At 45.5% G+C, this 144,179-nt stretch overlaps 1 protein-coding gene across 1 annotated transcript; it reads left to right on the top strand.

The window, feature by feature from the left end:
- Window positions 1–28,021: 28,021 nt before the first annotated feature.
- LOC138644788 (caspase-8-like) lies at window positions 28,022–143,947 on the top strand. Its single transcript, XM_069733598.1, has 11 exons — window positions 28,022–28,219; window positions 71,633–71,967; window positions 78,457–78,553; window positions 83,876–84,011; window positions 103,437–103,507; window positions 111,635–111,656; window positions 116,078–116,140; window positions 120,255–120,319; window positions 124,687–124,786; window positions 135,043–135,529; window positions 142,855–143,947. Exons 2-11 carry the CDS (start codon window positions 71,672–71,674, stop codon window positions 143,033–143,035), a joined length of 1,518 nt encoding a protein of 505 aa, XP_069589699.1. The 5' UTR covers window positions 28,022–28,219; window positions 71,633–71,671; the 3' UTR covers window positions 143,036–143,947.
- Window positions 143,948–144,179: the final 232 nt, after the last annotated feature.

Raw genomic sequence — 144,179 nt, 5'->3', positions numbered from 1 at the left:
ATTTATCCCCTTAATTTACTAGCTAGAACGGCCAAATTTTGCATAGACACACTACTAACATTAGTAGTGTGGAATATGCAAAAAAAATGGTGATATGAGATGGTTTACTGTATGTAAACCAGGTCACATATCATGTCGGGTTTAGGAAGGAGATAGCAAAAGCCGGTAATTGAATTACCGGCTTTCTGCTATATCGCGCTGGATGAAGTAATAATATATATACATATATGTGTCTCACTGACATATATATATATATATATATATATACCTATTCTATGTGTACACATTTATTCTACCTATTCTAATGTCAGCTGTCAGTGTGATTTTACTGTACACCGCACTGAATTGCCGGCTTTTCTCTCTAACAGCGCTGCGTATTTCTCGCAAGTCACACTGCTGGTCCGTGTGTAATCCATATTTTTTGGGCTTCCATAGACTTTCATTGACGTTTTATTTGCGCAATACGGTGACAAACGCAGCATGCTGCGATTTTCTACGGACGTAGAAAGTCGTATAATACTGATCAGTAAAATACGGCAGATAGGAGCAGGGGCATAGAGAATAATTGTGCCGTATTTTTTGCGAGTTTTACGGATGTAGTTTCTGCGCTCTTACGTCCATAAAACTCGCAAGTGTGACGCCGGCCGAAGTGTTCCAGAGTTATAACCTCATAAAGGGACAGTGGTCAGAATTGTAAAAATTGGCCCGGTCATTAATGTGCAAACCATCCTTGGGGCTTAAGGGGTTAAGTATGTTATGTGACATAGCTCTGTGATTAAAGGGCATGAAAATTCAAAGCTGGAAGATTGCAAAATTTTTACCAAATTTCCGTTATTTTCACAAATAAACGCAAGTCATATCATAGCAATTTTACAAATATCATGAAGTACAATATGTCATGAGAAAAAAAATGTCAGAATCACCAGGATCCATGAAAGTGTTCCAGAGTTATTATTCCACTAGATGGTGGCCCGATTCTAACGTATCGGGTATTCTAGAATATGTAGGTAGTATATAGCACAGGCTACGTACTATATTGCAGTGACGCCGTTTATAACACAACCGACTTAGTATAGAACATAGCTATGTAGTATATAACAGAGCTACGTAGTATATAACACAGCCACGTAGTATATAACATAGCCACGTAGTGTATTGCACAGGTATGTAGTATATTGGTCAGCCACGTTATAGCAGAGCCACGTAGTATATAACATAGCCACGTAGTATATTGTAGAGCCACGTATATTGCACAGGCATGTAGTATATTGCACATCCACGTAGTATATAACACAGTCACGTAGTGTATTGCTCAGCTACGTAGTGTATTGCACAGCTATGTAGTACAGTGGGGAAAAAAAGTATTTAGTCAGTCAGCAATAGTGCAAGTTCCACCACTTAAAAAGATGAGAGGCGTCTGTAATTTACATCATAGGGTAGACCTCAACTATAGGAGACAAACTGAGAAAAAAAAAATCCAGAAAATCACATTGTCTGTTTTTTTAACAATTTATTTGCATATTATGGTGGAAAATAAGTATTTGGTCAGAAACAAAATTTCATCTCAATACTTTGTAATATATCCTTTGTTGGCAATGACAGAGGTCAAACGTTTTCTGTAAGTCTTCACAAGGTTGCCACACACTGTTGTTGGTATGTTGGCCCATTCCTCCATGCAGATCTCCTCTAGAGCAGTGATGTTTTTGGCTTTTCGCTTGGCAACATGGACTTTCAACTTCCTCCAAAGGTTTTCTATGGGGTTGAGATCTGGAGACTGGCTAGGCCACTCCAGGACCTTGAAATGCTTCTTACGAAGCCACTTCTTCGTTGCCCTGGCAGTGTGCTTTGGATCATTGTCATGTTGAAAGACCCAGCCACGTTTCATCTTCAATGCCCTTGCTAATGGAAGGAGGTTTGCACTCAAAATCTCACAATACATGGCCCCATTCAATCTTTCATGTACCCGGATCAGTCGTCCTGGCCCCTTTGCAGAGAAACAGCCCCAAAGCATGATGTTTCCACCACCATGCTTTACAGTAGGTATGGTGTTTGATGGATGCAACTCAGTATTCTTTTTCCTCCAAACACGACAAGTTGTGTTTCTACCAAACAGTTCCAGTTTGGTTTCATCAGACCATAGGACATTCTCCCAAAACTCCTCTGGATCATCCAAATGCTCTCTAGCAAACTTCAGACGGGCCCGGACATGTACTGGCTTAAGCAGTGGGACACATCTGGCACTGCAGGATCTGAGTCCATGGTGGCGTAGTGTGTTACTTATGGTAGGCCTTGTTACATTGGTCCCAGCTCTCTGCAGTTCATTCACTAGGTCCCCCCGCGTGGTTCTGGGATTTTTGCTCACCGTTCTTGTGATCATTCTGACCCCACGGGGTGGGATTTTGCGTGGAGTCCCAGATCGAGGGAGATTATCAGTGGTCTTGTATGTCTTCCATTTTCTAATTATTGCTCCCACTGTTGATTTCTTCACTCCAAGCTGGTTGGCTATTGCAGATTCAGTCTTCCCAGCCTGGTGCAGGGCTACAATTTTGTTTCTGGTGTCCTTTGACAGCTCTTTGGTCTTCACCATAGTGGAGTTTGGAGTCAGACTGTTTGAGGGTGTGCACAGGTGTCTTTTTATACTGATAACAAGTTTAAACAGGTGCCATTACTACAGGTAATGAGTGGAGGAAAGAGGAGACTCTTAAAGAAGAAGTTACAGGTCTGTGAGAGCCAGAAATCTTGATTGTTTGTTTCTGACCAAATACTTATTTTCCACCATAATATGCAAATAAATTGTTAAAAAAAACAGACAATGTGATTTTCTGGATTTTTTTTCTCAGTTTGTCTCCCATAGTTGAGGTCTACCTATGATGTAAATTACAGACGCCTCTCATCTTTTTAAGTGGTGGAACTTGCACTATTGCTGACTGACTAAATACTTTTTTGCCCCACTGTATATTGGTCAGCGACGTAGTATATAGCAGAGCCACGTAGTATATTGTAGAGGCACGTAGTATATTGCATAGCTATGTAGTATGTAACAGAGCCACGTAGTATATAACAGAACCGACACAGCCACATAGTATATTGCACAGCTACGTAGTATATAACACAGAGCACGTAGTATATTGCATAGCCACGTAGCATATTGGACAGTCACGTAGTATATTGCACTGCTACGTAGTATATTGTACAGTCACGTTTTATATTGCACAGTCACGTTGTATATTGCCCAGCTACATAGTATATAGCAGAGATGTAGTATATAACAGAGCCCACGCAGTATGTAACACAGCCCACGTAGTATATAGCAATGTGGGCACTATATGCGTGGTTAAAAAAGACTTAAAATAAAAAATAAACATATACTCACCTTCCGAAGGCCCCTTGAAGTCCTGGTGCCTATGTGCGTTGCACGCGGCAGCTTCCGGTCCCAGGGTTGGTATGAGCGCAGGACCTGTGATGACGTCGCGGTCACATGACCGTGACGTCATGGCAGGTCCTTCTCGCATAGCATCCTTGGCACCGGAGCCTGCTGCTTGCACTGCCGAGGGACAGGGCGCGACGTCGGAAGGTGAGAATAACCTTTTTTTTATTATTATTATTTGTAACACTAGATCTTTTTACTATTGATGCTGGATACGCAGCATCAATAGTAAAAAGTTGGTCACACAGGGTTAATAGTTGTGTTAACGGAGTGCGTTACACCGCAGTCCTTTATCGCTGGCATTAACCCTGTGTGAGCGCTCAGCGCTGACTGCAGGGCAGTAAAGCAGCGGCCATTTCGCTGCCAGACTATGGCCGTCGCTGATTGGTCGTTGCAATGGTCGTGGGCGTTTTGCCACGACCAATCAGCAATTTGGAATTCCATGACAGACAGAGGCTGAGACCAATGAATATCCGTGACAGACAGACAGAAAGACGGAAGTGACCCTTAGACAATTATATAGTAGATATGGGGACAGTGGTCAGAATTGTAAAAATTGGCCCGGTCATTAACATGCAAACCACCCTTGGGGGTAAAGGGGTTAATATGATATGGTGCATTGTATCAAGAACCCACCCTTGACCAAACTCCTGCAGTGTTTGTCGTTCTCGGTACGGTCTGTTTTCACATTTCTGTTTTTACAAGTTGTTTTTATGGTTTATCTGTCAATAAAAATTAAATATTTTGATCATTATTATTGGTGTTGGAGGATCTTGTTCTCTATATAGATTCTCTCCTATACGTACTGACTGATAAAATAAATAAAAGCTACTTACTTAGCCCCATTCCGCCAATGCACTGCTCTGTTCTATGCAGTGTATGGACTGAGGCTCCCTGCAGCAGACACAATCTAGGGATGTCATTGCACCTACAGAAATGAGACTAAGGTGCACAGGCATGCTGGAGCAAGGAGCCGCTATGTTCCACCATAATATTCAATGGTATCTGCATTTTGAAGGTGCAGATACTGTTGAAATTGTGGCACCAGGCCCGAGTAGGGAGTGGGTGGTGGTGTCATAGTTGCCCACCATTAGTGCTAAACCATTGGCTGAAGAGAAAAAAATGGATCGACCATACCCAGCTTCAGTTCTCTCCCTCTTGGTAAGTTCAAAACTTGGGTATAATGCTTTAAAAAAAGTTATTTATTGTTCTGATATGTTAAATTATATTCAATCATTAAAATATCAAGTAATCAATGATTTTTGTTTACATTTTTGTCAGTTGTAAAATTCGGCTTTTCTGTTTCCAGATGTAGCAGGAACTAATGTGTTTGCAACTAGATTTTATTTTCATTTACAATTAAGTGGTTGCTATTATCATTACACTAAGGTTATTGTGCCATCTATAGGCCGTACACTACACTGCAAGTATAACATTTGTAAGGCTGTGTGCACACGTTGCAGATTTTACGCATTTTTTCGCTATAAAAAAGCGAAAAAAACCAATTATGCATCCCATCATTTAGAATACATTCCGCAATTTCTGTGCACATGATGCGTTTTTTCCGCGAAAAAAAGCATCGCGGTAAAAAACGCAGCATGTTCATTAACTTTGCGAATTTTTTTGCAGATTTCCCTTTATATTATTGCATTGGGAACCTCCGGAAAAATCCGCAAAAAAAAAAAAAAACGCACCAAAAACGCGGTAAAAAACGCATGCGGATTTCTTGCAGAAAATGTCCAGATTTGCTCAGGAAATTTCTGAACATGTGCACATAGCCTAAGAGTTTAGATTGGAGGAATGATCACATTGTGTAAATAAGGCATGGTTATGATCATTTCTGTAAAAGAAGTGTATACAGTATTGAAAATAAGGATGAGTACAGTTGTTGTGGGCATTAAAATGTTTTACAAAACAAATTTTAATGCAGTTTTTTAGGGTTAAAAAGTACCTGTTAGCAGGATTGTGCACAGTAACCTAGACAGTGCCAGGTCGGGCCATTATACTGATTACAATGATACCTTGGTTCATGAAATCAGTCTTGTGGTTGTTAATTTTTATTTTCAGTTAATGATCTGTTTGAGCCTATCATTTTAATCAGAATAATGGCACCGACCTGACACTGTGTGTAGGCTACTCAGCACAATCCTGCTGACAGCTTCCCTTTAAACTTTTTTTCCTATATCATCCATGCTTTCTGTAATTTACTTACATGTTTACTTACAGTCCCGATTTGGGGGAGCTGTCCGTGAACCAGTCCCAATACTTTCTTGTAGCTGGTTTATGTTTCTTCAGACGTTTCTTCTGCCTTTGCCTGCCTTCTAAAGCTAAGTTCGCATATCCAGTATCAACTTTTTGGGTATGTGCACACATAACCTGGGTCCACAGCAGATTTTTCTGCAGCGGATTTCAGCAGATTTGATAAATCCGCAGTGGAAAACCGCTGCGGATTTACCGCGTTTTTTCTGCGGTTTTCACTGCGGTTTTACAACTGCGGTTTTGCATAGGGGCAGTTGTAAAACCACTGCGGAATCCGCAGAAAGAAGTGACATGCTGCGAAATGTAAACCGCTGCGATTCTGCGTGTTTTTTTCCGCAGCATGTGCACAGCGTTTTTGGTTTCCTATAGGTTTACATTTAACTGTAAACGAATGGGAAACTGCTGCGGATCCGCAGCAAAATCCGCATCGTGTGCACATACCCACAGCGTTTTTTGAGGTGCAGAAACGCTGCAGATCCGCAATTGATTTACAGTACAATGTAAATCAATGAGAAAAAAAAATGCTGTGCACACTTTGCGGAAAATCCGCTGCGGAAACGCTGCGGTTTCAAAGAAGTAGCATGTCACTACTCTTTTGTGAGTCTGCAGAGTTTTTGTGCCCATTCCATTATAGAAAACCGCAGGGGTAAAAAAGGCAGCAAATCCACAAGAAAACCGCAGCAAAAAACGCTGCGGAACTGCACAAAAAACGCGACAAATCTGCAGGTGCGTTTTCTGCCAGGAGAGGCAGAATCCGCGCCAGAAATTACTAAGGCTAATCCGCAACGTGTGCACATAGCCTTAGAACAGATTCAGCAGCAATTCATTGACAACAGAGTTTTGCAGACAAAAAAAACCTGATTTCAACTGATCTGTGTTTTATTTTAAACTGATCCAGTAAGCAAAAAAAGGGATCCTTTTCAATTTGGAGAAAATGGATTGCTATTGAATTCTTTCTCCTTGTTTGACAAATCTGTTAGTTTGACCGATTTATTCTGTATGGTAGTCTTTTCTTTCTCATCATCCTCGTGTCATTTCTTGTCTTCCTCTTCAGAAAGCTGAGACTGAGACATATCTTCCAAGATGTGGGTTTATATACTGTACACTGACTGTGCCTGCTTGCATGAGAGATGTACGGGTAGTAAGGTCCCAATTTGCCGCTGTGCACCTGAGGTCTGGAGCCGAAGGCAGCAGTTTTTTTTGTCGGGGAGGGACAGAAACTGAGGGAGGCAAAAAGTACCGTATATACTCAAGTATAAGCCGAGATTTTCAGCACATTTTTTTAGGCTAAACGTTCCCCTCTCGGCTTATACTCGAGTCATTGTCCCAGGGGGTCGGTGGAGGAAGGGGAGCGGCAGGAGTGGCGGCTGTCACATCATACTCACCTGTTCCTGTGTTCAGTGGTCATGTGGTACCGCTCAAGCAATGAATATGGACGCGACTCCACTCCCATAGGCGGAGCGCATATTCATTACTTTAATTAGCGGTACACCATGACCACTGAACACAGGAACAAGCTGCCGCCGCGCGCCGGAGACCATCGGAGAAGCAGGGACATACAGAGAGACCGCGCCAGGAGGGGGTGAGTATGACGGGGGAGGGTGAGCCATAGGATATTCACCTGTGCCCATTCCACAGCCACGCTGTGTCTTCTGCGTCGTCTGGCTGTGACGTTCAGGTCAGAGGTCACGATGACGTGATTAGGGCGCGCCCTCTGCCTTAGGCTGCCGTCACACTAACAGTATTTGGTCAGTATTTTACATCAGTATTTGTAAGCCAAAACCAGGAGTGGAACAATTGGAGGAAAAGTATAATAGAAACATATCACCACTTCTGCATTTATCACCCACTCCTGGTTTTGGCTACAAATACTCATGTAAAATACTGACCAAATACTGCTAGTGTGACGGCAGCCTTAACAGTCACTGCAGAGACCCGAAAGACACAGCGGCGCCCAGCAGTGGAACGAGGACAGGTGAATATCGCAAATGCCGGTGTTCTGAGCCAGCGGCGACTCCGGTACCTGACCCCCATAGCACGCCAGTGTCCCCGCCTGCTCTGGCACTCGGTGCCCAGCGATGAGAGGTGAGCATGTCATTTTTTAATTTTTTTTTTATCTCAGCAGCAGCAGCATACGGGGCATATTATTCTATGGAGCATCTTACGGGGCCATCAACCTTTGTGCAGCATTTATATGGGGCAAAATAATCTATGGAGCATCTTATGGGGCCATCAACCTTTGTGGTGAACATGAATTCCATTTAAAATAAATTTTATTTGCAAATGTCTAAAAAACACCTTCCCAGGGGTTTTAGGCAAAAAAGATAGCCAAAAAATGTTTTGACCAAGGTCTAGCACATACCCTATGATAGGCCTTATCTGTCTCCTACCTTACTGTGGAGATTGGCACCCTAGATGTATGATTTTGGCGCCCCCACTCAACATAGGCTATCCCTCACTGCCCTATCTCACACTATATTCAAAGGTGAGAAAACAATAATTTAAGAACAGAGATGAAAAAAGCAAAAAAAGGTCAAAAAAATAAAAAAAAACAAGTATAAGTAAACAATCAAAATATTAGGCATACAGGTAGGAATAGTTTAACATTTCTATCACCTGTATGCCCATATTAATAGATCATATACATCCCGGGGAGTGACAGATTCCCTTTAATATCAGGCACACGTGAACGACCAGCAGCTGCAGGAGACACCATGCAGGGCGATTAGCATTTGCCAGAGAATACCACATTGGCAGATTCGACATTGGCACCATGCTCTTCATGGATGAGAGCAGGTTCACACTGAGCACATGTGACAGATGTAACAGAGTCTGGAGACTCCATGGAGAACGTTCTACTGCCTGCAACATCCTCCAGCATGACTAGTTTGGCAGTGGGTCAGTAATGGTGTGGGGTGGCATTTCTTTGGAGGGCCGCAGAGCCCTCCATGTGCTTGCCAGTGGTAGCCTGACTGCCATTAGGTACTGAGATGAGATCCTCAGACCCTTTGTGAGACCATACGCTGGGGCGGTTGGCCCTGAGTTCCTTCTGATGCATAACAATGCTAGACCTCATGTGGCTGGAGTGTGTCAGCAGTTCCTGCATGATGAAGGCATTGAAGCTATGGACTGGCCCGCCCGTTCTCCAGAACGGAATCCAATCAAGCACATCTGGGACATCATATGATAATGTGTGCAACCTGTAAAGCGCTGCGGAATATGTTAGCGCTATATAAAAATAAAGATTATTATTATTATATCTCATTCCATCCACCAACGCCACGTTACACCACAGACTGTCCAGGACTTGACTGATGCTTTAACCGAGGTCTGGGATGAGATCCTTCAGGAGAACATCAGCCACTTCATCAGGAGCATGCCCAGGCATTGTAGGAAGGTCATACAGGCACGGGGAGGCCACACACACTGCTGGGCATCATTTTCTTGTCTTCAGACAATTCCACTGAAGTTGGACCAGCCTGTAATTTGATTTTCCACTTTGATTTTGAGTATCATTCCAAATCCAGACCTCCATGGGATATTCATTTTAATTTACATTAATCATTTTTATGTTTTATTGTTCTCAACACATTCCACTATCTAATGAATAAAAATTTGCAACTGGAATATTTCATTCAGTGATATCTAGCATGTGGTATTTTATTGTTCCCTTTATTTTTTAAAGCAGGGTATATACCACATTGGGCACACACTGCAGCTGTATATATTGCACATAGGTCAGACACTGGTGCTCTATATAAAGCACACAATGCGGCTGTATATATTGCACATAAGAGCACACACTGGCTGTATATTGGGCACACTGTGGCTGCATGTAGGGCACATAAGGCACACATTGAGGCTATATATCTTGCATATAGGGCAGACACTGCGGCTGTATATATTGCACATAGGGCACACAATTCCTATATATAGGTCAGACACTGCGGCTGCTTATAGGGCACACACTGGCTGTATATAGGGCAGACACTGTGGCTGTATATAGGGCACATACTGCGGCGGCTGTACAGTATATATTGCACATAGGGCAGACATTGAAGCTTTATATAGGGCACATATGACGGCTGTATATATTGCACATAAAGCAGACACTGCGACTGTATATAGGACAAATAAAGCACACACTGCGGCTGTATATAGGGCACACACTGCGGCTGCATATAAGGCACACATTGCGGCTCTATATCTTGCATATAGGGCAGACACTGCGCTTTATATAGGGCACACACTACGGCTGAATATATTGCACATAAAGCAGACACTGCGGCTGTATATACCGTACACACTGCTGCTGTATATAGGGCACATACTGCGGCTGTATATATTGCACATAGGGCACACAATTCCTGTATATAGGACAGACACTGCGGCTGTTTATAGGGCACACTATGTAAGCATAAAAGATGTGGCACTCACCCCAAGATTGCTGAAAAACAATGTCCTTTAATTCACTTTATGCGACATTAGACATCTGTGGAGAGGCGGCAGGTAAAAGTGAGGGGTGCGGGGACAGGAGAACGGACGACGGCCATTTGGACGATGGCCATTTTGCACAAATGTGCTTCCACGGGTCCCAAAAAAATGTTGTTTGAATGCAGATTGCACATTTTCTGTTAGTACAATAAACCTCATTTCAAGGCAGAAACATTACTGTGTCCAACAGTTATTGGATATATGAAACTGAAATAGCTGTTGCAAAAAAACAATTTTTATAAAACATTAAGCTTAAGATTAATAGGGGTGCCCAAACTTTTTCATATAACTGTATATATGGCACATAAAGCAGACACAGCGGCTGTATATAGGGCACACAATTCCTGTATATAGGTCAGACACTGTGGCTGTATATATTGCACATAGGGAAGACAATGCCTGTATACAAGTCAGACACTACGGCTGTTTATAGGGCACACAGTGCAACTGTATATAGGGTACACACTGGCTGTATATAGTGCAGACATTGCGGCTATATATAGGGCACATACTGTGGCTGTATATATTGCACATAAAACAGACATTGCGGCTGTATCTAGGGCACACACTGCGGCTGTATCTAGGGCACGCACTGCGGCTGTATATATTGCACATAGGGCACACAATGTCTGTATATAAGTCAAAGGGGTAACGTTTCTCCTTATGGAGAGTGACATACCAGCTGGCTTGTCAAGGTAAGGAGGCTTATTCGCCGTGCAATGCACCTCTGGGAAATTAAATATGCAAATTGCCTCTTCTGAGAAAAAAAGGACTTAAACTCTATAGTGCCACCTGCTGGAAGTAATGATCCTACAAGTCACAATCAACCCTTTAACGAGTCGTGCAATATGACTTAGGATTAAAGCCAAATCAGTATCTCAATCCTAAGGCTAGGGTCACATTGCGTTAGTGCAATCCGTTTAGCGCTAACAGATTGCGCTAACGCAATGTTTTTACCGGGGCCGCGTTCTGGGGTCGCGGTAACGTCCCCGCTCTCGCAGATCCCCGATCTGCGAGAGCGGGGAACGGACCGCGGCCGCGCCTCGGACGCTGCAAGCAGCGTCCGTGGTGCGCCACAAAACACCGGCGCGTCGCTAGCGCATGCCGAACATGGCACGCGCTAGTGCTGCGCGCGTTCCCATTGCCGTGAATGGGCGCGCTAACGGACGCGTTGCACGGCGTTAATTTCGCCGTGCAACGCTGTCCGTTAGCGCGTTCCCATTAACGCAATGGGAACCAAGCCTTAGTCATATTGCACAACTCGTTAAAGGGTTGATTGTGACTTGTACGATCGCTACTTCCAACAGGTGGCGCTATAGAGATTAAGTTCTCTTTTTCGCAGAAGAGGCAATTTGCATGTATATAAGTCAGACACTGCAGCTGTTTATAGGGCACACAGTGCAGCTGTATATAGGGCACACACTGTGGCTGTACATAGGGCACACATTGTGGCTGTATATAGGGCACATACTGTGGCTGTATATATTGCACATAAAGCAGACACTGCGGCTGTATATATTGCACATAGGGCACAGAATGCCTATATATAGGTCAGACACTGTGGTTGCATATAGGGCACACACTGGCTGTATATAGCACAAACACTGCGGCTATATAAAGAGTACATACTGTGGCTGTATGTAGGACACACACTGCATCTGTATATATTGCACATAGTATCAAATGTCTCTTACTTGGAAACAGCTATAATTGAAAGCTTCATATGGGCTTAGGGACACTGCGAGATATGGCACGGCATTAGGCCGGTTTCACACGTCAGTGGCTCCAGTACGTGAGGTGACAGTTTCCTCACGTACCGGAGCCACTGACACACGTAGACACTTTAAAATCAATGCATCTGTGCAGATGTCATTGATTTTTTGCGGACCGTATCTCCGTGTGCCAAACACAGAGACATGTCAGTGTTCGTGGGAGCGCACGGATTACACAGACCCATTAAAGTCAATGGGTCAGTGTAAAACACGTACCGCACACGGATGTTGTCTGTGTGCAGTCCGTGTGCCGTGCAGGAGACAGCGCTCCAGTAAGCGCTGTCCCCCCCACTGGTGCTGAAGCCCCATTCATATCTTCCCTGCAGCAACGTTTGCTGTAGAGAAGATATGAATAATCATGTTTAAAATAAATCTCCATGTCCCCACCGCCCTCCCACCCCCTGTGCGCCCCCCCGCTGTTCTTAAAATACTCACCCGGATCCCTCGCTGGCTGGCGCTGCTTCCTGTCCTGGCCGCATCTTCTACTGTATGAGCGGTCACGTGTGGCCGCCGATTACAGTCATGAAAATGCGGCTCCACCTCTCATAGGGGTGGAGCCGCATATTCATTACTGTAAATGAGCGGCCCCACGTGACCGCTCATACAGTAGAAGATGCGGCCAGGACAGGAAGCAGCGCCAGCCAGCGATGGAGCGAGCCGGGTGAGTATTTTAAGAACAGCGGGGGGAGGGGGGGCCACAAGTTTTGGGGACATGGAGCTTTATTTTAAACATGATTATTTATATTTTCTCTACAGCAAACGCTGCTGCAGGGAAGATATGAATGGGGCTTCAGCACCAGATGCTGGTGCGTGTGGTACCCAGCACGGTGCATGTGGTACCCAGTGGGCACACGGGCGGCCACAGAAACGCACCGGCACACGGATAATTCCGGTACCGATTTTTCCAGTACTGGAATTATCTGGACGTGTGAGACTGGACTTAGAGGATTTTGGGCTATGGGTGAATATCCAGCAATTTATAGGAATGTCTTTACATACTGTTTCACAGCAGGACATGCTGATACTTATCAGTTTGTTGTTCCAGTCCTCCTTTAGTACCTCACTGTGAGGGTCAGGGATACAATGGCCATCAGCACAGTCCAATGGGGCAGGTTGATCTTTGCTGCTGCCCACGTTGTGCTAAAAAAACTCCAACGTCTGTCGGTACGTCGCGCCGACGCTTAGCGACGGCTGCGTACCGACGGAAGTCTGAAAGAAGCCTTATGCATTTGGGGTCTGGGATGGAGGAAGGAACATGACTATGAGGAACAGATGATTGTGCAACTTCAAGATATATTCAATGATGAAACTGTAGGAGACCTGCAGCTGCTGTGAGAAATACAAACCTGTATTAGGGTATGTGCACACGTAGAATGGTCCACTGTCGGATTTTTCGGCAGCGGATTTGATAAATCCGCAGGGCAAAAACACTGCGTTTTTCCTGCGGATTTAATTACCACGTTTTTTGTGCGGATTCTACTGCGGTTTTACACCTGCGGTTTTCTATTATGGAGCAGGTGTAAAACCGCTGCGGATTCCGCACAAAGAACTAACATGCTGCGGAATGTAAACCGCTGCATTTCAGCGCGTTTTTTTCCGCAGCATGGGCAGAGCGTTTTCGGTTTCCCATAAGTTTACATTGTACTGTAAACTCATGGGAAACTGCTGCGGACCCGCAGCAAAATCCGCATCCTGTGTACCAGGGCCGTATTTAGAGTTTCTGCTGCCCTAGGCACTTTTAGTGCTGCCTCCCCCTTTGGTGAGTATGACACTATCGGCAGTGACTTTGGCAAGAATCGCTGATGTGAAAGTCGCCTTTTGCAGCAGATCGGGCAGTTTTTCTGCATCTGCCGCGTAACAGATCACTTACAGCAAAACTGCGTTCGGCCTCATTCATTACCTATGGGATACCATACCTCCCAACTTATGAAGAAGGGAAAGAGGCATAAAGCTTGCGGCGTGCATAGTGTGCCGCGGCAAATTTTAGGCCACGCCTCTGACCACACCCATTTCACAACTAGTCACACCCATATCCACGTCCCAACCACACCCATTTAGCACTGCTGATCACACTGTTTCATATACAATAATTATAAACAAAAAAAATATGTATAATGTATAATGGTCACACATGATGCTCAATACTGTATAATGGCCACACATGATGCTCAATACTGTATAATGGCCACACATGATGCTCTATACTGTATAATGGCTACGCAGTGCTCCACATACTGTATAATGGTCACACTTGATGCTCAATACTGTATAATGGCCACACATGATGCTCAATACTATATAATGGCCACACATGATGCTCCATACTGTATAATGGCCGCACACAGTTCACCATACTGTATAATGGCCACACATGATGCTCAATACTGTATAATGACCCCACATTATGCTCAATACTGTATAATGGCCACACATGATGCTTCATACTGTATAATGGCTCTACATGATGCTCCATACTGTATAATGACCACACATGATGCTCAATACTGTATAATAGCCACACATGATGCTCAATCTACTATATAATTGTCTAAGGGTCACTTCCGTCTTTCTGTCTGTCCTTCTGTCTGTCCTTTCTGTCACGGATATTCATTGGCCGCGGCCCCTGTCTGTCATGCTATCCAAGTCGCTGATTGGTCTCGCCCGCTGCCTGTCATGGCTGCCACGACCAATCAGCAATGGCCACAGTCCGATTAGTCCCTCCCTACTCCCCTGCAGTCAGTGCCCGGCGCCCACTCCATACTCCCCGCAGTCACTGCTCACACAGGGTTAATGCCAGCGGTAACGGACCGCGTTATGCCGTGGGTAACTCACTCCGTTACTGCCGCTATTAACCCTGTGTGACCAAGTTTTTACTCTTGATGCTGCCTATGCAGCGTCAATAGTAAAAGGATCTAATGTTAAAAATAATAAAAAAAATAAAAAATCATTATATACTCACCTTCCGCCGCCTTTACCGTTCTTCGCGACGCTCCGGTAACCGCTCCATGCAAGCGGCAGGTTCTGGTGGCAAGGATGGTATGCGACCTCATCACAGGTCTTGCGCGCCTGCGCGAGAAGGACCTGCCATGATGTCACGGTCATGTGACCACGACGTCATCACGGGTCCTGCGCTACCAACCCTGGGACCGGAAGCTGCCGAGTGCACCGCACACAGGCGACATGACTACAAGGGCTCCCTCGGAAGGTGAGTATATGTTTATTTTTTAACCTGTGACATACGTGGCTGGGCAACATACTACGTGACTGGCCAATATACTACGTGGCTCTGTGCTGTATACTACGTCGCTGTGCAATATACTATGTGGCTCTGTGCTGTATACTACGTAACTGGGAAATATACTACGTGGCTGGGCAATATACTACGTGGCTGGGCAATATACTAAGTGGCTGGGCAATATACTACGTGACTGGGCAATATACTACGTGGCTGGGCAATATACTACGTGGCTGGGCAATATACTACGTGGGCTGTGCAATATACTACGTGGACATGCATATTCTAGAATACCCGATGCGTAAATAATGGCTCTACATGATGCTCCATACTATATAATGGCCACACATGATGCTCAATACTATATAATGGCCACACATGATGCTCCATACTGTATAATGGCCGCACACAGTTCACCATACTGTATAATGGCCACACATGATGCTCAATACTGTATAATGACCCCACATTATGCTCAATACTGTATAATGGCCACACATGATGCTTCATACTGTATAATGGCTCTACATGATGCTCCATACTGTATAATGACCACACATGATGCTCAATACTGTATATTAGCCACACATGATGCTCAATCTACTATATAATTGTCTAAGGGTCACTTCCGTCTTTCTGTCTGTCCTTCTGTCTGTCCTTTCTGTCACGGATATTCATTGGCCGCGGCCCCTGTCTGTCATGCTATCCAAGTCGCTGATTGGTCTCGCCTGCTGCCTGTCATGGCTGCCACGACCAATCAGCAATGGCCACAGTCCGATTAGTCCCTCCCTACTCCCCTGCAGTCAGTGCCCGGCGCCCACTCCATACTCCCCGCAGTCACTGCTCACACAGGGTTAATGCCAGCGGTAACGGACCGCGTTATGCCGTGGGTAACTCACTCCGTTACTGCCGCTATTAACCCTGTGTGACCAAGTTTTTACTCTTGATGCTGCCTATGCAGCGTCAATAATAAAAGGATCTAATGTTAAAAATAATAAAAAAAATAAAAAATCATTATATACTCACCTTCCGCCGCCTTTACCGCTCTTCGCGACGCTCCGGTAACCGCTCCATGCAAGCGGCAGGTTCTGGTGGCAAGGATGGTATGCGACCTCATCACAGGTCTTGCGCGCCTGCGCGAGAAGGACCTGCCATGATGTCACGGTCATGTGACCGCGACGTCATCACGGGTCCTGCGCTACCAACCCTGGGACCGGAAGCTGCCGAGTGCACCGCACACAGGCGACATGACTACAAGGGCTCCCTCGGAAGGTGAGTATATGTTTATTTTTTAACCTGTGACATACGTGGCTGGGCAACATACTACGTGACTGGCCAATATACTACGTGGCTCTGTGCTGTATACTACGTCGCTGTGCAATATACTATGTGGCTCTGTGCTGTATACTACGTAACTGGGAAATATACTACGTGGCTGGGCAATATACTACGTGGCTGGGCAATATACTAAGTGGCTGGGCAATATACTACGTGACTGGGCAATATACTACGTGGCTGGGCAATATACTACGTGGCTGGGCAATATACTACGTGGGCTGTGCAATATACTACGTGGACATGCATATTCTAGAATACCCGATGCGTAAATAATGGCTCTACATGATGCTCCATACTATATAATGGCCACACATGATGCTCAATACTGTATAATAGCCTCACATGATGCTCAATACTGTATAATAGCCACACATGATGCTCCATACTGTATAATGGCCGCACATGATGCTCAATACTGTATAATAGCCTCACATGATGCTCAATACTTTATACTAGCCCCACATGATGCTCCATACTGTATAATGGCTCTACATGATGCTCCATACTGTATAATGGCCACACATCATGCTCAATACTGTATAATAGCCACACATGATGCTCAATACTGTATAATAGCCACACATGATGCTCCATACTGTATAATGGCTCTACATGATGCTCCATACTGTATAATGGCCACACATGATGCTCAATACTGTATAATAGCCTCACATGATGCTCCATACTGTATAATGGCTCTACATGATGCTCCATACTGTATAATGGCCACACATGATGCTCATTACTGTATAATGGCCACATATGATGCTCCATTCTGTATAATGGCTCTACATGATGCTCCATACTGTATAATGGCCACACATGATGCTCATTACTGTATAATGGCCACATATGATGCTCCATGCATACTGTATAATGGCTCATCCCTCCCCATATGCATGGCTCATCTCTCCCCCTCCCTGTATGCATGGCTCATCTCCCCCCCTCCCATCCTGTATGCATGGCTCATCTCCCCCTCCTCCCTGTATGCTTGGCTCCCATCATGCATGGCTCATCTCTCCCGACTCCCCCTTCCTGTATGCATGGCTCATCTCCCCCCTCCCGTATGCATGGGTGGCTCATCTCCCCCCTCCCTGTATGCATGGCTCATCTCCCCCTCCCTGTATGCATGGGTGGCTCAGTCATCTCCCCCCTCCCTGTATGCATGGGTGGCTCATCTCCCCCTCCCTGTATGCATGGGTGGCTCATCTTCCCCCCCTGTATGCGTGGGTGGCTCATCTCCCCCCCCCCTCCCTGTATGTGTGGCTCATCTCCCCCTTCCTGTATGCATGGGTGGCTCTGGCTCATCTCCCATCCCCCCCCTGTATGCATGGCTCATCGGCTCCCATCTTGCATGGCTCATCTCTCCCCCCCCGGCCCCCTCCATGCATGGCTCATTGGCTCCCCGCCGCTCCCATCTTGTATGGCTCGGCTCCCCGTCCTCCCTGGCTGTCATCATACTCACCTTTTCCACACCGCGCAGAACTGAATCCTCCACCTCTGTCCCGCGAAGCACCTTCGTCCTGTGTGAGCGTCACGTGGTACCGCTCATTAAGGTCATGAATATGCGTCCATATTCATCACCCTAATGAGCGGTACCACGTGACCGCTCACACAGGACGAGCTGCCATCGCTGAGACCAGACCAGGCATTGCTGGAGTAGGTGAGTATGAATCATACTGTATGATGTGACATGTCTTCAAGAAAGCAAGGGGGCGGGGTTTAAGGTGACCTCGGCCCGGACTTTATAAAAAAAACTGCTCAGGTGCCGCCCCCCGCATCGCCCCACCCTAGGCACGTGCCCTCAAGTGCCTAGTGGTAACTACAGCCCTGGTGTGCACAAAGCTTTACAGGGACAGCTTCTCTATACCCCTCGGGGCAGTCCTCACTAAATGCAATTGAAAGCAATCTTAGCCACCTGGTCAGCAAAGGCAATCCGTACTGCAAGGAGAGTTTTTTCCCATGTGTGCCGACAGCTGAACTTCAGGGAAGGGTTAGTGCTGTGAGTAGCTGCTCTACTGCCTCATAGTTTTGACAGCAGAGTCCAGAAAATTACGGCTCCGCCAAAAGGCACCAAAGTCATGTGCGGCCCTTTAACCCCTTAATGACCGACGATACGCCTTTTAACGGCAGCAGTTAAGGGTACTTATTTCTCAGCGCCGCTTTTTAACAGCACTGAGAAATAAGGTTATAGCACCCCCCAGCTTCGGAAAATCTCCTGGGTCTAGGCTACCAGAGACCCCCGAGAACATGATTCGGGTTTGTTTTTACCGTCCCCAGTGTTGCAATCGCCGTTATTTACCGAATAATGATGAACACAAAAAAAAGTATGATTTCACATTTATTTATCTCTCCTCTGATATGATCTAGCACATCAAAAGAGAGAGAAATGGGGTCCCCCGAACCCCTCTGGTACCTTCTGCATTACCCGGTCCTGTCCCCCGGCGTCTTCTTCCGGGAAGAAAATGGCGGGCACATGTGCAGTGCGCCTGCCGAGATCTGCTGGCCGGCACTTGGCAACAATAGGAGATTTTTCCTATTGGTTCATTTTGATCAGTGATTGATCCTATCACAGAGATAAAAAAAAAAAAAAAAAAAGTAAATTAAACTCCTCTTTATCACCCTGTTAGTTAGGTAACAATAATAAAACAAAAAAAAAATGTATTTTTCCATTTTATGCAGTTAGGGTTGGGACTAGGGTTGGAGTTAGAGCTAGGGTTAGAGTTAGGGCTAGGGTTAGGTTGGGGTTATGGTTGTGGTGTTGGGGTTAGGGTGGTGTTGAGGATACGGGTGTGTTGGGGTTAGGGCTGTTAAGGTTGGAGTTAGAATTGGGGGTTTCCACGCTTTAGGTACATCAGGGGTCTCCAAATGCGACATGGCGCCTCCATTGATTCTAGACAATTTTGAGTTCAAAAAGTCACATGGCGCTCCGTCCCTTCTGAGCTCTGCCATGTGCCCAAACAGTGGCTTTCCCCCACATACGGGTATCAGAGTACTCAGGAGAAATTGCACAACAAATGTTGTGGTCCATTAATACTCTGGCCTCAAAGTGAACCTGTCGGCAGGATTGTGCTCAGTAAACTACAGTGTCAGGTCGGCACCGTTATACTGATTACAATGATACCTTGATTTATTATATCAGTCTTGTGGTTGTTGTTTAATCTGTATTTGCAGTTTTCAGTTAATGTTATTCTTGTGCTGTTGGGCGACCTGTGGGGGTCTGCATGTGGTGCTCTGGTTAGGTATTCATACTGATGGCCTATGACTGATCCCTCACTGACCTGCCCCCTATTTTACATACTGTATTACTTGTTGTTTCATCATGCAGGCGGTGGCACCTGAGCTGTAGCCTGAGTAGATCTATACTATTCATATATTAATATTATTTAGTGATATACATTTCTTGACAAACTTCCTCAAAATGGAGCGGGGCGCGCCTGCACAGAAGTGTAATTCGGAACACGATAGATGGTACTGCGCAGGCTCCACTGCCATTTTGCTAGCGGAAAAAAAATTTGTCTCCACCAAGATGGCGCCGGCTGAGATCCAAATTATTGGGGGGCATTAAAAAAATGACGTGGGGTCCCCCCATTTTTGATAACCAGCAAAGGCAACACAGACAGCTGTGGGCTGATATCAATAGGCTGGGAAGGTCCATGTTTATATTTCCCTTCCCAGCCTAGGAAAAAACAGCCAACTGCCACCCCAGAGGCCGGCTTCACACTTGCGAGTTTTACGGACGTAAGAGCGCAGAAACTACGTCCGTAAAACTCGCAAAACATACGGCACAATTATTCTCTATGCCCCTGCTCCTATCTGCCGTATTAAACTGATCAGTATTATACGGCTTTCTACGGCCGTAGAAAATCGCAGCATGCTGTGTTTGTCACTGTATTGCGCAAATAAAACGTCAATGAAAGTCTATGGAAGCCCCAAAAATACGGATTACACACGGACCAGCAGTGTGACTTGCGAGAAATACGCAGCGGTGTTAGCGAGAAAAGCCGGTAATTCATTGCGGTGTACAGTAAAATCACACTGACAGCTTACAGTAGAATAGGTAGAATAAATGTGTACACATATATATATATATATATATATATACCTATTCTGTCAGTGAGACACATATATATACAGTGGGGCAAAAAAGTATTTAGTCAGTCAGCAATAGTGCTAGTTCCACCACTTAAAAAGATGAGAGGCGTCTGTAATTTACATCATAGGTAGACCTCAACTATGGGAGACAAACTGAGAAAAAAAAATCCAGAAAATCACATTGTCTGTTTTTTTATCATTTTTTTTGCATATTATGGTGGAAAATAAGTATTTGGTCAGAAACAAACAATCCAGATTTCTGGCTCTCACAGACCTGTAACTTCTTCTTTAAGAGTCTCCTCTTTCCTCCACTCATTACCTGTAGTAATGGCACCTGTTTAAACTTGTTATCAGTATAAAAAGACACCTGTGCACACCCTCAAACAGTCTGACTCCAAACTCCACTATGGTGAAGACCAAAGAGCTGTCAAAGGACACCAGAAACAAAATTGTAGCCCTGCACCAGGCTGGGAAGACTGAATCTGCAATAGCCAACCAGCTTGGAGTGAAGAAATCAACAGTGGGAGCAATAATTAGAAAATGGAAGACATACAAGACCACTGATAATCTCCCTCGATCTGGGGCTCCACGCAAAATCCCACCCCGTGGGGTCAGAATGATCACAAGAACGGTGAGCAAAAATCGCAGAACCACGCGGGGGGACCTAGTGAATGAACTGCAGAGAGCTGGGACCAATCTAACAAGGCCTACCATAAGTAACACACTACGCCACCATGGACTCAGATCCTGCAGTGCCAGACGTGTCCCACTGCTTAAGCCAGTACATGTCCGGGCCCGTCTGAAGTTTGCTAGAGAGCATTTGGATGATCCAGAGGAGTTTTGGGAGAATGTCCTATGGTCTGATGAAACCAAACTGGAACTGTTTGGTAGAAACACAACTTATCGCGTTTGGAGGAAAAAGAATACTGAGTTGCATCCATCAAACACCATACCTACTGTAAAGCATGGTGGTGGAAACATCATGCTTTGGGGCTGTTTCTCTGCAAAGGGGCCAGGATGACTGATCCGGGTACATGAAAGAATGAATGGGGCCATGTATCGTGAGATTTTGAGTGCAAACCTCCTTCCATCAGCAAGGGCATTGAAGATGAAACGTGGCTGGGTCTTTCAACATGACAATGATCCAAAGCACACCGCCAGGGCAACGAAGGAGTGGCGTTGTAAGAAGCATTTCAAGGTCCTGGAGTGGCCTAGCCAGTCTCCAGATCTCAACCCTATAGAAAACCTTTGGAGGGAGTTGAAAGTCCGTGTTGCCAAGCGAAAAGCCAAAAACATCACTGCTCTAGAGGAGATCTGCATGGAGGAATGGGCCAACATACCAACAACAGTGTGTGGCAACCTTGTGAAGACTTACAGAAAACGTTTGACCTCTGTCATTGCCAACAAAGGATATATTACAAAGTATTGAGATGAAATTTTGTTTCTGACCAAATACTTATTTTCCACCATAATATGCAAATAAAATGTTAAAAAAACAGACAATGTGATTTTCTGGATTTTTTTTTCTCAGTTTGTCTCCCATAGTTGAGGTCTACCTATGATGTAAATTACAGACGCCTCTCATCTTTTTAAGTGGTGGAACTTGCACTATTGCTGACTGACTAAATACTTTTTTGCCCCACTGTATATATATATATTATTGGGAAGACACTGGCGCTCACCCTGAAACACGACCTCCTCAGCTGCTGGATTTCAACCAGGGTAGTGCCAACCCCTGTACACAAAATCAAAATATAGGAAAAATATAGAAACCGCGCTAGAGGACAGGCAGAGAAATGGTACACGATAAATACACCAAAATGCAGTACAGGACCTCCAAAAAGATAAATGTCCCGCAGGACAACAAAGTCACTTAATCCGATGAACTAATAGATGCCAAAATCGAAGAACCAGGCTACAGTTACCCCCCGCACAGAGATATGTACAGCTGCCGGCTTACCTATACCGGATGCAAAATATGGCATGCGATGTGCTGCTGGATCGTGGTGCACAGAATGCTGGTGTCGGCTGCGTGCAGAGGGTATAGTACTGTCCGTGCCCGGTGGCGAGGTGCAAAGTGGTGGCCAGGCGCGCTCCGGCCGGTAGCGCGTCCCGGGAACCACGAGGAATCGAAGGGAAAAGTAGCTCCTCCTACTAGTGACGTCACTCAGTATGGAGCGCTCAACAAAGCCAGGGGGAAGGAAGCAGGAATCAACCAACGCGTTTCAAAGCGACTGCGCGCTTCTTCGTCAGGGTTACCACTGCTCTCGCTCCCCGGCCATATAAACCCTTCCATCCTGATTATGCACCTCCCACATTATTAACCCCGGACATTCCAATAGGTGCTCATCATAGAGGGGCGAGCACCTATTGGAATGTCCGGGGTTAATAATGTGGGAGGTGCATAATCAGGATGGAAGGGTTTATATGGCCGGGGAGCGAGAGCAGTGGTAACCCTGACGAAGAAGCGCGCAGTCGCTTTGAAACGCGTTGGTTGATTCCTGCTTCCTTCCCCTTGGCTTTGTTGAGCGCTTGAGCGCTCCATACTGAGTGACGTCACTAGTAGGAGGAGCTACTTTTCCCTTCGAGTCCTCGTGGTTCCCGGGACGCGCTACCGGCCGGAGCGCGTCTGGCCACCACTTTGCACCTCGCCACCGGGCACGGACAGTACTATACCCTCTGCACGCAGCCGACACCAGCATTCTGTGCACCACGATCCAGCAGCACATCGCATGCCATATTTTGCATCCGGTATAGGTAAGCCGGCAGCTGTACATATCTCTGTGCGGGGGGTAACTGTAGCCTGGTTCTTCGATTTTGGCATCTATTAGTTCATCGGGTTAAGTGACTTTGTTGTCCTGCGGGACATTTATCTTTTTGGAGGTCCTGTACTGCATTTTGGTGTATTTATCGTGTACCATTTCTCTGCCTGTCCTCTAGCGCGGTTTCTATATTTTTCCTATATATATATATATATATATATATATTAATATTTCTTCCAGCGCTAGACAGCTTTAAAGCCGTTAATTCAATTACCGGCTTTTGCTTTCTCCTTCCTAAACCCGACATGAGACCTGGTTTACATACAGTAAACCATCTCATATCCCCATTTTTTTTGCATATTCCACACTACTGTTAGTAGTATGTCTATGCAAAATTTGGCCGTTCTAGCTAGTAAATTAAGGGGTTAAATGGCGGAAATAATTGGCATGGGCTCCCGCACAATTTTCTCCGCCAGAGTGGTAAAGCCAGTGACTGAGGGCAGATATTAATAGCCTGGAGAGGGTCCATGGTTATTGGCCCCCCCTTTGGCTAAAAACATCTGCCCCCAGCCACCCCAGAAAAGGCACATCTGGAAGATGCGCCTATTCTGGCACTTGGCCACTCTCTTCCCATTCCCGTGTAGCGGTGGGATATGGGGTAATGAAGGGTTAATGTCACCTTGCTATTGTAAGGTGACATTAAGCCAAATTAATAATGGAGAGGCGTCAATTATGACACCTATCCATTATTAATCCAATACTAGTAAAGGGTTAAAAAAACACACAAACATTATTAAAAATTATTTTAATGAAATAAAAACAAAGGTTGTTGTATTATTTTATTTAACGCCCAATCCAATCACTGAAGACCCTCGTTCTGTAACAAAAAAACATAATAAACCAACAATATCCTTACCTTCCGCAGATCTGTAAAGTCCAACGATGTAAATCCATCTGAAGGGGTTAAAATATTTTGCAGACACGAGCTTTGCTAATGCAAAGTTGCTCATGTCTGCAAAACCCCGGGGAATGTAGGTAAAGTAGGTCATTGACCTATATTTACCTGCATTTGCGGTGAGGCGCCCTCTGCTGGCTGTTCCTAGATCGTGGGAACGTTCCTAGAAAGCTCCCTGGCTCGAGTTCATAAGAGGGCGCCCTCTGCTGGTTGTCCTCATTATTAATTTGGCTTAATTTCACCTTACAATAGCAAGGTGGCATTAACCCTTCATTACCCCATATCCCACCGCTACACGGGAATGGGAAGAGAGTGGCCAAGTGCCAGAATAGGTGCATCTTCCAGATGTGCCTTTTCTGGGGTGGCTTGGGGCAGGTGTTTGTAGCCAGGGGGGGGGGGCAATAACCATGGACCCCCTCCAGGCTATTAATATCTGGCCTCAGTCACTGGCTTTACTACTCTGGCGGAGAAAATTGTGCGGGAGCCCACACCAATTTTTTCCGCCATTTAACCCCTTAATTTACTAGCTAGAACGGCCAAATTTTGCATAGACACACTACTAACATTAGTAGTGAGGAATATGCAAAAAAATGGTGATATGAGATGGTTTACTGTATGTAAACCAGGTCTCATATCATGTCGGGTTTTAGGAAGGAGAAAGCAAAAGCTGGTAATTGAATTACCGGCTTTCTGCTATATCGCGCTGGATGAAATATTAATATATATACATATATGTGTCTACTGACATATATATATATATATATATATATATATCTCTATAGAAAAAATTGGAACAGCATCCAGAGAATACCTTCGGTCACGGTGCAAAGCTCTCCCAGCTTTTTTCTTATATATATATATATATATATATATATATACAGTATATATATTTTTTTTTTTACACATGGATCCCTTGTATAGCCGTATGTCGGTTTTGCAAGCCTGCGATAAAAACACGCAGTACGGATGACATACGGATTACATATGGAGGATGCCATGCGCAAAAAACGCTGAAACACCCTGCCTTCGGAGGAGCTACGGACCACTATTTTCGGGACTTTTCAGCGTATTACGGCCGTAATATACGGACCGTATTTTCATACGCTGAGTGTGAAGCGGCCAGACCCACCAATTTTGGCACTTTGCCTTGGCTCTTGCCGACTGCCCTGGTGTATTGGGTAATAGGTTTGTGGGGTTGATGTCAGCAGCTGGCACTGACATCAAGCCCTGGGGTTAGTAATGGAGAGGAGTTTGTCAGACCCCCCCCCCCCCATTACTAACCCTGTAGACAAAAGAAATCAACACACACAGAGTAAGTCCTTTATTTGTAAAAATCACTCCTCGACAATTTCACTCTTTTTCCGATTTATTTAAAAAAATAATCCACACCAGTCTGCCGTAATCCAAAAAATAATGGAGGTCCCACGACGAACCCAGTTGTTTTCATCCAGCGTATGGACCCCCGTTCAGAGAACAAGGCTCCATAGACTTTAGTAGCAGCCAATATGGTTCTCGTGCTCTGCTCCGTGAGAACCCGGCTGCTTTGATGATTGGTGACGTCAGTAAGGTTAGTGCAATTCACAGCTGCTGAGTCTCACTGCGCACCTCGAGAGCCGGAATGATCGATGGTAACATTACTGCTCATCATTCTGGCTCTCACACTGCCCTCTGTGACCCACGATAACCTTACTGACGTCACCGCTCATCACAGCAGCCGGGTTCTTGCAGAATTAGCACTGGCTGCTGCTCCAGTCTATGGAGCTTCATTCTCTGAATGTGGCTCCATACCCTATCAGAGTCTGATCACATTGTGAACCGATTCTTTCAAATGAGGAGAAAATGGAAAAACAATTCTCTATCTTCTCCATTCTGTCATTGCGCAGAAATCAGACTGCACTCAGATATCATCTGAGTGCAGTCCAATTTTCCCAACTGACTCATTGACTTGCATGGATGGCCCGAGTGCGATCCGCTAATCGGATGCTACCCATGCATAATGCGTTTGTTTTTTTTCCTGACAGATGCTGAGAAAAAGAATTGGCCATGTGCAAAACCTCATAGAATAATACTGGTCCAACTGCGCTGCTACGTTTTATTGGATCGCATTTGGACTTAAAATATGGCATCTGCATGAGCCTTAACGGGTAGGGCCATCTGAGAAAAATTGGTCTGACTATGCTAATCATAATTAGGCCGGCGTCACACTAGCGAGTTTTACGGACGTAAGAGCGCATAAAATGCGTCCGTAAAACACGCCTAACAAACGTCCCAATTATTCTCTATGCCCCTGCTCCTATTTGCCGTATTTTACTGATCAGTATTATACGGCTTTCTATGGCCGTAGAAAATCGCAGCATGCTGCGTTTGTCACCGTATTGCGCAAAAAAAAAATCGCCAATGAAAGTCTATGGAAGCCAGAAAAATACGGATTACACACGGACCAGCAGTGTGACTTGCGAGAAATACGCAGCGGTGTTAAGAGAGAAAAGCCGGCAATTCAGTGCGGTGTACAGTAAAATCAGACTGACAGCTTACAGTAGAATAGGTAGAATAAATGTGTACACATAGGATATATATATATATATATATATATATATATATATATATATATATATATATATATATATATATATATATAGGTAAAAAAGGGAACAGCACAGCTTTAAACTTATCTGCGGGTGCAAAGCCTTAAGGGAGCCCGTCCACCGGCTATCCTCAGTCCATAGATTCAAACAGAAAATAGGCAGCGCTATCTCGCGCTGTATGAAATATTAATATATATACATATATGTGTCTACTGACCCTGCGCTTAGTAACCCAATATTTACCCTGGTTACCAGTGAAGACATCGCTGGATCGGTGTCACACACGCCGATTCAGCGATGTCCACAAGAGATCCAGCGACGAAATAAAGTCCTGAACTTTCCCCAGCGACCAACGATCTCCCAGCAGGGGCCTGATCGTTGGTCGCTGTCACACATAACTATTTCGTTAACGATTTCGTTGCTACGTCACAAAAAGCAACGATATTGTTATGTGTGACGGTACCTTTATGTGTAACCCGCTGCATCCAGATGTTACAGCTTAGTGGATGGGATTTCAAGAAACCTCATGCCCATTATGTGTCTGGAGACGCCTGTGGATCACCTGAGGAGACAGACATGTGGCGCGTCTCTCCAGACCGCAGCAGGTCTATTTATCTTGCGAAGGCGCTAGAGAAATGTCACCGTACAATGTATTGGAAGCTGGGATTCCACGAGGTTCAGTGATCACATGCAGATTCACCTGTGTTCAGAAGCCGGCAGCGCTTTTGGGTGCAGCGGACATGCGCAGCGAGCGGGCACTCCATAGCGCTGCCACTTTGGGATCGTGTGCCCCGCTGTCAGACTGACTTGGTCTGTGGAAATAAGATCGGACATGTGCACTGCCCCATAGACTATCATGGGGACGAGGGCTGCACAGCCGTCTGCACCAGCTCTTACATAACCTGCAAAATTCAGACTTTCACTGTCACAAGAAAACACACAGACACCCGTTTTATCGTGCTGCCGCCTCCGTTTTGCAGGTCACCCTGGCATACTTATGGGCACAGTGTCATAGCCCGCACATTCCCTGGCGAGGTGCACCCGGCCGCCTCACTCACGTCACCCCGGGCAATGAGGCTCCGTGCTCTTCCCGCCTCTCAGGATGAACCTTCTGCTTTCGGTTTGGCCAACCTAGGAAGTGAGGCGGCGGCGGCGGCGGTGCAGCGCGCACACAGGACGGCTCCGCTCCTCTCCGGGCTCTCCGTACTTTACCGTGAGGAGGCGGCAATGGTCGGCGGACGGTTGTAGGCGGTGTCGGGGCTTCTGCAGTCGGGTTGTCCGCAGTTTTCTGACTCTGGTGAGTGAGTGGCAGTGGTGTATGAGGAAGTGCGGCGGGGCCGTGGGACATGTCCGGACGGCACTGCGCCCGCACCGGGGAGGCGCGCCTCCATATCCGCCGGGGTCGGGTGGTCTCACACTGGAGGTCTGGTGTAGAAGTAGGCGATTCTGGCGGCCTGTGTGTGACTCCATGCCCAACTTTCCGGACTAGCGCTGCCCCAATAAGGCCGCGTTCAGACCTTAGGTTCTCATATTACGTTTTTCTTGTTTTTATCAAGGAACGTAAATCGTGTTCAAAGTATATCCATTCCACAACTACTGCAAGCAGAAGCCGGGGTTGAGCCTCGACTGTATGGGCTCCTTCCAGGTCCTGACTGCAGCCCATACACTCTAGCCGGCTCACTGGTGAAGAAGCTGGACTGTATGGGCTCCTGCCAGGTCCTGACTGCAGCCCATACACTCTAGCCGGCTCACTGGTGAAGATGCTGGACTGTATGGGCTCCTTCCAGGTCCTGACTGCAGCCCATACACTCTAGCCGGCTCACTGGTGAAGAAGCTGGACTGTATGGGCTCCTTCCAGGTCCTGACTGCAGCCCATACACTCTAGCCGGCTCACTGGTGAAGAAGCTGGACTGTATGGGCTCCTTCCAGGTCCTGACTGCAGCCCATACACTCTAGCCGGCTTACTGGTGAAGAAGCTGGACTGTATGGGCTCCTTCCAGGTCCTGACTGCAGCCCATACACTCTAGCCGGCTCACTGGTGAAGAAGCTGGACTGTATGGGCTCCTTCCAGGTCCTGACTGCAGCCCATACACTCTAGCCGGCTCACTGGTGAAGATGCTGGACTGTATGGGCTCCTTCCAGGTCCTGACTGCAGCCCATACACTCTAGCCGGCTCACTGGTGAAGAAGCTGGACTGTATGGGCTCCTTCCAGGTCCTGACTGCAGCCCATACACTCTAGCCGGCTCACTGGTGAAGAAGCTGGACTGTATGGGCTCCTTCCAGGTCCTGACTGCAGCCCATACACTCTAGCCGGCTTACTGGTGAAGAAGCTGGACTGTATGGGCTCCTTCCAGGTCCTGACTGCAGCCCATACACTCTAGCCGGCTCACTGGTGAAGAAGCTGGACTGTATGGGCTCCTTCCAGGTCCTGACTGCAGCCCATACACTCTAGCCGGCTCACTGGTGAAGATGCTGGACTGTATGGGCTCCTTCCAGGTCCTGACTGCAGCCCATACACTCTAGCCGGCTTACTGGTGAAGAAGCTGGACTGTATGGGCTCCTTCCAGGTCCTGACTGCAGCCCATACACTCTAGCCGGCTCACTGGTGAAGAAGCTGGACTGTATGGGCTCCTTCCAGGTCCTGACTGCAGCCCATACACTCTAGCCGGCTCACTGGTGAAGATGCTGGACTGTATGGGCTCCTTCCAGGTCCTGACTGCAGCCCATACACTCTAGCCGGCTCACTGGTGAAGAAGCTGGACTGTATGGGCTCCTTCCAGGTCCTGACTGCAGCCCATACACTCTAGCCGGCTCACTGGTGAAGAAGCTGGACTGTATGGGCTCCTTCCAGGTCCTGACTGCAGCCCATACACTCTAGCCGGCTCACTGGTGAAGATGCTGGACTGTATGGGCTCCTTCCAGGTCCTGACTGCAGCCCATACACTCTAGCCGGCTCACTGGTGAAGAAGCTGGACTGTATGGGCTCCTTCCAGGTCCTGACTGCAGCCCATACACTCTAGCCGGCTCACTGGTGAAGAAGCTGGACTGTATGGGCTCCTTCCAGGTCCTGACTGCAGCCCATACACTCTAGCCGGCTCACTGGTGAAGAAGCTGGACTGTATGGGCTCCTTCCAGGTCCTGACTGCAGCCCATACACTCTAGCCGGCTCACTGGTGAAGAAGCTGGACTGTATGGGCTCCTTCCAGGTCCTGACTGCAGCCCATACACTCTAGCCGGCTCACTGGTGAAGAAGCTGGACTGTATGGGCTCCTTCCAGGTCCTGACTGCAGCCCATACACTCTAGCCGGCTCACTGGTGAAGATGCTGGACTGTATGGGCTCCTTCCAGGTCCTGACTGCAGCCCATACACTCTAGCCGGCTCACTGGTGAAGATGCTGGACTGTATGGGCTCCTTCCAGGTCCTGACTGCAGCCCATACACTCTAGCCGGCTCACTGGTGAAGAAGCTGGACTGTATGGGCTCCTTCCAGGTCCTGACTGCAGCCCATACACTCTAGCCGGCTCACTGGTGAAGATGCTGGACTGTATGGGCTCCTTCCAGGTCCTGACTGCAGCCCATACACTCTAGCCGGCTCACTGGTGAAGAAGCTGGACTGTATGGGCTCCTTCCAGGTCCTGACTGCAGCCCATACACTCTAGCCGGCTCACTGGTGAAGATGCTGGACTGTATGGGCTCCTTCCAGGTCCTGACTGCAGCCCATACACTCTAGCCGGCTCACTGGTGAAGATGCTGGACTGTATGGGCTCCTTCCAGGTCCTGACTGCAGCCCATACACTCTAGCCGGCTCACTGGTGAAGATGCTGGACTGTATGGGCTCCTTCCAGGTCCTGACTGCAGCCCATACACTCTAGCCGGCTCACTGGTGAAGAAGCTGGACTGTATGGGCTCCTTCCAGGTCCTGACTGCAGCCCATACACTCTAGCCGGCTCACTGGTGAAGATGCTGGACTGTATGGGCTCCTTCCAGGTCCTGACTGCAGCCCATACACTCTAGCCGGCTCACTGGTGAAGATGCTGGACTGTATGGGCTCCTTCCAGGTATATATTCCTGAAGATGGCAGACTTTATGGGCTGCTGCCTGGCCTGGCGGCAGCCCATACATGACACTAGAATGTATGTGCTCCTTCAAGGTATAAATTATTAAAGGGAACCTGTCGCCCCAAAAATCGCGGGTGAGGTAAGCCCACCGGCATCAGGGGCTTATCTACAGCATTCTGTAATGCTGTAGATAAGCCCCCGATGTTACCTGAAAGAGGAGAAAAAGACGTTATATTATACTCACCCAGGGGCGGTCCCGCTGCTGGTCAGGTCGGATGGGCGTCTCAGGTCCGCTCCGGCGCCTCCCATCTTCATTACAAGACGTCCTCTTCTGATCTTCAGCCACGGCTTCGGCGCAGGCGTACTTTGCTCTGCCCTGTTGAGGGCAGACAAAGTACTGCAGTGTGCAGGCGCCGGGCCTCTGACCTTTCCGGCGCCTGCGCACTGCAGTACTTTGTCTGCCCTCAACAGGTTCCTCTCCAGGCTATATCAGTCCTCAGTCACTGGCTTTCCCTCTGTGGCACAGAAAATTGTGCGAGAGCCCACGGCAGTTTTTTCAGTGAAAACATTTTTATTAAATACATACAGGTTCCAAATTTTACACAAACACAAACTACTACTACTAACCGTATTAGTCACTGACCTATATAAATCTAACCGTTCTACAATGGTTTACTGTATGTAAACCATGTCTCCTATCCTGTCAGCTTCTGCAATGATTTGACAGAAGCTGACAAATTAACTATCGGCTATTCTGCTGTCCGTGGGTAATTATATAATCTCTTCAGATTTTATATACATCTATACTGTGTGTATATATTTATTTTATTGTAACCTGTCAGTGTGATTTTACTGTACACTGCACCTGAATTGCCGGCCTTTCAAAGGACACCATTGCGTATTTCTCGCAAGTCACACTGATGGCGGCCCGGGTGGTGTGAGTTTTTCTTGCACAAAGACTTTCATTGGTGAGTCTCGGCTGATATACGATGCAAATTGCAGCATACTGCAATTTCACTAGCACATATAATACGGCCGTGAAAAAAAAAATGATGGGAGCTGCCCAATAGATTAACCCCTTTCTGACATCGGACGTACTATCCCGTTGAGGTGGGGTGGGCCCCTATGACCACCGACGGGATAGTACGTCCAGCGCGATCGGCGGCGCTCACGGGGGGAGCGCGGCCGATCGCGGCCGGGTGTCAGCTGCCTATCGCAGCTGACATCCGGCACTATGTGTCAGGAGCGGTCACGGACCGCCCCCGGCACATTAACCCCCGGCACACAGCGATCAAACATGATCGCGATGTGCCGGCGGTGCAGGGACGCATCGCGCAGGGAGGGGGCTCCCTGCGGGCTTCCCTGAGCCCCCCGCAGCAACGCGATGTGATCGCGTTGCTGCGAGGGTCTGCGAGGTGGCTTCACAGAGCCTGCTCAGAGCAGGCACTGTGAAGCCTGCAGCGCTCTCAGGCAGATCGGTGATCTGACAGAGTGCTGTGCAAACTGGCAGATCACCGATCTGTATTGTCCCCTCCTGGGACAAAGTAAAAAAGTTTAAAAAAAATTTCCAAATGTGTAAAAAAAATAAAAAAAAAAATATTCCTAAATAATGGAAAAAAAAAATATTCCCATAAATACATTTCTTTATCTAAATAAAAAAAAAAACAGTAAAAGTACATATATTTAGTATCGCCGCGTCCGTAACGGCCCGACCTATAAAACTGGCCCACTAGTTAACCCCTTCAGTAAACACCGTAAGAAAAAAAAAACGAGGCAAAAAACAACGCTTTATTATCATACCGCCGAACAAAAAGTGGAATAACACGCGATCAAAAAGACAGATATAAATAACCATGGTACCGCTGAAAACGTCATCTTGTCCCGCAAAAAACGAGCCGCCATACAGCATCATCAGCGAAAAAATAAAAAAGTTATAGTCCTGAGAATAAAGCGATGCAAAAATAATTATTTTTTCTATAAAATAGTTTTTATCGTATAAAAGCGCCAAAACATAAAAAAATGATATAAATGAGGTGTCGCTGTAATCGTACTGACCCGAAGAATAAAACTGCTTTCTCAATTTTACCAAACGCGGAACGGTCTAAACGCCTCCCCCAAAAGAAATTCATGAATAGCTGGTTTTTGGTGATTCTGCCTCACAAAAATCGGAATAAAAAGCGATCAAAAAATGTCACGTGCCCGAAAATGTTACCATTAAAAACGTCAACTCGTCCCGCAAAAAACAAGACCTCACATGACTCTGTGGACCAAAATATGGAAAAATTATAGCTCTCAAAATGTGGTAACGCAAAAAATAATTTTTTGCTATAAAAAGCTTCTTTCAGTGTGTGACGGCTGCCAATCATAAAAATCCGCTAAAAAACCCACTATAGAAGTAAAACAAACCCCCCTTCATCACCCCCTTAGTTAGGGAAAAATTAAAAAAAATGTATTTATTTCCATTTTCCCATTAGGATTAGGGCTAGGGTTAGGGTTAGGGCTAGGGTTAGGGCTACAGTTTGGGTTGGGGCTAAAGTTAGGGTTAGGGTTGGGGCTAAAGTTACAGTTAGGGTTAAGATTACATTTACAGTTGGGAATAGGGTTGGAATTAGGATTAGGGGTGTGTCAGGGTTAGAGGTGTGGTTAGGGTTACTGTTGGGATTAGGGTTTCAGTTATAATTGGGGGGTTTCCACTGTTTAGGCACATCAGGGGCTCTCCAAACGCGACATGGTGTCCGATCTCAATTCCAGCCAATTCTGCGTTGAAAAAGTAAAACAGTGCTCCTTCCCATCCGAGCTCTCCCGTGTGCCCAAACAGGGGTTTACCCCAACATATGGGGTATCAGCGTACTCAGGACAAATAGGACAACAACTTTTGGGGTCCAATTTCTCCTGTTACCCTTGGGAAAATACAAAACTGGGGGCTAAAAAATTATTTTTGTGGGGAAAAAAAAAGATTTTTTATTTTCACGGCTCTGCGTTATAAACTGTAGTGAAACACTTGGGGGTTCAAAGCTCTCACAACACATCTAGATGAGTTCCTTAGGGGGTCTAGTTTCCAAAATGGTGTCACTTGTGGGGGGTTTCAATGTTTAGGCACATAAGTGGCTCTCCAAACGCAACATGGCGTCCCATCTCAATTCCTGTCAATTTTGCATTGAAAAGTCAAACGGCGCTCCTTCCCTTCCGAGCTCTCCCATCCGCCCAAACAGTGGTTTACCCCCACTTATGGGGTATCAGCGTACTCAGGACAAATTGTACAACAACTTTTGGAGTCCAATTTCCTCTCTTACCCTTGGGAAAATAAAAAATTGGGGGCGAAAAGATAATTTTTGTGAAAAAATATGATTTTTTATTTTTAAGGTTCTACATTATAAACTTCTGTGAAGCTCTTGGTGGGTCAAAGTGCTCACCACACCTCTAGATAAGTTCCTTAGGGGGTCTACTTTCCAAAATGGTGTCACTTGTGGGGGGTTTCAATGTTTAGGCACATCAGGGGCTTTCCAAACGAAACATGGCGTCCCATCTCAATTCCAATTCCAGTCAATTTTGCATTGAAAAGTCAAATGGCGCTCCTTCGCTTCCGAGCTCTGCCATGCGCCCAAACAGTGGTTTACCCCCACATGTGGGGTATCGGCGTACTCGGGACAAATTGTACAACAATGTTTGGGGTCCATTTTCTCCTGTTACCCTTGGTAAAATAAAACAAATTGGAGCTGAATTAAATTTTTTGTGAAAAAAAGTTAAATGTTCATTTTTATTTAAACATTCAAAAAATTCCTGTGAAGCACCAGAAGGGTTAATAAACTTCTTGAATATGGTTTTGAGCACCTTGAGGGGTGTAGTTTTTAGAATGGTGTCACACTTGGGTATTTTCTATCATATAGACCCCTCAAAATGACTTCAAATGAGATGTGGTCCCTAAAAAAAAAATGGTGTTGTAGAAATGAGAAATTACTGGTCAACTTTTAACCCTTAAGGGTATGTTCACACGTTCCTGATTTCCATCCTTTTTTTTTTCAGGACTGTTTTTTAAAAAACTGCAGCTCTTGGCAGAAAACGCAGGTCCTTTTTTTTTGGTCCTTTTTTTGTCCTTTTTTTATGCGTTTTTTGATCCTTTTTTTTTTTATGCAGTTTTCTATGCAGAGTCTGTGTGTTTTCTAGGAAGTTTTTTAGGGTTAAAATGGCTGAAAATACCCTACCCCTAACCCTAACCCTACCCCTAACCTTACCCCTATTCTAACCTTAGTGGAAAAAAAAATTCTTAATTTTTTTATTGTCCCTACCTATGGGGGTGACAAGGGGGGGGGGGGGTGTCATTTACTATTTTTTTATTTTGATCACAGAGATAGGTTATATCTCAGTGATCAAAATGCACTTTGGAACGAATCTGCCGGCCGGCAGATTCGGCGGGCGCACTGCGCATGCGCCCGCCATTTTGCAAGATGGCGGCGCCCAGGGAGAAGACGGCCGGACGGACACCGGGACGCCGGGTAAGTATAAGGGGGGGAGATTAGGGCACGGGGGGGGGCATCGGAGCACGGGGCGGTGGGATTGGAGCACGGGGGGGCGGGATCGGAGCACGGGGGGGCAGCCACACTTCGCCCACGCACTTCCGCCCGCTTCCCCGCACTTCCTGCTGCAGCGGTTCTGCACCACAAACCGCAGTAAAACCCGCAGATATTTTTTTCATCTGCGGGTTTTACTGCGGGTTTGACCTCACAATGGAGGTCAATGGGTGCAGAACCGCTGCGGCTCCGAAAAAAGAAGTGACATGGTACTTCTTTTTTCCCGCAGCTATTCAGCGCGGCTTTTTTTTTTATTTTCCGCATTGTGGGCACAGCAGTTCCTGTTTTCCATAGGGTACAATGTAATGTACCCTGCATGGAAAACAGCTGCGGACCCGCAGCGGGAAAATCGCGGCAATTCCGCATGAAAAAAAAGGATCGTGTGAACATGGCCTAACTCCCTAACAAAAAAAAAAATTTTGGTTCCAAAATTGTGCTGATGTAAAGTAGACATGTGGGAAATGTTACTTATTAAGTATTTTGTGTGACATATCTCTGTGATTTTATTGCATAAAAATTCAAAGTTGGAAAATTGCGAAATTTTCATAATTTTCGCCAAATTTCCGTTTTTTTCACAAATAAACGCAGGTACTATCAAAGAATTTTTACCATTGTCATGAAGTACAATATGTCACGAGAAAACAATGTCAGAATCACCGGGATCCGTTGAAGCATTCCAGAGTTATAACCTCATAAAGGGACAGTGGTCAGAATTGTAAAAATTGGCCCGGTCATTAACGTGCAAACCACCCTTGGGGGTAAAGGGGTTAACATTGGTCCGAGTGCTATTCGACTTTTTTTTCTCGCATAGCACTCGTCTGTATTCCTCTCTAATGTGACTCCGGCCAAGGGGAAATCATTCAAAATTTCTATTTTTTTAAATTTGTAAAATTTCTGATATTTTTACAAAATAATGCAAAACCCAACCCAAGTTTACCATTATCAGAAAGTCTAATATGTCACAAATTAAAAACAATCTAAAAATCAATGGGATGTTGAAGCATTCCAGAGTTATTACTATATAAAGTGACATTGGTCAGATTTTAAAAAATTGGCCCCGCCACAAAGGGGCTAAGAGCTTGTACAAGTGAACATTGTTTCAAACGTGGTTTACCTGTCTAAGGCTGGTTTCACACCAGCGTTCGGCAGCCTTCTTCCTCCGTTAAGCCCCGCCCACTGCTGCACCTCTTCCTTCAGCTCCGCCTACGTCTGCATGCGTCCCCTATCTTTAACATTGGGTATGCAGGCATGCGTCGTTTTGACGATGTGCTGAACTGCGTCGAACGCAACATGTTGCATTTTGTTGCGGTCGGCGCAGCGTTAAAACAACACATGCGGAGGCATCCGCTTGGCCTGCGTACCCAATGTTAAAGATAGGGTATGCAGGACGCATGCAGACGTAGGTGAAACTGAAGGAAGAGGTGCGGCAGTGGGCGGGGCTTAATGGAGGAAGAAGGCTGCCATCCGCAGCCCTGGCGAATGCTGGTGTGAAACCAGACTACGGCTGTTATTATAGCATCTTACATGTGTTACACAGATACATCATGGGCTTGTCCTGCCCTACGCATGAAATTAAAGGCTAAAATACAATGTGGAGACTTAATCAGAGCAATGTTTTATTTACATTCAGAACTGGTTGAAGAGGAACAAATTACCATTTCCCACAGAAATCTCAGACTTTTACTTATAGAAATACTGGATAAATATCATTTTAACATTAGATATAGAAACATTTCTAATTTTATAAAACTGCATTTTTTTGCATTGAATAACTTTATGCCTTTGCTTGTTTCATTTTATGCATTTCTAAAGTATTGTAAAACTGTAATATGCTTTTGGTGCATGCGGGCAGGACTGTCGGTAGGGTCTGTGGCTCTGCCCCCCCCCCCCCCCAGGCCTGCCTCCGATGTCTGAGGTTTCGGTGTCCCGGACCAGAGATCGTAATACCGGTCTTGAATAGTGAAGGACACGGCAGCCGACCCTGAGAAACATCCAAGGTGGGAACGCCCCATCATGTCAAAGAGAATCTGCTAGATCCAGGCCTAGCAGACCAGTGCTGGTGGGTTCATGGATGCCAGGAGGGGGCTGGCCTAAAGGAAGGTCTCGTCTTTCCCATTTCCAAAATAACCAAAACTCTGTTGCAGAAGCAAAGTACTCTTAAACTGATAGGCGCAGAGTAGGACGCACTAGAAAGTTGGCGTGCATGATTGTTCAGGGCGCTGGCGGTGTGGACCGGCCATCAGAGAAGGCTTAGACCGAAGCCTGGATATTTTAAAAGCAGGGTCACAGGAGCCTCTGGAAAACATGGAGGCTGCATGAATAGGAAGGTTTCCCCAGGAGGTGTCCATATTGCTCAGGGGAAAGCTAGGACATATTTGTCCTGTCTTTTTTTTTTTTTTAAACCCCTTTACCCCCAAGGGTGGTTTGCACGTTAATGACCGAGCCAATTTTTACAATTCTGACCACTGTCCCTTTATGAGGTTATAACTCTGGAACGCTTCAACGGATCCCAGTGAATCTGACATTGTTTTCTCGTGACATATTGTACTTCATGACAATGGTAAAAATTCTTCGATAGTACCTGCGTTTATTTGTGAAAAAAACGGAAATTTGGCAAAAATTATGAAAATTTCGCAATTTTCCAACTTTGAATTTTTATGCAATTAAATCACAGAGATATGTCACATAAAATACTTAATAAGTAACATTTCCCACATGTCTACTTTACATCAGCACAATTTTGGAACCAACATTTTTTTTTGTTAGGGAGTTATAAGGGTGAAAAGTTGACCAGCAATTTCTCATTTCTACAACACCATTTTTTTTTTTAGGGACCACATCTCATTTGAAGTCATTTTGAGGGGTCTATATGATAGAAAATACCCAAGTGTGACACCATTCTAAAAACTACACCCCTCAAGGTGCTCAAAACCACATTCAAGAAGTTTATTAACCCTTCTGGTGCTTCACAGGAATTTTTTGAATGTTTAAATAAAAATGAAGATTTAACTTTTTTTCACAAAAAATTTAATTCAGCTCCAATTTGTTTTATTTTACCAAGGGTAACAGGAGAAAATGGACCCCAAACATTGTTGTACAATTTGTCCGGAGTATGCCAATACCCCACATGTGGGGGTAAACCACTGTTTGGGCGCATGGCAGAGCTCGGAAGCGAAGGAGCGCCATTTGACTTTTCAATGCAAAATTGACTGGAATTGAGATGGGACGCCATGTTTCGTTTGGAGAGCCCCTGATGTGCCTAAACATTGAAACCCCCCACAAGTGACACCATTTTGGAAAGTAGACCCCCTAAGGAACTTATCTAGAGGTGTGGTGAGCACTTTGACCCACCCAGTGCTTCACAGAAGTTTATAATGCAGAACCGTAAAAATAAAACATATTTTTTCACAAAAATTATCTTTAAGAGAAGAAATTGGACCCCAAAAGTTGTTGTACAATTTGTCCTGAGTACGCTGATACCCCATATGTGGGGGTAAACCACTGTTTGGGCGGATGGGAGAGCTTGGAAAGGAAGGAGCGCCGTTTGACTTTTCAATGCAAAATTGACAGGAATTGAGATGAGACGCCATGTTGCGTTTGCAGAGCCCCTAATGTACCTAAACAGTAGAAACCCCCCACAAGTGACACCATTTTGGAAAGTAGACCCCCTAAGGAACTCATCTAGATGTGTGGTGAGCGCTTTGACCCACCAAGGGCTTCACAGAAGTTTATAATGGAGAGCCGTAAAAATAAAACAAAAATTATTTCCCACAAAAATTATTTTTTAGCCCCCAGTTTTGTATTTTCCCGAGGGTAACAGGAGAAATTGGACCCCAAAATTTGTTGTCCAATTTGTCCTGAGTGCGCTGATACCCCATATGTGGGGGGGAACCACTGTTTGGGCGCATGGGAGGGCTCGGAAGGGAAGGAGCTCCATTTGGAATGCAGACTTAGATGGAATGGTCTGCAGGTGTCACATTGCATTTGCAGAGCCCCTAATGTACCTAAACAGCAGAAACCCCAAACAAGTGACACAATTTTGGAAACTAGACCCCCTAAGGAACTCATCTAGATGTGTTGTGAGAGCTTTGAACCCCCAAGTGTTTCACTACAGTTTGTAACGCAGAGCCGTGAAAATTAAAAAAAAAAAAAAATCTTTCCCCCCAAAATTATTTTTTAGCCCCCAGTTTTGTATTTTCCCGAGGGTAAGAGGAGAAATTTGACCCCAAAAGTTGTTGTCCAATTTGTCCTGAGTACGCTGATACCCCATATGTTGGGGGGAACCACCGTTTGGGCGCATGGGAGGGCTCGGAAGGGAAGGAGTGCCATTTGGAATGCAGACTTAGATGGAATGGTCTGTTGGCGTCACATTGCGTTTGCAGAACCCCTAATGTACCTAAACAGTAGAAACCCCCCACAAGTGACCCCATATTGGAAACTAGACCCCCCAGGGAACTTATCTAGATGTATTGTGAGAACTTTGAACCCCCAAGTGTTTCACTACAGTTTATAACGCAGAGCCGTAAAAATAAAAAAACTTTTTTCCCACAAAAATTATTTTTTAGCCCCCAGTTTTGTATTTTCCCAAGGGTAACAGGAGAAATTGGACCCCAACAGTTGTTGTCCTGTTTGTCCTGAGTACGCTGATACCCCATATGTTGGGGTAAACCCCTGTTTGGGCACACGGGCGAGCTCGGAAGGGAAGAAGCACTGTTTTACTTTTTCAACGCAGAATTGGCTGGAATTGAGATCGGACGCCATGTCGCTTTTGGAGAGCCCCTGATGTGCCTAAACAGTGGAAACCCCCCAATTGTAACTGAAACCCTAATCCAAACACTCCCCTAACCCTAATTCCAACGGTAACCCTAACCACACCTCTAACCCTGACACACCCCTAACCCTAATCCCAACCCTATTCCCAACTGTAAATGTAATCTAAACCCTAACTGTAACTTTAGCCCCAACCCAAACTGTAGCCCTAGCCCTAACCCTAGCCCTAACCCTAGTCCTAGCCCTAACCCAAGCCCTAACCCTGGCCCTAACCCTAACCCTAATGGGAAAATGGAAATAAATACATTTTTTTTATTTTTTCCCTAACTAAGGGGGTGATGAAGGGGGGTTTGATTTACTTTTATAGTGGGTTTTTTAGCGGATTTTTATGATTGGCAGCCGTCACACACTGAAATTCGCTTTTTATTGCAAAAAATATTTTTTGCGTTACCACATTTTGAGAGCTATAATTTTTACATATTTTGGTCCACAGAGTCATGTGAGGTCTTGTTTTTTGCGGGACGAGTTGACGTTTTTATTGGTAACATTTTCGGGCACGTGACATTTTTTTGATCGCTTTTTATTCCGATTTTTGTGAGACAGAATGACCAAAAACCAGATATTCATGAATTTCTTTTGGGGGAGGCGTTTATACCGTTCCGCGTTTGGTAAAATTGATAAAGCAGTTTTATTCTTCGGGTCAGTACGATTACAGCGACACCTCATTTATATCATTTTTTTATGTTTTGGCGCTTTTATACGATAAAAACTACCGGTATTTTATAGAAAAAATAATTATTTTGGCATCGCTTTATTCTCAGGACTATAACTTTTTTATTTTTTTGCTGATGACACTGTATGGCGGCTCGTTTTTTGCGGGAGAAGATGACGCTTTCAGCAGTACCATGGTTATTGTTCGGCGGTATGATAATAAAGCGTTGTTTTTTGCCTCATTTTTTTTTTTCTTTTCTTACGGTGTTTACTGAAGGGGTTAACTAGTGGGCCAGTTTTATAGGTCGGGCCATTACGGAAGCGGCGATACTAAATATGTGTACTTTTATTGTTTTTTTTTTTTATTTATTTAGATAAAGAAATGTATTTATGGGAATAATATATTTTTTTTTTTTTCATTATTTAGGAATATTTTTTTTTATTTTTTATTTTTACACATTTGGAAAATTTTTTTTTAACTTTTTTACTTTGCCCCAGGAGGGGACAATACAGATCGGTGATCTGCCAGTTTGCACAGCACTCTGACAGATCACCGATCTGAGAGAAGTGCAGGCTGCTTCACAGTGCCTGCTCTGAGCAGGCTCTGTGAAGCCACCTCCCTCCCTGCCGGACCCGGATCCGCGGCCATCTTGGATCCGGGGCTGCAGCAAGCAGGGAGGGAGGTAAGACCCTCGCAGCAACGCGATCACATCGCGTTGCTGCGGGGGGCTCAGGGAAGCCCGCAGGGAGCCCCCTCCCTGCGGGAAGCTTCCCTATACCGCCGGCACATCGCGATCATGTTTGACCGTTGACCGTGACCGCTCCTGGCACATAGTGCCGGATGTCAGCTGCGATAGGCAGTTGACTCCCGGCCGCGATCGGCCACGCTCCCCCCCGTGAGCGCCGCCGATCGCGCTGGACGTACTATCCCGTCCGTGGTCCTGGGGGCCCACCCCACCTCGACGGGATAGTACGTCCGATGTCAGAAATGGGTTAAAGTAGCCCCATCATTGCCTGGTAGGATATACCTGTCCTTAAGATCACAAATCCTTCTTCGCAGACTGATGATGAAGATGGGCATGGAATAACCCGGACGCAGACTTTTCGGCAGCTGGCACATAATGGATTCGTCTTCTCTCCCTACTCTCTCTGGCTCTGGGGGGGGGGGGGGGTATGAGAGGGTAGGGGGATTCGTGGCATGGACCGTCCTCCGGGTTACCCCACTCTTGATGTGTTAGGGCCTTGCCTCGTAGACCACAGATGATACGGTAGCGACAATTCTAGGTGGGAGATTAGAGTGACAATTCCACCGTCGCCCTCAAAAGCCGTCTCTGAAAAAAAAAATTAAAAAGAAAAATCGTTAATAAAAAAAAAAAACCTAAACCTAAGGCAGAAACTGGGCTGGGCGGTCCAGACCCATGTCTGCCTCCTACTGACATTAAGCTAAAACGGATTAGCTTAGTGTCAGTTGGTGGTGTACCCCAATGAAGCATTAGCCCCCCCACATCAACCAGAGGGCCACACAGCAAAGCCCACCAGACATTCCCTCCCCCCATCCGACGTCCAACCCCCCCATCCGACGTCCAACCCCCCATCCGACGTCCAACCCCCCCATCAGACGTCCAACCCCCCATCAGACGTCCAACCCCCCCGCACCCAGCACAAACCCCCATCGGAAGCAGACCCCCCCCGCACCCAGCACAAACCCCCATCGGAAGCGGACCCCCCGCACCCAGCACAAACCCCCATCGGAAGCGGACCCCCCCCGCACCCAGCACAAACCCCCTTCGGAAGCGGACCCCCGCACAAACCCCCATCGGACGTCCAACCCCCACAAACTCCCATCGGATGTCCAACCCCCACAAACCCCCATCAGACGTCCAACCCCCACAAACCAACAAGCACACACCCCCATCAAACGCCGACCCCCCCCCCCCACCCAGCACACACCTCCTTCGGACGTCCACCCCCCACCCAGCCTAAACCCTCATCAGCCCCCCCAAACCCAACCCATAGGCAGGTCGTCCCCCAGTAAAAGGGATCCCCCAGTAAGCAGCAGCTCACTCCCCAATAAAAGGGATCCATCCGTAAGCAGGTTGACCCCAAATCCCACCACAGGGTCCCCCCCCCAATAGCCAGCAGCAGGTCGCTCCCCCACATCCCACGACAAGCAGGTCGCCACCCCCCACATACCACGACAAGCAGGTCGCCCCCCCACATCCCACGACAACCAGGTCGCCCCGCCACATCCCACGACAAGCAGGTCGCCCCGCCACATCCCACGACAAGCAGGTCGCCCCCCCACATCCCACGACAAGCAGGTCGCCCCCCCACATCCCACGACAAGCAGGTCGCCCCCCCCACATCCCACGACAAGCAGGTCGCCCCCCACAAGCAGGGCACCCTCAAATCTCACCACAGGGGTCCCCCCAATAGCGTGCAGCAGGTCACCCCCCACATGCAGGTCGCCTCCCCACATCCCACCACAAGCAGGTCACCGCCACATCCCACCACAGGGGTCCCCCAATAGCCCGCAGCAGATCTCCCCCCCCGACAAGCAGGTCGCCCCCCACATCCCACAAGCAGTTCTCCCTCAAATTCCACCACAAGCAGGTCGCCTTTAAATCCCACCACAAGGGTCCCCCCAATAGACAGGAGGTCACGCCCCCCCAAAACCCAACCACAAGCATGTCGCCCTCAAACCTCACCACAGGGGTCCCCCAATAGCCAGCAGGTCGCCCCCACTAAAAGGGGTCCACCCCGTAAGCAGCACGTCACCTCCAAACCCCACCACAGGGGTCCCCCCCAATAGCCAGCAGGTCACCCCCAAACCCCACCACAGGGGCCCATCAATGGCCATCAGCAGGTCGCCCCCACTAAAAGAAGTCCCGCCAAAAGCAGGTCACCTCCCCAAACCCAACCATAAGCAGGTCACCCCCACTAAAACGGGTCCCCCGCAAGCAGGTCGCCCCCAAATCACACCACAGGGGTCTCACCATAGGAATCACCCCAATAGCCATCAGCAGGTCTCCCACCCCAAACAGGTCACCCCATAAGCAGCAGGTCACCCCCAAATCCCACCACAGGAGTCCCCCCAATAGCCAGCAGCTGGTCACCCCCCCACAAGCAGGTTGCCCCCCCACTAAAATGGGTCACCCCCAATAGCATGCAGCAGGTCAACCCCCACAAGCAGGTCAGGGGTCCCCCAATAGCCTGCAGCAGGTCGCCCTCCCACAAGCAGGTCAGGGGTCCCCCAATAGTCTGCAGCAGGTCACCCCCCACACACAAGCAGGTTAGGGATCCCCGAATAGTCTGCAGCAGGTCACCCCCCACACACAAGCAGGTCGCCTATCACAGGGGTCCACCACAACAGCCAGCAGCAGTCCCCCCCCCCCCCAAATCCCACAATAGCCAGCAGCAGCAGGTCCCCAAAATCCCACCACAGGGGTCCCCCACAAAAGCCAGCAGCAGGCCCCCGAAATCCCACCACAGAGGTTCCCCACAAAAGCCAGCAGGCCCCCCAAAATCCCACCATAGTGGTCACCCACAAAAGCCAGCATCAGGTGCCCCCTCCCTGCGGGAAGCTTCCCTATACCGCCGGCACATCGCGATCATGTTTGACCGTTGACCGTGACCGCTCCTGGCACATAGTGCCGGATGTCAGCTGCGATAGGCAGTTGACTCCCGGCCGCGATCGGCCACGCTCCCCCCGTGAGCGCCGCCGATCGCGCTGGACGTACTATCCCGTCCGTGGTCCTGGGGGCCCACCCCACCTCCACGGGATAGTACGTCCGATGTCAGAAATGGGTTAAAGTAGCCCCATCATTGCCTGGTAGGATATACCTGTCCTTAAGATCACAAATCCTTCTTCGCAGACTGATGATGAAGATGGGCATGGAATAACCCGGACGCAGACTTTTCGGCAGCTGGCACATAATGGATTCGTCTTCTCTCCCTACTCTATCTGGCTCTGGGGGGGGGGGGGGGGGTATGAGAGGGTAGGGGGATTCGTGGCATGGACCGTCCTCCGGGTTACCCCACTCTTGATGTGTTAGGGCCTTGCCTCGTAGACCACAGATGATACGGTAGCGACAATTCTAGGTGGGAGATTAGAGTGACAATTCCACCGTCGCCCTCAAAAGCCGTCTCTGAAAAAAAAAATTAAAAAGAAAAATCGTTAATAAAAAAAAAAAAACCTAAACCTAAGGCAGAAACTGGGCTGGGCGGTCCAGACCCATGTCTGCCTCCTACTGACATTAAGCTAAAACGGATTAGCTTAGTGTCAGTTGGTGGTGTACCCCAATGAAGCATTAGCCCCCCCATATCAACCAGAGGGCCACACAGCAAAGCCCACCAGACATTCCCTCCCCCCATCCGACGTCCAACCCCCCCATCCGACGTCCAACCCCCCATCCGATCCGACGTCCAACCCCCCATCAGACGTCCAACCCCCCCGCACCCAGCACAAACCCCCATCGGAAGCAGACCCCCCCCGCACCCAGCACAAACCCCCATCGGAAGCGGACCCCCCGCACCCAGCACAAACCCCCATCGGAAGCGGACCCCCCCGCACCCAGCACAAACCCCCTTCGGAAGCGGACCCCCGCACAAACCCCCATCGGACGTCCAACCCCCACAAACTCCCATCGGATGTCCAACCCCCACAAACCCCCATCAGACGTCCAACCCCCACAAACCAACAAGCACACACCCCCATCAAACGCCGACCCCCCCCCCACCCAGCACACACCTCCTTCGGACGTCCACCCCCCACCCAGCCTAAACCCTCATCAGCCCCCCCAAACCCAACCCATAGGCAGGTCGTCCCCCAGTAAAAGGGATCCCCCAGTAAGCAGCAGCTCACTCCCCAATAAAAGGGATCCATCCGTAAGCAGGTTGACCCCAAATCCCACCACAGGGTCCCCCCCCCAATAGCCAGCAGCAGGTCGCTCCCCCACATCCCACGACAAGCAGGTCGCCACCCCCCACATACCACGACAAGCAGGTCGCCCCCCCACATCCCACGACAACCAGGTCGCCCCGCCACATCCCACGACAAGCAGGTCGCCCCGCCACATCCCACGACAAGCAGGTCGCCCCCCCACATCCCACGACAAGCAGGTCGCCCCCCCACATCCCACGACAAGCAGGTCGCCCCCCCCACATCCCACGACAAGCAGGTCGCCCCCCACAAGCAGGGCACCCTCAAATCTCACCACAGGGGTCCCCCCAATAGCGTGCAGCAGGTCACCCCCCACATGCAGGTCGCCTCCCCACATCCCACCACAAGCAGGTCACCGCCACATCCCACCACAGGGGTCCCCCAATAGCCCGCAGCAGATCTCCCCCCCCGACAAGCAGGTCGCCCCCCACATCCCACAAGCAGTTCTCCCTCAAATTCCACCACAAGCAGGTCGCCCTTAAATCCCACCACAAGGGTCCCCCCAATAGACAGGAGGTCACGCCCCCCCAAAACCCAACCACAAGCATGTCGCCCTCAAACCTCACCACAGGGGTCCCCCAATAGCCAGCAGGTCGCCCCCACTAAAAGGGGTCCACCCCGTAAGCAGCACGTCACCTCCAAACCCCACCACAGGGGTCCCCCCCAATAGCCAGCAGGTCACCCCCAAACCCCACCACAGGGGCCCATCAATGGCCATCAGCAGGTCGCCCCCACTAAAAGAAGTCCCGCCAAAAGCAGGTCACCTCCCCAAACCCAACCATAAGCAGGTCACCCCCACTAAAACGGGTCCCCCGCAAGCAGGTCGCCCCCAAATCACACCACAGGGGTCCCACCATAGGAATCACCCCAATAGCCATCAGCAGGTCTCCCACCCCAAACAGGTCACCCCATAAGCAGCAGGTCACCCCCAAATCCCACCACAGGAGTCCCCCCAATAGCCAGCAGCTGGTCACCCCCCCACAAGCAGGTTGCCCCCCCACTAAAATGGGTCACCCCCAATAGCATGCAGCAGGTCAACCCCCACAAGCAGGTCAGGGGTCCCCCAATAGCCTGCAGCAGGTCGCCCTCCCACAAGCAGGTCAGGGGTCCCCCAATAGTCTGCAGCAGGTCACCCCCCACACACAAGCAGGTCGCCTATCACAGGGGTCCACCACAACAGCCAGCAGCAGTCCCCCCCCCCCCCAAATCCCACAATAGCCAGCAGCAGCAGGTCCCCAAAATCCCACCACAGGGGTCCCCCACAAAAGCAAGCAGCAGGCCCCCGAAATCCCACCACAGAGGTTCCCCACAAAAGCCAGCAGGCCCCCCAAAATCCCACCATAGTGGTCACCCACAAAAGCCAGCATCAGGTGCCCCCCAAATCCCACTAAAGGGGTCCCCCACAACAGTCAGTAGCAGCCCCCCCAAATCCCACCACAGGGGTCCCCCACAACAGCCAGCTGCAGCAGTCCCCCCCACAATCCCACCACAAGGCTCCCCCACAACATCCCAGACAATAGCCAGCAGCAGGTGCCCTCCAAAAACCCACCACAGGGGTCCCCCACAATAGCCAGTAGCAGCCCCCCCAAATCCCACCACAGGGGTTCCCTCAAAATCCCACCACAGGGGATCCCCTCCCAATAGCCAGCAGCAGGTGCCCCCCAAAATACCACCAGTGGTCCCACACAACAGCCAGTAGCAGCCCCCCCAAATCCCACCACAGGGGTTCCCTCAAAATCCCACCACAGGGGATCCCCTCCCAATAGCCAGCAGCAGGTGCCCCCCAAAATCCCACCAGTGGTCCCTCACAACAGCCAGCAGCAGGTCCCCCCAAATCCCACCAGAATGGTCCCCAACAGCCAGCAGCAGGTGCCCCCCAAAATCCCACCACAGGGGTCCCCCACAACATCCCAGACAATAGCCAGCAGCAGGTGCCCCCAAAAAACCCACCACAGGGATCCCTCACAATAGCCAGCATCAGGTGCCCCCCAAATACCACAGGGGTCCCCCACAATAGCCAGAAGCAACAGGTCCCCCTCAAATCCCACCACAGGGGTTCCCCCAAAATAGCCAGCAGCAGGTGCCCCCCCAAAATCACACCAAAGAGGTCCCACACAACAGCCAGCAGCACCCCCCACCCAAATCCCACAGGGGTCCCCCACAGCAGCAAGCTCCCTCCAAATCCCAGAAAATAGCCAGCAGCAGGTGCCCCCAAAAACCCACCACAGGGGTCCCCCACAATAGCCAAAAGCAGTCGCCCCCCCCAAAAAAAAAAAATCCCACCACAATAGCCAGCAGCAACCCTCCCCAAAATCCCACCACACGGTTCTCCTCCCAATAGCCAGCAGCAGCAGGTGGCCCCCAAAATCCCACCACGGGTCCCCCACAATAACCTGCAGCAGGTCGCCCCCCACACAGACAAGCAGGTCGACCACCACAGGGCCTCCCCCCAATAGCGATCAGCAAGTAGCATTTTTTCACCCTGAAACCACTAACCTCCATGTGCCATGGCGTCCACAAGCCATCATGCTGCTTTAGTTTGCCGCCATGGTAAATAGAGAATACGCCCATTAAGTGAACTCAGAACACGCCCCCCCCGGAAGGACACGCCCCAGGAAATGACGTCACACCAGGAACGAGCCCATACAGTCTAGCATTTACCCAGAAGCCGGCAGCCCACTTAGGCTACTTTCACACTTCCGTCGTTTGGGCTACGTTGCAATGCATCATTTTGGAAAAAAAACGTGTCCTGCAAAGTTGCCCGCAGGATGCATTTTTTTCTCCATAGACTTGCATTAGCGACGCATTGCGACACGTCGCATCCGTCATGCGATGGATCCGTCGTGTTTTGGCAGACCGTCGGCACAGAAAAAGTTAAATGTAACGTTGTCTTGTGCAATGTGTCCGCCATTTTCGACCACGCATGCACGGCTGGAACTCCGCCCCCTCCTCCCCGCTCATCAGAATGGGCAGCGGATGCGTTGTAAAATTGCATCCGCTGCCCACGTTGTGCTAAATTTAGCACAAGGTCCATCAGGCCGACGGTTTGCGATGGCCCCATACTTACGGAAGTGTGAAAGTAGCCTTAGGCTACTTTCACACTAGCGTTGGTACGGGCCCATCGCAGTGCGTGAGGCCGACGTACCGACGCATGCTGTGAAGTAAAAGCACAACGGGGGCAGCGGATGCAGTTTTACAACGTATCCGCTGCCCCATTGTAAGGACCGGGGAGGAGGGGGCGGAGTTCCGGCCGCATATGCGCGGTCGGAAATGGCGGACACGACGCACAAAAAAAGTAACATGTAGCGTTTTTTTTGCTGACGGTCTGCCAAAACACAACGCATCCGTCGCACGACGGATGCGACGTGTGGCAATCTGTCGTAATGCGTCGCTAATGAAAGTCTATGGAGAAAAAACGCATCCTGCGGGCAACTTTGCAGGATGCATTTTTTCTCCAAAACGACGCATTGCGATGGAGGCCAAACGACGCTAGTGTGAAAGTAGCCTTAGGCTTTCACACTTCCGTCTTTTCAGATCCGTCACAATCCGTTGATTTTTGAGAATGCAGGATCCTGTATTTTCCCATAGACTTGTATTAGCGAAGGATTGTGACAGATGGCCATCGTTTCATCCGTCGTGCACTGGATCTGTCGTAAAATAGCGGTCCGTCGTGCAGAGAAAATGTTCTTTGTAATGTTTTTTGTGCACGTCAGAAAATCGGTCAGCGACATATCTTGCGCTTCCCGTCATCTGCTCCAATGGATGCCTATGAGCGCAGGATCCGTCGCTGACCGTCACATGCAGGAATCCAGCGACGGATCCAGTTTTTCCCTTCTGAGCATGCCCGGAAGGATTTTCAAGTCCGGGAAAACTTTCTTTCTTTCTTTCTTTCTTTCTTTCTTTCTTTCTTTCTTTCTTTCTTTCTTTCTTTCTTTCTTTCTTTCTTTCTTTCTTTCTTTCTTTCTTTCTTTCTTTCTTTCTTTCTTTCTTTCTTTCTTTCTTTCTTTCTTTCTTTCTTTCTTTCTTTCTTTCTTTCTTTCTTTCTTTCTTTCTTTCTTTCTTTCTTTCTTTCTTTCTTTCTTTCTTTCTTTCTTTCTTTCTTTCTTTCTTTCTTTCTCATTACACTGGATCTGTCACACACGTTTTTCCCTGTTTTCATTTTGCTGCACCACGATGGACCCCAGAAAACGGAAGTGTGAAAATAGCCTTATATGGGGTCACGTGTGGTTTTTGCTTCATGTCAGTTTTTAGAACAAGAAAAATGTCATCATATAAACTTCATATCTTCTAAAATCTGCAGAATTCCGAAAGCCAGCCAGACCCCATAATAACCAATGGGGCCCGCAGGTTGAACGCTGCCTGAGGCCTCTTACAGAAGTCAGTGTCTCCTGGACATGTGGTGACCTATTCACATGTACTGGGGACACACACATAGACTCGGGAATGGGTCTGTGCACGTCAGTGTGCATGACCGGTTTTTCACACTGCATGGGCTGCAAAAAGTCCCACACGTGGATAATGGTGGTAGTGGTCCCCAGCTTCAGGTGCTGAAGACGGCTCTCATCATTCTGCCTGCGATCCGCGCAAGCAGGGGAGAATGTGGAGAGTTATATTCAACTGATAACGGCAAGAGCAGACATCGGCTGATGGCACTACTACTCCCATCAGCCAACACCTGCTGCCGCTAATAGCATATAAGGTGCCGGCTGATGGGAGTATTCCTCATCCGCTGCCTGCACTATAAATAAATAAATAAATGAGAAAAAAAATGACGTGGAGTCTTCATCATTTTGACAACCAGCCTTGCTAAAGCTCACAGCTGGGGGGCTGGTAAGGGGCCATGGATATTGACCCCCCCAGTCTTAAAATAGCAGCTTGCATCCATTAGTTGCGCCAATTCTTGCGCTTTGCCCGGCTCTTCCACTTGCCCTGTTGCGGTGGCAAGTGAGGTTCATATTTGTGGAGTTGATGTCACCTTTGTATTGTTTGGTGACATCAAGCCCACGGTTTAGTAATGGAGAGGCGTCTATAAGACACCTATCCATTACTAATCCTATAGTTGTATTGTAAATAACACAGCAAGAATAAAGTCTATTTGAAATAAAAACAAAACAATTTAACATTTTTATTTAAAAATAACAAACACAGTTATACTCACCTAATGCCCATTCCATTGAATCCCTTGTCTCCTGTAATAAAACAAAACTAAAAATCAACCATATCTCTCACCTGTCCAACGTCCTGTCCCACATCGTAATCCATGTCTGGAGATAAATAGTTTTCAATCTGGACAGTGCCAAGATGTGGTCGTCCAGGCTGAGAACCACTGGGGATTGAGCTGCTGTGAGCGCAGCATCAGTGACTAGCGGTGACGTCATTGAGGTTACCAAGGGTCATTGAGGCTGCGTACCCAGCATTGTGATAAAAAGTCACTGAATTCACCTCAGTTCAGCTCCGTGAGTTTGCCGTAGATCACATGAGAATGTGAGAATGGTGATCTGTGGTGAACTAACTGAGCTGAAATTGTGGCGAAAAAAACCCCAAACGAAACATGAGGCAAAAACTATGCTAGATCATCATACGGCCAAGCAAAAAGTTGAGTATAACGCAATCAAAAAGACAAATGTAAATAAAAATGGTACCGCTGAAAACGTCATCTTGTCTGTAAAAAAAAAAAAAAAAAGCCACCACACAGCTCCATCCAACTTAGGTAGGTACACTTCAACTTAGCCAGGATCTAAAAGTAAAAACAAAAAAAATCCCCAGAAAATCACATTGTATGATTTTTAAATCACTAAATTGCATTTTATTGCATGAAAGAAATATTTGATCACCTACAAACCAGCAAGAATTCTAGCTCTCAGAAACCTGTTAGTTTTTCCTTAAAGGGAACCTGTCATCAGTTTTGGCCAATATAAGACACGGCCATCACCTTTCAGGGCTCATATACTGCATTCTGGTCTGGCGCCTCCCATCTTCTTGCGATGCTGCCCTCTTGCTTGCTTCATGTGGATGACACGTCCCTGCGACATCCACACAGGCTCCCCGGCATCGCACTCCTGCACAGGCATACTTATCTTCCCTGTCGAGGGCAGAGCAAAGTCCTGCACTGTGCAGGAAAGGTCAGAGAGGCCCAGCACGATGCCGGGGAGCCTGTGAAGCAAGTAGGAGGGCCGCATTGCAAGATGGGAGGCGCCGGACCTGGACCTGCGACACACATCGGACCAGACCGCACTCAGGTGAGTATAATAAAAGTTTATTTTTCTTCTCTTGCAGATCGGATTGGAGGCTTATCTACAGCATTATAGAATGCTGTAGATAAGACCTGAAAGGCAGTGGCCGTAACTCGTATTGGCCAAACCTGGTGACAAGTTCCCCTTAAGAAGCCCTCCTACTCTGCACTTATTAACTGTATTGCACCTGTTTGAACTTGTTACCTTTTATAAAAGACACCTGTCCACAATCAATCAACTCCAACCTCTCCGCCATGGGCAAGACCAAAAAGCTGTCTAAGGACACCAGGGACAAAATTCTTGACCTGAACAAGGCTGAGATGGGCTACATGTCAATAGGCAAGCAGCTTGGTGAGATGGCAACAACTGTTTGAGCAATTATTAGAAAATGGAAGAAACACAAGATGACTGACAATCTTCCTTGTTCTGGGGCTCCATGCAAGATCTCGCCTCGGGTAGGGATGATTTAGAGAGAGGTCAAGAATCAGCCCAGAACTACACGGGAGGACCTGGAGAGTGACCTGAAAAGAGCTGGGACCAGTCTCAAACATTACCATTAGTAACACACTACGCCATCATGGATTAAAATCCTGTACGTCACGCAAGGCCCCCCTACTCACGCTAGCACATGTCCAGGCCCATTTGAAGTTCTGAAGCATGAGAGAAGGTCGTGTGATTAGATGGGACCAAAATAGAATTTTTTTGGTATCATCTCCACTTGCCGTGTTTGGATGAAGAAGGATGAGTGCAACCCCAAGACCACCATCCCAACCGTGAAGCATGGTGAGGGAAGCATCTTACTTTGGGGTGCTTTTCTGCAATGGGCACAGGATGACTGTACTTTATTGAAGAGATTATGATTGGGGTCAGGTATTGCAATATTTTGGCCAACAACCTCTTTACCTAAGTAAGAGCATTGAAGATGGTCATAGCTGGGTCTCCCACCATAACAATGACCAGAAACACACAGCCGGGTCAACTAACGAGTGGCTCTGTAAGAAGCATTTTAAGGTCCTGGAGTGGCCTAGTCAGTCTCCAAACCTGAACCCAATACAAAATCTTTAGAGGAACCTAAAACTCAGTGTTTCCCAGCAACAGCCCTGAAACCTAAAATATCTAGAGAAGATCTGTATGGAGGAGTGGGCCAAAATCCCTGCTGCGGTGTGTGCAAACTTGGTCAAGAACTACAGGAAATGTCTGACCCTTTGTAATTACTAACAAAGGTGTCTGTACCAAATATTAAGTTCTGATTTTCTATTGTATCAAATACTTATTTCATGCAATAAAATGCTAATTAATTATAGTGGAGCAAAGAAACAGATGACTAGGTTATGAGATGCTTCCACTCAGATGCATCAGTTACACTTGATGGAGACTAGACAGCCGAAACACGATGTGGTTATAGTTTCTAAAGTTTAAAAAAATTGTGTCATAAGTTATATAGCAACCCTTTGCTAGGTTTTTAAAATGAAGTTTCCATCCTTCCATACCTCTGGATCCTCAATGCATCTGCGTAGAAGCGTCATATAGCCTGGTCTTCTGTTTCTTTGCTGTATCCTCACGTTGGAACCATTCCCAGGACTCGTCCATAGCAATCACTCTGGCAGCCAACCACCATCAGGAATCCAAACTGGAGACACGTTCCTTACAGAGTCGTGCCTGCTTGCACAACTCCATTAGGGGAGTTTAATTGCTCACAACCCACTTTGATGTTACACTTTTAATATTACTCTTAGATAGCGATCCAGTTTTTCCCCCTCTTTCTTCCCAAGACTTTTTATTATATATTAATTATGTAAAAATCATACAATGTCATGTTCTAGAATTTTTCTTTTAGATTCTATTTCTCACAGTTGAAGTACACCTACGCTAAAAATTACAGACCTCTCCATTCTTTGTAGGTGGGAAAACTTGCAAAATCGTCAATATATCAAATATTTATTTTCCCCACTATGTAAGATTCTCAGCACAGGAACATTTTATTTAAACACATATAATTGTAGAACTTATTATTATTCAAAGATCTTTTATTTAAAATGAACTTTGTTTTTGGCAAAAATCCTTTACGGATATAAAGGACATTCAGCTCAAGACGGAGTAAAAAATTTCCAGACTTTACTGAGGCGAGCTAAAATAGTGATATCAGATATATATGCAAGAACCACCATAGGTGCATTTTTTTCTGATGTTAGACCTAATTTAAATGCACTTCAGTAAAGTTTGGAACTTTTAACTGTGTCTGGAACTGAATTTTCTCTATAATTATTGAATCAATATCTCCATCTTGTGTAACACTTAGTGTATAGACTCTCTACAGCTATTTATGTAAAATTAAAGCCTGCTTGCCATTCAGTTTCTTGTGGAGCAGGGGAGGGCAATTAATTTTGCCATGGGGCCGCATGAGAAATTGGAATGGTTTTAGAGGGCCGGACTAATATAATTAACCCCTTCCCGACCCATGACGCCACGTAGGCGTCATGAAAGTCGGTGCCAATCCGACCCATGACGCCTATGTGGCGTCATGGAAAGATCGCGTCCCTGCAGATCGGGTGAAAGGGTTAACTCCCATTTCACCCGATCTGCAGGGACAGGGGGAGTCGTAGTTTAGCCCAGGGGGGGTGGCTTCACCCCCTCGTGGCTACGATCGCTCTGATTGGCTGTTGAAAGTGAAACTGCCAATCAGAGCGATTTGTAATATTTCACCTATTATAACGGGTGAAATATTACAATCCAGCCATGGCCGATGCTGAAATATCATCGGCCATGGCTGGAAATACTAATGTGCCCCCACCCCACCGATCGCCCCCCCAGCCCCCCGATCTGGCCGGTACACTGCTCCGGCTCCCCTCCGTCCAGTGCTCCGCTCCCCCCCGTGCTCTTGTCCGCTCCCCCCGTGCTCTTGTCCGCTCCCCCCGTGCTCTTGTCCGCTCCCCCCGTGCTCCAATCACCCCCCCCCGTGCTCCAATCACCCCCCCGTGCTCCGTTCCAGCCCCCCGTGCTCCGTTCCAGCCCCCCGTGCTCCGTTCCAGCCCCCCGTGCCCCGTTACAGCCCCCCGTGCTCCGTTACACGCCCCCCGTGCTCCGTTCCACCCCTCCCGCGCTCCGATTTCCCCCCCCCCGTGCTCCGATCCCCCCCCCCGTGGTCCCCCGCCCACCCTATCATACTTACCGATCCTGCCGGGGTCCCGTCCGTCTTCTCCCTGGGCGCCGCCATCTTCCAAAATGGCGGGCGCATGCACAGTGCGCCCGCCGAATCTGCCGGCCGGCAGATTCGTTCCAAAGTGCATTTTGATCACTGAGATAGATTATATCTCTGTGATCAAAATAAAAAAAATAATAAATGACCCCCCCCCTTTGTCACCCCCATAGGTAGGGACAATAAAAAAATAAAGAAATTTTTTTTTTTCCACTAATGTTAGAATAGGGTTAGGGGTAGGGTTAGGGCTAGGGTTAGGGGTAGGGTTAGGGCTAGGGTTAGGGTTTCGGTATGTGCACACGTATTCTGGTCCTCTGCGGATTTTTCAGCTGCGGATTTGATAAATCCGCAGTGCTAAACCGCTGCGGATTTATGGCGGATTTACCGCGTTTTTTTCTGCGCATTTCACTGCGGTTTTACAATTGCGATTTTCTATTGGAGCAGTTGTAAAACCGCTGCGGAATCCGCAGAAAGAAGTGACATGCTGCGCAATGTAAACCGCTGCGTTTCCGTGCAGTTTTTCCGCAGCATGTGTACAGCGATTTTTGTTTCCCGTAGGTTTACATTGAACTGTAAACTCATGGGAAACTGCTGCGGATCCGCAGCGTGTGCACATACCTTTAGAATTAGGCTATGTGCACACGGTGCGGATTTGGCTGCGGATTGGCCGCTGCGGATTCGCAGCAGTGTTCCATCAGGTTTACAGTACCATGTAAACATATGAAAAACCAAATCCGCTGTGCCCATGGTGCGGAAAATACCGCGCGGAAACGCTGCGTTGTATTTTCCGCAGCATGTCAATTCTTTGTGCGGATTCCGCAGTGTTTTACACCTGTTCCTCAATAGGAATCCGCAGGTGAAATCCGCACAAAAAACGCTGGAAATCCGCGGAAAATCCGCAGGTAAAACACAGTGCCTTTTACCCGCGGATTTTTCAAAAATGGTGCGGAAATATCTCACACGAATCCGCAACGTGGGCACATAGCCTTAGGGCTAGGGTTGGAATTAGGGTTGTGGTTAGGGTTGTGATTAGGGCTAGGGTTGTGTTGTGATTAGGGTTATGGCTACAGTTGGGATTAGGGTTAGGGGTGTGGGGGGGTTAGTGTTGGAGGTAGAATTGAGGGGTTACCACTGTTTAGGCACATCAGGGGTCTCCAAACGCAACATGGCACCACCATTGATTCCAGCCAATCTCGTATTCAAAAAGTCAAATGGTGCTCCCTCACTTCCGAGCCCCGACGTGTGCCCAAACAGTGGTTTACCCCCACATATGGGGTATCAGCATACTCAGGACAAACTGCGCAACAATTTCTGGGGTCCAATTTCTCCTGTTACCCTTGTGAATCTAAAAAAATACTTGCTAAAACATCATTTTTTAGGAAAGAAAAATGATTTTTTATTTTCACGGCTCTGCGTTGTAAACGTCTGTGAAGCACTTGGGGGTTCAAAGTGCTCACCACATATCTAGATAAGTTCCTTGTGGGGTCTAGTTTCTAAAATGGGGTTACTTGTGGGGGGTTTCTACTGTTTAGGCACACCAGGGGCTCTGCAAACGCAATGTGACGCCCGCAGACCATTCCATCAAAGTCTGCATTTCAAAAGTCACTACTTCCCTTCTGAGCCCCGACGTGTGCCCAAACAGTAGTTTACCCCCACACATGGGGTATCAGCGTACTCAGGAGAAACTGGACAACAAATATTGGGGTCAAATTTCTCCTGTTACCCTTGGGAAAATTAAAAAATTCTGGGCTAAATAATTATTTTTGAGGAAAGAAAACGTATTTATTATTTTCACGGCTCTGCATTATAAACTTCTGTGAAGCACTTGGGGGTTCAAAGTGTTCACCACACATCTAGATAAGTTCCTTTTGGGGTCTAGTTTCCAAAATGGTGTCACTTGTGGGGGGTTTCTACTGTTTAGGCACATCAGGGGCTCTGCAAACGCAACGTGACGCCCGCAGAGCATTCCATCAAAGTCTGCATTTCAAAACGTCACTACTTCAATTCCGAGCCCCGGCATGTGCCCAAACAGTAGTTTACCCCCACATATGGGGTATCACCGTACTCAGGAGAAACTGGACAACAAATATTGGGGTCAAATTTCTCCTGTTACCCTTGGGAAAATTAAAAAATTCTGGGCTAAATAATTATTTTTGAGGAAAGAAAACGTATTTATTATTTTCACGGCTCTGTTTATAAAAACTTCTGTGAAGCACTTGGGGGTTCAAAGTCCTCACCACACATCTAGATTAGTTCCTTTGGGGGTCTAGTTTCCAAAATGGGGTCATTTCTGGGGGATCTCCAATGTTTAGGCACACAGGGGCTCTCCAAACGTGACATGGTGTCCGCTAATGATTGGAGCTAATTTTCCATTTAAAAAGCCAAATGGCGTGCCATCCCTTCCGAGCCCTGCCGTGCGCCCAAACAGTGGTTTACCCCCACATATGGGGTATCAGCGTACTCAGGACAAACTGGACAACAATATTTGGGGTCCAATTTCTCCTATTATCCTTGGCAAAATAGGAAATTCCAGGCTAAAAAATCATTTTTGAGGAAAGAAAAATTATTTTTTATTTTCATGGCTCTGCGTTATAAACTTCTGTGAAGCACCTGGGGGTTTAAAGTGCTCAATATGCATCTAGATAAGTTCCTTGGGGGGTCTAGTTTCCAAAATGGGGTCACTTGTGGGGGAGCTCCAATGTTTAGGCACACAGGGGCTCTCCAAACGCGACATGGTGTCCGCTAACAATTGGAGCTAATTTTCCATTCAAAAAGTCAAATGGCGCGCCTTCCCTTCCGAGCCCTGCCGAGTGCCCAAACAGTGGTTTACCCCCACATGTGAGGTATCGGTGTACTCAGGAGAAATTGCCCAACAAATTTTAGGATCCATTTTATCCTGTTGCCCATGTGAAAATGAAAAAATTGAGGCTAAAAGAATTTTTTTGTGAAAAAAAAGTACTTTTTCATTTTTACGGATCAATTTGTGGAGCACCTGGGGGTTCAAAGTGCTCACTATGCATCTAGATAAGTTCCTTGGGGCGTCTAGTTTCCAAAATGGGGTCACTTGTGGGGGAGCTCCAATTTTTAGGCACACGGGGGCTCTCTAAACGTGACATGGTGTCCGCTAAAGAGTGGAGCCAATTTTTTATTCAAAAAGTCAAATGGCGCTCCTTCTCTTCCAAGCCCTGCCGTGCGCCCAAACAGTGGTTTAACCCCACATATGAGGTATCAGCGTACTCCGGACAAATTGGACAACAACTTTCGTGGTTCAGTTTCTCCTTTTACCATTGGGAAAATAAAAAAATTGTTGCTAAAAGATAATTTTTGTGACTGAAAAGTTAAATGTTCATTTTTTCCTTCCATGTTGCTTCTGCTGCTGTGAAGCACCTGAAGGGTTAATAAACTTCTTGAATGTGGTTTTGAGTACCTTGAGGGGTGCAGTTTTTAGAATGGTGTCACTTTTGGGTATTTTCAGCCATATAGACCCCTCAAACTGACTTCAAATGTGAGGTGGTCCCTAAAAAAAATGGTTTTGTAAATTTCGTTGTAAAATGACAAATCGCTGGTCAAATTTTAACCCTTATAACTTCCTAACAAAAAAAAAATTTGTTTCCAAAATTGTGCTGATGTAAAGTAAACATGTGGGAAATGTTATTTATTAACTATTTTGTGTCACATATCTCTCTGGTTTAACAGAATAAAAATTCAAAATGTGAAAATTGCGAAATTTTCAAAATTTTCGCCAAATTTCCGTTTTTATCACAAATAAACGCAGAATTTATTGACCTAAATTTACCACTAACATGAAGCCCAATATGTCACGAAAAAACAATCTCAGAACCGCTAGGATCCGTTGAAGCGTTCCTGAGTTATTACCTCATAAAGGGACACTGGTCAGAATTGCAAAAAACGGCAAGGTCTTTAAGGTCAAAATAGGCTGGGTCATGAAGGGGTTAACTCTGCTGTACAGGCATCGGCAGGGTTAGTTGCAGTTTCTAGTGTTTTACCTATTTACCCCTGTGAGTTGTTACACAATCAGAATACCGGTGTGACGGAGACACTGAAGACATGGGGCCAATACAGACCTGGTCCTGGCAGCAGAGTGAGACCTGAAGGGCCACACTGAGGCCATGTCATAAAGAGGAAGGAACAGGAGACTGGAGGGGCCGCACTGAGGCCATGTCATACAAAACAAATCATCTGCACTAATAGGAGAAGACAACATGTGCAGAGTCTGTCTGTTCTCCCCGTGTTTCCTCCCGCATTCCAGAGACTGATAGGGAATTAGATTGTGATAATGTCTGTACAGCGCTGAGGACTATGGCGCCATATAAGAGAGTGACAGAAAAACACACACATACCTCCTCCTGCAGAGCGGCCCTGCCGTGTGTGGACAGGACCTGTGTGACGTCACAGTCATGTGATCTGTCACATGGGGAGGGGTCACATGATCAGGGGCGGAGCTCCAGATTTCCAGGACTCTGATATGCTAGAATCCGGTCACAAGAATGATTCACACAGCCGGGAGCCAATGGCTCCTGATGCTGTGTCAATCACATCCTGACCCTGGAACTGTATCCGACAGTGTGTGGATGAGCTTGGGGCCTTCACTCCAGCTGCCAGCGGTCCTCCTCAGAAGCGTCTGGCGGCTGGCCGAGCGGTGCCGGGGGCGGATGTCAGATGTGACAGCTAGCTGGCGGGCCGTTTAAAATCATCAGGCGGCCCGCATCGCCCGCGGGCCGCATCTTGACCAGGTCTGTTGTAGAGCATATAAAAATGTGTTTGTGTCCTTTTTTAAATAGGAAGATGCGTCTCAGCAAAGGTGCGAGTAGCCAGTCTAAATATGGGGACAGAGGCTCAGTGATTGAACCTGTGACCAACATTATAGGCCGACCAGGTGGTGCTGTAGTTGACTTACCGTACAGACCAAAAGTTTGGACACACCTTCTCATTTAAAATTTTTCAGTGTTTTCATTACTATGAAAATTGTACATTCACACTGAAGTCATCAAAACTATGAATTAACACATGTGGAATTATATACTTAACAAAAAAGTGTGAAACAACTGAAATTATGTCTTATATTCTAGGTTCTTCAAAGTAGCCACCTTTTGCTTTGATGACTGCTTTGCACACTCTTGGCGTTATCTTGATGAGCTTCTATAGGTAGTCACCGGTAATGGTCTTCCAACAATCTTAAAGGAGTTCCCAGAGATGCTTAGCACTTGTTGGCCCTTTTGCCTTCACTCTGCGGTCCAGCTCACCCCAAACCATCTCGATTGGGTACAGGTCTGGTGTCAGTGGAGGCCAGGTCATCTGGCGTAGCACCCCATCAATCTCCTTGGTCAAATAGCTCTTACACAGCCTGGAGGTGTGTTTGGGGTCATTGTCCTGTTGAAAAATAAATGATGGTCCAACTAAACGCAAACCGGATAGAATAGCATGCAGCTGCAAGATGCTGTGGTAGCCATGCTGGTTTAGTATGCCTTCAATTTAGAATAAATCCCCAACAGTGTCACCAGCAAAGCACCCTCACACCATCACACCTCCTCCTCCATGCTTTACGGTGGGAACCAGGCATGTAGAGTCCATCCGTTCACCTTTTCTGCGTCGCACAAAGACACGGTGGTTGGAACCAAAGATCTCAAATTTGGACTCATCAGACCAAGGCACAGATTTCTACTGGTCTAATGTCCATTCCTTGTGTTCTTTAGCCCAAACAAGTCTCTTCTGCTTGTTGTCTGTCCTTAGCAGTGGTTTCCTAGTAGCTATTTTACCATGAAGGCCTTCTGTACAGAGTCTCATCTTAACAGTTGTTGTAGAGATGTGTCTGCTGCTAGAACTCTGTGTGGCATTGACCTGGTCTCTAATCTGAGCTGCTGTTAACCTGCGATTTTTGAGGCTGGTGACTCGGATAAACTTATCCTCAGAAGCAGAGGTGACTCTTGGCCTTCCTTTCCTGGGGCGGTCCTCATGTGAGCCAGTTTCTTTGTAGCGCTTGGTGGTTTTTGCCACTGCACTTGGGGACACTTTCAAAGTTTTCCCCAATTTTTTGGACTGACTGACCTTCATTTCTTAAAGTAATGATGGCCACTTGTTTTTCTTTACTTAGCTGCTTTTTTCTTGCCATAATACAAATTCTAATAGTCTATTCAGTAGGACTATCAGCTGTGTATCCACCAGACTTCTGCACAACACAACTGATGGTCCCAACCCCATTTATAAGGCAAGAAATCACACTTATTAAACCTGACAGGGCACACCTGTGAAGTGAAAACCATTCCCGGTGACCTCCTTTTGAAGCTCATCAAGAGAATGCCAAGAGTGTGCAAAGCAGTCATCAAAGCAAAAGGTGGGTACTTTGAAGAACCTAGAATATAAGACATAATTTCAGTTGTTTCACACTTTTTTGTTAAAGGGAACCTGTCACCACTTTTTTGCTCAGCTAAAAATATCATTGAATTGATTGTCAGGTATACATTCCACATCTACATTTGAAACCCCCCGACACCCCATGGATCACTCATAAAAACCTTTTTAATTTGTCCCGCGCTGTATGTTTATCTGTTCAGTCCGGTCCGATGGGCGTTGCCTCTGTTCCCTCACTCTACCCCTCCTCGGCTTGCTGTACGCATTCTTCGCCGTGAATCTCGCAGAGCGCGTACAGACTTTGCGCGTGCGCATTGCAATGTGACCTCGCACAGTATGCTTTTCCCAATTGCGGGCAAAGCCGAAAAGCAGTATGGCGCATGCGCCAGTACTGTGCCATACTGCTTTTCCCGCCAGCAAGCATACCATGCAAAACGTGAATATTTCAGTGTTATTAGGGATCTAAAACATAAGAGCCACCTTCACAGAATGCAGCCTTAGTGCTGCAGAAGGTGGCTCTTTTACCTTAATAGGCCCTGGGGGGGGTGACAGGTTCCCTTTAAATGTTTCGAATCACCAAACAAATTTAAGTATTAGACAAAGATAGCACAAGTAAACACAAAATGCAGTTTTTGAATGAAGGTCTTAAAGGAAAAATCCAAACCTACATCGCACTGTGTGAAAAAGTGATTGATGTTCTCAATCAAGAAATCACATAAATGACTCCTACCTGACATAGTAAAGAAGACCAACAGATCCTCAAAAGCTAGACATCATGCCGAGATCCAAAGAAATTCTGAAACAAATGAGAAACAAAGTACCGTATATACTCGAGTATAAGCCGACCCGAGTATAAGCCGACCCCCCCTAATTTTGCCACAAAAAACTGGGAAAACTTATTGACTCGAGTATAAGCCTAGGGTGGAAATGCAGCATTTACCGGTGAATTTAAAAAATAAAAATAGATCATTATTTCCCCATAGCTGTGCCATATAGTGCTCTGCACCGTTCATATTTCCCCATAGCTGTGCCCCATATACAGTGCTCTGCACCGTTCATTGTGCCCCATAGCTGTGCCCCATATACAGTGCTCTGCACCGTTCATTGTGCCCCATAGCTGTGCCCCATATACAGTGCTCTGCACCGTTCATTGTGCCCCATAGCTGTGCCCCATATACAGTGCTCTGCACCGTTCATTGTGCCCCATAGCTGTGCCCCATATACAGTGCTCTGCACCGTTCATTGTGCCCCATAGCTGTGCCCCATATACAGTGCTCTGCACCGTTCATTGTGCCCCATAGCTGTGCCCCATATACAGTGCTCTGCACCGTTCATTGTGCCCCATAGATGCTCCACATAAATCTGTGCCGCTGCTGCTGCAATAAAAAAAAAAAAACACATACTCACCTCTCTTGCTTGCAGCTCCCAGCGTCCGGTCCTGGCGCCTCCATCTTCCCGGCGTCTCTGCTCTGACTGATCAGGCAGAGGGCGCCGCGCACACTATATGCGTCATCACGCCCTCTGACCTGAACAGTCAGAGCGCAGACGCCGGGAAGATGGAGGCGCCGGGAAGATGGAGCGACACCCGGCGGCTGGAACGCGGACAGGTGAATATGACATACTTACCTAGTCCCAGCGATCCTCTCCCTCTGCCTGTCACAGCTGGTCTTCGGTGCCGCAGCCTCTTTCTCTATCAGCGGCACCGCTGATTAGAGAAATGAATACGCGGCTCCACCCCTATGGGAGGTGGAGCCGCCTATTCATTTTTCTAATGAGCGGTCCCACGTGACCGCTGAAGAGGGGAAGACGCTGCAGCACAGAAGACCAGCTGTGACAGGCAGAGGGAGAGGATCGCTGGGACTAGGTAAGTATACCTCAGCGCCCTCACCCGCCGACCCTGCCACCCACCTTGACTCGAGTATAAGCCGAGAGGGGCACTTTCAGCCCAAAAATTTGGGCTGAAAATCTTGGCTTATACTCGAGTATATACGGTAATTGAGATTTGTCAGGAAAAGGTTATAAATAGTGATGAGCGAGTGTAATCGTTGTTCGGGTTTTCCCGAGCACTCTCGGGTGATCTCCGAGTATTTGTTAGTGTTCGGAGATTAAGTTTTCATCGCCGCAGTAGAATGATTTACAGCTACTAGACAGCTTGATTTTACATGTGAGGATTACCTAGCAACCAGGCAACCCCCACATGTACTCAGGCTGGGTACTGGCTGTAAATCATTCAGCTGAGGCGATGAAAACTTAATCTCCGAACGCTAACAAATACTCGGAGATCACCCGAGCGTGCTGGGGAAAACCCGAGCAACGAGTACACTCGCTCATCACTAGTTATAAAGCCATTTCTAAACATTTGGGACTCCAGCGAACCACAGTGAGAGCCATTTTCCGCAAATGGTGAAAACATGTAACAGTAGTGAACCTTCCCATGAGTGGCCAGCCGACCAAAATTACCCCAAGAGCGCAGCGACGACTCATCCAAGAGGTCAGATAAGACCCTACAACAACATCCAAAGAATTACAGGCCTCACTTTCCTCAGTTAACGTCAGTGTTCATGACTCCATCATAAGAAAGAGACTGGGCAAAAATGGCCGGCATGGCAGAATTCCAAGACTAAAACCACTGCTGAGCAATAGGAATGTAAAGTCTAGTCTTTGTTTTGTCAGAAAACATCATGCTCCCCATGAATTTTCAGAGAATACTCTGTGGACTGACAAGACAAAAGTTGAACATTTTGGAAGGTGTATGTCCCATTACATCTGACGTAGAATTAACACCGCATTTCAGAAAAGGAACATCATACCAACAGTAAAATGTGGTGGTAGTGTGATGGTCTGGAGCTGTTCGGCTGCTTCAGGATCTGGATGATTTGCTGTGATACATAAAACCATGAATTCTGCTGTCTACCAAAAAATCCTGAAGAAGAATGTCCAGCAATCTATTTGTGACCTGAAGCTGAAGTGCATATAGATTATACAGCAGGACAAAACACACCAGTAAGTACACCTCTGAATTGCTTAAAAGCAAAATTAAGACTTTAGAGTGGCTAGTCAAAGTTCTGACTTTATTCCAATTAAGATACTTTGGCATGACCTAAAAAAGGCTTTTCATGCTTGTACAAATGTGGTTGAATCACAACAATTCTGCAAAGGTAAGTGGGCTAAAATTCCTCCAGAGCGTTGTAAAAGACGCATTGCCAGTTATTGCAAACACTTGATTGCAGCTGTTGCTGCTAATGATGGCCCCTTCCAGGATTTGTTTTTCCCTTAATTTAAAAACTGCATTTTGTGTTGACTTGTGTTATCTTTGTCTAATATTTTTAAATTTGTTTGGTGATATGAAACATTTTAAGCGTGACAAACATACAACAGAATAGGAAATCAGGAAACGGGCAAACACTTTTATAATACATTTGTATCTATAGATATGTCTTTCTCTATATCTATCTGAATAGATAAAGGAATGGGTACAGCAGTACTCATTATAAATGAAGTCAGTGACGTAAGTGACACATTTCTGGAATTAGGGTCTCTGTCGGTACATAATTCTGCTCTGTTTAAAGGGAACCTGTCACCCCAAAAATGGTATATGAGCTAAGGCCACCAGCATCAGGGGCTTATCTACAGCATTTTGTAATGCTGTAGATAAGCCCCCGATATATCCTGAAAGGTAAGAAAAACCGGTTATATTATACTCACCCAGGGGCGGTCTGGGTCCAATGGGCGTTGTGGTCCGGGTCCGGTGCCTCCTATCTTCATACGATGACGTCCTCTTCTTGTCTTCTCGCTACGGCTCCGGCGCAGGCGTACTTTGTCTGCCCTGTTGAGGGCAGAGCAAAGTTGTCATGTCGGACGCTGTTCACACTAGGGCGTCCGACAGACAGCGGTAATTCCACATTTGTTCACTATACGCTCAGTGGCGCCGGCTAGATTTTATCCAGGTTATCCAGGGTTAATCTGGCTGGTAATCTGGTTGGATGCTGGGTCACGCCCGTGGCCTTTAAATAGTCATTCTGGACTTTGGGCGTCGCCGATTATAGCTTGTCTTGTGCCTGGTGATCTCGGTCTGGAGTGGTGGTCTAGGAGTTGAAGTATCGTATCTGGTGGTGTATTATCCTTTGTCATATTTCTCCTTCCTATATTTGTGTTTATTTTTGCCCTGTGCACATAATAGTGTTTTCCTGTGTGTCTGCGGCGAGGTGCGTTTTTAGTTTTCCCTGTCTGTACTTTCTGTGTAGGTTGGTGTGTGGTCTTAGCACTGGGTGGCGGGTGGAGGTTTCAGCATAGGGCTGAAACAGGAGTCAGGGTCAGGCCTGGCGGCCCAGACAAGCGCACCATCCGTGTAAATTCTGGGAGAGGGACAGACAGAGGTTTCACTAGTGTGAGGGATATCGCACGGGCCTCGGTAATCAGCCTTAGTCTACCCAATACTCCTGTGACATTATAATCGGCCTAAATAAATTTTGGATGCCATGGATCCCATGAGTTCCATAACCCGCCAGTTGGAGGCGCTGTCCTTACAGGTCACTGAGTTGAAGGGGGCAGTTCAGCAACAAGGTCTGGTAGTATCTAATGTGCAAGCAGAAACTGCAGGTAGAGTCGCAGAGCCAAAGATCCCTTTACCTGAGAGGTTTGCTGGGGAACGCAGTAAATTTGTTGTTTTTCGTGAAGCTTGCAAATTATATTTTCGTATGCGCCCGGTTTCCTCAGGTTATGAGGCTCAGCGTGTGGGCCTGGTATTGTCATTACTGAACGGAGACCCCCAAGCATGGCCGTTTTCATTACCATCTGATTCAGCTGCATTTAACTCAGTGGATATTTTTTTTCCTGCTCTTGGACTCATATATGATGATCCTGACAGACTGGCTCTAGCAGAGTCTAAAATACGCGCTATTACTGTTCTGAATTTCGCCGCTGGGCAGTGGACACGCAATGGAATGACCCTGCGCTGCGGAGTCAATTTGTACATGGGGTTTCGAGAAGGGTTAAACAAGCCCTCATTATGTATGAGACTCCTTCTCTAGAGTCTGCCATGAGTCTTGTTGTCCGCATTGATCGCCGTTTGCATCAGGGGGCGCAAGAGACGCCTCCTATGGGGGTGAGCGTAGGTGCACGTGTGGTTGCTGCAGGTGAGCCCACGGAGCCTATGCAAATCGCAGGGGTGTCACATCATCTTGCCTCCTCACTCAGGAAGCAGGGAGCCTGTTTTTGCTGTGGTAAAAAAGGGCATTATGTAAATGCTTGTCCTCTGTTTTCTAAGAAAAGCACAACGGCGGAAAACTTCTAAGCTCAGAGGGTGTGGAGGAGGCCAATCTGAGCTTATGCATATCCTCCATGGGGGTCTCTCAATGTATGCTTCCTGCCAGAGTTACGGTCGCTGACAGAGAGCTGCCAATCACCGTTTTTGTGGTTAGTGGGTCGGCCACTAATCTCATTGATGCGGAGTTTGCGCGCACGGCCTGGTTCACGGTCGATAAACTGCCTCATCCTATCCGGGTGGTCACCATCAATGCTACTCCACTCCCACAGGGGGAGATTACGGACTTTGTGGCTGAGGTTAAACTCCACATTGGGGTCCTACATTCTGAGCAAGTTACATGTAGGGTGCTCAGTAATCTTCCTGCACAAATGGTTCTGGATTTTCCATGGTTGTCTATGCACAACCCGGTGATTGACTGGAAAACTCAGGATATAATTCAGTGGAGCGGATTTTGCCAGGAGAATTGCCTGGCCACATGTGTGCCTGCTGTGACTTCCAGCATTCCTGAGTCACTGCTGGATTTCGCAGATGTGTTTTCTGAGAAGGGTTGCTCTGAATTGCCACCACATCGACCCTATGACTGTACTATTAGGTTTAAACCAGGGGCCAAGTTGCCGAAAGCTAGGATGTTTAACATCTCTGGTCCTGAGGGGCAAGCCCTAAAGTACTACATTGCTGAGAGTCTGAGCAAAGGGCACATCAGGCCTTCGTCCTCGCCGGTGGCAGCGGGGTTCTTCTTCGTTAAGAAGAAAGATGGCGGACTAAGCCCGTGTCTGGATTTTAGGGAGTTAAACCAGATTACGGTTCGTGATCCACACCCTATGCCACTGATACCTGATTTGTTCAACCAGGTGGCTGGTGCTAAGTGGTTTTCCAAGCTTGACCTCAGGGGGGCGTACAACCTCATAAGAGTCCGTCAAGGTGATGAGTGGAAGATGGCTTTTAATACCCCTGAGGGTCATTTAGAAAATTTGGTGATGCCATTTGGGTTGACAAACGCGCCTGCTGTATTCCAACATTTCATAAATGATGTGTTCTCGCATGTACTGAGGAAATTCGTTATTGTGTACCTAGATGACATTCTCATTTATTCATGCGACCGTGATACTCATTTAGAGCATGTGAGGCAGGTGTTACAGCTACTCAGAGAAAATAAGCTCTATGCAAAACTTGAGAAATGTGTTTTTTCGGTTCAGGAGTTGCCTTTCTTGAGTTATATTGTGTCTGCTTCAGGGTTTAAAATGGACGCCGCTAAGGTGCAAGCGGTGCTGCATTGAGAATGGCCTGATAACCTAAAAGCACTCCAACGGTTCCTTGGATTTTCTAATTATTATAGAAAATTTATCAAAGATTTTTCTACCATTGCTAAACCGCTTACTGACATGACGAAAAAGGGTACCAATTTCTCCGCCTGGCCGGAGGCTGCTGTGCGCGCATTCGAATTTCTGAAGAACAGTTTTGCTTTGGCCCCCATTCTGGTGCAACTGGACGTATCAAAACCATTTACCGTGGAGGTCGATGCGTCTGAGGTTGGAGTGGGGGCGGTGCTGTCACAAGGCTCATCCTTGGGCGAGTTGCGTCCATGCGCCTACTTTTCCAAGAAGCTGTCGTCCGCCGACCGTAACTACGATATCGGCAACTGGGAGTTGTTGGCTTTTGAGGAGTGGCGACACTTCTTCGAGGGGGCGATCCACCAGGTTACAGATATCACCGACCATAAAAATCTGCTTTATTTAGAGTCAGCCAAGCGTCTGTTCCCCAGGCAGGCTCGCTGGGCATTGTTCTTTTTAACGCGTTTCAACTTTTTTGTCACGTACCGTCCGGGGTCTAAGAACACTAAGGCAGATGCTGTATCCAGGTGTTTTCCGGGGGGAGAACCTCGGGAAGATCCGGTACCCATCCTTCAAAAGGGTGTAGTGGTCTCGGCTCTCACGACAGAGGTTGAGGCGGAGATTGCCGAGGCTCAGGAGGAAGTACCACCAGAGCTTCCCGTTAACAAATCATTTTTACCGCTTCATCTTCGCCTAAAGGTGTTGGGTGAGCATCATGATGCGGTTCTGGCTGGCCATCCAGGGGTTAGGGGTACCTTGGAGTTGGTGTTGCGTCGGTTTTGGTGGCCCCAAATCCGTCAGGACGTGGTCTCGTACGTATCAGCATGTACCACATGTGCTAGGGCTAAGATGCCTCGCTCCCGTCCTGCTGGCTCATTACATCCTCTAGGGGTACCCAGTAGGCCATGGATGGAGATCTCCATGGATTTTATTGCAGACCTACCTTCCTCTGCTGGGAACACGGTCATCTTGGTGGTTGTTGATCGGTTCTCAAAGATGTTGCACTTTGTGTCCTTGCCTTCATTGCCTAACGCAAAGACTCTGGCTCAGGTTTTTGTGCAGGAGGTGGTCAGACTTCACCGGGTCCCGTCTGACAGTGTCTGATAGGGGTACTCAGTTTGTGGCGAAGTTTTGGAAAGCTTTTTGCTCATGACTGGGGATCAAGTTGTCGCATTCTTCGGCGTTTCATCCTTAGTCAAATGGTCAGACCGAGCGTATAAACCAGAATTTGGAGCAGTACTTACGCTGCTTTGTTTCTGACAACCAGGAGGAATGGTCAACGTTCCTTCCTTCGGCTGAGTTTGCCATTAACAATCACCGCCAGGAATCGTCTGGTGAGTCCCCATTCTTTTGTGTTTACGGGTACCATCCTCAATTTTGTACTCTGTGTCAGGGTGGCTCTGCTGGCGTTCCTGAGGAGGACCAGCTAGGAGCACAACTGTCATCTGTTTGGAGGAGAGTGAAACAGCGCTTGCTGAGCGTGGGTGCTAGGTACAAACGAGTGGCTGACAGTAGACGTGTGCCAGGTCCGGACCTGAGTGTGGGTGAATTGGGTCCAAGGTTTATCGGTCCTTTTAGGGTCACCGCCATCAATAACCCGGTAGCCTACCGATTGGAACTTCCTACGGTATATAAAATGCACAACGTGTTTCACAGATCTCTGTTAAAGAAGGTGGTGGGTTCCGTGGACGCGGCGCCGATGCCACCTCCAGTCTTGGTGGATGGCAATTTGGAGTTTGAAGTCTCCAAGGTGGTTGACTCTCGTATAGTGCGCCGCACATTACAGTACCTGGTACATTGGCGTGGTTATGGGCCAGAGGAGAGGTCTTGGGTACCAGCTTCGGACATACATACGGACCGGCTGGTCAGTATGTTTCACCGCCGCCATCCGGACAAGCCGGGTCCTATAAGTCGTGAGGGCCCTGGGGTCCCTCGTAGAAGGCAGGGTACTGTCATGTCGGACGCTGTTCACACTAGGGCGTCCGACAGACAGCTGTAATTCCACATTTGTCCACTATACGCTCAGTGGTGCCGGCTAGATTTTATCCAGGTTATCCAGGGTTAATCTGGCTGGTAATCTGGTTGGAGGCTGGGTCACGCCCGTGGCCTTTAAATAGTCATTCTGGACTTTGGGCGTCGCCGATTATAGCTTGTGTCTTGTGCCTGGTGATCTCGGTCTGGAGTGGTGGTCTAGGAGTTGAAGTATCGTATCTGGTGGTGTATTATAATTTGTCACAATTCTCCTTCCTATATTTGTGTTTATTTTTGCCCTGTGCACATTATAGTGTTTTCCTTTGTGTCTGCGGCGAGGTGCGTTTTTAGTTTTCCCTGTCTGTACTTTCTGTGTAGGTTGGTGTGTGGTCTTATCACTGGGTGGCGGGTGGAGGTTTCAGCATAGGGCTGAAACAGGAGTCAGGGTCAGGCCTGGCGGCCCAGACAAGCACACCATCAGTGTATATTCTGGGAGAGGGACAGTCAGGGTTTTCCCTAGTCTGAGGGATATCGCAGGGGCCCGGGTAATCAGCTTTAGTCTACCCAATACCCCCGTGACAAAAGTACTGCAGTGCGCAGGTGCCCGGAAAGGTCAGAGAGGCCCGGTGACTGCACACTGCAGTACTTTGCTCTGCCCCCAGCAGGTCAGACAAAGTACGCCTGCGCTGGAGCCGCGGCAGGAAGACAAGAAAGGAGGCGCCGGACCGCGACGCCCATCAGACCCGAATCGAACTGGTACCACCCCTGGGTAAGTAAAATATAACTTGTTTTTCTTACCTTTCACATTACATTGGGGGCTTATCTACAGCATTATGGAATGCTGTAGATAAGCCCCTGATGCTGGTGGGCTTAGCTCATATACGATTTTTGGGGTGACAGGTTCCCTTTAGACAGCAAAAGCCTGGTGACAGATTCACTTTAAGTGTCTATTGATTCCTCACAGTCAAAGATAAGTAAATTTAGGGAAATTTATTTTGCCAATGATTCAGAAGCCAAGTCTCCTACATACTAATTCTTATTCCTATTTTAGCCTTTGTGTTACATGGGGGGAACTACAACTCAGAATTAGGATATGCCAGGAAAGTGAATTTTCATAGTTTTTTATATATGTTTACATGTTGTGCATTGCATGCAGATTCTGGCCTGGAATTCACACCAAACGCTAAATGACTCGCCCATGGATATTAACTTTTTGGCGGTCTATGGATGCCAAATAGAGCAGATTGTTATTTATAGTTTACCAGTTTCTGTTCTTTTTTTTATCCCATTTTAGGAAGGGAAGGCACATTCGGTGCCCAATGCGCTCTGACCAATGGATTTTCACAGCACGCTTGTTTCGATTGATAATGAACTCAGCCAAGAGGATTTGGAATCTTTGAAATTCCTTTGTTCGGATGTGCTTCCAAACAAGAAACTGTTAACCATAAAGTCAAGTCTAGAACTATTTACTGAGCTCCAAAAGAAAGGTCTATTTGAAGATGACCGATATGACTTTCTGGCTGAACTACTTTATATCATAGGTCAGCACAGTTTGTTAAAAGTGCTGGAAACCAGCAAGTGGCATGTCCAAGAAGCCTTAAAAGAAAAGAGTACTGTGTCTTTGTATAGGTAAGTTCTTAATGTTTTCATTTAATTGTCTATTGTCACCCACAATACTCATCTTAAATGAGTACATCCCTTTTGAAAATTAAGATTTTAAAGGGGTTGTTCAGTCTTAAACTACAGGACTGTTTGGCCATGTTCACACTTTGCGGTTTTTACCGCGGCGATTTTGCAGCTGCGGGTCCGCTGCAGTTTCCATTGCGTTTACAGTAACCTGTAAACCCTATGGAAACCGCAAACCGCTGTGCACATGCTGCGGGAAAAAACGTGCGGGAACGCAGCGGTTTACAACCCGCAGCATGTCACTTCTTTGTGCAGAATCGCGACGGTTCTGCACCCGTAGGAATGCATTGATCCGCTTACTTCCCGCATGGGGCTGTGCCCACCATGCGGGAAGTAAGCGGATAATGTGCGGGTGGAACCCAGGGTGGAGGAGAGGAGACTCTCCTCCAGGCCCCGGGAACCATATTTGTGTAAAAAAAAAAAAAAAAAAAAAGAATTAAAATAAAAAATGATATACTCACCCTCTGAAGTCTCAGCGTTGTATGCGGCCGTCCGGTCTCAGGTTTGCTATGCGACCAGGACCTGCGGTGACGTCGCGGTCACATGACCGTGACGTCACGAAGGTCCTTCTCGCACAGCATCTTTGGAACCGGACCGCCGCCTGCAGCGCCGAGGAGATCGGGACGTCAGAGGGTGAGTATATCATTATTTTTATTATTTTTAACATTACTATTGATGCTGCATATTGCTGCATATGCAGCATCAATAGTAGGAGTAAATCCCACAGCGGAAACCGCAGGACAAAACGTGATAAATCTGCAGGGATAACCGCAGTGGGTTTGCCCTGCAGATTTATCAAATCCGCTGCGGGAGAACCCGCAGGGACCGGACGCTACGTGTAAACATAGCCTTTACCGGCAGCCGCTAAAAAAAAAAAAAAAAAAAAAAGCGATCTGTCATTCTCTGTTCTCTGATGTGATTGCACATCAGGGGACAGAGAAATAGGGGGATTCGGGGACCCGGCTATACTTACCGGTGTCCCTGGGTCCGCCTGCGTCCCCTCCTGCCCGCCGGCTTCTTCATCCGGTAAGAAAATGGCGGGCGCCTGCGCAGTGCACCCGCCATGATCTGCCGGCAGGCAGCTGGAGGAGTTGGTTCTAAATTTAGGGTTAGGGTTGGGGCTAAATTTAGGGTTGGGGCTAAATTTAGGGTTAGGGTTGGGGCTAAATTTATGGTTAGGGCTAGGGTTAGGCTTCTTTCACACTTGCGTCAGTACGGGGCCGTCGCAATACGTCGGCCCATTGTACCGACGCACGTTGTGAAAATTGTGCACAACGTGGGCAGCGGATGCTGTTTTTCAACGCATCCGCTGCCCAGTCTATGTCCTGGGGAGGAGGGGGGCGGAGTTACGGCCACGCATGCGCGGTCAGAAATGGCGGACGCGACGTACAAAAAAAGTTACATTGAACGTTTTTTGTGACGACGGTCCGCCAAAACACAACAGATCCAGTGCACGACGGACGCGACGTGTCGCCATCCGTCGCCATCCGTCAGCAATACAAGTCTATGGGCAAAAAACGCATCCTGCGGGCACATTTGCAGGATCCATTTTTTGTCCAAAATGACGGATTGCGACAGATGCCACATGACGCAAGTGTGAATGTTGCCTTAGGGTTAGGGTTGGGGCTAAATTTAGGGTTAGGGTTGGGGCTAAAGTTAGGGTTAGAGTTGGGATTAGGGTTAGGGTTTGGATTAGGGTTGGCATTAGGGTTACGCTTGGGATTAGGGTTAAGGTTAGGGTTGGGATTAGGGTTAGGGGTTTATTGGGATTAGGGTTAGGTTTGAGGTTAAGGTTGAGATTAGGATTAGGGGTGTGTTGGATTTAGGGTTTTGATTAGAGTTATGGTTAGGGTTGAGATTAGGGTTGTTTTGGGGTTAGGGTTGTGATTATCGTTAGGGTTGTGATTAGGATTATGGATTGGGTTGGGATTAGGGTTAGGGGTGTGTTGGGGTTAGGGTTGGAGTTAGAATTGGGGGGTTTCCACTGTTTAGGTTCATCAGGGGGTCTCCAAACACGACAGTCAATTTTGCGCTCAAAAAGTCAAATGGTGCTCCCTCCTGAGCTCTGCCGTGCGCCCAAACAGTGGTTTACCCCCACATATGGGGCATCAGCGTACTCTGGATAAATTGGACAACAACTTTTGGGGTCCAATTTCTCCTGCTACCCTTGTGAAAATAAAAACTTGGGGGCTACAAAATCTTTATTGTGGAAAAAAATATATTTTTTATTTTCACAACTCTGCATTATACACTTCTGTGAAGCACTTGAGCATTCAAAGTTCTCACCATACATCTAGATAAGTTCCTTGGGGGGTCTAGTTTCCAAAATGGGGTCACTTGTGACGGGTTTCTACTGTTTAGGTACATCATGTGCTCTGCAAACGCAACATAACGCCCACAGACCATTCTATCAAAGTCTGCATTCCATAACGGCGCTCCTTCCCTTCTGTGCTCTGCCATGCGCCCAAACAATGGTCCCCCCACATATGGGGTATCAGCCTACTCAGCATAAATTGCACAATAAATTTTGGGGTCCAATTTCTGCTGCTACCCTTGTGAAAGTAAAAATTGGGGGTGAAAAGATCATTTTTGTGGAAAAAATATGATTTTTTTATTTTCATGGCTCTACATTATAAGCTTCTGTGAAGCAGTTGGGGGTTCATAGTGCTCACCACACATCTAGATGTGCTCTTTCGGGGGACTAGTTTCCAAAATGGGGTCACTTATGGGGGGGTTTCTACTGTTTAGGTATATCAGGAGCTCTGCAAATGCAACATGACGCCCGCAGACCATTCCATCAAAGTCTGCATTCCAAGCGGCGCTCCTTCCCTTCCGAACCCCGATGGGTGCCCAAACAGTGCCCCCCCACATATGGGGTATCAGCATACTCAGGACAAACTGGTCAACAGATTTTGAGGTCCATTGCCTCCTGTTACCCTCGAGAAAATAAAAAATTGCAGGCTAAAAAAATCATTTTTGAGGAAAAAAAAAAGATTTTTAATTTTCATGGTTCTACTTTATAAATTTCTGTGAATCACTTGGGGGTTTAAAGTTCTCACCACACATCTAGATAAGTTCCTTAAGGGGTCTAGTTTCCAAAATGGGGTCACTTTTGGGGGGTGTCTACTGTTTAGGTACATCAGGGGCTCTCCAAACGTGACATGGCGTCCGATCTCAATTACAGCCAATTCTACATTGAAAAAGTAAAACTGCTCTCCTTCTCTTCCAAGCTCTGCGGTGCGCCCAAACAGTGGTTTACCCCCACATAAGGGGTATCGACGTACTCAGGAGAAATTGCACAACAACTTTTGTAGTCTAATTTCTCCTGTTACCCTGGGCGAAAAGATCATTTTTGTGTAAACAAATGCGATTTTTTTTTTTTTTTTCACGGCTCTACGTAATAAACTTCTGTGAAGCACTTGGGGGTTCAAAGTGCTCACCACATATCTACATAACTTCCTTAAGGGGTCTAGTTTCCAAAATGGTGTCACTTGTGGAGCGTTTCCACTGTTTAGGCACATCAGGGGCTCTCTAAGGCTAGGGTCACATTGCGTTATGTGACTGCGTTTAACGGACTACGTTACACCGCGGCATAACGCGGTGTAACGTAGTCCGTTAACGCCGCCATTGCCTGTAATGGCGAACGCATCGCTAGCGCATGTCCACATTGGGCGTACGCTAGCGATGTGCTGTCATTTTAGTGACTGACCAAGCAGCGTTCGCGGTCCATTCCCCACTAGCGCAGATCGGGGATCTGCGCTAGCGGGATCAGCTAACGTGATCCCTTTTGGGACATTGCGTTAGCGCAGTCTGTAGCGCTATGCGCTAAACGGACTGCCCTAATGCAATGTGACCCTAGCCTATACGTGACATGGCATTCGATCTCAATTCCAGCCAATTCTGCATTGAAAAAGTCAAACGGCGCTCCTTCTCTTGCAATCTCTACGATGCGCCCAAACAGTGGTTTACCCCCGCTTATGGGGTATCGGCGTATTCAGGAGAAATTGCAGAACAATATTTATGGTTAAATTTCTGTTTTTACACTTGTGAAAATAAAAAAAAAATGGTTCTGAAGTAAAAATTTTAAATGTTCATTTTTTCCTTCCACATTGTTTCAGTTCCTGTGAAGCACGTAAAGGGTTAATAAACTTCTTGAATGTGGTTTTGAGAACCTTGAGGGGTGTAGTTTGTAGAACGGTGTCACACTTGGTTATTTTCGATCATATACAGGTCCTTCTCAAAAAATTAGCATATAGTGTTAAATTTCATTATTTACCATAATGTAATGATTACAATTAAACTTTCATAAATTATAGATTCATTATCCACCAACTGAAATTTGTCAGGTCTTTTATTGTTTAAATACTGATGATTTTGGCATACAACTCCTGATAACCCAAGAAACCTGTCTCAATAAATTAGCATATCAAGAAAAGGTTCTCTAAACGACCTATTACCCTAATCTTCTGAATCAACTAATTAACTCTAAACACATGCAAAAGATACCTGAGGCTTTTATAAACTCCCTGCCTGGTTCATTACTCAAAACCCCCATCATGGGTAAGACTAGCGACCTGACAGATGTCAAGAAGGCCATCATTGACACCCTCAAGCAAGAGGGTAAGACCCAGAAAGAAATTTCTCAACAAATAGGCTGTTCCCAGAGTGCTGTATCAAGGCACCTCAATGGTAAGTCTGTTGGAAGGAAACAATGTGGCAGAAAACGCTGTACAACGAGAAGAGGAGACCGGACCCTGAGGAAGATTGTGGAGAAGGACCGATTCCAGACCTTGGGGAACCTGAGGAAGCAGTGGACTGAGTCTGGTGTGGAAACATCCAGAGCCACCGTGCACAGGCGTGTGCAGGAAATGGGCTACAGGTGCCGCATTCCCCAGGTAAAGCCACTTTTGAACCATAAACAGCGGCAGAGGCGCCTGACCTGGGCTACAGAGAAGCAGCACTGGACTGTTGCTAAGTGGTCCCAAGTACTTTTTTCTGATGAAAGCAAATTTTGCATGTCATTCGGAAATCAAGGTGCCAGAGTCTGGAGGAAGACTGGGGAGAAGGAAATGCCAAAATGCCTGAAGTCCAGTGTCAAGTACCCACAGTCAGTGATGGTGTGGGGTGCCATGTCAGCTGCTGGTGTTGGTCCACTGTGTTTCATCAAGGGCAGGGTCAATGCAGCTAGCTATCAGGAGATTTTGGAGCACTTCATGCTTCCATCGGCTGAAATGCTTTATGGAGATGAAGATTTCATTTTTCAGCATGACCTGGCACCTGCTCACAGTGCCAAAACCACTGGTAAATGGTTTACTGACCATGGTATTACTGTGCTCAATTGGCCTGCCAACTCTCCTGACCTGAACCCCATAGAGAATCTGTGGGATATTGTGAAGAGAAAGTTGAGAGACGCAAGACCCAACACTCTGGATGAGCTTAAGGCCGCTATTGAAGCATCCTGGGCCTCCATAACATCTCAGCAGTGTCACAGGCTGATTGCCTCCATGCCACGCCGCATTGAAGCAGTCATTTCTGCCAAAGGATTCCCGACCAAGTATTGAGTGCATAACTGAACATTATTATTTGATGGTTTTTTTGTTTGTTATTAAAAAACACTTTTATTTGATTGGATGGGTGAAATATGCTAATTTATTGAGACAGGTTTTTTGGGTTATCAGGAGTTGTATGCCAAAATCATCAGTATTAAAACAATAAAAGACCTGACAAATTTCAGTTGGTGGATAATGAATCTATAATATATGAAAGTTTAATTGTAATCATTACATTATGGTAAATAATGAAATTTAACACTATATGCTAATTTTTTGAGAAGGACCTGTAGACCCCTCAAAATGACTTCAAATGTGATGTGGTCCCTAAAAAAAAAAAATGGTGTTGTAAAAATGAGAAATTGCTGGTCAACTTTAACCCTTATAACTCCCTAACAAAAAAAATGTTGTTTCCAAAATTGTGCTGATGTAAAGTAGACATGTGGGAAATGTTATTTATTAACTATTTTTGTGACATATCTCTCTGATTTAAAGGCATAAAAATACAAAGTTTGAAAATTGCAAAATTTTAAATTTTTTTGCCATATTTCCGTTTTTTTCATAAATAGTCGCAAGTAATATCGAAGAAATGTTACCACTAACATGAAGTACAATATGTCATGAAAAAACAATCTCAGAATCAGCGGGATCCGTTGAAGCGTTCCAGAGTTATAACCTCATAAAGTGACAGTGGTCAGAATTGTAAAAGTTGGCTCGGTCATTAAGTACCAAATTGGCTTTCACTAAGGGGTTAATCTGGTGATTTTACCCTATTTTACCTTTTTGTCATATTGTTTTTTCTTTATCTAACTTGAAGTATGTTTATGTAATGATCAAATTTTTTTTTGTATGTTTTTTTTTTTTTTTTTTTTTACCAATGCAGGCAAATGCTTTTTCAGCTTTATGAAAACATCACCTCTGACGACCTAAGGACTATATTATTCCTCTTAGATATTCCAAAGAAGTATGAGGAAGGCAAGGTAATAATTGTACTAGAGCTTGATTACTCATCTGTTAAAGAGTATATCTTTTTACTAAATAATTTAATTTTATAGGAGTTGGATCATTCAGGGGGTTGTTTGTGGAACAACATTTTGATAACCTTTTGTCAACTATAAGAGCCAACGAGGGGGGGTTCGCACAGATCCCACTTCTGCCACCAATTTTTCAGGGGACAAGACTCCGCTACCTCCAATTGTCAGGACAATTACACAATTGACTGACAAATGATGGACAAGGCCACGGCTGCTTCCACTAGTAGGCCGATTATTGGGGAACTCACAGTAAGCGTACATACATACATACATACATACATACATACAGTCATGGCCAAAAGTATTGACACCCCTGCAATTCTGTCAGATAATACTCAGTTTCTTCCTGAAAATGATTGCAATCACAAATTCTTTGGTATTATTATCTTCATTTAATTTGTCTTAAATGAAAAAACAGAAAAGAGAATGAAGCAAAAAGCAAAACATTGATCATTTCACACAAAACTCCAAAAATGGGCCAGACAAAAGTATTGGCACCCTCAGCCTAATACTTGGTTGCACAACCTTTAGCCAAAATAACTGCGACCAACCGCTTCCGGTAACCATCAATGAGTTTCTTACAATGCTCTGCTGGAATTTTAGACCATTCTTCTTTGGCAAACTGCTCCAGGTCCCTGATATTTGAAGGGTGCCTTCTCCAAACTGCCATTTTTAGATCTCTCCACAGGTGTTTTATGGGATTCAGGTCTGAACTCATTGCTGGCCACCTTAGAAGTCTCCAGTGCTTTCTCTCAAACCATTTTCTAGTGCTTTTTGAAGTGTGTTTTGGGTCATTGTCCTGCTGGAAGACCCATGACCTCTGAGGGAGACCCAGCTTCCTCACACTAGGCCCTACATTATGCTGCAAAATTTGTTGGTAGTCTTCAGACTTCATAATGCCATGCACACGGTCAAGCAGTTCAGTGCCAGAGGCAGCGAAGCAGCCCCAAAACATCAGGGAACCTCCGCCATGTTTGACTGTAGGGACCGTGTTCTTTTCTTTGAATGCCTCTTTGTCTCATCTGACCAGAGAACGTTCTTCCAAAACGTTTTAGGCTTTTTCAGGTAAGTTTTAGCAAACTCCAGCCTGGCTTTTTTATGTCTCGGGGTAAGAAGTTGGGTCTTCCTGGGTCTCCTACCATACAATCCCTTTTCATTCAGACGCTGACGGATAGTATGGGTTGATACTGTTGTACCCTCGAACTGCAGGGCAGCTTGAACTTGTTTGGATGTTAGTCGAGGTTCTTTATCCAACATCCGCACAATCTTGCGCTGAAATCTCTTGTCAATTTTACTTTTCCATTAACATCTAGGGAGGTTAGCCACAGTGCCATGGGCTTTAAAGTTCTTGATGACACTGCGCACGGTAGGCACAGGAACATTCAGGTCTTTGGAGATGGACTTGTAGCCTTGAGATTGCTCATGCTTCCTCACAATTTGGTTTCCCGAGTCCTCAGACAGTTCTTTGGTCTTCTTTCTTTTCTCCATGCTCAATGTGGTACACACAAGGACACAGGACAGAGGTTGAGTCAACTTTAATCCATGTCAACTGGCTGCAAGTGTGATTTAGTTATTGCCAACACCTGTTAGGTGCCACAGGTGAGTTACAGGTGCTGTTAATTACAGAAATTAGAGAAGCATCACATGATTTTTCGAATGGTGCTAATACTTTTGTCCACCCCCTTTTTTATGTTTGGCGTGGAATTATATCCAATTTGGCTTTAGGACAATTCTTTTTGTGTTTTTTCATTTAAGACAAATTAAATGAAGATAATAATACCAAAGAATTTGTGATTGCAATCATTTTCAGGAAGAAAATTAGTATTATCTGACAGAATTGCAGGGGTGTCAATACTTTTGGCCATGACTGTATGTATGTACGTACGTACGTACGTACGTACGTACCTACATACATACATACATACACACATACACACATACAGTACCGACCAAAAGTTTGGATACACCTTCTCATTTAAAGATTTTTCTGTATTTTCATGACTGAAAGTTGTACACTCACATTGAAGGCATCAAAATTATGAATTAACACTTGGTGAATTATACAAAATAAGTGTGAAACAACTGAAATTATGTCTTATATTCTATGTTCTTCAAGTAGCCACCTTTTGCTTTGATGACCTCTTTGCACAATCTTGGCATTCTCTTGATGAGCTTCAAGCGGTAGTCACCGGGAATGGTTTTCACTTCACAAGTGTGCCCTGTTAGGTTTAATAAGTGGGATTTCTTGCTTTATAAATGGGGTGGGACTATCAGTTGTCTTGTGCAGAAGTCTGGTGGATACACAGCTGATAGTCCTACTGAATAGACTGTTAAAATTTGTATTATGGCAAGAAAAAAGCAGCTAAGTAAAGAAAAACGAGTGGCCATCATTACTTTAAGAAATGAAGGTTAGTCAGTCCAAAAAATTGGGCAAACTTTTAAAGTGTCCCCAAGTGCAGTGGCAAAAACCATCAAGAGCTACAAAGAAACTGGCTCACATGAGGACCGCCCCAGAAAAGGAAGACTAAGAGTCACCTCTGCTTCTGAGGATAAGTTTATCCGAGTCAACAGCCTCAGAAATCGCAGGTTAACAGCAGCTCAGATTAGAGACCAGGTCAATGCCACACAGAGTTCTAGCAGCAGACACATCTCTACAGCACCTGTTAAGAGGAGACTTTGTGCAGCCGGCCTTCATGGTAAAATAGCTGCTAGGAAACCACTGCTAAGGACAGGCAACAAGCAGAAGAGACTTGTTTGGGCTAAAGAACACAAGGAATAGACATTAGACCAGTGGAAATCTGTGCTTTGGTGTGAGGAGTCCAAATTTGTCATCTTTGGTTCCAACCACCGTGTCTTTGTGTGATGCAGAAAAGGTGAACGGATGGACTCTACATGCCTGGTTCCCACCGTGAAGCATTGAGGAGGAGGTGTGATGATGTGGGGGTGCTTTGCTGGTGACACTGTTGGGGATTTATTCAAAATTGAAGGCATACTGAACCAGCATGGCTACCACAGCGTCTTGCAACGGCATGCTATTCCATCCGGTTTGCGTTTAGTTGGACCATCATTTATTTTTCAACAGGACAATGACCCCAAACACACCTCCAGGCTGTGTAAGGGCTATTTGACCAAGAAGGAGAGTGATGGGGTGCGACGCCAGATGACCTGGCGCCAGACCTGAACCCAATCGAGATGGTTTGGGGTGAGCTGGACTCGCAGAGTGAAGGCAAAAGGGCCAATAAGTGCTAAGCATCTCTGGGAACTCCTTCAAGATTGTTGGAAGACCATTCCCGGTGACTACCTCTTGAAGCTCATCAAGAGAATGCCAAGAGTGTGCAAAGCAGTCATCAAAGCAAAAGGTGGCTACTTTGAAGAACCTAGAATATAAGGCATAATTTCAGTTGTTTCACACTTTTGTGATAAGTATATAATTCCACATGTGTTAATTCATAGCTTTGATGCCTTCAGTGTGAATGTACAATTTTCATGGTCATGAAAATACAGAAAAATCTTTAAGGCTATGTGCACACGTAGGTTCGGGTCCCTGCGGGTTCTCCCGCAGCGTATTTGATAAATCTGCAGGGCAAAACCGCTGCGGTTATCCCTGCAGATTTATCACGTTTTGTCTTGCGGTTTCTGCTGCGGGTTTTACTCCTGCACTTGTTTTACTATTGATGCTGCATATGCAGCATCAATAGTAATGTTAAAAATAAAAAAAAAATGGTTATACTCACCCTCTGACGTCCCAATCTCCTCGGTGCTGCAGGCGGCGGTCCGGTTCCATAGATGCTGTGCGAGAAGGACCTTCGTGACGTCACGGTCATGTGACCGCGACATCACCGCAGGTCCTGCTTGCATAGCAAACCTGAGACCGGACGGCCGCGTGCAGCGCTGAGAGGTGAGTATATCATTATTTTTTATTTTAATTCTTTCTTCTTTTTTTTTTTTTTACCACAAATATGGTTCCCAGGGCCTGGAGGAGAGTCTCCTCTCCTCCACCCCGGGTAGCAACCGCACATTATCCGCTTACTTCCCGCATGGTGGACACAGCCCCATTCGGGAAGTAAGCGGATCAATGCATTTCTATGTGTGCAGAATCGCTGCGATTCTGCACAAAGAAGTGACATGCTGCGGGTTGTAAACCGCTGCGTTTCTGCGCAGTTTTTCCCGCAGCATGTGCACAGCGGTTTGCGGTTTCCCATTGGTTTACATGTTTACTGTAAATGCAATGTAAACTGCTGTGGACCTGCCGCATCAAAATCGCTGCGGTTCCGCGGTAAAAACCGCAACGTGTGCACATAGCCCAAATGAGAAGGTGGGTCCAAACTTTTGGTCTGTACTGTACATACATACGCAAGAGAAACAGCTATTAAGTGCTTCACAATCTTTGACGTATCTTTACATGATGATTGGATAGTGGTTCCTAATCTTTGATGTATGGTACATCATGGCGATCGTGGGGATTGCCGCCAGGAGCTCGGCTTAAAGCAGAGACCCAACTGTCTCTAACAGGAGACCGCTCCCGGAATTTTATCCCCCCCCCCTAAAATCTACGATCAATATTGATCACAACATTTAGAAGGCTAGGAGAGAGAGGGGGGGGCTCCCTCTCTCTTCCAATCAATTCTTGACCTGTTGATTTGTTAATTCTGCCTCCCAAATAATGCAGTAAAGATTGGCGCATATTTATTCTGCTCTCTATGGGATCTTGTTGTAGGATGTGCTAGGTCTGTTAGAGTTTTTTGAGAACTTTATCTTTCAGTATATCTTCGCCCCAGAAGGTCCCGGGTGGTAGATATTGTCATCCTGTTTCTTATCATGATTTTATCTTTGTATGGAGATGAAACATGGCATGGATAGCACCATTCATCGGTCCGACATTAAGTTGGTGGGGTTAGAATGGCCTTACGATAATGTGAGTGTAGGCGTTCTGTGCGTTCCTTTGCTAAGACGCCGAAAATATATCTGTCATAAATATCAGATTATTTCAAACCCTAATATTCTGTACTGTAGTTTTGAGGTAGCTTAAGATTGTGCTCCAAAGCAGATGTGATAATGAAATGAAAGCATATGAGGTTTAATATTTGGTTTGTGCTTCTAATCTATGAATATTCAAGTTTTCACTGTCAACATTAAAAGGGTTCTTTACCACCTCTCACTCTGTCGCAGTGGTAGGCGTGATGAACCTGCAAACCCATTCATTAGCATTAGTATATTTGTTAATTAATTACTTATTTCATAATTTTATCATTTACCATACCTTTGCAGAAATTCCTTGAGGTTTTGAGTTACCTGGAGAAAAATGAACAATTATCTGAGGATAACCTGGATGTGTTGGAAAAGGCAGTACGCATTGTTTCGCCGGAACTTCTTAGGAAGATAAATGATTACAAGAAGATGAGAGGTTGGCACATTTCCTTTTTAGAGAATCTTTCAAAATTAATTTTATCTTCTATTGCCCAGAACTGCAATCTTACCTGAATGGCACTTGATATATGATTAGAAAAGAACCTATTAACGATTGCTTGATCATATACTGTACAGTGGCATGTAAGCTTTTGGGCGCCCCTGGTCAAAATTACTGTTATTGTGAAGTTAAGCAAGTCGAATATGAAAGGATCTCTAAAAGGCTTAAAGTTAAACATGACACACTCCTTTGTATTTTATGCAGAAAAAAAAGAAATATATACCGTATTAATCTTTTACATTTTAAAAATTAAAAAAACAAAACTGGGCTAATGCAAAAGTTTGGGCACCCTGTATGATTAGTACCTAGTAGCACTCCCTTGTAAATGCTTTTTGTAGCCAGTTCTGTGAGATTGCTAGGTCCTCTTGCATGCTCTGCTATTTTGAGGTCTGGCCAAAGATTTTTAATGATGATCAGATCAGTTGACTGTGAGGGCCATTGTAAAACCTTCAGCTTGCGCCTTTTGAGGTAATCTATTGTGGATTTTGATTTGTGTTTAGGAGCATTATCCATTTGTAGAAGCCATCCTCTTTTCAACTTTTTTACGGATGGTGTTACGTTTGCATCAATAATTTGTTGAAATTTAATTGAATCCATTCTTCCTTCTACCCATGATATGTTCCCCGTGGCATTGGTTGAAACACAATCCCAAAGCATGGTTTGGTCCAACCCCATGCTTTACCTGAAATTCTGTGCTGTTCTTTCTCCACACATACCTTTTGATTATTATGGCCAAAGAGTTCTATTTTATCCTCATTGGTCCACAGGAATTGTTCCCAAAAGGTGCCTGGCTTGTTTAGATGTTCTGTTGCATACTTCTACATTATTAGAAGAAAGAATCAATGCAATAAGGATGTACCTTCATACCCTTATTGTCAGTGTGCACTGCATTCACACGACCTCTTCACCAGTGCATGGTTATTTGAGCTCATTGAGGGTAAACAGCATTTGTTTATTTCCAACTAATTTCCATGGTTATCTTTTGATTATACGGTATATCAATTTGTTGTACTAGTTGGTTATAGACTACACTTGGGCAGGAGTATGGTTTTGTATTGTTGCATGTTTTTAAGTGATTTTATTACTCTTATGGGTGTCCTTTTTGTATCAATAAAATTGTATACTTATTCATCTATTAGGTGTTCACATCCTTATTGCATTGATTCTTTCTTCTATTAATGTTATTGAACCTTCAATGCAGGGTATAGCACCCGGTTTAGTATTATATTTGGTGCAACCACTCCTTAAAATTGATGCTTGTGCATACTTCTGACGCTGAATTTTATGGTGAGGACGCAGGAGAGGTTTTCTTTTGATGACTCTTTCATGATGGCATATTTGTGCAGGTGTCCCTAAACATTAGAACAATGTACCACAACTCCAGAGTCTGCTAAATCGTTCTGAAAGGGTCTCTGATTTGCAATCCTACAAGCAGCTCTCACTGAAATTTTGCTTTGTCTTTCAGATCTTATATTGAACTCCCCTGTTCCTGTTAACTGACATTCCTTAATTACATTACATTACATCTGTTGGTAAACGTAGATGCTACCGCTCATTCGCCGGCAGCATTTTGCTGGTTGTAAAGGTTTTTTTTTATGTTTCTAAGTCAACAATATTATATGCATTATGTAAAATAGGGGACAGGTCACTGGAGGATCGGTGACCTGTCATAAGCCCATACAGATGAGTATGTAAGCAGAGCACCACATACACCGCCCCAGAGCATGAGAATCTCATTAACTGAAAACTGCAAATACAGACTAAACAACCACAAGACTGATATCATCAACCAAGGTATCATTTTAATCAGTATAACAGCGCCAACCTGACACTGTCTGTAGTTTTCTGAGAAAAATCCTAATGACAGGTACGCTTTAACCCCATCAAGACCTATGATGTACTATTTCCATCATAGGTCGCCCCCCTCCCCCCCTTCGAGCTGGCTTCAGCGATGAGCCCACCCCTTTTTCAGCACATGACAGCTGATCTAATCAGCTGACACGTGCTCCTAACAGCCGCTGGTGGAATCGCGATCCACCCGCCGTTTTTAACTAGTTAAATGCCGCTGTCAATCTCTGACAGCATTATTTAACTCTCGCAAACCGGATGCTCGTCTTAGCTTTGCCCCTCGGCACCCGTGTCACATGACCGCGGGTCGCCGATGGGTTGGCAGGACAAACCAGGGTCTGCTGGAGACCCCTGTGGTTGTCATTGCCAAACTGCTATGATCGCCGCCTGGTGGTCAGCGCTCTTAGCTGTGGCACCCCAGGAGTCTGGTTGCCACAGTGGCATTGCCTCCCTCACAGGGAGTAATGTCATGCCTGGAAGCAAGGAGGGGTCCCCTTACCAGGTGTCAGTAGGAGAGAAGTAGAGCAGAACCTGGGAAGTGGAGCTGTGATTACTCGCCCCAGAGCTGAGCGCTAGGAATCAGATACCGGAGTCTGTGGTTGCGTGGGTACTGAAGTCCTGGAAGCTAAATCCGGAGGGCAGGGGACTGCAGGTCTCCTGGCCCGATCTAATACCCGGAGGCACAGCAGCATACCAGAGCCTGGAGCCGACACAAAGGAGCTGCACCTGTGATAGGCTCGAGCTGCCTGCCATGCGGGCAACAGTTTGTTTTTAAAAACAGTGAGTGACAGCAGCAGGAGGACGAGCGGTGAGGCAGTAAGAAAAAAAAGGGAGGACAGCACAGAATGAAGGCCTCCATACCTACCTGGCCAGGTGTATCCAAAATTGCTTCCAGGCTGCCCGGCTCTCCATTACGATCTGTTACTAGTACCCCTGTCTGTACTATCAACCATCAAGTAAAGGAAAAGAAAACTACAGCCCTTGTGTCATTCCGTGATCTCTTGCTCCCTGAGTCCTACACCACAAGGTACACGAAGCCTGACATAAACGGGACCAGTAGCCCTGGGGCCCTGCTCCACCTGTGGGGAGTAGAACCATCCCAGCTGCGTCACCATCAGCCCCAGCGGTCTCCTTTAGCAGCGTCGGCCATCCGCCCCATCATTATCCTGGTATGATTGGCCCCATCCTCATTATGGTATGCATGGTCCCCTCATCCCTATCCTGGTCTGCAGGGCCCCCATCTGCATCCTGGTATCCATGGCTCCATTCTCATCCTGGTATGATTGGCCCCCATCCCCATCTTGGAATGCATTGCCTCCTCATCCCTCTCCTGGTATGCAGGAACCACATCCTTATCTTGGTATGATTGACCGCCATCCTGGTATGCATGGCCCACATCAGAAAAACATTTAAAAAAAAAAAAACCATTATACTTACCTTCCCTGCGCTCCCTCACAGTTCCTATGACAGCAGCTGATATATGCTTGTAAACTGTATATTCAGTAGATTGGTGTGCACTTGGTAAGTTGTCGAGGGGCAGCTGCAACGGGGTACATGACCCCATGACTTGAGGCAAGAGAAAATCACCGCACACTCTTTTTTTCATATGTACAAAAAAGTTTATTCATGGGAGCGGGTAGAGACAAAATTATAGCTCAGGATTTGAGCGACAAAGTTAAGACATTTTGACCCACAAGGGTTTTTTTTTATACGTCATTTTAGGTTAATGGAGCAAGAGAAGTACAGTACAGACAGTTGTGGGCGCTCCTAATCAAACACCGATTACATAGCAGCACACATACCTTGTGCAGTGTCCTACCATTAGGAAACTTTTACTTCTCTTGCTCCATTAACCTAAAACGACTTAGCGAAAAAGACCCTGGTGGGTCGAAAAGTCTAAACTTTGTCGCTCAAATCCTAAGCTATAATTTTGTTTTTACCTGCTCCCATGAATAAAATTTTTTGCACATATGAAAAAAAAGAATGTGCAGTGAATTTCTCTTGCTGTAAGCGGAGTATGGCAGGAATGTCATGCACTGCTTACAAGCCGAGGACATCTCCCGGAATACTCACTGCTCTCCATGCCAGGACTATGTGCGTGGAGAGCAGTGAATATTCATTGCTGTTTAATAGCGAGCACAGTGTTAGCCGCAGCTGCTGGCTTCCTGCAGCTGCCTGGCTTTCACTCATGCCACTACCAAAGGGAATCCTATAAAAACTGTTGAAGGAAAGATCGCAAATAGTGTCTTATCTGAGAAGGTTAAAAGGTTAATCCATAGGATTGCACTCACCAGATGTAGCTGAGTTGAAGCATTGAAAAGATTCGCTGCAGCAGATCCACGAGTCCAGGAAGGACCAGCCGTTAGATACAGATTGGGATAATTATGGTAAATTTCTGTGCTGCTGAATCACTAGAATTCCAGAATTATTAGTACATGTGGCTTTTTTATTCTACGGGTTTCAGAGTTCAAGACTCCTTCATCAGGACACACCACAGGAACTTGTCAGTTGGTATTGTCGGGATCACACTCAGTCGGAGCAGCCTTTGGAAGTGGGGCATCACCAGAAATAATACACAAGACACGTCTTGTATAGTGTATCACTGGGAAGTCTCTGAAGCACGCCTGCCTTCAAAGTGCTATCCCTTCTTTATATAGTTGTTAGTGGTTATACAAGTTTTGCATGTTTAAACAAAGAGACAAAACGGGAAAGAAAGAAAAGAAAACAGTTTCGTGGGCGGCAGTTTCACAACAAACAGTACAAAGGCAATTCCACAGACAAGAAAAACAGGATTTCATACTATAGCTAAAATGTCCTTGAATGGACAGGTCAATATTTATCACAAATTCTTTTTTTTTTATTTTTTATTCATTGAGGTAATCATTTTTGTTCTGCTCTTCACAATCCCCCCTTTGACATATTCCATTCAAAACCTTGTCGATCATTTTAGTCATTCTTTTTGTGATATTACAAAACGTATTATTTAACAAGTCATGCACTAATTTTCTATGATGTTGTACGAATCTATTGTTCAAAGGGGCTAGAGAATTCAGTCTTTCCCATGCCTCCGTTGAGGTTAACATTATTAACATCAATATCATGAGTCTTATACTGCTTTTTTGCAATGGCTTGCATGTATCCATGATGCCTTTCCTTCAAGCTTGACTGCTGTTGGAGTTGTTAACAGGACTTGGAAAGGTCCGTCAAATCTCGGTTCCAGAGTCTTTCTGGTGTGTCTTTTCACGTAGACTTGATCACCAGGTTCCAACTTGTGGCCTCCTTCGAGATTTTCTGGATCTGGAAGGGAAGCAAAAACTTGCGAATGCACTTTAGTTAAACGTTTTTGTAATTCTTGTACATAAGCAGTTAAAGTCTCAGTATTCAACATCAGTTGTTGTGGAAAATAACAACCCAAATTTGCTGCTCTACCAAAAAGAATCTCATGTGGTGACAGCTTAGCCTTCCCCCTTGGGGTGTTTCGGATGGAATACAGGGCAAGTGGTAGACACTCGGTCCAAGGCTTTCCTGTTTCTGCCATGGCCTTCTGGATTTTTAATTTTATTGTCCCATTTAATCTTTCCACTTTACCTGAACTCTGTGGATGATATGGAGTGTGAAACTGGTTTTCTACTCCCAACATTTTCATAACATTCTGGAATATTTCCCCAGTAAAATGGGTACCCCTATCTGACTCGATCACCTCAGGCATGCCGTAACGGGGTATCAGTTCATGTGCTATTTTAATGGCAGTAGTTTTTGCTGAGGCTTTACGAACTGGATAAGCCTCTGGCCACCCTGAGAACATGTCCACACACACAAGCACATATTCGTATCCATTGTACCTAGGAAGTTGGATGTAGTCGATCTGGAGTCTTTGAAAGGGATACAGTGGTCTTACATGATGCTTGGTTGGGGTTTTAATGGCCTGACCTGGATTGTGTGCCAGGCATATAGCGCATGCAGCACACATGTTCCGAGCAAAATTACCAAAGCCTGGAGCCAACCACCTTTCTTTTACCTTGAGCGTCATACCATTTGCCGACACATGCGTGGGCAGGTGGAGGTCACTTGCCACTGCGGGGTACCAGGCTCTGGGTAAACACAACAAAGTTCCTTTTTTCCATAATCCTTGCTGATCTTCTGCCCCTTTTTTCTGCCACTGCCCTCGTTCTTCGTCGTCTACCTGTTTCTGAGCTTCCTTCAATCTTTCCTCATCATCTTCAGAGCTATCTACTGTGTGGGCATGATGTAAGGGTTTACGTGCTGCCTGTTTTGCTGCCTTATCGGCTTTATCGTTACCCCTGGCTTCCTCGGTGTCGAGTCTCACATGTGCAGCTACCTTTATCACCGCTATTTCTTTAGTTTCTTGTGCTGCCTCCAGAATCTGTCTAATGAGGGAGGCATGTTTAACAGGTTGGCCTGAAGCAGTCATATAACCTCTGGCTCTCCATATTACGCCAAAATCGAAAATAATGCCATGTGCATATCTAGAATCAGTGTATATGTTTGCTGTCAGATCTTTGGCTATTTTTAGAGCTTCAACTAATGCCGTAAGTTCTGCTTCTTGTGCAGACTGATTAGCAGGGAGAGGTTCTGCTTTCAGCACTTCATGCTGAGTTACTACCGCATAACCTGTATGAAATTGTCCATTCATATCTGCATATCTACTGCCATCTATGAAAAGTTCAAATGTAGCATTACAGAGTGGCTTGTCACGTACATTACATAAGCCCTGAGTCTCTTGTTCCATTAATTGTACACAATCATGCATTGACTTTGATGGGTCAAAGGAGTTGGAGAGTGCAGTTTCCTCAGGTATGGTACCCCCCTCAGTCTCTAAAGGGAGCAAAGACGCGAGATTAAGAGTCTGAATCCTGGCAAAGGAAATGTTGGGCGGCAGTAGTAGGGAACATTGGAGACGGAGGTGTCTGGCCATTGAAATATGTTTAGGTTGGACCTGGTTAAGAATGCCATGTACATCATGAGTGGTCTGAACTAGAAGTGGGTGATCAAGAACAATCTCAGAAGCTTTATCTAATAACAGTGAAATTGCGGCTACTACTCTTACACAAGAAGGTGCGGCTCTAGCTACAGGGTCCAGATGAGCTGATATGTATGCCACAGGTCTCTGTTTGTTTCCATGTTTTTGTGTGAGCACCCCTGTAGCATGTGAGGATATCTCAGCTGCCATCAATTGAAAAGGTTTAGTGTAGTCTGGGAGTCCCAAAGCCGGAGCTGATACCAGTGCTGTTTTCAAAGAGGAAAATGACTGTTTAGCCTCTTCACTGAGTGAATATGGTGTGTTGGCAATACAGTCATATAAAGGCTGCATGAGTTGACTTGCATGTATGATCCACTGTCTACAGTGTGAAACAATACCTAGGAAAGCACGCAGCTGTTTGTGATTCCTGGGTTCAAGCATGTTACGTATGGCTTCCGTACGTTGAGGTGTGAGGTGTCTGATGCCCTGTGATATGCAGTGACCTAAAAAACACAACTGTTTGTTGACAAGCCTGGAGTTTCTGTCTATTTACTTTACAGCCTTCTTGCGCTAGGAAAATTAAGAAATTAACAGTTGAGGTAACTGCCGTCTGTTCATCAGGGCAACAAATAAGTAAGTCATCTACATACTGTAGAATGACTACTCCTGGTTCTGGGATGAAATTTTTTAGCACGGTCTGCATTGCTTCAGAGTACAAAGTTGGTGAGTGTACCATACCTTGTGGCAATCTTGTCCATGGTAATTGTTTACCCTTGAATGTAAAGGCAAACAAATGCCAACAGTTCTTATGTAGTGGCACAGAAAAAAATGCGTTTGATAAGTCAATTACCGTAAAATATGCAGCAGTGCTGGGAATTTGAGACAGTAAGGTATGAGGATTCGGTACCACAGGGGTGACCGGTGCCAAAACCTTATTGATTTCCCGTAAGTCGTGCACCATGCGATATTTCACCATAGTTTCTTTGGAGGACACTTTCTTTTTAACAGGATATAAGGGTGTATTAGCGGGTGACCTGATTTCTACCAAAACACCTTGTAACACATAATCCTGAATTTGTTGAGAAATCGCCTGTTCTTGCTGGGCGCTGATGGGGTATTGCCTAAGCTGAGGTAATATGGTTCCCGGGGCAGTTTCTAACAGTATAGGAGCTACTGATAAAAATCCTACATCAGTGTCTCCTTTTGCCCATAGGCTGTCAGGAACCCGAGACAAGTCAATTTTTGCTTGTTGAGTGTAAATTTCGGGAAAATCCTCCATTGCCTGTATTCTAATATATGGTTCCAGAGTTTCTGCATCTTCAGGGATGGTCAGCATAACTGTGCCATCTTCTCTAAAATGGATGTTTGCATGCATTTTACTTAAGACATCAGTACCCAACAAGCAGGTAGGTGCACCTTTAGCAAATAAAAATTTGGATACAAAAGTTTTAGGGCCAAAGCTCACATTTAAAGGTTTTGTAAAGGGCAACGCCTGAATTTTACCATCATACCCTTCTGCATATGTAACCTTTGAGGATATATTGTCAGGATATGGTAAAAAGTCCTGATTTAAAATGGAGGATGTTGCTCCCGTATCCATCAGAAAAGGTACATTTTTACCCTCAACTTCAACTTGTATTATTGGTCTTCTAGAAGGAAGAGAGACCTGCATAACTTTCAGTCATTCTGAGCTGTCTGTTTGATCAGGCACTGGGTTATTTATCCTATTTTTGGGTACAAAGGTTCCTGAATCTATATCTGCTTTTCTCTTCCTACATTCCCTTTGGAAATGTCCTGGCTTCTTACAGTAATGACAAGTAAACTTTTGATTAGCAGAGCCAGTATTAGCCTGTGCAATTCTTACTGGCTTAGAATTTTCTCTTAAGTCCATTTCTATCCCTACAGCTTTCTGTCTAGCCAGGTGTGGGTCTTCCAAGGTTCTCCAATCAGGGGTTGCGGCCTTAAGCTTTTCCTTCACTTTTGGAGACAATCCATCTATAAAGGTTTTTGTAACTAACCTCATCATTCCTGGAGCGGTTAGATCCATGCCTTCATCTCTGAAATTATTTTCTACACTTAGATAATATTCGTCTACTGATTGTCCAGATTTCTGAGCCACCACTCCCGTTGTTCCTCTCTGCCTCTGTCTCTCCCTCATGAAAACCATTAAGTGATCTACAAATTGTGTACCTGATTCTATCGTTTGTAAGGCACCATCTCCTGCTTGGGGCCTATGTACCTGTAGATTTGCTAATAGCTCCTGGAAGAGTCCAGGAGTCATTTTCATTCTACATAATTCTTCTCCATCTGCCCAAACTCCAGCGTGAGTCTGCATAATTTGCTGTATATATTGTGCAAATCTAACTGGACACTGGGTGGGATCTGGTGCGTTATGCAAGAGAGACATGCCTTCAGCGGGGGACCAAGGGAAATATTGTCGAGTTTGGTGATATCTAGTTCCCATTACTCCGTCAGCACCAGGTTCCCTAAAGGGTCTTGGTACTACCCTAACAGGGGCAAGTACAGCGCCATGTCTAGGTGTACCACAGGCTAGGCAATCATTTCTCCAGTCTGGATTTTGTTGTCCACAGTGCGGACATACCCATCCTCCTGGTCCGGCTAAACTTTGAGGTGGTGTTTGGAGAAAAGATGGGGCATGTGGGTTAAGGTATGGGGGTGGGGTATTTTTAGATCCACATTTTGTTTTTCTCCACAGCCTGTGGGTCTAATACACCACTTTTTACTCTGTTGATTATATGTCCATCCCTCATTTGCTGCTACCCTAGAGACATCAATCAATGCTTGGATCTGATCTATCCATTTCTTGTCTCTGATTATGCCTTTTTTCCTTTCCTGAATTCCTTCCCATAGTTTTCTACTAAAAGCTTCTGCCCTAGTAACTCCAAACTTACTAAAAATCTTTTTCAGCCCCTTAGTGGCATCTTCACCACTTCTCTCCTTTATGATAGTATAGATATCTAATTCTTCTGGTTCCGACTTTGTTTGCTTATTCCCCATTTTCTTATCCTGAGCTTTCTTGCCCTAGGTGGCGTTTGGGTATGAGAATACCTCGTTACCTTCTTCCTAAGGAGCTAGGATGTCTTTTTTCTTGCCCTAGGTGGCGTTTGGGTATGAGAATACCTCGTTACCTTCTTCCTAAGGAGCTAGGATGTTTAAACTGTGTTGATGTAAGAAAATCCTGATTCCTACACCTATAGCAAACAACACAAATGCAACCAGACAGAAAAAGAAAAAGAACATACAACGTATCTTGTCCCAGGCTAATTTATCTGTCCTGGGCTTATACTATCACATACAACGTATTCTTGTCCCAGGCTAATTTATCTGTCCTGGGCTCATACTATCATACACTTATCCGTCACCAGGTTTTTGTCAAAGACAGGATCAGAGATTGAACATAGGTGCGGAGGTCTCCCCGAAAGGACGCAACCACGTTGCCCAGTGGGACAGTCACTTCTTCTGTTTCAACCCCCTGGGCGGCTTATAGGGCTATTCCCAACTTCCACACACCTTCTATTCACATTCACTCTCATTCAATGCCGTACTCCGTGAGGTGATCAATTCCTAAATAGTTCAAGAACCTGAGCTATAGGTATCCTCCTCTACTAGAACTACCCGCTAAAGAACACGACACAGAAAATCTTACGGACAGTGCAGGGCAGATATAAGAGATCTAACAGTGTCTCTTACCTGGCCAGGTTTTTGTTCATCTGCCGTCCATTATCCCAGATTCTCTTTTCGTTCGTATTCTGCCGGTGTTCTTGAAGGAATACACAGACCTCGGGTCCCTGTTCAGGCGCCAGGAAATGTCGGGATCACACTCAGTCGGAGCAGCCTTTGGAAGTGGGGCATCACCAGAAATAATACACAAGACACGTCTTGTATAGTGTATCACTGGGAAGTCTCTGAAGCACGCCTGCCTTCAAAGTGCTATCCCTTTTTTATATAGTTGTTAGTGGTTATACAAGTTTTGCATGTTTAAACAAAGAGACAAAACAGGAAAGAAAGAAAAGAAAAGAAAACAGTTTCGTGGGCGGCAGTTTCACAACAAACAGTACAAAGGCAATTCCACAGACAAGAAAAACAGGATTTCATACTATAGCTAAAATGTCCTTGAATGGACAGGTCAATATTTATCACAAATTCTTTTTTTTTTCTTTTTTGTTCATTGAGGTAATCATTTTTGTTCTGCTCTTCACAGTATAAAATGTATTGACATGTTCCTGTGGTGTTTCCTGATGAAGGAGTCTTGAACTCTGAAACACGTAGAATAATAAAGCCACATGTACTAATAATTCTGGAATTCTAGTGATTCAGCAGTGCCGAAATTTACCACAATTATCCTAATGTACTACTAAGGCTACGTTCACATTTGCGTTGTTGGGCGCAGCGTCGGCGACGCAACCCACAACGCATATACACAACACAGCGTTTTGTGACGCATGCGTTGTCATAAGATAGTAAAGATCAGGAAATTCGGCGCAGGGAAAACGCTACAAGTAGCGTCGTCTGCGCCCTGTCTTGTGTGTCAAAATGACGCATGCGTCGTAAAACGCATTACAACGCATACCATGTAATGAAGCTGCGGAGACACCATCACGTGTTTCTCGACGCAAGCAGTGAATAGCCAGGCCTTTCCCCGGGAAGGAACAACCACGGGAAGGGCAGCATCCTATGAAGGAAAGCCACCTATGCCAAGCATGGTATCCATCCACAGACAGCTGTTTCGGGGTTTTTGCCCCTCATCAGTGTGGAGTAGGAATCTGGCTATTAGGAGCAGTGCCTAGTAAAAAGGCTATAAAGGCACAGATGATTGGCCTCGGGGAGACCAAAACATCCAACACCGTGGAGACACCATCACGTGTTTCTCAACGCAGTGATTCCAGAACACTGCCCCCATTCCTTATGGGAAATATGCAGATGCATGTAAAGAAGCTGCGGAGACACCATCACGTGTTTCTCGACGCAAGCAGTGAATAGCCAGGCCTTTCCCCGGGAAGGAACAACCACGGGAAGGGCAGCATCCTATGAAGGAAAGCCACCTATGCCAAGCATGGTATCCATCCACAGACAGCTGTTTCGGGGTTTTTGTTTTCTCCGCGGTGTTGGATGTTTTGGTCTCCCCGAGGCCAATCATCTGTGCCTTTATAGCCTTTTTACTAGGCACTGCTCCTAATAGCCAGATTCCTACTCCACACTGATGAGGGGCAAAAACCCCGAAACAGCTGTCTGTGGATGGATACCATGCTTGGCATAGGTGGCTTTCCTTCATAGGATGCTGCCCTTCCCGTGGTTGTTCCTTCCCGGGGAAAGGCCTGGCTATTCACTGCTTGCGTCGAGAAACACGTGATGGTGTCTCCGCAGCTTCTTTACATGCATCTGCATATTTCCCATAAGGGATGGGGGCAGTGTTCTGGAATCACTGCGTTGAGAAACACGTGATGGTGTCTCCGCGGTGTTGGATGTTTTGGTCTCCCCGAGGCCAATCATCTGTGCCTTTATTACAACGCATACCGTCGCATTTCCATGCTCCCCCCCATGTTAAAGATAGGGGCACATCCGTCGACGACGCTGCGCCCAACAACGCAAATGTGAACGTAGCCTAAAGGGAATGAATATTCACTGCATTCCACGCCTATGGGAGTGGAGCACAGTGAATATTCATTGCCTTAAGCAGCAGGCACACACGGATGCCTGGCAACTGTGAAAGCCGGCTGCTGAGGCAAACAGCGTGTGCCCCCCATGGGCGTGGAATGCAGTGAATATTCATTTCTCCTTGGCAGCGGGCACAGGAGTTAGCAGCAGCCGCCATCTCCTGCCTACTGTGACCAGCTGCTCCGCCGCTGCCGCTCCCCCTCCTTCCCACCAGAGCAGGTACATCCGGCCGGATTATAAGAGGCACTATCACTTTCCTCCACATTTTTGGAGGAAAAAGGTGCGTCTTATAGTCTGAAAAATACGGTAATTTTCCTCTCTCAAAAAATGCTGGTGGGTGGTTTTGCAGGGGACTTAAACTAATTTCTTGCTCTATTACTATACTATTCTGTTTTCTGTTTTGTTGGTATTTCATTAAATGGGTCTTCTCAAGTTGTCATTGAGCAGCTCAGAGCAATACAATATCCTTACAACCTGCTCACTTTCTTGCTTTGGGCAGAGTGTGTTCTCCTTGAGTGACCGTTTTGGTGAGCAGAGCTATAGTATTAGTAGAACTATAAAGTTCAGTACAAGTTCTACTGAAACACATTCAGCTATCTGTGTGTTTTTCTGAAGTTCACACTATGAATACTATATTTACACAGAAATAACAGTGCAACTAAACAAACACATGGCTGGGACAGTGAAAGCTGTGATGCTGGGTGTTGGGGAATCTAATTCTACAGGACAGATAAGAGCAAGATTTCGAGCAGCAGTTCATTGAGAGCTGAGAAGAAAAAAAAGATCAGCAGCTAACTGCTGTACAGAAATCAGTGAGTTTCAGAGAGCTGACTGGTCTGGTATGATAAGAGTCAACGCCTATCTTGAAGTGTAGCTACTACGCACTGTGAGGCAGTGACCGGTGATATATGCGAGGGTCGCTATGTGTCCCCCATGATGTGCAAAGAAGCATATGGAGGCCGTGGGAGTGCATTGCAGTCACAGGTGTAGCTCTGATTGCAATGCAAAATAAGAGTATTGGTCTTGGGTATGCTATGTGTCCAGGCCAGATATAAGAAAACCTGTTCTAGGCTTTTATTTTTGAAACGGACTAAAGGATGTAGTGGGGTCAGTCCGTTTACTTCCCGGCCCTGGATTTTTTTTGTAAAAACCCCTGCTGCAGACGGTTGGTTGTCAGTGTGAAGTTTGCAGCAAGCAGAGCAGTTGGCTCTCCAAAAACTCAGCCTGTGTGAGGGAACACAGCCAAGCAGTGCGGACTCCTGGCACCCTGCAGTGTGATACGGTGGTGCAGTCGCCCCCTCGGGAACAGGACGCATTTACGGGACTGTCTTGTTTCCCGGCAGCGATCTGGAGGATACCATTGTGTTTTGTTTGGATATTAAAACTACGTTTTACTTTGAACTTTCGTGGGTCACTGCCTCATCACTGCATAGCGTGGACACCGCTGCACCACAGCACTCTTGGCCACCGCTGCACCACAGCACTCTTGGCCAGGGTCTTGATTTGCACAAATGTCTGGGTTCCATGGAAACCAGCTGTATACTATGAAAGATAAAAGCTTTCATTGTAGGAGATTTGCAGCAGATAGAGAAAGCAAGTAAATTGCAAACGTGCTTATTTTCATGCTTCCTACCTAATTAAAATAATTTAACCCCTTCCCGACCTGTGACACAGCGTATGCGTCATGAAAGTCGGTGCCAATCCGACCTGTGACGCATATGCTGTGTCACAGAATGATCGCGTCCCTGCAGGCCAGGCGAAAGGGTTAACTGTAATTTCACCCGACCTGCAGGGACAGGGGGAGTGGTACTTCAGCCCCCCGGGGTGGGGGGGTGGGGGGGGGAAGGGTGGCTTCGCCCCCCCGTGGCTTTTTATCGCTCTGATTGGCTGTTGGAAGTGACATTTCACCTTCAATCCGAGCAATCATAATATTTCACCAATGAAAATTGGTGAAATATTACAATCCAGCCATGGCCGATGCTGCAATATTATCGGCCATGGCTGGAAATCCTGATCTGCCACCGATCCCCCGTCCTGTCCTGTTCTCCGCTCCCCTCCGTCCTCCTGTCCACTCCCCCCGCAGTCCAATCTCACCTCCCCCCCTCTGCTTTCTGATCCCACCACCGCATACTTACTAACCTCCGGTGTCTGTCGGTCTTCTGCATGAGCGCCGTCATCTTCCAAAATGGCAGGCGCATGCGCAGTGCGCCCGCCCAATCTGGCAGATTCATTCCAGGTACATTTTGATCGCTATGATAGAACCTATCACAGTGATCAAAATAAAAAAGTAGTGAATAACCCCCACCCTTTATCACCCTCATAGGTAGGGACAAAAATAAAATAAAGAAAATATATTTACTTTTATTTTTCCACTAGGGTCAGGGTTAGAACTAGGGTCAGGGTTAGAACTAGGGTCAGGGTTAGAACTAGGGTCAGGGTTAGAACTAGGGTTAGGGTTAGAAAAAGGGTTAGGGTTAGAACTAGGGTTAGGGTTAGAATTGGGCTATATGCACACGGTGCAGATTTGGCTGCGGATTCCTAGCAGTTTTCCATCATGTTTACAGTACCATGTAAATATATGGAACACCAATCCGCTGTGCCCATGGTGCGGAAAATACCGCACAGAAACGCTGCGTTTTATTTTCCGCAGCATGTCAATTCTTTGTGCGGATTTTGCAGCGTTTTACACCTGTTCCTCAATAGGAATTCGCATGTGAAATCCGCACAAAAAACCCTGGAAAACCGCGGTAAATCCGCAAGTAAAACTCAGTGCGTTTTACCTGCGGATTTTCAAAAACTGTGCGGAAAAATCCTCACACGAATCCGTAATGTGGGCACATAGCCTTAGGGTTAGGGTTGGAATTAGGGTTTGGGTTGGAAATAGGGTTAAGGTTAGGGGTGTGTTGGGGTTAGGGTTAGGCTTGTGGTTAGGGTTAGGGGTTTGTTGGGTGTTAGGGTTGTGGTTAGGGGTGTTTTGGTGTAAGGGATGTGATTAGGGTTATGGCTAGAGTTGGGATTAGGGTAGGGGTGTGTTTGGGTTAGTGTTGGAGTTAGAATTGAGGGGTTTCCACTGTTTAGGCACATCAGGGGTCTCCAAACGCAACATGGCGCCACCATTGATTCCAGCCAATCTTGCGTTCAAAAGGTCAAATGGTGCTCCCTCCCTTCGGAGCCCCAACGTGCGCCCAAACAGTGGTTTACCCAAACATATGGGGCATAAGCGTACTCAGGAAAAATTGCACAACAACTTTGGGGGTCTAATTTCTCCTGTTACCCTTGGGAAAATAATGAAATGGGGGCTAAAAACTTATTTTTGTGTGAAAAAAATTATTTTTTATTTTCGTGGCTCTGCATTATAAATTTCTGTGGAGCACTTGGAGTTTCAAAATGCTCACCACACATCTAGATAAGTTTCTTGTGGGGTCTAGTTTCCAATATGGGGTAACTTGTGGGGGGTTTCTACTGTTTAGGTACATCAGGGGCTCTGCAAACGTAATATGACGCCCGCAGACCATATCATCAAAGTCTGCATTCCAAAACGTCACTACTTCCCTTCCGAGCCCTGAGGTGTGCCAAACAAGTGGTTTACCCCCACATATGGGGGGTATCAGCGTACTCAGAACAAACTGGACAACACCTTTTGGGGTCCAATTTCTCCTGTTACCCTTGTGAAAATAAAAAATTGCGGGCTAAAAAATAATTTTTAAGGAAAGAAAAATTATTTTTTATTTGCACGGCTCTGCATTATAAACTTCTGTGAAGCACCTGGGGGTTCAAAGTGCTCACTATGCATCTAGATAAGTTCCTTGGAGGGTCTAGTTTCCAAAATGCGATCACTTGTGGGGGTGCTCCAATATTTAGACACACAGGGGCTCTCCAAACTCGGCATGGTGTCCGCTAAAGATTGGAGCCAATTCATTCAAAAAGTCAAATGGCGCACCTTCCCTTCCGAGCCTTGTTGTGCGCCCAAACAGTGGTTCCTCCCTATCCCCCCCCCACATATGGGGTATCGGCGTATTCAGGACAAATTGTACAATAACTTTCGGGGTCCAGTTTCTCCTTTTACCTTTGGGAAAATAAAAAAATTGTTGCTAAATGATCATTTTTGTGACTAACAAGTGAAATGTTCATTTTTTCCTTCCATTTTGCTTCTGCTGCTGTGAAGCACCTGAAGGGTTAATAAACTTCTTGTATGTGGTTTTGAGCACATTGAGGGGTGCAGTTTTTGAATGGTGTCACTTTTGGGTATTTTCAACCATATAGACCCCTCAAACTAACTTCAAATGTGAGGTGGTCCCTAAAAAAATGGTTTTGTAAATTTTATTGTAAAAATGAGAAATTGCTGGTCAAATTTTAACCCTTATAACTTCCTAGCAAAAAAAATGTTGTTTCCAAAATTGTGCTGATGTAAAGTAGATATGTGGGTAATGTTATTTATTAACTATTTTGTGTCACACAACTCTCTGGTTTAACAGAATAAAAATTCAACATTTGAAAATTGCAAAATTTTCGCCAAATTTACGATTTTTTTTTCACAAACGCAAAAATTATCGACCTAAATTTACTACTGACATGAAGCCCAATATGTCACGAAAAAGCAATCTCAGAATCACTAGGACCCGTTGAAGCGGACACTGGTCAGAATTGCAAAAAATGGCCCACGTCATTAAGGTCAAAATACATTTCAAAAACCTGACCGGCACATCCAAACATAGACTAAGTGTGAACAGGTGCTGAACCTAGAGTCGCCAACTCTTATATAGTTAAGTAAATAAGCAGCACTCTGCAGCGCTAAAACCTGCAAACTTGAAACACGAAATTTTAACTGCATTACTGCACTAGAAATATGAAAAATGAGAGCGTTTAACGCATAAAAATGGCCAATTTTATGTGTACCTGGTAGCCCCTTTACGGCATCTCTCTTATACCAGGTCCTAAACTTGCCTTACCTCGCTGAGAATAAACGTCTCCATCTAAATGGGTACATATGAAACCTCTTCCTAGACTAAAATTCTCTCTCTCTGTGGAGGGGTATTGGACCTGCTGTAATTAAAACACCTGAGGCTAGGAGGCGGAGTGCACGATCAGAAGGCTAAAGAATACATTTCAAAAACCTGACCGGCACATCCAAACATAGACTAAGTGTGAACAGGTGCTGAACCTAGAGTTGCCAACTTGTATATAGTTAAGTAAATAAGGCAGCACACTGCAGCGCTAAAACCTGCAAACTTGAAACACGAAATTTGAACTGCATTACTGCACTAGAAATATGAAAAATGAGAGCGTTTAGCGCATAAAAATGGCCAATTTTATGTGTACCTGGTAGCCCCTTTACGGCATCTTTCTTATACCCATTCAGATGGAGACGTTTATTCTCAGCGAGGTAAGGCAAGTTTAGGACCTGGTATAAGAGAGATGCCGTAAAGGGGCTACCAGGTACACATAAAATTGACCATTTTTATGCGCTAAACGCTCTCATTTTTCATATTTCTAGTGCAGTAATGCAGTTCAAATTTCGTGTTTCAAGTTTGCAGATTAAGGTCAAAATAGGCTGGGTCATGAAGGGGTTAAGAATACCATTTTAATAAAAACGCATTAAAAATAAATAAAAGGCATAAACCTAACTGATATGCATAGATACTGCCCCGTTAACTTTTTAATTTCAGGAGGTTTTGTGTATTTTACCCATGAGAAATGTCAGTTTGATGCAAAATTGCATTAAAGGGAACCTGTCACCCCCAAAATCGAAGATGAGCTATGCCCACCGTCATCAGGGACTTATCTACAGCATTCTGTAATGCTGTAGATAAGCCCCCGATGTAACCTGAATTATGAGAAAAAGAGGTTCGATTATACTCACTCAGGGGCGGTCCCGCTGCGGTCCGCTCCGATGGGCGTCGCGGTCCGGTCCAGGGCCTCCCATCTTCTTACGATGACATCCTCTTCTTGAAGTCACGCTTCGGCGCAGGTGTACTTTATGTGCCCTGTTGAGGGCTGAGCAAAGTACTGCAGTGCGCAGGCGCTAGGTCTCTCTGACCTTTCCCGGTGCCTGTGCACTGCAGTACTTTGCTCTGGCCTCAACAGGGCAGACAAAGTACGCCGGAGCCTCGGCGTGAAGACAAGAGGAGGACATCATCCTTTGAAGATGGGAGGCTCCGGAGCGCGACGCCCATCGGACCGGACCGCTGCGTGACCGTCCCTGGGTGAGTATAATATAACCTCTTTTTCTCATCTTTCAGGATACATCGGGGGCTTATCTACAGCATTACAGAATGCTGTAGATAAGCCCCTGATGACGGTGGCCTTAGCTCATCTTCGATTTTGGGGGTGACAGGTTCCCTTTAAATGCCTGCATGTGAGAAGTGCTGAATGGTATTTTAATGTGCAGCATGTCACAAAAAGTCTGGGTATTTGGTGTGAGGTGTTAAAATTATTTTTTTTGATTTTGAAATTTCAATTTTTCCTGTTCATGTCAAAAGTGTGAAAATGGAAACCTTGAACAGCAGAAAAAAATAAAGCGTTTGTCCGCTATATATATATATATATATATTTTTTTTTTAAGTGGGCCTGTGGCAGTTAGTGACAGGTATACTTTAACTTAAAACTTCTACATCTACCGTAGTCTATAGAGAAAGAAAGAGGCGAAAAAAGGAAAATCACAGAAAATGCTGCACAAAACTCTGTATCCTTCTAGTTGTATTCTTTTTTTGTAGAAGTTGTTTTTTTTTTTTTGTTTTTTTTAAACAATGGAAATTATTAGGCATTAAATTGCATCTATGTTTTAACAAGAGATTTTTATGTACCAATTTGCCTTTCAGTGTATTTAAATAAAAATTATTTTTTTTACCTTTTCAAAGAAAGGCAAAAATCAAGAACTCCGTCTTTGTCCTTTGAAGACGAAAATTGTAACACACCATATTCCATACAGGTAAGTTATATTAGTTTTTTCTATATTATATTAGATTCTTAGATGATTTTTGTTTTTTCATGTTAAATTATAGCCCGTATCAGCAGAATCCATTTTAATACCTCACGGGCAATATTTGACTGTTATAACAGCAGCTATTTCTGAATGTAATCCGCCTTTTTAGCATTGTAATTTATGTATTGCATTATTGTTTTAATGCATAGTCATCAAGCAGTCACTATGTACCTATGCTACAGGTTTGTAAAATATCGCCACTCCAGTACTAGACATTCTTTATGGCATTGATCAGTTTTCATATCAGGGGATAGGATTTTAAATATTCCTAAATAGTTCATCCCAGAACTGTTTTATCCTAAAGGAGTTTTCTGTTAATTTTGAAAAATAAACTAAAAAAAATTATAAAAAGGAGTCATAAATGCTCTAAAATAATAAAAGATGACATTGGTCATCTGTTCAATACCCCCGCGGAGATGCTCTGATATTATATTGACATAAGGAGAGCAAAAAGGCCTCAGTTGATGTCATTTTTCTTTATACCGGAATATTCCCTGACAGTTACATACTTATTTGCCGTGAACAGACATGTGCTATAGAAAAAGTCTTAGTTACTTACCAGTAACAGGATTTTTCGGAACCCATGACAGCACTGTATCCTCCCACCAAGGACAGGAAACCTACAGACTAAAAAGGTGGCATCTCTCACCTCCATCAGTTAGATTGTTAGATTACAGAGCATGACAAGACTTCCCATGGTTATTACATTAAAAACACATAACAAAAACTCAGGGTGTGGAATCATGACTGTAGCGAAAGAAGTGCTCTCTCACACGTGACAAGAGGGAATATAAGGGTACTGTCATGGGTTCTGAAAATCCTGTTACCGGTAAGAAACTAAGACTTTGACTAAGTCTTTGACTAAGACTCATGACAGCACCTCGAGAGAATTACAGAGAAAATAAGAATTCAGGAAGGGACCACAGCCTGGAGCACCTTTCTCCCAAAGGTGAGATCGGAAGATGCACCCACATCTAGTCTATAATGCAAAATACTAAAAAGATGCCGCGCTAGAGGATTGGTACGTACAATATATATATATAGCACAGAACCAACGATAAACCAAAAATAGAACTGTAGTGAACTATCTAATTCACACTGTATCCACCCGCCTCGATGTATAATCGTTAGTAGGCTAGAAAGCCTCCCCTCAGGCCAGTATGTAGCGACAGGGGTGGCATAATGGAGTAGCAACCACGACTCCCGCTGGCCCCCGAGAGAGCGTGACAAGTGTACGCAGCTGTTAGCTTACCTATGAATACATGGTGTTATCCAGCATGCGACGTACACATGCCGAGTGCAGAATCTCTTGCTTGAAGCGGACACCAGAAGATTCCGGTATCGCATGTTCAAGCGCTTGTGTAGAGCCAGGGACTCCCTGGCCGAAGGCGTCCCTGGATACAGCGCGGGACAGGAAAAATGGCAGCTAGACACCGCCTACCTGTGACGTCACACTAAGAAAGGAGCGCCGTGGCACTCAAAAAGGATGGGAAGGACCAACCAACGCGTTTCAAAGAGCTGGTGAGCGCCAGTGTGATTGCTTTAATAAATAGTCTAAAATGCCTATAAAAAGTGGAAGTAGAAGAATGGATTTCTGCCTTACAAAACTCTTCTATCGAGACGTTTGATCTCTCCTCCCATGTGGATTCCACGGCCCGGGTGGAATGAGCCTTTAACCCCTCCGGGACCACCTCACCACTTGATAAGTAGGCTAAAGTAGTGCTGCCTCTCGTGGTGCTGTCATGGGTGATCGATAAAACGTAAAGCGCAATAGGGCCCTAGCCAAGTAGAATTACATAGATTATTAGAAGCACAGGAATTGCTCACCTGATGGGGTTGTGTTAGACACAACCACTATAATAGCTTAGTAATCAAGGAATGATATTGTAGTAGAAATGGGTCGATATGTTTTCTCTGCACTGCTATTTCAGTAAGTCGGATGACTTTGAAACACATGGACATAAAACCACTTTGGAATTACTGTATCTTCTGGTCCATGGATCATTTACTGAAATATGAGCAGCTGAGAGAAAACCCACCAACCCATTTCATTTCTACTACAGTTGAACAGACATTAGAATTGCTGCATTTTTGAGACTTTTTCAGCTACTAAAATGTGTGGTTTTCTAGTGCTGTACTGGCCTTTGACAATCAGTGCCTGAGCAGCTCTGTGTCCTACTTACTGATATCACCACTCCTGGACTGCTTGTCAAACCAGTTCAAAGCAATGTGTCGTCAGAAAATTACCTGTTTAATTCATGTTTTCATGTTACATGTACTGTATCTAAGAAGTTCTGGCAGTGTATTAAAAAAATAAAATCAGTAATCTTGCCATTTTCACACTTGTTACTGGGGCTATTTTAGATTCTTACTACGTGTTTTTTCAGAAAGAGTTTTCAGCTAGCTTGTTATAGGAGGCAGGATAACATTGCCAGGTAAAAGGTGTATATACACAGCTGATAACACAGGGTCCACAATTCACAGGGTCATCACAAACAAACTAAAAATTCTCTATCCGTATCAGATTAAAACTTGTTTACCATATTTATTTAACCCCTTCACGACCTTGCCCTTTTCCGTTTTTGCGTTCTCGTTTTTTGCTCCCCGCATTCCCAGAGCCATAACTTTTTTTATTTTTCCGTCAATATGGCCATATGAGGGCTTGTTTTTTGCGGGACAAGTTGCACTTTTCAACAACATCATTGGTTTTAGCATGCCGTGTACTAGAAAACGGGAAAAAAATTGCAAGTGCGGTGAAATTGCAAAAACAGTGCAATCCCACACTTGTTTTTTGTTTGGCTTTTTTGCTAGGTTCACTAAATGCTAAAACTGACCTGTCATTTTGATTCTCCACGTCATTATGAGTTCATAGACACCAAACATGTCTAGGTTACGTTTTATCTAAGTGGTAAAATTTTTTTCCAAACTTTGCTAAAAAAAAATAAAAAAAATTGTGCAATTTTCCAATAACTATAGCGTCTCCATTGTTCGTGATCTGGGGTCAGGTGAGGGCTTATTTTTTGCGTGCCGAGCTGACGTTTTTAATTTTGGTGGAGATACATTCTTTTGATCGCCCGTTATTACATTTTAATGCAATGTTGCGGGACCAAAAAAAGCGTAATTCTGGCGTTTCGAATTTTTTTTATCGCTACGCCGTTTAGCGATCAGGTTAATCCTATTGATCGATTGGGCGATTCTGAACGCGGCGATGCCAAATATGTGTAGGTTTGTTTTTGTTTTTTTTTAATTTTGAATTGGGCGAAAGGGGGGTGATTTAAACTTTAATATTTTTTTTTTAATTTTTTTCATATTTTTTAAAACCTTTTTTTTTTACTTTTGCCATGCTTCAATAGCCTCCATGGGAGGCTAGAAGCTGGCACACCTCGATCGGCTCTGCGATAATCAGATCGCTGCTATTTAGCTGAATTGCAGGCTTGCTATGAGCGCCGACCACAAGGTGGCACTCACAGCAGGCCGGGCTCAAGGACCTCTATGGTTACCATCCTGACGCATCGCCGACCCCCGATCATGTGACGGGGATCGGCGATGCGATCATTTCCGGCCTCGTGGCCGGAAGCGCCGGTTAAATGCCGCTGTCAGCGTTTGACAGGAGCATTTAACTGGTTAATAGCGGCGGGTGAATCGCGATTTCACCCGCCGCTATTGCGGGCACATGTCAGCTGTTCAAAACAGCTGACATGTCCCGGCTTTGAGGTGGGCTCAACGCCGGAGCCTACATCAAAGCAGGGGACCCGACCTCCGCCGTAATAGTACGGCGGAGGACGGGAAAGGGTTAAAGGGACCCAGTCAACACAGAATGACTGTTCAAACCAAGTACAGACACTCAGTGATGCATGGCAGGGCCAATTGTTTATATACCTCTTCCCACCAGCTTGTCTTCTATCTATCTCCACCCTTCTCTGGCTCTATAAAGCCGGAGCTGTCAATCAAATACGAGACAGGGTGGAGATTGAGGGGAACCAAGCAAGTGGGAAGGTGAATGTAAATGACTGGCCCCATCATGAAACACCACGTGGCGAGAATTAGTTTGAACAGTCATCCCGTGCTGACAGTCCCTTTTAAAGCGTATTGAAGCATTGCTGTATATAGTATAGGCAATCAGGCGATCACAGTTTCAAGTTTCCTGCTCATACTAACAAATACATTAACAAGTTAAAAAAAAAAAAAGTTTTAAATATTACATATTTGGTATCACTGCGTCCTTCAAAGTCTGATGTATCAAAATATCAAACTACCGTAATTAAACTGATCAGTAAGCATCAATAATGGAAAAAAATCAAAACCCCAAAATTGAGGGTTTTTCTTCCTTGCCACAACGCCGAAAAAATATAATCAAAAAGTCATGTCTATCTGCTCACTCCGCAAAAAACAAGCCCTCACACAGCTCCATGTACCCAAAAATGAAAACGTTACAGGTCTCAGAAAAGAGTGAGACAAACCCAAAAAGTTATTTTCTGCAAATCTCTGAAATTTTTTCACCACTATTGTAATAAAAAAATAAAGGACAACTTGGTTATCACCAGATTCACATTGACCTGGAGAATCATAATGCCAGATCATTTTTACCACAGAGTGAACACCGTAAAGACAAAATTCCAATGTTGAAATTGTTGTTGTATTTTTTTTTTCTTGAAATTCTTTCATTATTTTTCAATACATTCTGTGGTAAAATAAATGGTGTCATTCAAAAGTACAACTCATCATGAAAAAATAAGCCCTTATATGTGTGCAGAAAAATAATAAAGTTATGGCTTTTAGAAGAAGGGCAGGATAGAAACTAAAATGCCAAAATGAAAATTGTCCGCAGCAGGATGGAGTTAAAACATCAACTTAGGCCTTTCGGACAGACTGACAGAACGCTGTTCTTCGGTCCTCTTTTCCCTCCCTTCACAGTGATCATCGCACACATCGCACACTCTCATTAGATGCTTCAGTACTAAAGATAGGGCCTGAGTCCATCTATTGCTGCTAATATAAATGTGAATTTCTTGAAAGAATTTCAGGTTATAATCTAGAACAGCTCCAGTGGCCAGTGCGAAAACTGCAGGATTTCCACATTTTATTTTTAAAATATATTGTGATCTAAAAAAAAAATACAATTAACTCAAAAACCTGATTGAAACCTCTAAAGCCCTGGAAAACAGAATTCAGCCTTTGTCCTCATGCGCTCATTGACTGTAGTGATGCATATGAAGTCCCATGTGCTCTGTCGGACATCATTTTCAGCCTTCTCTGTATTTGAGGCAAAGACACAGGCAACACAAACTTCTGAATCCCATTTTCCAGGGCTACAGGCATAATCCTCAATGGAGCCACTAACATGGCGATCAAACAATATAACCATAGCCTGAAATGTCTAATGCTAGACTGACGGAGGGGAAAGCTTTGGCTGTAGTTCTCCCTCATGTGGTGCGAACATCAGTACACTAAACACGTTTTGGGCTGTAATACACAGCCTACAGTTGCCTAGGAAACTATTATTATTTTAATTAATGATAGGCACTCTTATTATTATTATTATTATTATTATAAAGAATGTTAAAGGGAATCTGTCATGTCGTTAATCTTCACATAAATCGTGTTAAAATTCCTCATGGCTGCCTTACTGGGCAGAGGATATAGTGAGACAATAAACATATTTAGCTCCTGTAGCTGTTTACTTCCCATCATCAGCGCAGTACAGGGAGCAGTTGCAGTCATCGCCCAGTACACAGGGAGCGCAGTTGTACAGTAATTACTTCCCAACACTGACAGCCTGCTCTGCACAGTCACACTTCACAGCTGGTGAAGTTCAGGATATAAGTTAGTAAGTGGTCATAACCACTAACAGTTAACTGTCACTATATGAGTGGTCATAACAGTGAATGCCTAAGCTACTGCAATGCAGTGCACATGGTAAGGGACATAGCGAATCAGAAGAACTATACTACATTTCTAATTGAATTTATTTGCTAATATTATTATTATTACACCTACTACATTTTGGGATAGGATCTTGGAGGTGGAAATGCCCCTTTCCGACACTGATGTCAGACTCCCCCTGTTTGGTGCGGGCTCCGGCGCTGAGCCCGCAACTTTTTAGGCACATGACAGCTGATATGTACAGATGACGAGTCCCATCAACAGTCAGAGGGTGGTTTCACACTTGCGTTTTTGTCTGCAGCGTTGTTTGCAAAAAAAAAGCATGCATTTTTTCCCCCTATATTTAACATTGAAAACGCATGCGTTTTTTGGTGTACGTGTTTGCATGCGTTTTTGAACGCATGCGTTTTTTTACTGCATGCGTTCATTTTCAGAAATGCAACTTCTAGTATTTTTGAGAGGCGCTTTTTGGACCAAAAAAAAGCATGCGTTTTCATGCGTTTTTTTTGGGTCAAAAAATACATTGGAGTCAATGGTGACGCATGCGTTTTTTTGTGCATGCGTTTTTTTGCGTTAAAAACGCATGCGTTTTTCTATTAAAAAACCAGAAAGCACACTGATATGCCACCCCCCAACATAAAGGTGATAAAGGGATCCTAACCCTAACCTTACCCCTAACCCTAAACCCTAAGGGATCCTAACCCTACCCCTAACCCTAAGGGATCCTAACCCTACCCCTAAAGGGATCCTAACCCTAAAGGGATCCTAACCCTACCCCTAAAGGGATCCTAACCCTACCCCTAACCCTAAGGGATCCTAACCCTACCCCTAAAGGGATCCTAACCCTAAAGGGATCCTAACCCTACCCCTAAAGGGATCCTAACCCTACCCCTAACCCTAAGGGATCCTAACCCTACCCCTAACCCTAAGGGATCTTAACCCTACCCCTAAAGGGATCCTAACCCTAAAGGGATTCTAACCCTAACCCTACCCCTAAAGGGATCCTAACCCTAACCCTAAAGGGATCCTACCCCTAACCCTAAAGGGATCCTAACCCTAACCCTAATCCCTTTAGGGTTAGGGGTAGGGTTAAGGTTAGGATCCCTTTAGGGTTAGGGGTAGGATCCCTTTAGGGGTAGGGTTAGGATCCCTTTAGGGGTAGGGTTAGGGTTAGGATCCCTTTAGGGTTAGGGTTAGGATCCCTTAGGGTTAGGGGTAGGGTTAGGATCCCTTAGGGTTAGTGTTAGCGGTAGGGTTAGGGTTAGGATCCCTTAGGGTTAGGGTTAGCGGTAGGGTTAGGGTTAGGATCCCTTTAGGGTTAGGGTTATCATCCCTAACCCTACCCCTAACCCTAACTATTTCTGTTTATAGTGGTTTTTTTTTACTTTATTTTGATGATTGGCAGCTGTCACACATTTCTCAGCATGCGTTTAAAAAACGCAAACGCATGAAAAAACGCATGTAAACGCGTCAAAACGCCGCGTTTTTTTCACCACATGCAAAAACGCATGCGTCAAAAAAACGCAGCGTTTGCACGCGTTTACATGCGTTTTTTCACCATGCGTTTTTTTGCGTTTTTTACAGCAAAAACGCACCCAAAAAAACGCAAATGTGAAACCAGCCAAAGTGGGGAAAAAAGGTTCAGCTGCGGCTGTTAACTGGTTAAATGGCACTGTTAATTTCTGAAAGCGGCATTTAACTTGCATTTCCGGCAAGCGCGTGACCCCGTCACGTGATTGCAGGTCACTGATGGGTTGGCATGACAACCAGAGGTCTCCAGCAGACCTCTATGGTTGTCACTGCCGGATTGCTATATACTGTCATGTTGTCTGATCACTGGTGGCAGCCTCAGACTTTGTAGAGACACGCCTTTAAAAAAAAGGGAACATTAACACCCCTTTATAGATTTCTAGGAGGAACAACGGGGGGACGGCATAACAAATAGTTGTATGATGAGAATTAAAATATTTACTAAAACACATGTCAGGACTCAAAAGTGGTGACAGGTTCTCTTTATAGGACTGAATGACTTAGACTACTCCCCAAATGAAGTGATTTGCAGAATTTCAGAGTATTCCATGCTGGACAGAAGAAAAAAAAAAAAAGTTAAATATATCTTAACACAATGTAAATTGCACACTTTGTCATTTTTTCTAAAGCTACTTTATTATATGTTTTTCTTTAATACAGGATCATCAAGATGAAGTTGAAGGTGAGTCTTTGGTAAAGGTTTAATTGGGATTTTTATGTCTCCATTTTCCACTGATTGTTTGCTAAAAGAAGCCCAAAGGGAATCGATCCATCAGGTCGGTTAACACTGTTAACTTGCAAATATAGAGTTAATCAGCAAGCTAATAGCCTTCGGAAGATGCCCATCAGCAATACTGAAAATAGGAGAAAATGCACTTTATTCCTCCTGGGAGCCACCACAGAGGCGTACAGCCACGGCTACAGTCGCCACTCGCTGCGGCTATAAACAGGCCCTGGAACGCTGACTGACAGCCATCTTTGCAGTGCATCCCTTACTGCTCTGACACACCTGTATGACTGAAAGCCGGTGGCTCCGTGGAGGAATAAGCTTCATGTTCTCCCGGATGCCACACTTTCAGTACAGCAGCTGTGCACCTTCCTAACGCTATTAACCTGTAGACTAACCCTATATCTTCTACATATTAATAACATTATCCTTGACCGGTTTCCTTTAACAAACCTCATTTTTTTTCTTTTTTTGCGTATTACAAAACAGATGACGTGTATGGTGAACAGACACGAAACAAAAGCGTATGGAAATTGGATCCAGCACACTGATGAAAAATGTCAATTTTATGCAGCTTTGGAAAAAAACAGTTTGTTGTATTCAGTCTTAGGTCTTGTTCACACGTCATGATGTTTCTGGTACGCAAAAAACGTCTGACTTTCATCAATGTTTGGTCAGTATTTTAGTTTACACCCAAAAAATTCTTTCTCAGTGTTTTCTTCTGTAAAAAACGTACTATTCTTTATTTCTGTATTTCTTCATTTAAAGTTTCAAAACCCCACAAATGCTTGTAAACTCAGTGTTCGATCACGGATTTTTCTCTTATGAAAAAAAAAATTGCAGTGTTTCTCCAACCTATTTCAATATTAAAAATGGCTAACATATGGAACCCCAGAAATGGGTAAATGATTAAAAATTAACTTTTATTCAGTGATTAAAAAGACTAACATCAATCAGGGACGCACACAGACAAAAAACAAAGGGGGCAAACTAAGTGACCCTATAAATGTAATACCTATCCTGTTGCCTGCCTGCCAGCGGAGGTTGGCACTCTTTGATAGCGTAATTGATGCCCCCACACAACCGATGGCTGTTCCTTGCTGCCCTACAAAGGATTAGACAAATGATTACAGCACTCAGACACAAGCCATTTTGCGATAAAAATGCTATAAAAACTCATTAAAAACGCATACATTATGCATCCTATCATTTAGAATGCATTCTGCATGTTTTGTGCACATGATGCTTTTTTTCCCGCGAAAAAAACGCATCGTGGTAAAAAAAACAGCATTTTCATTAATTTTGCGGATTTTCTGCATTTTTCCCGCTATTCTATGCATTTGGAAAAAAACGCACCAAAAACGTGTCAAAAATGCATGAAAAAACGCGAAAAAAAAACACATGCGGATTTCTGGCAGAAATGTGTGGTTTTTGTCAGGAAAATTTCTGCAAGAAATCCTGACGTGTGCACATACCCTGATACTAGTAACAGCAAAGACAAATTGTAAAAAGCATGGGCTGACCACATGGATAGGTTATTGCGTGTAGATGCATAACAATGATGTTAAGCGATAAAGTAGATACAAATGGATTTATTAAAGACCCCTAAATGTGACCCTAGACTGTACCCTAATCACTGGACTGCTGCCTAGCCAGCTTAGCTTGGCACCCTACTTGTCAGTGGATATGGCGCCCCCCTGCTCCTCGTTAGCTATCCCTCGAAGACCCTGTAGATATTAATAAATAACATCCAGGAACCAAAACTAAAGTCAGCTAGTCTATGGGAAAAGTCCTGTATGTCCACAGGAATATAGGTCTATGATTCAAAACCCATACATGGCATAAAAAGTGATAACCGCAAAAAGGCCCCCTCTAATAGAGAACATGGCGTAAAAACCTAATTCGTCAGGCCATCAAAGACCAGGACCAAGAGATGCAACAACACCAATATTGATTATACAGCCTAAGCAGTGCAAATAGACAGTCTGGGAAACAAGAAATGGGGGTACTTATCAAGGTAGATTAATCTAAACCTCAATGCGTGTCACCAGCAGGGATCATCAGGAGGCACGATATACAGATGCTGTCACGCATAATAAGTTCCCCCATTCTTTGTTTCCCAGACTGTCTATTTTCACTACTTAGGCTGTATAATCAATATTGGTGTTGGTGCATAGCTTGGCAGGCAAAGGTGCATTTGCAATGCATGAAAATCCGGAATGCATGTTTCCAGGAATAATCGTGCAGGGGTTGCAAAATAACCTGATAAATAAGCATAAAGCTTGTTCGTCAGGTGAAATGATCTTTTGTTTTGCTTAAAAGATCATCGTTCTCGCCATCACATTTCCTGCGCAGACAGAACCTGTGCTGCCAATAACAATGTCGGCCTATATGCATAGAAAGTTTGAGGAATGATCTTTCAACGTGTGTGTGGAAATGCGATCTGCCTGTGTACAGGCTATTAAACAACCACTGATCAGCAAACAAGTAGCTGATTGGTCAGTTAGTGCCACAAGTGGGGTGGTATAAACCCACCTTTACGGGGGAAATGAGGGTGTTTGACAAATTGTGGACCCCTTGGCTGGAAATGGACTAGAAGGCGGAAAAAAGGGAAAAGGCTTCGGGGAGCCTCTATCTAGAGGAAGTAATGGATACACAGTTACGGTTTGGGATAATGGCTAATGTGCATCTTTGAAGGATATTTTAATGTAGAAGGGTGAGCTGCCTAAATGGGATGAGGGATGGGGGGGATAAGTTGGGGATGTTGGGGTTTGTTTCTGTTTAAACATGAAATGAAAGTATTATTGTATTATGAATATTGTGATATTCTTCTTAATAAAAATCTATCTGAGATACCTTTACGTCTACTATATTATCTGGATTCAGAGAGTTATTGTGTTATCTGTTATATAGGACTGTAGAATGAAAATATCCTTATCAGAGAGGAAGAGCACCAGAACTCTAGTGCCACCTATAATATGTAACAATTATAAAAGTCAACACCAGCCTTTTAACGAGACATGCCATGTGATTTAGGTTAAAAAGTCAAACCAGACACTCCAGACATGTGCTTCCGGATGTTTTCCCCTCATCAGTGTAAAGTAGGAGAACTGGTTGGCTGGGTGAGAGGACTATGACAGGTGATTTATTAAAGTTTCTCCTTGTGGAGAGTGATAAGTTGGAGTAAGGAGACTTATAGGCTATACAGTGACAGTACTCCCCTGGGGATTTAAATGTGCAAATAGCCTCTTCAGAGTGGAACAGAACAGGAACTCTATTGCCACCTATTGGAAAAAGCAATCCAGAAAAGTCAATATCGACCCTTTAAAGGGAACCTGTCAGCAGGATTGTGAACTGAAAATAAAGATTAAACAACAACCACAAGATGGATTTCATCAACCCAGGTATCATTTTAATCAGTGTAACGGCGCCATCCTTACACTGTATGTAGGTTACTGGGCACAATCCTGCCGTCTGGTTCCCTTTAAAGGGAATCTATCACATATTTCGTATATAAAGTGCAGCCACCGCCATCAGCTGCTTATCTACAGCATTCTGTAATGCTGTAGATAAGCCCCCGATGTAACCTGAAAGATAAGAAAAAAAGGTTATATTATACTCACCCAGGGGCGGTTCGGTCTGATGGGCGTCGCGGTCCAGGTCAAGCACCTCCCATCTTTATACGATGACGTCCTCTTCTTTGCTTCCTGGCGCGGCTCCGGCGTAGGCGTACTTTATCTGCCCTGTTGAGGGCAGAGCAAAGTACTGCAGTGCTCAGGCGCCGGGAAAGGTCAGAGAGACCCAGTGCCTGCGCACTGCAGTACATTGGTCTGCCCTCAACAGGGCAGATAAAGTACGCCTACGCCGGAGCCGCGGCAGGAAGCAAAGAAGAGGACGTCATCGTATAAAGATGGGAGGTGCTGGACCGCGACGCCCATCAGACCGAATCGCCCCTGGGTGAGTATAATATAACCTTTTTTTCTTATCTTTCAGGTTACATCGGGGGTGTATCTACAGCATTACAGAATGCTGTAGATAAGCCCCTGATGGCGGTGGCCGCAGTTTATATACGAAATATGTTGTGACAGATTCCCTTTAAGGAGCCTTTCCACATAACTACTTGCTTAGGTTTGACATTCATTTTGTGCTGACAGATTCCCTGTAAAGGTATCCAGGTGTAATTCAGCCAAACATATGTTAGGAGGACCCACTTTGATGTGCTTGCTTATTAGAAGCCCATGGGTACTGTACAGTATAACTGGATGTCTTGTTTTGTATACAGTACATCTGACAAAAGTCTCAACTGTGGTTTAATCTGAACCTAGTAATAAAACGTTGGCTACATTTGTACTATACTCACACAATTTTTATTTTAGGCAGAGGCATGGAGAGTATACAAGAACATGTTCAGCATATATCAGAAGCAGCCAGTGAAAAAGGTAATGCATGTATTTCCTATGCAAATTCAATACTTTTCCTGTACTTACCTATTTCTTCACAGTAATAACAAAGCATATATAGACCAAAAGAAGGAACAAAAACTCACTGGTACATAACAATTAGTTTATCTAGTGTTGTGTACATTTCAAATTTTTCTAACTTAAAATGTAACTAGAATAATCTTACACCATTCAGGATCCTCATAGACTTTCAAGCGGTAAAAGATTATATTCAAGCAATAGGAGAAGCAATAAGGATGTTAGAGGATCTGTCACTAGCCATGAATGTGTTTCCCACATTTCAGAATGTTTGCAGAATTTTCCCGATCAAAACCGGACTCCTTTTGCAGGAAATCCGCTCGCGTTTTTTGTGTTTTTTTCCGAAGCGTCCCAATACAATTAATATAGCAGCAAAATCGCTGAAATTCCGCAAAGTTAATGAACATGCTGTGTTTTTTTCCACAATACGTTTTTTTGCAGAAAAAAACGCAGCATGGGCACAACAATGCGGAATTCCATTAAAAATAATAGTAAGCATTTTTAAGCATTTTCACAGCAAAAGAAAAAAAGTGAAAAAAAATGCAACGTGTGCACATAACCTTAAGGCTGCTCTTCTTGTGAATCCTGACATTGTGTTTTGCTTCCACCTGCTCCTCTATGTTTCTGATATATGGCCCCTTGTTTCTTCCTCATGAAAATTCCCATACAGAAGAGCTGAGAATCACATCCCCTTGACTAACAAGACTAGATTTACATACAGAAAAAAGTGGTCCATATGTCAGGAATGGTGAGGTGCAGGTACGTTACAATACAGCACCAGCTTTAGGAGAACAGTGGCATTTGGACCAGGTAAAGCAATAACATATTAATGGCGAATGATGGGTACTCTTTTAGGCTTTGTGAGCACGTTGTAGATTTGCTTGCAGAAATTTCTGCAAGGCTTCTGCATCTCTTGGCAGAAAAATGCAGTGGAAAATCCGTGCATTTTTATGCGTTTTTGATGTGGTTTTTCATGTGCTTTTTCATGCAGTTTTGTATGCGTTTTTGTAAGCTAACTAAAGATATTATTAAAAAAATCAGAATTGTGATGTCTTTTATTTGTTCAACCTCTTCAGCCAGATACCCTCATTAAAATTAAAGACACACACAAACACTCATCAGCCTATATAGGAGCATTAACATAATTAATCTGCATATGCTGTAACAAAACAGCAACTATGGAAACGTCCCCACGGTCGGTAATCGGCAGCGCTTTGGACGCAGCACATGTCCGCTCCGTACAAAGCACTGCCAGCTTTTGAACACAGGTGATTCCGTATGTGTTCATTGAACAGTGCAGAATCACAGCGCCCTATACATTGTATGGGTGAAATTTCTCTAGCGTCTCTGCAAGATAACTAGACATGCTGCAGTCTGGAAAGACGCGCTGCATGTCCGTCTCCGCAGGGAAGCCACTGGTGCCGCTGCATGCATAGTGGACATGGGATTTCATGAAATCCCATCCACTATGCTGTAACATCTGGCCACTGCGGGTTGGTCGCTGGGATTGGTCGCTGCGGATGTACGCAGCGTCCAACCCGCAGCATTTACTGACCTTGGGAACATACCCTCAGAAATCTGCATGAAATGCAATATGTTTATTTATTTTATTTTTTTAATTAAAAAAAAAAATTGAGTGGGCTCCCGCATAATTTTAAGAACCAGAGGGAAAGCTGAGGACTGATGTTAATATTCTAGGAAGGAGCCAATAGCCATAAAGGTTCCCAGGCTATTAGTATCTGCTCACAGCTGTTTGCTTAGCCTTTATTGACTACTTTACAGGGGAACCCGAGAAAAATATTGACATGGGGTCCCCCTATAAAATCGAACCAGAAAATGCTAGGTAGACAGCTGTGGACTGATATTAGTCTTGGAAGGGGCCATGTATATTTGCAACCCCCAAGCTAAAAACATCAGCTCTCAGCCACCCCAGAAATGGAACATCTTATAGATGTGCCAATTCTGGCACTTTGCCTGGCTCTTCCCACTTGCCCTGTAGCGGTGGCAAGTGGGGTTCATATTTGTGGGGTTGATGTCATCTTTGTATTGTCAGGTGACATCCAGCCCACAGGTTAGTAATGGAGAGGAGTCTATAAGACACCTCTCCATTGCTAATCCTATAGTTGTATGGTAAATAAACACAGCCAGAATAAAGTCTTTTATTTGAAATAATCACACAGACTCCTTTATTGAATCTAAATTTACCATACTTACTGAACGCCTAATCCCCGACGCCCTCGTCACCTGCAAACAATCAAAAAATAATAAACCAACATATAATACTATATACTAGGGCGGACAGGGAGTATATGTTAGTTTATTATTTATGATTGTTTGCAGGAGACATGGGCGTCGGGGATTAGGCGATCGGTGAGTAGGTATTGTGTATGTGAATATGTATGTAATTATGTAAATGTTTTGATTGAATTCAGGCGCCGGATGATTAGACTATTCTCCCATCATTGGCTCATGCTGTCTCTGTCATATGTGACAAAAGACATAGCCGGATGGGAGTAGTAGTCCCATCAGACGACGCCTGGGTACACACATGGCATGGGTACATAGAGACGGACACAGACGGAGACACGCACATATTGTCCGCCCACACACTCTTCATCGTTCTGACATAATTTCCCTTTGACAAATCGCAGCGTTTTTTGGCAGCAAATCTGCAAACCTTTTTACACCTGCGTTTTTGCTTCGGATTTGACTGACTCAATGGAAGTCAATGGGTGCAGAAACGCTGCAGATCTGCAAAAAGAGTTGACATGCTGCGAAAAATAAAATGCTGCAAATAAGGATGGAAATTTCCGGATCATGTGCACAACTCTTAAGGAATGTCATTGATTAACATTGCCTAAGTAATTCATTGTGTTTTTGGAGCATTTCAGCGCGGAAAACGCTGCGGAAACAATACAAGTTTGCGTCGTGTGCACATAGCCTTAAGTAGTAACTATCTCCTGTAAAAAGTTCTGGATAATTTGTTGCTAAAAGAGAGAAATAAAAATGAGTAATAAATAGTGATGAACGAATATACTCGTTACTCGAGATTTCTCGAGCATGCTCGGGTGTCCTCCGAGTATTTTTTTGTGCTTGGAGATTGTTTTTCTTGCCGCAGCTGAATGATTTACATCTGTTAGCCAGCATAAGTACATGTGGGGGTTGCCTGGTTGCTAGGGAATCCCCACATGTACTTATGCTGGCTAACAGATGTAAATCATTCAGCTGCGGCAAGAAAAACGAAATCTCCGAGCACTAAAAAATATTCTGAGGACCCCCGAGCGTGCTCGAGAAATCTCGAGTAACGAGTATATTCGCTCATCACAAGTAATAAATTGTTTGGTCTTGTGTATATTTTGTGTTACATGTGATCTTTATTAACTCATTGATGACTGGGCCATTTCACACTCCTTCCTGACCTAGCACATTTTTTTCTTTTCTCGTACATGTACTTTTAAGGGCCCTAACCCTTTTTTCATTACAATATTTAAATAATGTTTGCCTCTTCATTCTGCGACACATGGAGCTTAATTTTTATGTTGTTGCTTTTATATTCCTTTTTTTTTTACTTACAGTTGGGGAAAATATAATGGAAAAATAGGAACTGACAATGTGTTTTTTTAGTTTTGTTTTATTGATATATTGCATGTTTTTATTCTAGGTTATTCTTGATTTTTTGATTTATGTATTTTTTTTTCATTTATTTTACACACCATGCCACACAGAAAGTCTTAAAAAGCATTTGAAGGGCATTTTTACATATTAATACATTCTTTTATTACTGATTTCTCCTGTAGTTAGGTTTGGCATATTATCTCCAGTTAGATAAGAATTTGAGTTTCCTGGCTGCATAGCAGAGCTTGGGGTGTCTCCTAAGACCCAGCAACTCTTGCAGGCTATCCACAACTAGGGATAACATGATCACTGGTTCTGGATGAGAAAGCACTGTCAGTGCTTCCTAACCCTTTATACACAAGAGGTGGTTCAGATCTGTGTATATAGAAACCAAAACTGAAATATCTGACTCTGATTACAGATCTTAGTTTCAGTTTTAACATTATCTTATTTTTTTCAGGTCTCATGGCTGAAAATACAGGAGCACTCTCTGAGCTCAGTCTTAACGAAGATCCACACCAAGAAGTTAGTATAACATACAGTACTTATCAAGAGTTCCAAGCTGGCATAAGGAGACTTATAGGCCATATAATGCTCCTCTGAGAATTTAAACATGCAAATAGCCTCTTCAGAGAGGAAGAGGACTTGAACTCTAGGGCCACCTCTTTGGTGTAGCAATCTTAAAATTCAATATCGCCCTTTAACAAGCCTTACCATATGATATAGGCTAAAAAGCCAAACCAGAGCTTAAATTTTCAGATTTGTGTTTTGGGGTGTTTGCCCCTCATCAGTGCAAAGCAGAAGACATTATGTGTCTATTTGAGAGTCCTCTGACAAGTAGTATAAGTGAGATCATTAAAGGGTCAATATTGACTTTTAGGAATGCTACATCCAATAGGTGGCACTAAAGTTCATGCTCTCTTACTTTCTGTAGTGATGTCACTTTCGGGAGCAAGGTTGGTCTCAGCTCGCCACGTTCTCTTCTTGCAATGTGCTGGATTGACAGTTCTAATTAGAATCGGCGAGGGAGCACTGAGAAGAATATTGCACTGTTAAGAAGCGAGCTTGTACTGATCATCTACTATATAATTGTCTAAGGGTCACTTCCGTCTGTCTGTCTGTCCTTCTGTCACGGTTATTCATTCGCTGATTGGTCTCGGCAGCTGCCTGTCATGGCTGCCGCGACCAATCAGCGACGGCCACAGTCCGATTAGTCCCTCCCCTACTCCCCTGCACTCACTGCCCGGCGCCCGCTCCGTAATCCCCTTCACTCACCGCTCACACAGGGTTAATGGCAGCAGTAACGGCCCGCGGTGTAACGCACTCCGTTACCGCTGCTATTAACCCTGTGTGTCCCCAACTATTTACTATTGATGCTGCCTATGCAGCATCAATAGTAAAAATATGTCATGTTAAAAATAATAATAAAAAAACAAAAAACCTGCTATACTCACCATCCGCCTCCTTTCCCGCTCCTCGCCATGCTTCCGGGACCGCTCCATTGCAAGCGGCAGCTTCCGGTCCCAGGGCTGGTGTGCGACAAGGACCTGCCGTGACGTCACAGTCATGTGACCGCGACGTCACCATAGGTCCTGCTCACAGCAGCCCTGGGACGGGAAGCTGCCACTTGCAATGGAGCGGTCCCGGGAGCGTGGCGAGGAGCGGGAAAGGCGGCGGATGGTGAGTATAGCAGGACTTCAACGGGCCTTCGGAAGGTGAGTATATGTTTATTTTGTTTTTAAGTCTCTATACTACGTGGCTCTGTGCTGGGCAATATATTATGTGGCTGGGCAATATACTACGTGGCTGGGCAATATACTACGTGGCTGGGCAATATACTACGTGACTGGGCAATATACTACGTGACTGGGCAATATACTACGTGACTGGGCAATATACTACGTGACTGGGCAATATACTACGTGGGCTGTGCAATATACTACGTGGCTGGGCAATATACTACGTAGCTGGGCAATATACTATGTGACTGGGCAATATACTCCGTCGCTGTGCAATATACTCCGTGGCTGGGCAATATACTCCGTGGCTGGGCAATATACTACGTGGGCTGTGCAATATACTACGTGGCTGGGCAATATACTACGTGGGCTGTGCAATATACTCCGTGGCTGGGCAATATACTACGTGGGCTGTGCAATATACTAAGTGGCTGGGCAATATACTATGTAGCTGGGCAATATACTCCTTGGCTCGGCAATATACTCCGTGGCTGGGCAATATACTACGTGGCTGGCCAATATACTATGTGACTGGGCAATATACTACGTGACTGGGCAATATACTACGTGGGCTGTGCAATATACTACGTGGCTGGGCAATATACTACGTAGCTGGGCAATATACTATGTGGACATGCATATTCTAGAATACCCGATGCGTTAGAATCGGGCCACCATCTAGTATGTCAGAATTAATAACCATGGCATGTTCAGAATAACAGGGACTGGCCCACCCTGAAATAGGCATCACTTATGACGTTTCGTTTCAGGGTGGTGAAAGAAGCTGTGGTAGTGGCCGCAGTCTCTATACCCTCATGACTCCATGTTTGAATGTCTCAGCTTGCACTAAGGATTCTCAAACAAAGTGTCATCAGAATGGAAAGGGGTAAAAAAATAAAAATAAATAAAAGCAGTTAGATTGAGAGGGAATGGTGTGAACTCTTTAAGTAAACCATATAAGAAAAAATAGAATGAAAATCACAGATAAAGCAGAGATGTAAAAAAACAACAAAAAAAAGTGTTGACTCCCTCACCTTCCACGTACACCAACACGTCCACATCCACCCCCTCCTCCACTTTGACCCCTGCATCATGGTTGTATTTTTTTTCTATTTTTATTTATTTCATTTTTTTGATCTGTTATTTTAAGTCATTTACCTAAAAAAAAAAAAAAAAGGAATGGCTGCATGAGGGAGGGATGAATATATGGATGGATGGACCCATTTTTTGATAACCAGCTAAGGGAAAGCAGACAGTTGGTTATTAAAATCCTGGGAACCCACAACTTTTTAAAATATATATATATATATATATATATATATATATATATATATATATATATATATATATATATATATATATATATATGGAAAAAAATATGAGCGGTTTCCCCTATTACCAGCTGAGGAAAATTTGATGGCTGTGGACTGATATTAATCTTCGGTAACGGGCTAAAAGCACTAAAGGTTCCCAGGCTATTGAGATCAGCTCATAGCTGTTTGCGTAGCCTTTACTAGTTATTATAGGGGAGGCCCTCCCCCCCCCCCCCCCCAAAGAAAAATGATGTGGAGTCCCCCTACATTCACTAACCAGCATAAAGCTTTCTCCCGCAATGAGTGGGGCTATAAGTGAGGTGAATGAGGTTTATCAGCTATGAACTCCAGTGAACTTTCTCATGTCACTGCTACACACTGCAGGAGCCTAATTACACTCCTGCCTCAGTGTGAGCCGGCTGGTGTGGATAACAGTCGCATCAGTGATGTGACCGCTATCCAATTCATCTGGATCGTCATGGGACATGCTCATTAATGGATTTTCGTTGGACAGCTGGGGAATATCACATATATGGTTTTTTATTATGTTTTGTTTTTTACACGTGACATGGGCATCAGTGGATTATCTTCTCGTCAGACAGGTGAGGAATATGGTTTATTATTTTTCATCTTTTACAGGGGATATGGGCTTCAGTGAATTAGGCATAAAGGCAAGTATAGCTTGGCTTTTTTTTTATTTCAAATAAAGGCATCAGTGTCTTTTTTTTTTTTTTTTTTTTTTCAATCTAGCAATGGGGTTAGTAATGGGGGTGTTTTATAGACACCTCTCCATTACTAACCCCTAGGCTTGATATCAGCGGCCATAAAACAGCTGACATCAAGCCCAAACCTATTATCCCACTTGAAACCGCGCCAGGGCAAGTTGGAAGAGTCGGGTAAAGCACCAGACTTGGCACATCTAATAGATGCGGGCTGCTATTTTTAGGCTGGGGAGGACAGCAAATTTATTCTATTTTTGGGTCTGATATCCCTCTTTGGTTGTTATGCACTCTCCTTATTAATATTTACTTTATGTTTTTAATATTGGCAATTTAATAAAAAGGATTTTTAGAATTTTTATTTGTGTTCACTCTGTTATCCTTTGGTGGTATCTATACCTGGGAAGTTATGATAAACTAAGAATTTGGGAGTGGGCACCTAATACAAATTGGTGTTATATTTTGAGGACCAATGGTGTATAATAATATTAATTTGAAAGCAGTATAATGGAGAGAAAGAGACCATGATTCCATCAATACGTGCCACGTACTGGGCGACTTGCAGTAGTTTTGATAATCTCCTGCTGATAAAACAGTGATTTTATCTGTAGAGGACTAGTAATCCTGCTTCTATGTAGTCCTCCATATTCCTGAGCACTGTATAACCTGGCCCCCTCCAATGATTTGCAGCTTTCTGCCTATGCACAGTGTACACAGAAAGCTGTCAATCAGTGGTGTGGGCAGGGTTATACACAGCTTAGCATTCAGAGAACTGGTATATAAGCAGGAGATAAAAGTGATTTTATCAAAACTGCAGCAAACCACCCATTAAGTGACATATCTCTGGAATCGGGTTATCTGCGCGTACATCATGCTGCTCTTTGAGGTAGGAAACATCTGGTGACAATTAACAACATGAGGTAACCTATTTAAATTGTTCCTAGCAAAGAGATTTCAAACATATCATGGTATGTTAGCTGGGGTAATACAAAAGTCAGACAGAGCTGGAGATTGCAGTAATTCATACCCCTTTTCACAAAAGTGAATTCTAAAATCAACACTGATATAATTAATTGTAAAAATATGGTTGTCATTTTTTTTTTAATTTTGGTATCCCACAGACCTATCTAATGAATCGAAAACACAGAGGCTACTGCTTGATTATAAATAATGAGCAATTTATGAAAAGTGACTCAAGGCCAGGAACTGAAAAGGATGCAGGTAAGGGGTATTTTAATTGAATTTATTAAAAGGGATTTCCCGTATATATTTTTTTAACACACAGTGGGGAGCCATGCTGATAAAAAAGAAAAGAAGCTATACTCATTTCTGAAATCCATCCTCTTTGTCAAAACCTCCTGTCACCTGACCACTGCAGCCACTGATCGACTGCAGGGTGTGGAGCTTGGTGGTCCATATCTCATCACTTCTAGTTTGGCGAATATTGTCAGAGCTGCCACTTTGGGTCAATGGGTTGACGAGGAAACTCCCTCCCTTTGCTAAATGACTTAGATGCCACAGTCGGTATTGACCACAACATCTGGCAGGACTGAATCATATTACACTAGGCTCCCATGGCAGAAGGTACAGCAACAACTTCTGTGCCTCCCTTCCTTCCAAGAGCTATAACTTGTTTTCTTTTTTTTCCTGGATATAGACATATGATGGCTTCGGTTTTTGCGAGACGAGTTGACCAGCATTAATTTAACTAAAAATTCAAGTGTAATTAAATTGAACATTGTGTAGTAAAAATAACCTGACAGCATGATTATAGCAATTCCAAGTTTATAAGGCTATTTTAATGGATAAAAAAAAATCAGAACTTTGTAAAATAAAAACAGAAAAAGATTCGTTTTGTGTCACCATTTTCTGAGACCCATGTCTTTTTTATTTTTCCATTGATGGAGCTATGGTATGGCTTAATATTTGCATGTCAAATTCATATGTTTATTGAAACCAATATGTGTATTTTTATTGCATTTTTTGTAGAGGTGTCCTGACAAAAAAAACAGCACTTTGATTTTTTTCCCCCGCATTTAACGATATAAATAATTCTAGATTTCTCCTTCGCCTCATTGGGCGACACAGACCATGGGTTGTATGCTGCTTGCCACAGGGAGGCTGACAATAAGTTAACACAAAAAAAGTTCGCTCCTCCCCTGCAGTATACACCCTCCTGCTTGCTCCCAGAAAACCAGTTCTTGCTTAGCCTCCGTAGGAGGCACACGGACGTGTCTGCTATTCAGACCCAAAACTCTTTATTATTTTATTTTTACATTTTACTATTTTTACATTTTTGATTTAATTTTTTACAATGGAAAAAGGGGCGACAGATCCTTTCAAAGCTCCGATCTCCCCTAACCATCAACAGGTGAGCAAGGAGAATGTCGCCTCTCAGTATCCTCTCCTGCGACATTGGATGCCACTCCTGAGCTGATTCTTAGGGAAGACTGGTCCCTTCAAGGGCACCAATCTCCCCACACCTTCAACGGACGAGTACATGGAGTGTTGCTTCCACATATCCTCTTCCGCAGCCAGGCCTATTGCTGGACATTCAGCGCTGTCACATCCTAGGGAATTAACCCCTTGAATGTACAGAGGCCCACCTCGTGGCGTCCGAGCAGCCCCCACTGCACCACCACTGTTAAAGCAGATGGTACACGGAGGCGGACGGTCCCTCTCCACCTCCCTCCTAAAGGGATGGTGGATTGAGAGTTTTACCCCTTATCCCTGCACCGTCCAAACCAGCAGCAGCACAGGAGGACCTGCAGCAAGCTGCCTTACCTGCCACCCGGCAGCCTCTCCGGGTAAGTGCCGGGACTGGAGGGCTCCTTTCAGGCGGCCTGGGGTGGCGCTGGGTAAGGGGGACCCATCCTCATTGCGGGGACGCGCATTGGCTCCTTCCTGCTTCGGCGCCGCAAATTTATTCCCCGACTTCGGCCCTGTTCTTGGCTGCAACCCCCAACTCTGCCCATGCTATGACGCGATGCAGTGGCACAGCACGACAAGCGCCTCTCAAATCTCGGGGGCCATCTTTCTCCCCCAGACCGCCTTAACACGCACTCTATCTGCCATCATTATGGAGGCATCAAGTGTCGCGCAGGGTCCACGCAGTCGGTGTAATGCAGGAGGAGCGGGGACTCAGACCTGGGTAAGGGAGCGCTGCATTTTACAGATTGAATCCCTCCGTGATCCTCCTCCCTGCTGTAACCCCTTTTTTTCTCGGCAGTACCCGTTCTCAGCAGCCCCTAATATTATAGGGCCAAATAGAAGGATACATCATGTCTCAGCCTAAGGCATCAAAAAAGTCTAACAAGACTATGGCTATATTCTTTACTTCATGCTCCTTCTGCCAATCTGCGTTTCCTAAGGCTGAGTTCGCTGCTCTGCAATACCTGTGACCCTAACTGCACTCAGGAACCCTTCCGCCGCCACCGAGTCCAGTGTACACCTAGTCCCCCTGAGTGGGCTTCGTCACTGTCTCAATCCATGGCTTCGCTGACCAAAGCGATTGAATCCCTCCATGATCCTTCGGGGGACCGGGTCCGTTTGCAGGACTGATGTAGACGTATCCTCCTCAAGCTAGAAGCTGTCAAGCACCTAGAAAACGGATCTGTAGCATTTCTCCTGACCAGACACGTGCCTTGTCGCCTCACAGCTCTGTTTCTTGCTCTCTCTCCAGAGTTCAGTAGAGAACACGAATCTGACTGCGAATCTGATAGTTCCTTAGATCCGGATTCGCCAGATTTTCAGAAGACAGTGGATCCGCTTATTGAGGAAGTCAACCAGGCTTTAAAGGTTGAGGAAGATTCCGGCTCCGCTCCAGATCAGACCGTGTCCTTTAAGAGAACTAAACACTCTTATAAGGCATTTGCTATTCACCCTGAATTTAGAGCCATAGTTACTAGGCACAGAGAGTGCCCGGATAAACGCTTCACAGGACAAAGGCCTCTTGAAGCCAAGTATCCTTTTTCAGCTGATCTGAAAAAGGATTGGGCAGAATCTGCGGTGATAGATCCCCCAGTATCCCGCCTAGCATCCAAAACTCTCCTGTTCGTGCCGGATGGCTCATCCATCAAAAATCCCATGGTCCGTCAGATAGAAAGCTTGGCCCGCTCTGTTTTTGAGGCCTCAGGTTCGGCTCTCTATCCATCCTTTGCCGCAGCATGGGTAGCTAAGGCTATGGTTTTCTGGTCAGAGACCTTGGCTAATTCACTTCGGAGCAGTAACCTTACTCCAGAGGCGGCGCACCTTGCCAATCAAATCTCTCGGCAGGCGATTATCTGGTACATGCATCCTTGGATGTGGCTGGTTGTGCTGTTCAGCGAGCAGCAAATGCCATCACTATCAGAAGGTCATTATGGCTCAGAGAGTGGAAAGCGGACTCTGCATCAAAAAAGTCTCCCACCTCCCTTCCTTATAAAAGTGGTCGCTTATTTGGAGAAAAGCTGGATCAGATCATTTCCGATGCTACGGGAGGGAATAGTAAATTCTTTCCCCAACAGAGACTTCGGCGTCCCTTTCAAAGACGTCAACAAATCCGTTTCCGTTCCTTACGTTCCACTGCAAGCTAGGCCACTACCACTACTTCGTCCAGTTCTGGACGTTCTCCACGAAGAGATGGAGGAACTCAGGTCTTGTACAGACCTAACCAGCATTGGAAGTCCCTACCCAAACAGGCGAGGCCTAAGGGACCTAGGTCCCAGAGATTTTCCTCACGCTGACTATTGGCACTATCCGGTCGACACCGGCAGGATAAGCGGCCGCCTACTTCTTTCATCAGGTCTGGCTTTCCGTTGTCTCCGATGAATGGGTCAGAGATCTGGTGTTGTCCGGTTACAAAATAGTTTGCTACGTGCCCCCCTTCATGTTTCTTTCCCTCCCGTCCTCCATCTTCAGAGGCAATGGTAAAGGCTTTCTCCCGGGTGTCACGCCCTACCGAAGGATCAATCGGGTAGACCCACTGGACCGCAAATACTGCGGTTGCTGATACCAGGAAGGGAGAGCCAGACCAGGGAAGCAGGTAAAAAGCTTTATTGAAAGAAATACAAATATACTCGGAGAGACACCCCAAAGGAAGGCCACAGGACCAAAACACCAGGGTGCCTCTAAGGAGTCCAAGGCTTGGAGTGACCCCTATACAGGGATTTCCCCTTGACCTCCAAAAGAGGGTCCGATGAGACAGAAACCTGTGTTAAACCGACCTAGGAGGTTGAGAAGGAATGAACGGACAAAAACGGGGAAGAATGTGGAACTTGGAAGCAGGCTGAAGACTGCAGGGAACCGCACTGGATACAGGACTCAGGATGCTGAGAAGACCAGACACGATCCTAGGGAAAAAGGTAAGCAGAGTGAGACAGGCAAATTGGACTGGTAAACCTAGCTAGACCAGACCTGGAGCAGAGACTTCAGGATAATAGAAGTTGCCCAGGCGGCGTCCAGGAGTGACTGAGATCCTTATATACCTCCAGCCTCCAGGTGATAGGCCGGGAGGAGGGGCAGTGAGTAGGGAGGGGCTGACCCTTTAAGAAGCCAGAGAGCTCGCCTGCCCGCCCCCTATGCACTCCCTAGGAGAGGGAGAGAAAGGAGGAAGTGCAGCAGACATGGGAGCAAGGACCCGGGCAGCATGTCTGCAGGGACGGACCCCGGAGCGACGGCGGACGACCGAAGAGTGACCCTGCTGGCTAAGGACAGGACCAGAAGAGGTAAGAGCAGGCGGGGAAGAGAAAGAAGGCGCCCCGGACTGCGAGGTGGTGACACCGGGCCTTAGACGCATTGCGTCACGATGGCGTAATTATCCCTGTCCCAGAAAGCGAAATGTTTCAGGGTTTCTGTTCAAACCTTTTTGTTGTCCCAAAGAAGGACGGAAAGGTGAGACCCATACTAGACCTCAAACTTCTAAACACGTTTGTCAAGGTCCGTCACTTCCGCATGGAATCTCTGCATTCAGTTATCACTTCCCTGGAAGAATGGGAATTCTTGGCCTCAATCGACATGCGAGACGCTTACTTGCACATTCCAATTTTTCCTCCTCACCAGAGATTCCTGCGCTTCGCCATTCTCGACCAGCATTTCCAATTCACGGCCCTGCCCTTCGCCCTTGCTACTGCCCCCAGAGTGTTCACAAAGGTCATGGCGGCCATCATGTCCATCCTGCACTCTGGGGACGTGATCGTTCTGCCCTCGTTCTGCCCTATCTGGACGACCTGTTGATCAAAGGTACGTCCTTCCACGATTGCACGGAGTCCATTCGCATTACTTGCGATACCCTTTCTTGACTGGGCTGGCTGATAAACTTAAGCAAATCCTCTCCGGTCCTAGACCAGCAGATTTCCTTTCTAGGAATGTCCCTGGACTAGTCTTGGGGGTTAGTAATTCTCCCTCCAGACAAAGTCTTAGCCCTTCAGCAAGAAGCCCAAGTGCATCGTCAGTCTTACCCTCACTCCATCCGGTTTGCAATGAGGGTACTAGGAAAGATGATGGCCGCAATGGAAGCGGTCTCCTTTGCGCAACTGCACCTTCACCCTCTACAACATTCACTTCTGGCATCTTGGGACAGAAACCCTTTCATCCTCGCCCAAAGGTGCCGCTTATCCCTGCAGGTCAGACAGACTCTCAGGTGGTGGACACTGAACTCTTCCCTCAACCGGGGGACGTCTTTTCTACCCGTTCAATGGCTAGTGGTGACTACGGATGCCAGTCTTTCGGGCTGGGGAGCAGTCTTCTGCCACCACACTGCTCAGGGCCGCTGGTTAATTCAGGCTATTGAAGCTACCAATCAACCTTCTGGAGATCTGTGCTATTCGACTGGCCCTGCTTTCATCATCTTCTGGCGGGTCACCCCATCCGTATCCAATCAGACAACGCCACAGCTGTGGCATACATCAATCATCAGGGGGGTACCCTCAGCAGGGCGGCCATGTTTGAGGTAACTCACATCCTTCGATGGGCAGAGAACAACCACTCGGTGATCTCAGCAGTGCACATTCCAGGAGTAGAAAACTGGACGGCGAATTTCCTCAGCAGTCAGGGTCTCACTTCGAGGGAGTGGGAGCTCCATCTGGAAGTCTTCAACCAGATCTGTCTTTGCTGGGGGATCCCAGATGTGGACCTGATGGCGTCCAGACTGAATGCCAAGGTTCCCCAGTTTATAGCGAGGTCTTGAGATCCAAAAGAAATCGTTGTTGACGCTCTGGTTCTTTCATGGCACCAATTCCATCTTCCGTACATTTTTCCTCTTCTACCGTTACTCCCCAGAGTAATCAGGAAAACCAAGGCGGAAGGAGTACCAGTGATCATGGTCGCTCCTGATTGGCTTCACCGCGCGTGGTTCGCAGAGTTGGTACGCCTCGTCGCCGAAATATCCTGGAGACTGCCGGATCGGCCAGAACTGCTCTCCCAGGGCCCCAGCTACCACTAGACTTAAGGGGCCCTGTGTTTAACGGCGTGACCGTTGAATCCTGGGTCTTAACCCAGGCAGGGTTTTCTCATCAGGTCATTTCCACGATGGTTAGTGCCCGTAAACCCTCATCGGTACGCATCTATCATCGTACCTGGAAGACATTTTTTTGCTTGGTGCAAGGATCGTGGTCTTCCTCCTTTAGCCTTCTTAGCTCCCACCATTTCAGAGTTCCTACATGCCGTTCTGTACTCCGGGCTGGCACTCGGCTCTCTCAAGGGCCAAATCTCCACTCTATCGGTCTTATTTCAGAGATGCATCGTATCAAGACTTCTGGTTAAGACTTTTATTCAACGGGTGTCATATGTCGATACTCCCTATTGCGTGCCTTTAGAGCCTTGGGACCTCAACTTGGTGCTATGTGCCCTTCAGGAACCTCCCTTTGAACCGCTTCAGGACATTTTGCTGGTTATTCTATCCTGCAAGGTTGCCTTCCTGGTGGCGATCACATAGATCGGAAGGGTTTCAGAATTAGCTGCCTTTTCCTGCCGGGCGCCTTTCCTTATCTTCCATCAGGACGCCTTTCCTTATCTTCCATCAGGACAAGGTTGTCCTCAGGCCATTGCCATTCATTTTGCCAAAGGTCATTTCGTCCTTCCATCTTAACGAGGACATTGTTCTTCCTTCCTTTTGTCCGGCCCATATTCACAGACTTCATGAGCTCTCCATACTCTGGACTTAGTCAGAGCTCTGCGAAGGTACGTCTCAAGGACGTCAGCCTTCAGAAGAACAGATGCTCTGTTCGTTGTCACAGGAAGGGTCTTGCCGCTTCTAAGGCCACGATAGCTAGGTGGATTCATTCCACCATCCAGGAGTCATACCGAGTCAGAAGTCAGCCCATCCCAACGGGGATCAGAGCACACTCTACTCAAGCGGTGGGGGCTTCTTGAGCCATTCGGCATCAGGCGACGGCGGAGCAGGTCTGTAAAGCAGCCACTTGGTCCAGTTTACATAACTTCGCAAAGCACTATAATATTCACTCTCCAGCTTCAGCGGATGCGAGTCTGGGCAGAAGAATTCTGCAGGCAGCGGTGACGCACATTTAGGCAGTTGTTGCATGGAGCCTAATCCTTTGTGTTGTTTTCCCACCCATGGACTGCTTTGGGACGACACAGCACCCACCCTGTTAGCCTATCGGCTTATATGGCTTTTGCCTGTTCTTTTAAGTTGACATGTTGTACTCTTCTATGTTGTTACTACTGTATTTGTTCCTACTTCTGCACTGAACAAGTTCTCTGGGAGCCAGCATGAGAGTGTATACTGCAGAGGAGGAGATACCGTATATACTCGAGTATAAGCCGAGATTTTCAGCCAACTTTTTTGGGCTGAAAGTCCCCCTCTCGGCTTATACTCGAGTCATACCCAGGGGTTGGCAGGGGAGGGGGAGCGAGGGCTGTCTAATAATACTCACCTACTCCAGGCGCGGTTTCTGCAGGTCCCTGGCTTCCCCGGCGCCGGCAGCAGCAGCTTATTCCTATACTGATAGAGGTGGAGTCGCATATTCATTACTGTAATGAGCTGTAACGGTGACCGCTCAGTACAGAGAGAATCTGCGATGCCGAGGAAGCAGGGACTGCGCAGCGCCAGGACCAGGTTAGTATAACGGGGAGGGGAGCGCTGCGCGATAGTCACCTTTCCTCGTTCAAGCTCCGCTCCGTCTTCAGCTGTGGCGCTCAGGTCAGAGGGCGCGGTGACGTGGTTAGTGCGCACCCTCTGCTGAACGTCAGTGCTGAACATGGAGTGGCGCCGGAACGAGGAGCAGGTGACTATTGAAAGTGCCGGGGGCCTGAGCGACGGAGAGGTGAGTGTGATTTATTTATTTTTTATCGCAGCAACAGCAAATGGGGCAAGTGTCTGTGTGGAGCATCTTATGGGGCCATAATGTTTGTGCAGCACTATATGGGGCAAGTGTTTTGTATGGAGTATCTATGGGGTCATAACGTTTGTGCAGCACTATATGTGGCCTTAAAGTTTGTGCAGCACTACATGGGGCAAGTGTTTTGTATGGAGCATCTATGGGGCCATAACGTTTGTGCAGCACTATATGGGGCTATAACGTTTGTACAGCACTATATGGGGCCATAACGTGTGTGCAGCACTATATGGGGCTATAACGTTTGTGCAGCACTATATGGGGTCATAACGTTTCTGCAGCACTATATGGGGCCATAACGTTTCTGCAGCACTATATGGGGCCATAACGTTTGTGCAACACTATATGGGGCCATAAGGTTTGTGCAGCACTATATGGGGCCATAAAGTTTGTGCAGCACTATATGGGGCAAGTGTTTTGTATGGAGCATCTATGGGGCCATAACGTTTGTGCAACACTATATGGGGCAAGTGTTTGTATGGAGCATCTATGGGGCCATAATGTTTGTGCAGCACTATATGGGGCCATAACATTTGTGCAGCACTATATGGGGCAAGTGTCTGTATGGGGCCATAATTAACGTTTGTGGAGCATTACGGTATATGGGGCAAGTGTCTGTATGGAGCATCTTTTAGGGCTATAATCAAGGTTTGTGCAGCACTATATGGGGCAAATATCTTTATGGAGCATCTTATGGGGCCATAATCAGCATTTGTGCAGCATTATATGGGGCAAATGTGTCTATGGAGCATCTTATGGGGCCTTTATTAACCTTTATGCAGGATTATATGGGTCATATTTTAATATGGAGCATCTTATGGGGCCATCATAAACTTTATGGAGCATTATATGGGGCTCCTGATTCAATATGGATATTCAAAAACACTTAACCTACTGATGTCTCAATTAATTTTACTTTTATTGGTATCTATTTTTACTTTTGACATTTACCGGTAGCTGCTGCATTTCCCACCCTAGGCTTATACTTGAGTCATTAAGTTTTCCCAGTTTTTTGTGGCAAAATTAGGGGGGTCAGCTTATACTCGGGTCGGCTTATACTCGAGTATATACAATACCTTTTTTTATGTTAACTTAGTGTCAGCCTTATAGTGGCAAACAGCGTACAACCCATGGTCTGTGTCCCCCAATGAGTGGCTCTGAGAAAAGGATTTTACGGTGAGTACACAAAAATCCCATGCTTTTACAGATATGACAATGCCAACATTATTTAGTTTTTCAATTTTTAACTGTGAAAGGGGAGTGATTTCACCTTTTCTGTTTTTTAAGTATCTTTTAAAGCATCTTTTTTTTTTACTTCATTTGTTAGTCTTAATAGGGAACTTGAAACTGTGATTGTTTCATCACTTGTGCTACATATTATGATAGCACAGTAAAGTGAAACTCATTCTCCTATGAAGCCCTGCCATGGGCTGAGCTTCATAAGAAGACCAAGATGGCAGCGACTTGCTTTCAGTAGGACACTGGTTGCTTTGGGAAACTATTGGCAGCTCACATTTGACTCGTTAGGGAGGCCATGGAAGCTGCACACATTAACAACTTCATTTACGGTAAGTGTTACTATCAGTGATTGACAATGGCATCTAAATTATCAAAGTGCTCTGATCACTGCTGACAGGCAGATGCTGGCTGTATGACACAGCTGTTACGGTCTTGAGCTCTCTCAACACATGTGCACCCTGATTATGATGTGCAGTTACTTCAGGTAGTGCAAAGAGGGCAAAATTAGCCGTCCAACAGTTACATTTCTCTATTAAGATCAAATAAAACATAACAATTATTGTAATTATTAGAAAATATGCTAATGATACATTCTCTTTGGTGTTCTCTTGATTCAGACCTAAGACCAGTCAACCAATGTGTCCAATGCCGGTGAGAATAAGTTGCACTTAGCACACCAAGTTTTATTACTTCATCTGCACAATAGCAGGAATCCTTTCTGGATCCATATATTGGGACTGAGCTATTGAGCATGTGTGACCACTAGCATTGGACACATTAGGTGGACGCTTTGAGAGAAAATAAAAACCGTAAAATCAGCAGAAACATGTCATCATGGTTATTGACTTTCGTTACATTTTTGTATTCCTTATATTGTGTCATTTTATAACATTTGTAATCTTACAGAGTTCCTGTATAGAGTTTTCACCTGGCTGGGCCTACACGTAGAAACTCGCACAGACTTATTTGCAAAGGACATCCATGAGTGCTTGACTGAGTACCAGGAGAAAGATCATTCGGAGAGAGACTGCTTTGTTTGCTGCATTTTAACTCATGGAAAATCAAAAGTAATCTATGCGGCTGACAATATAGATATACCTATAAGTGAAATAACATCACATTTCTCTTCCGAAAAATGCAAAACATTGGCTGGAAAACCTAAGCTATTCTTTATACAAGCGTGTCAAGGAAACGTTTTTGAGGGTGCACATGCTATTGAAGCAGATGCAGTTTCTGACGTTGAAAAAAAAAGACCTACAATAACAATTCCCAATAACGCTGATGTTTTGATTGGAATGTCAACAGTGGATGGCTACTATTCATTCCGTCACAATAAAAAAGGATCATGGTACATCCAAACTCTTTGTGAAAATTTGACGAAACTGGTGCCAAAGTAAGTAAATTTTTTGAAAAAAGTAATGAATGTGTGCAAAATAATATGCTATACATAATTAGAATATAGTACATGTAGTAGAGGTCATGTATTTTAAGTTGCTCTTATACTAAAATACTTTACACAACCTCATTGGTTAGAGGTTATATTCACGAGAACCTGCATGGTTTACTAAATATTCTATAGTGACATGTAAAAGTTTGGGCACCCCTGCTATTGTCAACAGTTAAGAAAGTTGAAGATGAAATTATTTCTAAAAGGGCTAAGGTTAAAGATGACACATTTCCTTTGCAAAAAAAAATATATTTTCATTTTTCACATTTTAATAATTACAAAAAGGGGAAATTGGCCCATTCTCCTCTTTGTGACTTTCAAAACGTAAAATAGATAGATAGATAGATAGAATCTCCTAAAAGGGCTTGCAGCGTGAAATGGCTGTAGTCCTTTGTTGTCTCCACCTTTTCACTCTGTTTCATTGCAGCCATTTGGTAAATTCAAAAAAGTTTTTTTTTTTCTCATTAATGTATACTCTCCACCCCATCTTGACTGAAAAAAACAGAAATGTATTAATTTTTGCAAATTTATTAAAAAAGAGAGCTGAAATATCACATGGTCATAAGTATTCAGACCCTTTGCTCAGTTTTGAGTAGAAGCACCCTTTTGAGCTAGTACACATCTTGCCAATGATGCAACAAGTTTTTCACATCTGGATTTGGGGATCCTCTGCCATTCTTCCTTGCAGATCTTCCCCAGGTCTGTCAGGTTGGATGATGAACGTTGGTGGACAAACATTTTCAGGTCTCTCCAGAGATGCTCAATTTGGTTTAGGTCAGGGCTCTGGCTGGGCCAAGCAAGAATGGTCACAGGGTTGTTCTGAAGCCACTCCTTTGTTATTTTAGCTGTGTGCTTAGGGTCATTGTTTTGTTGGAAAGTGAACCTTTGTCCAAGTCTGAGGTCCAGAGCACTCTGGAAGAGGTTTTTATCCAGGATATCTCTGTACTTGGCTGCATTCATGTTTCCTTCAATGACCACCAATCGTCCTGTCCCTGCAGCTGAAAAACAACCTAATAGCATGATGCTGCCACCACCATGTTTCACTGTTGGGATTGTATTCTGCAGGTGATGAGCAGTGCCTGGTTTTCTCTACACATATCGCTCAGAATAATCACCAAAAAGGTCTATCTTCCTCTCATCAGATCAGAGAATCTTATTTCTCATAGTCTGGGTGTCCTTCATGTGTTTTTTTTTTTTTTAGCAAACTCTATGTGGGTTTTCATATGTCTTGCACTGAGGAGAGGCTTCCATCGGGCCTCTCTGCCATGAAGGCCTGACTGGTAGAGGGCTGCAGTGATAGTTGACTTTCTGAAACTTTCTCCCATCTATCCCTACTGCATCTCTGGAGATCAGCCACAGTGATCTTGTGGTTCTTCTTTACCTCTCTCACCAAGGCTCTTCTCCCACGATTGCTCACTTTGGCTGGATGGCCAAGTCTAGGTCTAGGTGGTGGTACAAAACGTCTTCCATTTAAGGATTATGGAGGCTAGTGTGCTCTTAGGAACCTGGAGTACTGCAGAAATTCTTTTGTAACCTTGGCCAGATCTTGCTACAATTCTGTCTCTGAGCTTCTTGGACAGTTCCTTTGACCTCATGATTCTCATTTGGTCTGACTTGCACTGTGAGCTGTGAGGTCTTATATAGACAGGTGTGCCTTTCCAAATCAAGTCCTATCAGTTTAATGAAGCACAGCTGGACTCCAATGAAGGAGTAGAGCCATCTCAAGGAGGATCACAAGGAAATGGACAGCATGTGACTTAAATATGAGTGTCTGAGCAAAGGGTCAGAATACTTATGACCATGTGATATTTCAGTTTTTCTTTTTTATTAAATTTGCTAAAATTACTACATTTCTGTTTTTTTTTTTTTTAAAGTCAAGGGGTCCGTGTAAAACACGTACCGCACACGGATGCTGTCCGTGTGCAGTCCGTGTGCCGTGCAGGAGACAGCGCTCCAGTAAGCGCTGTCCCCCCAGCGTAGTGCTGAAGCCGCCATTCATTTCTTCTCTCCAGCAGCGCTCGCTGGAGAGAAGATATGAAAAATATTTTTATTTTTTTTGGTGTTTAAAAAAAAGATCCCTGTCCCCAACTCCCTCCCACCCCCTGTGCGCCTCCCCCCCCCCCCCCCCCTTACATTGTTAATAGAATACTTACCCGGCTCCCTCGCTGCTTCCTCGCCGCAGCTTCTCCTGTATGAGCGGTCACGTGGTGCCGCCCATTACAGTGATGAATATGCAGACTCTCTCTCTTCTCTTCTCTCTCTCTCTCTCTCTCTCTCTTCTCTCTCTCTCTCCAGTACAGACCAAAAGTTTGAACACACCTTCTCATTTAAAGATTTTTCTTTATTTTCATGACTATGAAAATCGTACATTCACACTGAAGGCATCAAAACTGTGAATTAACACATGTGGAATTATATACTTAACAAAAAAGTGTGAAACAACTGAAAATATGTCTTATATTCTAGGTTCTTCATAGTAGCCACCTTTTTGCTTTGATGACTGCTTTGCACACTCTTGGCATTCTTTTGATAAGCTTCAAGAGGTAGTCACTGGGAATGGTCTTCCAACAATCTTGGAGTTCCCAGAGATGCTTAGCACTTGTTGGCCCTTTTGCCTTCACTCTGCGGTCCAGCTCACCCCAAACCATCTCGATTGGGTACAGGTCTGGTGATTGTGGAGGCCAGGTCATCTGGCGTAGCACCCTATCACTCTCCTTCTTGTTCAAATAGCCCTTACACAGCCTGGAGATGTGTTTGGGGCCATTGTCCTGTTGAAAAATAAATGATGGTCCATCTAAAGGCAAACCGGATGGAATAGCATGCCGCTGCAAGATGCTGTGGTAGCCATGCTGGTTCAGTATGTCTTCAATTTTGAATAAATCCCCAACAGTGTCACCAGCAAAGCACCCCCACACCATCACACCTCCTCCTCCATGCTTCACGGTGGGAACCAGGCATGTAGAGTCCATCCGTTCACCTTTTCTGAGTCACACAAAGACACGGTGGTTGGAACCAAAGATCTCAAATTTGGACTCATCAGACCAAAGCACAGATTTCCATTGGTCTAATGTCCATTCATTGTGTTCTTTAGCCCCAAAAAGTCTCTTCTGCTTGTTGCCTGTCCTTAGCTGTGGTTTCCCAGCAGCTATTTTACCATGAAAGCCTGCTGCACAAAGTCTCCTCTTAACAGTTGTTGTAGAGATGTGTCTGCTGCTAGACCTCTGTGTGGCATTGACCTGGTCTCTAGTCTGAGCTGCTGTTAACCTGCGATTTCTGAGGCTGGTGACTCGGATAAACTTATCCTCAGAAGCAGAGGTGACTCTTGGTCTTCCTTTCCTGGGGTGGTCCTCATGTGAGCCAGTTTCTTTGTAGCGCTTGATGGTTTTTGCCACTGCACTTGGGGACACTTTCAAAATTTTCCCAATTTTTCGTACTGACAACCCTTAATTTCTTAAAGTAATGATGGCCACTCGTTATTCTTTACTTAGCTGCTTTTTTCTTGCTATAATACAAATTTTAACAGTCTATTCAGTAGGACTATCAGCTGTGTATCCACCAGACTTCTGCTCAACACAACTGATGGTCCCAACCCCATTTATAAAGCAAGAAATCCCACTTATTAAACCTGACAGGACACACCTGTGAAGTGAAAACCATTTCCGGTGACTATCTCTTGAAGCTCATCAAGAGACTGCCAAGAGTGTGCAAAGCAGTCATCAAAGCAAAAGGTGGCTACTTTGAAGAACCTAGAATATAAGACATATTTTCAGTTGTTTCACACTTTTTTAAGTATATAATTCCACATGTGTTAATTCATAGTTTTGATGCCTTCCGTGTGAATGTATAATTTTCATAGTCATGAAAATACAGAAAAATCTTTAAATGAGAAGGTGTATCCAAACTATATATATATATATATATATATATATATATATATATATATATATATATATATATATACCCGTATATACTCGAGTATAAGCCGACCCGAGTATAAGCCGACCCCCCTAATTTTGCCACAAAAAACTGGGAAAACTTATTGACTCGAGTATAAGCCTAGGGTGGAAATGCAGCATTTACCGGTGAATTTCAAAAATAAAAATAGATCATTATTTCCCCATAGCTGTGCCATATAGTGCTCTGCACCGTTCATATTTCCCCATAGGTGTGAACCATATAGTGCTCTGCACCGTTCATTGTGCCCCCTAGCTGTGCCATATACGGTGCTCTGCACCGTTCATTGTGCCCCATAGATGTGCCATATACGGTGCTCTGCACCGTTCACTGTGCCCCATAGCTGTGCTGTGCCATATACGGTGCTCTGCACCGTTCACTGTGCCCCATACATAGCTGTGCTGTGCCATATACGGTGCTCTGCACCGTTCACTGTGCCCCATAGCTGTGCTGTGCCATATACGGTGCTCTGCACCGTTCACTGTGCCCCATAGCTGTGCTGTGCCATATACGGTGCTCTGCACCGTTCACTGTGCCCCATAGCTGTGCTGTGCCATATACGGTGCTCTGCACCGTTCACTGTGCCCCATAGCTGTGCTGTGCCATATACGGTGCTCTGCACCGTTCACTGTACCCCATAGCTGTGCTGTGCCATATACGGTGCTCTGCACCGTTCACTGTGCCCCATAGCTGTGCTGTGCCATATACGGTGCTCTGCACCGTTCACTGTGCCCCATAGCTGTGCTGTGCCATATACGGTGCTCTGCACCGTTCACTGTACCTCATAGCTGTGCTGTGCCATATACGGTGCTCTGCACCGTTCACTGTACCCCATAGCTGTGCTGTGCCATATACGGTGCTCTGCACCGTTCACTGTGCCCCATAGCTGTGCTGTGCCATATACGGTGCTCTGCACCGTTCACTGTGCCCCATAGCTGTGCTGTGCCATATACGGTGCTCTGCACCGTTCACTGTGCCCCATAGCTGTGCTGTGCCATATACGGTGCTCTGCACCGTTCACTGTGCCCCATAGCTGTGCTGTGCCATATACGGTGCTCTGCACCGTTCACTGTGCCCCATAGCTGTGCTGTGCCATATACGGTGCTCTGCACCGTTCACTGTGCCCCATAGATGTTCCACATAAATTTGTGCCGCCGCTGCCGCAATAAAGAAAAAAAAACACATACTCACCTCCCTTGATTGCAGCTCCCGGCGTCTCGTTCCGGCGCCTCCATCTTCCCGGCGTCTCTGCTCTGACTGATCAGGCAGAGGGCGCCGCGCACACTGTATGCGTCATCGCGCCCTCTGCCTGAACAGTCAGAGAGCGCAGACGCCGGGAAGATGGAGGCGCCGGCCGGGAAGATGGATCGGCGCCCGGCGGCTGGAACGTGGACAGGTGAATATGCTATACTTACCTAGTCCTGGCGATCCTCGCGCTGTCCCCTCCTGTCTTCGGTGCCGCAGCTTCTTTCTCTATCAGCGGTCACCGGCACCGCTGATTAGAGAAATGAATAAGCGGCTCCGCCCCTATGGGAGGTGGAGCCGCTTATTCATTTCTGTAATGAGCGGTCCCACGTGACCGCTGAAGAGAGGAAGAAGCTGCAGCGCCGAAGCCCGTGGGACGGCAGGGACAGCGCGAGGATCGCTGGGACTAGGTAAGTATACCCCAGCGCCCTCAGCCCCTCACCCGCCGACCCCACCGCTACCGTGACTCGAGTATAAGCCGAGGGGGGCACTTTCAGCCCAAAAATTTGGGCTGAAAATCTCGGCTTATACTCGAGTATATACGGTATATATATATTTATTTATTTATTTTTTGGCCTAAAATCTAAAGGAGATGTGCCTTTTTTTAACTTTAAGCCTTTTAAAGATCATGTCATTTTCAACTTTAACTGTTCACAAGAACAGTAATTTTGACCAGGGGTGCCCAAACTTTTACATGCCTCTATACATGAAATAAACAATTATGGTGCATTTTATGACTCTGCATTATGTTATTCCTATATTTTATTTCCTAGAAATACCGTATATACTCTAGTATAAGCCGACCCGAGTATAAGCCGACCCCCCTAATTTTGCCACAAAAAACTGGGAAAACTTATTGACTCGAGAATAAGCCTAGGGTGGAAATGCAGCATTTACCGGTGAATTTCAAAAATAAAAATAGATCATTATTTCCCCATAGCTGTGCCATATAGTGCTCTGCACCGTTCATTATTTCCCCATAGCTGTGCCATATAGTGCTCTGCACCGTTCATTACTTCCCCATATCTGTGCCATATAGTGCTCTGCACCGTTCATATTGCCCCATATCTGTGCCATATAGTGCTCTGCACCGTTGATATTTCCCTATATCTGTGCCCCATATAGTGCTCTGCACCGTTCATTTTTGTCCCATAGCTGTGCCCCATACAGTGCTCTGCACCGTTCATTTTTGTCCCATAGCTGTGCCCCATATAGTGCTCTGCACCGTTCATATTTCCCCATATCTGTGTCCTATATAGTGCTCTGCACCGTTCATATTGCCCCATATCTGTGCCCCATATATGCTCTGCACCGTTCATTTTTGTCCCATAGCTGTGCCCCATACAGTGCTCTGCACCATTCATATTTCCCCATAGATGCTCCACATAAATCTGTGCCGCTGCTGCTGCAATAAAAAAAAAAAAATGCCATACTCGCCTCTCTTGCTTGCAGCTCCCAGCGTCTCGTCCCGGCATCTCTCCGCACTGACTGATCAGGCAGAGGGCGCCGCGCACACTATATGCGTCATCGCGCCCTCTGACCTGAACAGTCAGAGCGGAGCGACGCCGGGAAGATAGAGTGGCGCCCGGCAGCTGGAACGTGGACGGGTGAATATGACATACTTACCTAGTCCCAGCGATCCTGGCGCTCCCCCTGCCGTCCCACGGTCTTCTGTGCTGCAGCCGCTTCCTCTATCAGCGGTCACCGGCACCGCTGATTAGAGAAACGAATAGGCGGCTCCACCCTTATGGGAGGTGGAGCTGCCTATTCATTTCTCTAATGAGCGGCCCCATGTGACCGCTGAAGAGGGGAAGAAGCTGCAGCACAGAAGACCGTGGGACGGCAGGGGGAGCGCCAGGATTGCTGGGACTAGGTAAGTATACCTCAGCGCCCTCTCCCCCTCACCCGCCGACCCCACCGCTACCGTGACTCGAGTATAAGCCGAGAGGGGCACTTTCAGCCCAAAAATTTGGGCTGAAAATCTCGGCTTATACTCGAGTATATACGGTATATGTATTCACAACTTGATGTTCCTGTTCTTCCCTAAATAGTGAATAATATTTTTTTTCCAGAGGTGAAGATATTTTGTCCATTCTCACAAAAGTCAACAAAATTGTCAGTGAAATGGAGTACCCAAAGGACGGCAAGACCAATCTGAAGCAGATGCCACAGCCAACTTATACACTGCGAAGAAAGCTTGTGTTTCCAATACCTCTGGCTCCATTTAAACAAGATTCTAGAGAAACCAATTAATATTTTGAGTGAAATTATTCTGTTTTGTTAAGATAAAGAAGGTCTTGTTTCTTATGCTGTAAAGCTGGTTTCACACACCAATGTTTTACAGTCTGATTACATGCTGCAATTTACTGACTGGCTTTGGGTTACTTGACCCTAACTTGACAGACTCATATATGTCTACCGGGATGTCGAGATCAGATCAGGAGAGGAGACCAGTGGTGGGACTGTGTATCGTGTTACGTCCTCAGATGTCAAAACAGGGATGTGTGAAATCGGCCTAAAGGTCCTTAACAGTGGTAAATTTTATTGGATTCGCAATTATTAACCCCTTTCTGACATAGAACATACTATTATGTTCTATGTTGTGTTAGGTCCCTAGTAGAGCTGATTGCTTCGTGCAATTCTGGTCCACGGCCTGGGCTAGTTCTCGGCACACAGGTAACATCTCCCTATCCCCACTATCTTAAGCTCAGACTGGAATCCCGTTGTGTAAGGAAATTTGCACAACTCCTGACCATGGCTAGAGAGCACAGCTGTGGACCTCATCTCTAGTATCCATGAGTCTACACTGTACTCCGCACTATACTTGGCAGATGTCAACTGTGTTACATAGCCGGCATCTGCCATTAACAGCAGCATGCTTGCTCCAGTCACTGCTGTTTAACCATTTAAATACCATTGTCAATCACTCGCAATATCATTTTAATAACACCTGCACCCTTCACCCCCCCGGATGCCCTTGGCCGCCATGGCTGAGCTTCATAGGAAAATGTAATTTTGTGTATATAAAAGTTAAATTCCAGTATATAGAACAAGTGATCCAATCGCAAGTTCATGTCCTTTAAGGAGGCTTAAAAAAAGACAAAGCAAAAAATAAAGTAATGATACAAAATGTAAAAATTCAAACCACCCCTCTTATTCTCCATTAATAATAATAATAATAAATGAAATAAAATATCCATATTTGGTGTGCTCACATCTGTAAAAGTCCCATCTATTAAAATATAAACGTAATTTACCTAAAGGGATATAACTCCCTAAAAAATGCCATAAAAAACATCAGAATGTCATATGTACACAGAATGGTATCAATAAAAACTTAAGCTTGCCATGCACAAAGAAAATGTTCACCCAGCCCCATTGTTGAAAAATAAATATC

The sequence above is a fragment of the Ranitomeya imitator genome, chromosome 7, assembly GCF_032444005.1.
Source record: "Ranitomeya imitator isolate aRanImi1 chromosome 7, aRanImi1.pri, whole genome shotgun sequence".
Taxonomy (NCBI): domain Eukaryota; kingdom Metazoa; phylum Chordata; class Amphibia; order Anura; family Dendrobatidae; genus Ranitomeya; species Ranitomeya imitator.
This window is presented reverse-complemented; position numbering and strand designations above follow the sequence as displayed.

What these genes read in the sequence shown, in the direction of transcription:
- LOC138644788 (XM_069733598.1), top strand. Translation starts at nt 71,672, where the DNA reads ATGGATTTTCACAGCACGCTTGTTTCGATTGATAATGAACTCAGCCAA. An exon ending in AGAAGCAGCCAGTGAAAAAG is followed by an intron (nt 116,141 to 120,254) that starts GTAATGCATGTA and finishes TATTTTTTTCAG; the next exon opens with GTCTCATGGCTGAAAATACA. An exon ending in AGGAACTGAAAAGGATGCAG is followed by an intron (nt 124,787 to 135,042) that starts GTAAGGGGTATT and finishes GTAATCTTACAG; the next exon opens with AGTTCCTGTATAGAGTTTTC.